Raw genomic sequence first — 127802 nt, 5'->3', positions numbered from 1 at the left:
GGAAGACTACATACTGGGCTAGTAACAGGAAGGTACAAAGCTGACTGAAAGTTTAGAAATTACTTGGTTGACTTGATTAATGAAGAGAGTGAATCAGAAAATTTTGAGTTTCCCAGAGGATGATTGCCAAGTATCCACTTCAATTCAAGGCAAAATAATCAAAGAATGGGGAGTATGGAATTTTGCATTTTTATCTTGGCCTGGAATCTGTCCCAGATCTGGTTTTGGCTAAAGATTGAGAGAAAGAACCAATGTAGAAAAATGATTTACAAAGTGATTGAGATGTATTATTTGTATTTGGGGTTTTATTAGAAAATATAAGTTTTTGGAATTGAAGCTAAAATCTTCTGTAATGTTAGCCCTGTCCTGATTCCCAGGACAACATCACTTAGATGGCTGCTTTCATTTCAATGAGAATAGATTTAGGAATTGGAAGCCATGAAGAATTATTGTAGGATTGGATTCATGGTTCGTGACTTTAATTGCTCACTACTTTCCAATTTGAATTGTCTCTTTATCCCTGTGTGCCAACCCCCCACTCCAACTATACTCCCACCACAAAGAAATTCTACCGCCCCAGCCTTGCAAACCAGTTCAAACATTTAAAAAAATAGGCTCACGGATTAATCTACCAGCTGTCCTGTTTGCCACCTTTCACTACTAAGAAAAATGTGGTGCGGGACTAGGGATTTGAGTCATATTCTAGTGTTTTTTTTTAATTTACTAAACTACAGCACAATTTTTTTCAAGCTTTGTGTATATGACAGTGCCATTTCCACACCTGACCCTTATTTCGCAAACATGAACACAGTCTATAATGGTGATTATCAAGTTTAAAACGATTTTCTATTACAGCAGTGTTTCTCAAAACACGATTGGGACATGCAGAAAAAGTTCTTAGTGTGCTTGTTTAAAATACCGATTTCTGGTTCAGAACAAGTATTGAAGGAGAAGGATACTATTCAGAGAGGAAATGACATTTATCACAATCTCAAGTCATTATTATGCATGTTAGCGGTCCTGAAGGACCGTTTGCAGTAAAGCATCACTCTTTATTCAACAGGATATTCTTATTAAGTGGTCCACTGAATACTTTTTGGCTCATGACCTAGTATTGGAAAATCAGTATTTGGCCAGAACCAAGGCAGAAGACAAATATTGCTGTTATTGGATGAACTATTTGGATATAAGTTTAAATCTGAAATTTCACTTTGAAAAATTATTGCAATATCATTATTAAAAATTTTAATAGTCATTGAAAATTTTTTTGCTCTTATAGTGCGGGAACAATAAGGTCTCAGCATGGCTAGCTGCTAGCTTTTTTTCTCAGGTCACTACACTGGACATTTTCCATGACAAATAGACATTCAGCAGAGGTAGGTAGGGCTTTAATTTATTTTTCTTTATTTTTCATACTCTTCATATTCTTTAATATGTCTGAATCAAAATAATTTATAATGTGATGTTGTTGTACATGATTTTGAAGTTTTTTCTTCATGAAATTTTGATGAAGCCAAGTTGACATGAGAATGATTTATTCTTGCAAGGTGTGACTAATTCCCAAACAAGACTTCCTCATGAAAAATTCATGGCCTAAATGGAATTAAATAAGTAAACATTAAATACAATTCATAAAGGTTATTTTGTTTAATTTCATAAATGCTAGTATACCAGATAATTCTTCAAAGATATCTAATGTGATACTCTTCTGTTTTACATCCATGTTTAAATATTTATAAACATTTGTTAACACTCATTAGCTTAAAAAGGATACAATGTTCTTCCTAATGTTATTTAGCTAACATACTTTCTATATAAATAATTTCCCTAAATAAATCATTTAAAACACCTTAGGTAAACCACGTCATAATGAGGGCCTATTAAGTTCTTCACTAAGATCCCCTGGGATTGACTCAAGTCTGGACTTGCTTACTGTGAATTTTCATATACGGCAGAAGGTGTTATGAAGGTTGGATCTGGAGGCTGCCACATTTTTAAAAAGCATTTTTATGTTTTTCAAATTACAAGAATAACACATGCCTGTTATATCAAGTGGAATAATGGAACAACACAAAGATATTCATCCCCACTCTCCTGGCCCCGATAACACATGTTAACCACCTACTGTGTATCCTCTTGCAATTTTTCCATAATCATATACTTATACATTATTTGCATACATATATGCATACATATGTAGAGATTTTTGTCATTCTATGTTATTCAAAAATGGAATCATATTTTATCACTTCTATACATTTTTTTTAATTACACTTTTTTTTTTTTGAGAGGAAGATCAGCCCTGAGCTAACATCCATGCTAATCCTCCTCTTTTTGCTGAGGAAGACCGGCTCTGAGCTAACATCTATTGCCAACCTTCCTCCTTTTTTTCCCCAAAGCCCCAGTAGATAGTTGTATGTCATAGTTGCACATCCTTCTAGTTGCTGTATGTGGGACGCGGCCTCAGCATGGCCGGAGAAGCGGTGCATCGGTGCACGCCTGGGATCTGAACCCGGGCCGCCAGTAGCGGAGCGCGCGCACTTAACCGCTAAGCCACAGGGCCAGCCCACTTCTATACATTTTGGTTTCTCACCCAAGAATCCTTAGGGAAATCCTCCCCCCCACACTCAAAAACACATACCGCAAGTCAACTAGCATAGCTCTCATTCATTATTATTACTTTATTTTATTTTATTTTTTCTGAGGAAGATTTGCCCAGAGCTAACATCTGTTGCCAATCTTCCTCCTTTTCTGCTTGAGGAAAATTAGCCCTGAGCTAACATCGGTGCCAACCTTCCTCCGTTTGGTATGTGGGTCACCACCACAGCATGGCTGATGAGTGGTGTAGGTCCACGCCTGGGATCCGAACCCATGAACCCAGGCCACCAAAGTGGAGCGTGCTGAACTTAACCACTATGCCACAGGGCCAGCCCCCTCATTTATTATTTTCAATGGTTGTATGAAATCTCCCACAAAATCACCACATATAATATCATAGATGTGGCAAAAACTGTGAATTGCCATCCAATATCTCTTCTCTTCTTTTTAGTAATACAATTTTGATTTTATTCTAGATAGCAATGTGCCCACAAAAGGTAATCCATTTCCCAGCCTTCTGTGCAGTTTAGTCATATGATTAAGTTCTAGCAAAGGATATGTAAGTATAAGTGTTACAAGGGACTACTGGGGAGGCTGTTTAAAGGATGCTGATTTAGCTTGGTGATGGGCACTTTTTTTTTTTTCACTCCTTCCTTTCAACTCCCTGGAATTTGCATGTGATGAATGGAACACTAGCAGCCCATTGTAGACCATGAGGTAACCTTGAGGACAGAGGCTATGTGCTAAGCTGGCAAAGCAGGTAAGAAGAGTCTGGATCATTTGTAACTGTGAAATTATCTTTCCAAATCTAGAATTTTTATCTCTGGACTTGTTTTACATGAGAAGAAAAATAAACTTCTATGTTGGTGTTAAAAAATATTATTTTAATATTTTTTATTTAAATATTATTAAATATTTTAATATGTCTTTTCATTTTTTTGAGACTTTATTTTTTTAGACAAGTATTAGGTTTACAACAAAATTGAGGGGAAGGAACAAAGATTCCCCATACATCCTCTGCCTCCAAACATGTATAGCCTCCCCCATTATCAACATCACTCACAGGAATGCTACATTTTTTTTTTCTTAGCAAGGATGAACGTACATTGACACATTAAGTTTCTTTCATATGCAGCCAAACCCAATCCTAATTGATGGAGTAAGTGAAAACTACCTGTGAGAATTAGAGACTTTTATATTGACAGTTGTCTTTGATGAAACTTTGATGTCAGTTATTGTTTGCCAATACAGCTGCCCTTTCTTTGAACAGGTTCAAAATCCTAGTTTATAACGTTTCTGTCAAAGGTAGAGTAGTTTTTCAAAGTAAAATAAACTAAATCCTTTTTACACACTATAGAAGCTATCTTGACATTTATTTCTTTTGAAAGTATAAACAATTTGATTTGAACTGGGTCTGAGAGCAGGATGTATCTCCTGTTGAGAAGAGTTAGGTAACTGCGAAGAACCCCAGCTGCTTGGGCAAGAAACATCAAGGAAACGCTAGTGTCACCCAGTTGTCAATTAAAGAAAGTAAGCAGGGTTTCTGTCTGTCAGCCCAGCTAGTACCAGCGAGCTCTTCCTCCAGGGTAAATGGCAAAGGAGAAACTGTCTCTTAGAAAAAATTTCAAAGGATTTCTGTTTGTCAAGGAGATTTCTAAACCAGATGGTAATCGGCAAGTGCCCACCAATAGTTATCAGATGACTGTTGTGAGTTGGCTGTAAAATTACACTGGCAAATTTGCTCACTATCATGGTTTATTTGAATGAAATCATACAGAGAACAAATACCGCCATGTGAGGTAAGCCAAAAGGAATTCAGTATTTCACTATAACAGACCTGAATAGTGTTCTCCACTGGGATTTCACCACAAAATGTTTAATGATATTAATTAAAGTGGTAAAAACAAAAACAGGTAGAGAGGAATGAAAAGTTAAGAAGTGGCAGCAACGTGTAAAATGTTTTAGTTTGATGCATAATGAACTGCCACTTGAAATTTAATGAAATCATGCTGGAAACTGCTAGAGAAGTTCATACTGTATTGAGTCTTTCATTTTAACCTCTCAAAGCATTTTAGAAGATTAATGAACCTTTATAAAATTACTCTAGGTAAGCAAATATTATTACTGTTACTTAAAGGGGTTTAAAGATTGAAAAATATGTCAGATTATGGCATTAAAAGGATTTTCTAAAAACACTATTTATTTATATTGAACAAAATGTTGAAGACAATCCTTACACTCATGGTTTTGTATATATATTTAAGCAGCAGGAGGACTTCAGGGCAGAAACTGAACTCCTGGTGGTGAGAAATTAAACAGGCTTTCAATAATTCGGTAGAATATTATTTCAAAGTCTCGTATTTATAATTGAATTACACCAATATGAGGTATTAATTATATGATATTATACAAAGTAAAAGTCACTCAGAATCTGTGCAAATGTTTTCAGTGCAAGATCACTTTGTTTTAATATTAGTTGGTAAGTTATAAATCAAAATACTGAGATGAGAAGGTCAGGTGTTGTTTTTAAAATTATTATTATTTTAGCAAACATATAGAAAATGCCACATGCTGAGTCATACATATAAATGAATATCATTTTCTTTTTATTGGCTCTCACTTTGCCCTCTCTATTGTTCCTTTCCTAATACTGAACAGACCACTTAGCTCTTCAACGTACAGCCTCACATAGCTTGTTCCACCTCTGAACACAGAAGGAGGCATATGACTTAAATTGATCCCAATCAGACTGAAGAGAAAGACTTTTTTTTCCATGGTGGGGGAGAGGTTTCTTTTTCTTGCGATAAACATAAAAAAAGAAGTGCACTGTGTCCATTGCTACTGGCAGCTATTTTGAGGTTATAGGGGAAGCCAGTCTGTGGACAGAACCAAAACATGGCAGAAGACGGTCAAGAGAATCATAAAGATATGGAACTGGAGTCTTTAGGCTGCTTCATTTGGAGTATGGCCCCTAGACATTTAGTTTTGTGATTGATAGAGTACATTTCCTTCTTGTTTAAAATAATTTAAATTGTTTTCTTTTGTTTACTTGTTTGTTTTTGGTTACTTGTAGTCCAAAGCATCCTAACTGATGGAATATTTGTTAAATCTAGGCAAACAAAATATATTTTAAAAGGGAAAATGATAGTATTACCTGCATAATACCTTGCTTTAAAGAAATTTAAGATGTTCTGCATATGTTCTTGTTTTATCCTAGAAAACACTGAAGAGGCTGAGATGCAGAAGTTAACTGCTGCGATTAGCTGCTTTCAACTATGTCCCAAAGGTGTCTTTTCCACTCCTGTTAAATATTAAGCCAAGTGTTTAGTGTTTTAAGCCAAATGATTTCCTTTGGCCAAATGAATATTTGCAGGCTTCTAAATAAGTGTACTAATTTAATCTGGCATTTTAGTTTTGCCCTGTTTATATATTGTTTCTTCTGGCTTTGTTTGCGTCTAATTTTTATGTCCTAGACATGGCTCATTAATTATGATGGCCCCATATATTGTCTTGAGGGTGGGGAGAAGGGACAGTCATTGCCCTTTCCTCCCATTTCCACAGAGTAGAGAGTTTCTGATCTCCTCCTCATGAGTGAGTAGTGTTAGAGGGTAGACCTACTGTTTCTCTCTATACCCTATTACTTGTGACTCCCTAAAGAAGGAGGGGCTAATCTGATGTTTTGGAAGATCCCATAACCATCGTACAATAATATCTCCTTCTCAAGGGAAAAAAAGATCTTTGTGCTCCTTTCCTAGAAAAGAATCGACACAGAAGAGGTAAGAACATACACCCCTTACAGAATCTTTTGCTGAAAACGTTGATTGCAAGTGGTGCTTCCTTCATTTCTAATGGGTACTGGAGAAGAACCTCTGCTCACTTGTATGTCATGCATGTACAGTTACTTCCCAGAGAGACAGTAAATAGAAAGGTCAGACTACTTTCTACTCTCTTTCTTCACACCAAGGCTGGAACAGATGCTAAACTGGCCCTATAGAGGTTGGCTGGGAGCCCTGAACAGAAGCACTCTGTCTATCTACTCAATCACCAAGAGCACTGCTCAGCTCAGGCCCAAGACTGTCAGAGGTTCAAAAGAACCTTGCCTTCCATAGAGGTCTCGAAGCAGGCAACAGCTGAATAATAATAAATTGACACAAAAAAAATCCTTTGGCTCATCTGAATACTGAATAGGAATAAAGTATTTTAAGAAATCCTTTGGCTCATCTTTGTTGTCTTGACTCGTTTTATTGCCTTGAAAGGGATTTAAGTAAGTCTTAGCCAAGAGAGGGAAAGCAGCTCCAACACTGGCTGGTTCTAAGGCGTAGACTGGTCACAGTCTGACATTCACTGGGCTGTGTTTTCCTACTGGGTAGAGTTACTATGCCACCAAAGCAGAACTAGTTTGACTGTTTATTTTCTCATTTTTTCACTCAGGTATGGCAGGCCATCCCTCGCTTCCTATCCCCGTGTGGTAATCACTCATGGGCAGGGCCACAGCTTACTTTGGAAGGTCCTCGCCGTCTTCTCTTTTTTTGCCTCTGACTAAATTTGAAATATTTCCAGCAAATATAGAAATATGTTAAAAACTTTAGCTCCTGTGACAGAGAGAAAGAAGAACATATTGTTAGGAAACAGGGTAAATTTATTTTATTCACTAAATGAATATCACAATGAAATTAATACCCACAATATCAAATTGCGTTTTTGAGGGGCAGAAATACAACTTAATGCTTATGACCAACCTTCTTTGGGTGATTGAGTATATTCAGTATTCGGCTTTAATCTATTATTTTAGATTATTAGATTATTTAATCCGTTCGGCATGTTTTAAGTTTATTTTGCTCTTATTTTTCTAGGATCTTGAAGAGGGAGCTTAGGTTATTGATTTGAGACATTTTCTCTTTTATAATATATGTATTTCGCTATAAACTTCCCTCTCAGCACTGATATAGCTGTGTCCCACAAATTTTGACATTTTATATTTCCGTATTCATTCAGTTCAATATGTGTGTGTTTTTTAAAATTTCCCTCAAGACTTCCTCTTTGATCCATGGATTATTAGCAGGGTGCTGTTATTTTCCAAGTATTTGGAAATTATCCTGTTACCTTTATGTTCTGACTTCTAGTTTGAATCCACTGTGGTTGGAGAACATATGCTGAATTTCAATTCTTTTAATTTGTTGAGGCTTGTTTATCGCTCAAGGTCTGATCTGTATGTTCCATGGGCATTTGAAAAGAATGTGTATTCTACTGTTGTTGGGTGGAATGTTTTATAAATGTTGATTAGATCCTATTGATTGATGTTGTTGCTTAGTTATCTTATATCCTTGCTGATTTTCTCTCTCATTGTTCTATCAATTGTTGAGAGAGGGGAGTTGACGTCTTCAACTGTGACTGTGGATTTGTCTATCTGTCCTTTGAGTTCTATGAATTTTTCTTCACGTAAATTCAGCTTTGTTGCTGGGGCATACACATTTAGAATTGCTGGATGTTTTCGGTGATTGATTATTTTATCATGATAAAATATCTCCCTTTGTCTCTGGTGATTTTCTTTGCTCTGAATTCTCCTTTATCTGATATTAATACAGCTACTCCCGCTTTCGTTTGATTAATATTTGCATGATATATTTTTTCATCATTTTACTTTCAGTATGCCTATATCTTTATATTTGAAGTGAGTTTCTTTTAGACAGCCTATGGTTAGGTCATGTCTTTATCCATTCTATCAATAGTTTTCTTTTAATTGGTATATTTAGAACATTTATATTAATCTAATTATTGATATATTTAGGCTTAAGACTGCCATTTTATTCTTTTTTCCTATTATCTCTTTTTATTTCTATTTTCCTTTTTTTTTGATTTTAGTTTTTATTTTTATTTATTTATTATCTGTGAAGAGGATCAGCCCTAAGCTAACATCTGAGGCCAATCCACCTCTTTTTTTTTTTTTTTTTGCTGAGGAAGACTGGCCCTGAGCTAACATCCATGCCCATCTTCCTCTACTTTATATGGGACATCGTCACAGCATGGCTTGACAAGCAATGCATCATTGCACGCCTGGGATCCGAACCTGCAAACCCTGGGCCGCTGAAGTGAAGTGTGCGCACTTAACCGCTTGCACCACCAGCTCGGCCTCCATATTTCTATTTTATTTTTATAGCAGTCTTGTGGATAGCAAATATTCTTTAGAATTTCATATTGATTTATCCAGGGTGTTTTTCAGTGTACCCCTTTATAAAGCTTTTTTAGTGGTTTCTCCAGGTATTATATTAGATATGAATAACTTATCACAGTTTACTGTTAAGTCATTTTACCAATTGAAGTGAACGTAGAAAACTTACCTTCCTATATGTCCCTTTACCAGCCCCTTTTAATAATATAATTGTTTTATTTTTTATTATTTATTTATTTATTCTTTGTTTATTGAGGTAACATTGGTTTATAACATTGTATAAATTTCAGGTGTACATCATTATACTTCTATTTCTGCATGGATTACATCATGTTCTCATGTTCACCCCCAAATACTAATTAGAATCCATCACCACACATATGTCCCTAATTATCACCCTCGCCCTGCCCTCTCTGCCCCTCCCCTCTGGTAACCACCAATCTATGTGTTTGTTTGTTGTTTTTATCTACTACTTAATGAGTGAGATCATATGGTATTTGACCTTCTCTCTCTGACTTATTTCACTTTGCATAATACCCTCAATGTCCATCCATGTTGTCACAAATGGCTGGATTTCATCATTTCTTATGGCTGAGTAGTATTCCATTGTGTATATATACCACATCTTTATGCATTCGTCCCTTGATGGGCACTTAGGTTGCTTCCAAGTCTTGGCTATTGTGAATAACACTGCAATGAACACAGGGATGCATGTATCTCTACGCATTGGTGTTTTCACGTTCTTTGGATAAATACTCAGCAGTGGAATAGCTGGATTGCATGGTAGTTCTATCCTTAATTTTCTGAGGAATCTCCATACTGTTTTCCATAGTGGCTGCACCAGTTTGCACTCCCACCAGCAGTGTACAAGGAGAGTTCCTTCTCTCCACATCCTCTCCAACACTTGTTTCCCATCTTGTTAATTATAGCTATTCTAACGGGCATGAGGTGATATCTCGTAGTTTTTTTGTGTGTGTGTGTGACGAGATCAGCCCTGTGCTAACATCTGCCAATCCTCCTCTTTTTTTGCTGAGGAAGACTGGCCCTGGGCTAACATCCGTACCCATCTTCCTCCACTTTATATGGGACGCCGCCACAGCATGGCTTGCCAAGCAGCGCGTCGGTGCGTGCCCGGGAACCGAACCAGCAAACCCTGGGCCGCCACAGCGGAGCGCGTGAACTTAACTGCTCGTGCCACCGGGCCAGCCCGTCATTGTAGTTTTGATTTGCATTTCCCTGATAGTTAATGATGTTGAACACCTCTTCATGTGCCTGTTGGCCATCCGTATATCTTCTTTGGAGAAATGTCTGTTCAGGTCTTTTGCCCATTTTTTAACTGGGTTGTTAGTCTTTTTGTTGTTGAGATGCATGAGTTCTTTATATATTTTGGAGATTAACCCCATATCAGATGTATGGTTTGCAAATATCTTCTCCCAATTGTTAGGTTGTCTTTTCGTTTTGTTGATGGTTTCCTTTGCTGTGCAGAAGCTTTTTAGTTTGATGCAGTCCCATTTGTTTATTTTTGCTATTGTTTCTCTTGCCCGGTCAGACATGGTGCTTGGAAATATGTTGCCAAGACAGATGTCGAAGAGTGTACTGCCTGTGTTTTCCTCTAGAAGTTTCATGGTTTCAGGTCTTACATTCAAGTCTTTAATCCATTTTGAGTTAATTTCTGTGTATGGTGTAAGGTAATGGTCTACTTTCATTTTTCTGCATGTAGCTGTCCAGTTTTCCGAACACCATTTGTTGACGTAATAGTTTTAAATATTTCTTCTACATACGTTTAGAACAATACTAGATAATGCTATGATTTTTGCTTTAACTCTCAAAAATAATTTTAAAAACTCAAGAGAAGAAGTAAAGTCTATTGTAATTACCCCTATTTTTGTTGACTATTCTCTTTCCTCCTAATGATGTTTCAAGGTTTTTTCTTTTACTGTTTCTTTTCTTTTTAGAGAACTTATTTTAGTCATTCTTTTAGGGTAGGTCTGCTGCTGACAAATTCGTTTAGTTTTTCTTCATCCAAAAATGTCTTGATTTCCTTTTCATCCCTGAAGGATGTTTTGCCTGGATATAGGTTTCTGGGTTGATAATTCTTTCTTTTAGCAGTTTAAAAATATTACGCAACTTCCTTCTGGTCTCTGTGGTTTCTGATGAGAAATCCACTTTAATTCTAACTGTTTTTCTCTTATAAGTAAGGTGTGGGCATTTTTTTGCTGCTTTCAATATTTTTTCTTTGGTTTTCAGAAGTTTGACTCTAATATGTCTTGGTGTGAATTTCTTTGGATGTATCCTGTTTGGAGTTTGCTCAAGCTTCTTGAATCTGTAGGTTATGACTTTTCTCCTATTTGGGAAGGTTTCAGTTATTATTTCTTCAGATACCTTTTAATCCCTGCTGTCTTTCTTTGCTCTTCGTGAGACTTCCACGACAGGATTATTACATTTTTTTCTTATAGTTCCAAAGTTCCCCAAGGCTCTGTTCATTTTTTTTTTAGTCTACTTTTTTTATATTGTGGTAACATATACATAAAATAAAATTTAACATTTAAACCCTTTTTGAATGTACAACTCAGCGCCATTAAGTGCATTCACATTGTTGTGCAAACACTAAGACTGTCCATCTTCAAAACTTTTCCATCATCCAAATCGAAACTCTATACCCATTAAACAATAACTCCCTGTTCCTGCCTCCCCCGAGGTCCTGGTAACCACTATTTTACTTTCTCTCTCTACAAATTTGATTATTCTAAGTACTTCATATAAGTGGAATCGTACAATATTTGTTCTTTTGTGTCTGGCTTATTTCATTTAACATCATGTTTTCAAAGTTCATCCATGTTGTAGCATATATCAGACTTTCATTTCTTTTTAAGGTTGAATAATATGTATATACTACATTTCATTTATTCATTCATCTGTTGAAGGACATTTGAGTTGTTTCCACCTTTTGGCTATTATGAGTAATGTTGCTGTGAAAATTGGTGTACAAATATCTGTTTGAGTCCCCACTTTCAAAACTTTTGGGTATATACCTAGATGTGGACTTGCTGGATCATTTGGTAATTATATGTTTAATTTTTTGAGGAACTGCCATACTCTTTCCGACAGCAGCTGTACCATTTTATATTCTGTTAATCTGTGTACAGAATGGGTACTTCTTATGTTCCATCTGCAGTCCACTGACTTTTTTCCTTTGTCCTTTCTATTCTGCTGTTTAGCCCATCTGTTGGGTCATTTATTTATTTAATTTATTTTTTTGCTGAGGAAGATTCACCCTGAGCTAACATCTGTTGCCAGTCTCCCCGCATTTTGTATGTGGGCCACTGCCACAGCATGGCCACTGATCAGTGGCGTAGGTCTGTGCCTGGGAACCGAACCTGAGCCACCGAAGCACAGCATGCTGAACTTAACCACTAGGCCCCTGGGGCTGGCCCAAGTTTTTAATTTTTTTATATTTATTTATTTATTTATTTACTTATTTTGTGAGGAAGATCAGCCCTGAGCTAACGTCCGTTGCCAATCCTCCTCTTTTTGCTAAGGAAGATTGGCCCTGGGCTAACATCCGTGCCCATCTTCCTCTACTTTATATGGGACGCCACCACAGCATGGCTTGACAAGCAGTGCGTCAGTGTGCGCCCGGGATCTGAACCTGCAAACCCCAGGCTGCTGAAGCGGAGCACGTGCACTTAACTGCTTACGCCACTGGGCTGGCCCCCCAAGTTTTTTATTTTTTATTGTGGTATTTTTTAAGTTCTGAGTTTCCATTTGGTTCTTATTTATATCTTCTCTCTCTTGGCTGAGACTTTGAATTTCTTTGCTGAAACTTTTTAAAAATTTGTTTCAAGTTTGTTTGTAATTGTTCATTGAAACATTGTATGATGGCTGCTTTAAAATCTTTGTCAGATAATTCTAACATCTCTATCATCTCAGTGTTGGCATCTATTGATTGTCTTTTTTCATTCAGTTTGAGATCTTTCTGTTTCTTGATGAGATGATGAGTGATTTTTTAATTGAAACATAGAGGTTTGGGTATTTTGCTATGGAACTCTGGATCTTGAGACCTTCTGTTTTAGCTGGCTTCCTCTGACACAGCTCTAGCAATGGAATGAGAGGTGATTCCTTCTTGCTACTGCCCCTTGAGGGTACAAATAGAAGTTCCACATTCAGCCTCCATTGATTCCCTCAGGGATGGAATACAATTCCTTGGGAATTAAATACATAATCAGAGTTCCAGCTTCCACTAGGCCTCCACTGATACCTCCTGGATGGGAGGGGGATGAGGGCCTCATTATTGCACTCCTTGTTACCTTCACTGACACCACCGAGTGTGTGGCCTCATAACCATTGTGGTGAAATCCTGACTCCCCACTAGGCCTTCTCTCACATCATTCCATTGGTGGAGTGGATGGGTGCCTCATTACTGTCCAGCAAAGGTGGAAGTTCAGTCTCCTCACTTGGTCTCCACTGACAGAGCGCAGTGAATAGACTTTTGTTAGAGCTTTTTTGGTCTGTGCCTAATGGTGTTCCAGGTTGCTGGACGTCAGCTTCCGCTGGACTTCAGCTCCAAGTCTGGGGTATATATGGATACATACAGAAACCTGGGAAACCACCAGTGTGTTTTTCCTTGGGTCCCAACATGCCTAGCCAGTATTCCTTCTTCTCTACACCTTTCAGAGTCTTCTTTTGTTTGCTTTATAAATCAGGGGTTTAGTGGTACTTTCTGGGAGGAATAGGGAAAAATATTTCTACTTCATCTTCCCAGAAGAAGTCTGGATTTTGAATATACTTTTAAGATGGAGCGTATAGGATGGATCAGCATAGGATATGAGGGAAACAGAGGAGTCAGAGATGACTCCAAGGGTTTTGGTCTTATCAACTAGAAGAATAGAGCTGTCATCAAACGAGATAGAGAAGACTGGGGGAAGAACATTTTTTGGGAAGGAGGGGTGGTATTTGAACTCAGTTTTGGAAAGCTTAAGTTGGAAGTGCCTGCTGGACATTTAAGTGGAGACGCTGAATAAGCATTGGACATGCTGGTGTGGAGTTCAGTGGAGAGGTCTGAACCTCTGAGATATACATTTGGGAATCATCAGCCTATGCACGGTCTTTAGGGCCTTGAGAGTGGATGAGATCACCATGATAGGGAGTAAAGATAAGGGAATGAAGATGTACAAGGACTGCACTCTAGCGCTGTTAATATTTAAATGTTGGAGAAGGGTTGAGAAATCAGCAATGGTGACTGAGAAGAAAGGAGCAGCCAGTGAGACAGAAAGGAAACAAGGAATCCAAGTGAGGGAAGTGTCATTGCTTCTAGGCCCTTTCTAGTTAGGGTGATCATATTGATTTCCTATTTCAAATGCTACTTCATGAGTCTTCTATCTCCCTCTCTCTCTCTCTTTCTCTCTCTGTATTTCTACCTCTTGGCTCTGGGATGCTTCATGCAGAGGGCCCACATGCACTATCTTGGTTCAGATTAAAAGAACTCCTGTAATGTGATTAGTTCACATGACTGAAAAATCATAGTAGAGTATTTCTAAGGACAAAAAATTGCCAAGATATTTTAAACTTTACTTAGTAGTTTTATTAGTGGTAATGTTGGCATTGTAATTTTGAAACAAAACTATATTATATATGTTGTAGGACAAAGCAATTAGTAAATTTATTATTGTTTGTAAGTAACCTAGGTGTTTTCTGATGCTCATCATTCCAGCTACCCAATGATAGGCCTCCAGCTCTGGTTCTCACAGGAGGGATTTTCATTCTTCTTCTTTTTGGTTATCTTCCTATTACTGATTTGTGGTAAAATTCTACTACAATCAACCTTCAATACTTCTAAATTTGTGGAGTCTTTACTGTGGCCCAGGATGTGGTCTATTTTGATATATATTCATGTGCACTGGAAAAGAACGGATATTAACCTTTTATTTTGTATCATTAGGAATTTGTCAGGTGTAACTCTTTCTGTTCCCAGATCATGATACAACACAGGACACCACCGACAAAAACAACAGAAAACTTCAGAGCCGGATATGCCCTTCCTTGGTGTAACCACTTCGTCAGTTCTGCATAGATATTTATTGAATGAGTAAACGTTTCAAAAGTGAAGAATAGAGAAAATGTCATTTGGAAGCAGAGAAAGAATGTTTTAAATCCCTTATTTAAAATGGTTTTCTAAAGCTAAGTATTCTTTTAAAGACTTGAAACATATATTTCAGAGAACCTACATCATAACTCAGTGTGATTTTTAGGGAATACGTTCTGCATCATCCTTCAACACTTTACATAAAATGACTTCTTTGGTACTTTACTCAGGTAAATCCTACATGAACCTAATAGCAAGAAAGGGCTATTAGTTCTGGGGATGCTTATTAAAGTTCCCATGTTTTAATTAATTTCTGTGTAATCTGTCTCTAAAGACCGCTAACTAAAATTACATAAGACAAACTGCAATATCAGATCGCCACTACTGAACAGAATGACGTTGGACAATTCACGTCACAGTTTCCTAACACGTGTAATGGAAATTAGTACAGCCCTTCGTAGTTTACAAGATTTTTTTAATAAAAAAAAAATTAGAAGTGAAAGCATTTTTACGCATGAGACGCTAGAGAAATACGAGCTATAATGCTATTATGATAACTGGCTAACGGACACTGACTAAACATAAAATAGAAAACATTTTAAAAAGTCTACTTTTTCTTAAGACATTCAACGGGGGACCAGTCGCAAGCGCACACTGCGCATGCGCAAAGGATTCCTTCGGCGACGTAGGCTAGGCTAGAAAAAAGAAGGGAGGCGGGGCTCCAAGTCATCCTTTCCTTTCAGCTCAGCCCCTCGATCGCCGGGCGGCGCTTGTCGTCAAGCGACGTTGTACTTCCGCTTCCGGTTACTCACGTTTCTCTCTCTTCCTGTCCGGCTGGAAAGATGGCGTCCCGCAAGGAAGGCACCGGCTCTGCTGCCACCTCTTCCAGCTCCGCCACCGGCGCGGCGGGGAAAGGCAAAGGCAAAGGCGGCTCCGGAGATTCGGCCGTGAAGCAAGTGCAGATAGATGGCTTGGTGAGTGGAGTTCTGTCTCCCCAGGCCCACGTGGGGAGCGCAGTTCCCAGCCCAGTCCCGCTATCCGCGCTTCCAGCCAGCTTTTTCTCTGGGCTTAGTGAGGCTGGGCCAAGGTTTTCCCCTAAAATTCTCCTCTTTCATCTTCACATTTTGTTCGGGTGACGTGACAGCCTTCGCTGCCTTCGGGGTGGGGGGTGAGGGCTGAGAAAGGGGATCGGGGCTGGGGTTGTGACAGATTCTTGGGATCTTGTTTTGAGATGCTTGGGAGAGGGGCTTTGGAGAAAGACTTCTGGAGACAAGTAGGTGACGGAGGTGAAGGGAAGAATCTAGGGTTCGAGTTTAGGGCTTTTGCGAGGGGAGAGTAAGGGAAACTTTATTGCTTCTCTGCTGGAATCTGACATTTCGAACTTCCCAAATGGAGATTTACTTTGTAGCCACTCTTGAGGCTGTGTGTCAGCGCTACACGTGAAACCGCATGATTGCAGTGAACGTCTTTTATGTTGGTTTCTCCTTTCCGTGTGTGTGAATGTTGGCGTGCCCAAGGATTTGGCTTTCTGCTTCCTTGTGTCTAGTCTCTGCTTGACATAGCGCAACAAAGTATAAAAGCACACCTCTGGAGCCAGAGTGCATGGTTTGAATCTCAGCTCTCAAATTAGCTGAATGACGTTGGGCGAGTTACTTATTCTCTTTGTACATTCTTTTCTTCATCTGAATTGTTTTGAGGATTAAAATTGGCTGAATATGTGTCAATAACTAGAACAACGTCTGAGACATAGTAAGCTACCGTTTTATCTTAGCTGTTGTTACTGTGTGTAGTAGTTATCGGAGTAGTCTTTAAGGTATTCTCGTCCCTTCTGGTGGCTTTAAATATTATTTATATTCTCATAACTCCTAGATTTATACTTTTGGCCAGACTTGGCTCTTGAATGCTGCTCTTGAGTACCCAGCTGCCTGCTTGACATCACTATTTGGCTATTTTACGGGCACCTTAATTACAAATTGAACATGTCTAAAATAAAATTACTGACTTCTCCCCCTCATTCCTCTCTGCCCCTCATTGGTCTTACCTCAGTCTTTCCTGTCTTAGTAAGTGGAACTACCATCTATCCATTTGAACAAGTTCGAAAACCTAGGTATTAACCTACAGTTGTTCTTGTTTTTTATCCTCAACATCCAGTCCCTCAGCAAATCCTGTCGGTTCCACCTCCAAAATATATCAAATTTAGCTGCTTCGCATTTATATGCCACCTGCTATGTCCACTTCAGTAAAATAGAGACTTCTTACCACAGTTTAAGGTCCTGCTACTCTTGTCTCTTTCTCCAAACTCACTTCATGCTTCTTTCTAGGCTCCAGTCACAATGACCTTTCAGTTCTTTGTTTTCTCTGCCTGAAATACTCTCTCAAATATTTTTTCCTTCTCAGTGGCTTCTTTTGATCTTTTAAGTCTCGGCTTGAATGCCACCATCTCAAGAAAGACCTTGCCTAACAACCTTCTTAAAAGTAGACCCCTTGCCACCACTCTCCATTACACCACCCTATATTTCCTTCATAGCATTTTTCACTGCCTTTAACTGTCTTGTTTGTTTTCTTGTTTTTCTCCCCCACCAGGATGTAAGCTACTGAGGGCAGGCAGGGACTATGCTTTTTCACCTGTTATATTCCATACTGAACCCGTTAACTGACATAGGATAAATGAACGAATAACATTTCATTTTATTTTTGTACTGTTCCTAGTTCATGTCTTGGTATCTTCTTTTATAGATTATTCTAATGGCATTTTGTGTTGTTCTCTTAGCTCTCTTCAGTCCATCTTTCATACTTTTATTAAAACATTCACTTAATATGAAAGTTCAGATCTTGTCAGCTTCCTTCCTGACGTGTTTTCAGTGAGTTTGCGATGAATTCAAGGCCCACCAAGATGTTGTCTTTGCTTTTGTGTTTAGGTTTATTTCCTACTATTTCCAACTTTCATAGGAACTGTACATTCCAGCCGCACAGGACTGTTTGGTTAGCCTGATGTTTAATCACATTTGTTCCTGGCACCTTGATAGTGGCCAGGACCAATTTTTCTTCTTGTATTCTTGAACTTTTCCTTTCCTACCTTTGGCCCTGTTTCATCAATTCTTCTGTATCTTTAATATTACCTTTTTCTTAATATATAAACATTGTCAGGACTTTCCCATGTTAAAATGTTCAGCTCTGTCTCTTTTTGCTTAGCATTCTGTGTTCCGTTCTTAGTCTCCATTTTTTCCCTTTTGAAGTCAATGTTTAGAGAATCATCTATGTTTGTGGTCTTCCATTTTTCCTTTAAGTCACTGCTGTTAGAATCTGCCACCACCAGCTCCCTGACTTAGTTTTTAAAAAGATCATTGATAGCATTAGCAAAGAACTGTAAAAAGTATCAAAATGTATATGCAAAATAGTGTCTATAATGCATAATTTAAATAACCACAAGATAAACATCCAATTACCTGCCGTTCAACTTGAGAAACAGAACATTACGAATATCTTTGAAGCCCTTTCCACCATTTCATTTTTTCCTCCCATCCTTTCTCCCTACCATATTCTCACTACTGTGAGCTTTGTTTCAGTCATTTTTCTGGTTTTCTTTATAGTTTCACCACAGAGTATTCCTAAACAGTTTGTTTATCTTTGCCTGTTTATATTAATAAATGTGAATGAAATTTGAATTAAATCATAGTATATGTTCTCCTGTGTCTTAAGTTATATATATATATGCATATCTCACACTGTGATTTTGCAGTTAGTTTGTTCTAGAGTGAGTAGCTGTAATTTGTTTTTCATTTATTTTCATTACTATATAGCGCTTCGTTGTATGAATATAACATAATTTTCCTCATCTGACTGTTAATGGACAATTAGATGGTTTGTTTTCCTTGTGTGAAATAGTCTCTCTCAATAATCTTTAAATTACCTGTTCCACTAGACTTGTCAATGTGTTTTTTAATGTACCCTGTACAGTCAGTGCTCACTATATCCTTTTGGAATGGAGGAGTGGATCTTCATTGTAGTCATGTGGTCTCATTGCTCCTAGATAAGATCAAGCTAATTCTTCCTGTTGAACTTTTTGTGTAAGACCCACCAGTGTGACTCTTACCTTTCTTAGGTACATCATACCTTTGAGATGGTCCATGGCCTCACTTGGTAGCTTGTTAGAATTGCAGAAAACGGTATTTCAGAATCTCAAGCCCCTCCCCTGACCTACTGTATCAGGTGATTTATAGTGTATTAAAGTTAGAGGAGTACTTCTCTGGTCCACATTGATCTCTTCCTTTCTCTGAACTTTTTATGATGACAACTTGTATCGCTTATCTTGGCATGTGATTATATACTGTTAATTAATGGTTTACTGTTTATGTATATTTCCTTTCTCACCAAGATGACAATCTGAAAGCTACAGTATAAAACATTTGTATTTTCCACAGTTCCAATGTTTAAAACCCATTACCATTGAAATTTATTCCCTTTTAAATTTTGTTTTCCCTTTTATGTAAAAAGTTATCTTATTGTTTAAAATTGTCAGCTACCTCATTCCTCCTTTACTGGAAATAAAGTGGAGTGTGTTGTTAAAAATGAAAAAGTCAGAGTTACATATACTTTTTTGTCATTCAGGTGTCAGCTCAGATGTCACCTTACAGGGACTTTCTGATTGATCTAAAGTGTCTCCATCAACTTACTGACCCTTTTATCACCCTGTTGGCCCTTGTTACTATCTGAAATTCTCTTATTGTTGCTTGTTTGTCTTCTCGCACTAAAATATCAACTTCCTGAGAGCAGGATCAATGTCAGGTTTGTTCACTGCAATATTTACAAGTGTCTAGAACAGTGACCAACGCATAGAAAGCACTCAGATATGTGAGTTAATTAATACACAGATTTTCTTGAAAATGAATCATGAGGAAACTGGGTTAGTAAGTGCTTTGTAGAAATTAATAGTGTGTTGGTGGGAAAAGAGCACAGGAGTAAGGCTAGGAGACCGGTTAGCTTTATAAACTTTCTCATATTTCTTAGTCTTTTTAGGCGTCCATGTCTTTTCTTTAAAAAAGTCACTAATGTTAGTTGAACACATGCTATTTACAAGACCCTGTGCAGGAAAGTTTGGTTAGATCATGTCTGATCCTCACAACGGCTTTGAGGGTAGATATTATCTCTGCCTTCCTTACCTAATGGTTATTCAGATCTAATGAGAAAATGCTGGTGGAAGTTCTTTGTGAACTGAAATGAATAATTCAAATTTGTGAAGGGCTTATACTAGGCTATGATGTATCACTGTATATATATAATTTTTTGTGTGTGTGACGAAGATTAGCCCTGAGCTAACATCCATTGCCAGTCCTCTTTTTTGCTGAGGAGGATTGGCCCTGGGCTAGCATCCGTGCCCATCTTCCTCTGCTTTATATGGGATGACGCCAGAGCATGGCTTGATAAGCAGTGCATTGGTGCGTGCTGGGGATCCAAACCTGTGAACCCCGGGCCACCGTAGCAGAGCACGTGAACTTAACCACTGCGCCACTAGTCCGGCCCCCACCGTATATATTTTTTGTGACACTATATGAAGTTGTAGAGTCTAGATAACAGCTTGTTAAACTCTGTAAAATGGAAGCTCTTGTCTGAAACCCTAGTCTCAAGTAGAATATAGTTTGGCCTTTTATTTTAACGTTTTAACAACAACAACAAAATTGTATGGGTCTTGGCTCCTTCTTTCAGTTTTCTGACTTCAGTGGAGAATAAATAAGTTGCTTCACATGTGTGAAGATTTCAGTCAGATAACTTGAAACTCTGTCCAGCACTAAAACTTTTACATTTTAGCCATTTTTAATTATAAATCTTTCTGAAGTATATTACATAAATTTCTCTCTTTAGTCAGAGAATATTGAACACATATTGAAGTTTTGATGATTAATACTTATTGTTAAGAACCTAATTTATTGCCACATACTGGACAGGCGTCCTCAAGAATCCTTGGGGTATTTACTTCTGTGTATTTCTGTAATCAGTGTCGTCTGTCTTTGAATTTTAGATGCCTTGGGTAATTATCTTTCTAGTTGGCTGCCTTTTTTTTGTTGCTGCTGTTGTTAAATTTATCTGTCTTTTACCACCTTGATTTCCAGCTTTTCATTTGCTATGGATAAAAAACCAGATAAGTAGTCTTGTTAGCATTATTTCTAACATGAGACTAAGTACACTCTGAATGAGGATTAAATTAAGTATGCAGTCTGAAATTTTCATTGCTTAGTTATATTTTTTGCTTTGGCAAGCGAGATGTTACTGCTTATAAATAATAGCTTTATATAGTAAATAAAAACATTTGACATACATTATTATATCTTAGACAGGAGCTCCAGGAGCAGATGGAACCAGTATTAGCTGGATTATACGTATGATTTGGTCACTCATAGAAACTGAATGGCTTTTCAAAGACGCAAAGCAAATCTGTTTTAGAGCTTGAACTCAGATCACATCTTGCTATCCTTGATTCATTCTGCTTTCCATTGTTATAGCTGCTTCACACATTTTAAGGGCTCAATAGATGTTAATTCTTATTATGTACCAGATACTGTTCAAAGTACTTGATATTTGTTAGAGCATTGAAGCCATATAACAATTCTTTGATGTAGGAATTATTATTATCCCCATTTTACAAATGAGAAAACGCAGGTACGTATAGATTATGTGACTTGATGAATGTCAGGATGGGGGAAATAGAAGTAAAGGTGTTCACAAAATAATTAATCCAGTGTTCCTTACTCAAGGATCAAGAATTGTTTGCCAAAACTTAGACCTCTTACAGACTGATAACTTTAAAATGTACAAGAAAGCTAATATATCAGAATCTTTGTATTTAATAATCTGTCATATTCTAGGAGATTAGTAGCTAAAAAAAGTCAATTTAGTAAATGTTCTCAAGTTTGGAAAAAGGCAACCTTTAGCCTATGGGTCATACAGATTAAGATTTTGGGGAATCAACACTGAAGAAAATAAGAGGTATATTAAGGAGAATTAGGAGGAGTACCGGTAGGTATTCCTAAGTGAGATAGTTTAACAGCCTTCAGTAGGCAAACCTAGGTCCATCTGACTTTTCCATCTCAGGATGCTTCCAAGATTTGTATAACCCTGCAGACCTCCTGGGTATTGTTCCTTTCCCTTCAGGTGGGAGGGCTTATTGAAATCCATTGCCTTTTTTTAAAAAAACTTTTTGACAGTGCTTCCTGTATATATGGCATGTAAACCAGTGGTGACAAGCTATATTAGTGTTGTTCTTTATACCTATCTTGGGGTAATTTAAAGAGCCCAGCAAACACAGCATTTTTGTGGAGGAGATGATTTAATAAATCAGTTAGCATGTCTGGGCCTTAGTTTCTTTTTTTGGTGAGGAAGATCAGCCCTGAGCTAATATCCATTGCCAATCTTCCTCTTTTTGCTGAGGAAGATTAGCCCTGAGCTAACATCTGTGCCCATCTTCCTCTATTTTGTATATGGCATGCTGCCACAGCATGGCTTGATGAGCAGTGCTTAGGTCCATGCCTGGGATCCGAACCTGTGAACCCCAGGCTGCTGAAGTGGAGCGTGCCAACCCAACCACTACGCCACCAGGCCGGACCCTGGGCCTTCGTTTCTTATGCTTTAATATGAGGATAATGCATGGTCTTTCTATTGAAATAAATACAAGTTTAATGTATATAATTTCCTATTGATGTTTAATCATTGTCAATAACAGTTTTAGTAGTTGATATTGATTTTAATAATTGGTGTTAGTTACAGTGAGATTCCTAACTGCATGCTTTACCAAGTAAATGGAATGCAATGAAAAATTTCAACTTTAGTTTTTGCAGCATATCTGGTCTAGATGAAATGGCATACATTACTCCTCAAGTGCCTATTTTAACTTAAAAGGTGTGGGTGCATAGTAGGTATTTTATATTTTATATCAGATTAGTGGTTTCTTACCTTTTGCTTTCTTGTCACCTTTGACTTCAACTAACTCCTATATAATTATAAATTCTGATCCTCTGCTTAATATCCAGGATTTCATGAGTTTGGTTGAGCAACTCCACGTATTTTAAGTCTTGGCAGCATTCTTCTGGACTTTTAACTCAGTCGTAGCCCCGATATTGGGGAGAAAAGCCTCTACAAAGCATTAGGCTTTGCAGAGGGTCTTTGCCAGTTCTTATTTTTGTGGTCAAATAGTCTCAATTATACTTTACCAAGTCTACCTTAGGTAGTTTCTTAGATGAAAGCCTCTGATTTCACCACTTAACGAAAACTTGGTTGCATTTGTTTTTCTCTTAGAAATTAGTTCTTAATTTTGTTTTTGTAAAATATCATTTAAACTATGGTACTTGGATATTATTTCACTTGGCAAAATAAAGAGAAAATAATACTTAAAGGGAAAATAGCTGCATTTTTTTCCTGTAAAATACTTTTTCTAGAAGATCATTCCATAAAATGGTTATATCCTGTAAAGATTAGACTTAATAGCAAAGTACAGAGTAATTTACATATCCATCGATTTGATGACAAACTGCACTTGTTTCATCAAAACTGAAAGGGCTGAAATGGATACTAGTGTATGCAAGAGTAGTAGTCTGTATTTTTGTTGATGCTGGTACCAAGCCCAAGCATACAAGAAGAAAAATCAATTCAGCAAAATAGTGGTAATTCAGTATTAACTTAGTCACAATATAAAACTTTTTTACCCTTTGAGTCTGAATGTCAGCTATATTTTGGCATAACATTTCAAGATTTTATTTTCCTCCTAAATAGTACCTAGCACCACAGGTATTCATTGTATCCTGATGATTAATATGAGATTTTGTTTAAAGTATAAAATAACTTTTATACTTTCTATCCCTATCCCCAACTAGTTTCGTTTGATGTAAATAGAAAATGTTTGCTCATCTATGGGACAATAGTAATGTGTAATAAATTATGATTTTTTAAACAAAAACAATATACATTCATTATAAGAAAAGTTTGGAGAAATCACTAAAAAATCACAAAGAAAATTAGTTTATAAGCTCATAACATGAGGGCGGGTAGCACCATTAAGATTTTTGGGGTTTACTTTTCTGGTGTTTTTCCTGTGTTTTAATGCATACACACAGTTGAAGTTAATGGGTTAAAGGTTATGCTTGTTTTTGAGCATTTTAAGCATGTTGCCAAATTGCTCTCCAGAATAGTTGTACGGTCCAGTTTACTTTCCCACCTACAGAGTATTGGAGTACTGTTGGCACCATTGCCAACTGAAAGTTATGATTTTAAAAAATCTGAGTCTTTATTTTTAAAATTAAGTATGCATGTTAGTATGCTTGTTACAATGATTCAATTGAGTAAATATTTCCTGTCCCTTAGTGATATCACCATCTGCCCAAGTCACCCAGGCTTCTGGTATCATCTTTGTTCCTTAGGGTTTCCCTTGGATTCTCTTAAGATCACTTACTTGGTTTTTGCGTTTATAACTATTGTCTGCACTATTCATTTCTTGCTCTCCTTTCTGAGCTTCCAAACACCTCATGTGACTGGTCTTAACAGATTCCATTTTGTGCTCTGCCATCACACACAGTGCTGCTGAGTAAATAATCAGCTTCAAGGACAGCTGTAGTCCTAGAACACAAAAACCCTTTCGAAAATCCCCGTTACACAAAGTAAAATCGAACTCTATAGCCTGATTTTTAACATCTTCTTTACCTTTTGTTTTTAGCCTCCAAATGAGGGCTTGCAGATTCTGTTTTCAAGTTTGCTTTAAGGGTAGCCTTTAAAACAATTAAAACCAAAATCTTTTCCTTTTGGATAGAAGAAAACTCCTGTTTCACATATTGTGCAGAAACGGATAGACTTCAGTTTTGTTCCGAAGGACCTCTTGAGAAAGAAGGTTAATAATTACCTTCTCCTGGGATTATTATGGTATACTTTTTATACGGGAAAACTGAAGCTCTTTAAATTTATTAAACCTATTTAATTAAACACAGCCATCACACTGGGTACATATGCTACGCAAATCAAAAGGCAAGAAAGAGTAGGTAGTGAAAAGAAACTCACTTTCATTCCTGTATTCAAGCACCCTCTTCCCAGAGGCAATCACAATTAGTCTTTTTTAGTGTTTCCTTCTGGACCTGTTTTAGCAAGCCCTGCCTCCTTTTAAGGAAGCAGAAACAAACTAATCGAAGCACCCCCAAATCACCTAAAGGCCTTCCAATTAAGCAGTGGTCCATGCTCCTGAATATAAGAAACTTAAAATTTGTTAGAAGTAGATAGCTTATAACAGTTTTGAAATTTTTTTGTTTCATATGAGATAGGAAATGAATTTTGTTCCAGCTAAGCCTTTTTATCACGCGTTTTACTTTAGAACAATTACCTTCCAGCTACACGTGGTAAAATTTGCAGATTGGTTATATATATTGAGTGGGTGAAGTAAAACGTTAATGTAATAAATGAAACACCCTTATCAGTTAACATTTAATCGTGGTTATACATTTGTATGTTTGATTACGTCATTGTACATTCTCGTGACTAATTTTTATGATGAAAGCAGTGCTGTTCTGTTGAATTTCTTGAGGCTATATTACCCTTCTCATTTTCCCAACAATTATTAATTAATGTAACTTTAAAACTGGGCCGTCAATGAGCATTAGATCCCAGAGAATAATAATGAAATATGCTCTTTCAACTGCAATATTATAGAAGTGATATTGATTAAGTATATTGGAGCATTGTAACTAATCCGGTATGTTTCAGGAGCAAAATATCTTTTTTTTTTCCTATTGAAGTTACTTAAATTTCTTTCACATCAAAACTTAACAGCAATGATTTAAATCCTATTTATTGTTTGACTCAGCCAGTTTTGAAATGGAACTCCTATCCCATTTGAGCCATAAAATGTGTTAAATTTAAGACTAATGCTGCTTTCAGCTTTTGGAATTTACATTTTGGCAATAACTACCTTCTTTGTTCAGTGTTAGAAAAAGTGATCTAGGCTTAACCAAATAAGAAAACTGCCAAGTTCACAGATCAGTTGGTGAAAGAAGCCAGAATTAAATGAAAGTCTAGGTATTGACTTTACAGAATATGCTAAGGGAAGATTCTGTGGCATTACAGTTTCTTTGAAACTAAAATTCTTCTACAGTAATAGCTGGTCCTTGACAGTGATTGATGTGAGAAATTCAGGCTGTGGACCTTACCTCCCAGAATCTACAAGACTGTAGTAAAGCCAGCCAGGAATCATGCATCCTGCCTGACCTCTTCTCCAACTGGCCTGCAACTGGTGCTGTTGGGGCTCTGCTTTTTTATTTCAGACTTTTAAGAAACTCTTAGAGTGGATCTAATCTTTATTTTTAGCAAGGATAATGGTGTTTTTGAAGAAACTTACACACACACACACACACACACACACACACACGTATACACACGTATTTTGAATAAACCAATTTAGTCTCTTTAATGAGATTTAATGAGACTTTTTAATGCGGATTTAAAAAGTCTTGTCCTGAAACCCTGTGGTATTGGTTGTTATAAGAGATCTGGACCAGCTCTAGGTCCAGATGACTGATAAATCTTAACAAAAATGGACGTTTGGTGTCAGGTGATTGATTTTTAATAAGTTATATTTATGTCATATTAGACTGAAAAATCTCTGAAGAATAGACTCTGAACACTCTGGGGAGACAAATATCAGTACCATGAGGGTACCTGGCATATTCCGGTCACTCACTAAATATTTGTTGGCTAGGTGGATGGACGAGTGAAGGAGATTAGGTGAAACATTTATTGTAATAATAGTAGTTGTAACAGTAGCTGAATTTAGTGAGGATTTACTAGGCACTGTGCTAGTAAAGCGCTAGGTGCTTTGGCTGGATTATTTTTTAATCCTTGCAACAATGCTATGAGATAGGTACTGATTTATCTCCACAGAAGATAGGTGAGGCTAGGATGAGTAAGGTAACTTGCCTAAGGCCAGAGAGCTGGCACTCAAGGCTTTATTTTGGATTCTAATGCCCAGCCTTTCAACAGGTACGCTATACGAGTTTTCTGTTTGTACAGATCAGAAATTCACATTTGTGTGTTTACTCATAAGAATTAATTTTTAAGCTTTTACTGAAGTTTTCTTTCTCACTTGAACATTATTTTTTCACAAAGACATAAAGATTAGTTGTAGAGTTACTGTGTACAGTAACAACAAATGGAAGACAACAGAGAGAGGTTTGAATGTTGGGGCTTCAGCTGGGCTCACTCACTGGGTAAATAATTCACTGTTTTACCTCTGTTTTATAGAGCTTGCAACTCAAAGTGGGCTTCTGCTGCTGAAATAAGTTTATTTTTACCCTTCTTAAAAATATGGTGTTCAGAAGAGAATCAAAACTAAGGGAATAGTGGTCTGACTCCCACTGAGGAGTAGGCCTGTCCTCTCCTATAGAAGCAGCAAGGGGGGAGGTGGAGGAAACTGTGGGCTTGATAGCCACACAGTTTGGAGTTCACATCTATTGAGATACTGTTATGTTTCAAAAGACATATCAGGGACATAAATTAAAAAATGTTTAATGGGGGCCGGCCCCGTGGCTTAGCGGTTAAGTACGCTCGCTCTGCTACTGGTGGCCTGGGTTCGGATCCTGGGCGTGCACCGACGCACCGCTTGTCCGGCCATGCTGAGGCCACGTCCCACATACAGCAACTAGAGGGATGTGCAACTATGACATACAACTATCTACTGGGGCTTTGGGGAGAAAACGGAAAAAAAAAAAAAAAAGAAGGAGGATTGGCAATAGATGTTAGCTCAGGGCCGGTCTTCCTGAGCAAAAAGAGGAGGATTGGCATGGATGTTAACTCAGGGCTGATCTTCCTCACACACACACACAAAAAAGTTTGATGATGAAGACTGAATGTCCAACTTCTGGAGTTGGGAGAGAACTATCTGCCGGCTTGATGTTACAGGTTCTGTAAAGCAGTGCAACCCGAAGTGTGGGATATGGTTTGTGAACTGCTTTCTGGTCCGCATGAGACAAGCACAGGATTGAGACTGTTGAGAAACTTGATAGCAGTTTGATACTGCTGTGATAGCCAAGCATGTGATCCCTGGGCTTCTATTTTCTCTTTTTAAAAAATTTCACTTTTCTAGTAAGTAATCTTTATTCTTTTAATAAAATATTGGTCTGTGATGGACTGGAGGAAAATGAGCTTTTCACTACTGATAGTTTGAGAAGCACTGTTATAAACTATTTTCATACCTATTTTAACTAATAGCATCTTCCTATAACCTATACTTCCTATAAGTATAATGATATTTAATAGAACCATATCTAAAATATTGTGATCACTAAATAGCACTAGATTTGCTTTTTCTGAGTATTAGTGGTAAAACATTTTAATAATTTCAGCATTTCTTTATTTGTGAGCTGTTTAAAAAAATAAATAGATTCAGTGTTTGCTTATTCTAGGTGCACAATACAGGTAGCAACCTCTGAGCATTCTCTATGAACTCAGCTTATAAAGAAAGGTTAAAAATGATAGATGATATAGTTTACAATTTAAAACTACTTATGTCCCTAATCATTTAACTGGGATTTCGACAGATCCTTTTTATGTCTGTCACAGGGACAGTCGGAAACCTGCTGCTTTTCTTGGTGAAGATTTATTGCAATAAGTTTGCACAAAGTTTGAGTTGATATTTTGCTGATTTGTAATTGGCTTAGGTTAGGCTTCTCTTAAGCAGATTTCTCTGCTTGTTGAAAACAAGTCTGTATGTTCAGAAGTTACCTCTTTCACGTTGATGGTGTGTACATGTGCATATTTTCTGGTAATTTGTATATGTGTGTGCAGTGACACCTGTGAATAGAGTTGAAGAGTAACCATATCAACAAGAGATTAGAATTTAAAGTCAGCACGTGCTCAGGCTTATAGCGTGTGTATTTTTTCTTTTTCTTCTCCTTTCAGAGCCATTTAACTGTGCTTCTTTCAGCCCATGTTTCCTGACTTACCCAAAAAAACATTGTAAAATCAAGATATAGTTTTTCCACATCATTCCGTCAACTTAGTAGCACTGTCAAAAAAGGAAATTAGGGGCTGGCCCGGTGGCACAAGCGGTTGGGTGTGCGCGCTCTGCTGCGGCGGCCTGGGGTTTGCTGGTTCGGATCCTGGGCGCGCACCGACGCACCACTTGTCAGGCCATGCTGTGGCAGCGTCCCATGTAAAGTGGAGGAAGATGGGCATGGGTGTTAGCCCAGGGCCAGTCTTCCTCAGCAAAAAAAGAGAAGGATTGGCAGTTGTTAGCACAGGGCTGATCTCCTCACAAAAAAAAAAAAGGAAATTAGTTTGTTGTTCTTTGTGAAACTCCATGCAGTAAATTGCAGTAATCGCTGTATTTTAAAATCTTTTCACTTAATTTTTTATTTGTTGTTTTTTGAGTTAAAAACAAATACATCCTTATTATAACTAAGTAAATAATACAAAGGTTCATAAAAGAAAATGTATGTCCTTCCACATCATTCTTGTTTATACACATAAAATCATAATTGCATGTATATAATAGGTTTTTATTACTATTACTTTTTAAAACTGTTTCTAACTCTTTGTGTGTCATGGGTCTCTTTGGGAATCTGACGAATGCATGGACCTTTTCTCCACGAAAATGCCCTTAAGTACATAGACACAAGATATTGCCTATGATTGTAAGAGGTTCTTAGATCTCTTCAAGTTCATCTGTGGCTTTCAGGTTTGAATGTTTGCTTTTATGGCTTATATACTTTGAGAAGTATACTTGTTAATGTAGAATTTTGGATAGTGTGGATTTTTTTAACCATGTCTTTTTTTAGGGAGGAGTGGTACACATTTAAACATTTATCAATTTGTGGTGAATTAGTTTTTTTTTTTTTTGAGGAAGATCAGCCCTGAGCTAACACAGATGCCAATCCTCCTCTTTTTTTGCTGAGGAAGACCAGCTCTGAGCTAACATCTATTGCCAATCCTCCTCTTTTTTCTCCCCAAAGCCCCAGTAGATAGTTGTACGTCATAGTTGCACATCCTTCTAGTTGCTGTATGTGGGATGCGGCCTCAGCATGGCTGGAGAAGCGGTGCGTCGGTGTGCGCCCGGGATCCGAACCCACAGCGCCAGTAGCGGAGCGCGTGCACTTAACCACTAAGCCACGGGGCTGGCCCCTGAATTAGTTTTATATAAGCACATTTTTTTACGTAACTGAAATTATCTATTAATTACATAATTAATCTCATTAAATTCCAAAATACTTTAAAATAATAGAAAAATTCTAAATGTTATACTTCTTTGACTTCTAAAACAATACAATTTAATTTATTCTTGATTACCTAGGCTTATTATAAACGGCAATTATTATAAACTTGAGTTCATATATTGATATATAATTATATATTATACATAATGTAGGGATATAGTAGCAGTTCTTAACCTACTTGGACCTTATGGCATTTCAGGGGATCTTTGAACTCTGAAATTGAAAGTAAAATTGGGAGTGGGTGCATATATGAATTGTTTGTTCATCAGACTTTTTAGAATGTATACTGTTTTTTAAAGATAAGGTATTTATACGTAATAAAATCCGCTCATTTTAAATGTACAGTTTGATGAATTTTAGTAGTTGTAAACAATTGTATAATGGACACCAGAGTCAGGATGCAAAATAGTTGTCTCATCCTGAAGAGTGTTCCCTTCTGTGGTCAGTATCCTCCCCCTCATGTTGGCCCTAGGCAACCACTTAACAGCTATAGTTTTGCCTTTTTTAGAATTCCATACAAAAGAAATCATATAGTACATAACATTTTGTTTGACTTCTTTTACTTACTATAATGTTTTTGAGATTCTTCCCTGTTGTGTGTATTGATATTTTGTTCCGCTTTATTGCTGAGTAGTATTCCATAGAATGGATATACCGCAATTTGTTTATCCGTCTCTGTTTGGTGGACCTTTGGGTTTCTTCCAGTTTTTGGCTTTTATGAATAGCGCTACTATGAACATTTGTGAACATGTTTGGATATGGGTTTTTTTTTTTTTTATGGATATGTTTTTATTTCTCTTGAGTAAATTCCTAGGCGTAGGAATTTGGGTCGTGTAGTAAGTTTATATTTAACTATAAGATACTGCAATTACTGTTATCTGCCTTTCACCAACAGTTTTCAAGGAGCTCTAGCTGTTTGGAAAGGTCTCAGTTTCTACTTCTCTGATTCAGACAAGTCCAAGACCCCGTCCCCTGACCCAGGACAGAGATTGGGTTGCAATCCAGCTCCTAGCTGTTGGGGATTATATCTTGATATACCTTTGGGCACTGCTACATTAACTCACAGGGTTAATGCTCTGGTTGTGAGTTTTTTCTTCTAGCTTGGTTGACTGTCTATTTAATCTTTTTAGAAATTCAGTTTATTCAACATTTCTACATGTACATAGGAATAGAGGGGGTTGAGGCACTTCAAAATGCAAGGCCTGGAAGTCCCAGATACATTTCTTAAATAGTTTACTATTTAATTCTGAATTTTATTAGAGTTGCTACCTTTATTAGAGGAATTTTGGGTCGTAGCTTCATAGACAGTGTTTATCAGGTAGAGATTGACCCTGACAGTGGTATTAGAAATATTGCTGATTAAAAGCCATGGTAAATCTTTTATGAAAGGATTTTATTAATATACAGTGTTTCATAATTCATCAACAAAAATTATGAAATTGATAGTGTTGAATTAAGTAATGGTATCTTAAGATGTAACTGTTTCTGCCAGTAGATGGGTTTATTATTTATATACCACTGCCTTGAGTAAAAGCCTGAAAGTGTACCACTCCCATCCTAGTGTTCATCCATCTCTAAACCTTTCTGGTCCCCTACAATACAACTTGTATACTTTATGAAAAGTAAATATTAACATTTTTATTTACAAGATTTAAAATCTATAGTTGGCCAGTGTTCTCTTCACCCAGGTCTTCACAGGGCTGACTGCTTGTTCTTCAGTTCTCTACTCAGGTGTCATCTCAGAGAGAGAGGCCTTTCCTGGGTCACCCCAGTTAAGGTGACCTCCTCATTCAGTTCCCCTATTTATTTTCTTCATAGTGCTTTTCACAATCTGCAATCACATTAATTTTCTTAATTGTCGTTCTAGGATAGTGGCTCTTTAAGTGTGAGAAGCACCAACACTTTTTTAGAGGGTCTCCAAGGTCAAAACTATTTTCATAATAATATTTAAACATTATTTGTCATTTTTACTCTCATTCTTTCATAAGTGTTCAGTGGAGGTTTCTAGATGCTACATGACGTGTGATATAAAAGATTGAATGCAAAAGCAGATATGAGAATCCAATTGTCTTTTGTTATACTAAACCTTAATAAGACTTACAAAAATTTAAAAGTGTCCATTCTTCTATTATGATTAAAATTTCTTTTGGAAAATGTAAATGTTTTACAAAAATGTGAAACAGTGTCATTTTTGTATCCTGATTAACTTTTTTTGTTTGGGAAAATATTTCTCATTAAAATGTGATTTATGTTAGCATGTAATGCATTTACTATTGTTTTTAAGTGAATAAATATTTTGAACATTTTTCAGTTTGAATGTCTAGTATGTAAATATCAGTGTAAAGGTTCTTTGGGGTCCTCAATAATATTTTAGAGTGTTTAAAAGGGTCCTATGACAAAAAAGCTTGAGACTTGCAGTTCTAAAATTTGAGCTCCTTGATGGTAAAGACCTTATGTGTCTAATTTAGTTTCATATTCCCAGGGCCTGGCAGAGGTAAATGGCCTGTAGAAGTTACTCAACAAGTATTTAGGTGAATGGATTAATGAGTGAACGAAAGAAGCTGAAAATAACAGAAGTCTGGTGATTCTGTGCAGGACTTCCAAATCTTTCTGTAGTAACTGGTCTTTGTAGACATCATATTTGATTGAATGATTGATGATAGAAAATTATCCTAATTCAATGGAAAGCACAATCTTTATTTTGGCCAGATTAAATTGTTCCCTGCTATGGAATTGAAAGTTTTTGATAATGATTTTGATGGAGAGGTTTTAGAGATTCTGCTAAGTCTTCCTTTTTAGGAAAGATGGAAGGTTTTCTCCATCATGCTTATTAACTTTTTCAAATTTTAGGTTTATTGACTTCTGGTGTAATTAATTTATTTGGATATTTTAGATTGTTAATTATATTTTATCCTATAATATTGAGAATAATGTCTTAGAAGTTAAATCCTTTGTTGCTTTTACCCTTTTGGGCAAAGTTAGGTTTTCATTTTTTTTAAAAGCCAAACATTTAAAAAACTAGTGTTGTGTTCATTAGAGATTACAAAATAGTCTGCTTTGCTCTTTCAAATTGTCTGCACTGAATAATAAACAGTAGTAGGAAAAAATGGTTCTTCTAGGGTCTTTTCAGCAGATAGGACATCTGTTTACTATCTCACCAGTTGGAATTCCTTGCTGAGATCTGCCCAACTTGAAAACATCCAAACCTCAGAAAGCTGGGAGATGGTTCTAGCGATAGCTGACCTTCAGAGAACAATTCTTACTGTGTAGGGCAAATCAAGTAGGTTAATAAGCATTTAGACCCACAATATGACAAAGTTTGGGAGGTGTAGAAGAATTTGGTAATTGAGGGTTCTGTTGACCAGTTTGTTTCCATTCCTCGAGGCATAATTTATAGAAGAATCTTCATTTACCCACTAATTCATAGGATAAAGGAACTTGGTCGACACTAAGCAGTCTTAAATATGGGGTCAAGCCTTAAAGCATAGTCTTATTCTGCTACAGAATACTTGAATGCTTCTCAGATGGATTGCGGGCGTTACCTTTTCTCTCTTTTCTATACTGTAGAGATTCTTCCAAGTAGGGCTTGAGTTTTTCTTATTAGGGCGTGATATTTATACTTTTATAAATTAAATGTTCATTTTAGGTCTGTATTTCTCAGTGTCCTGACTTTTCAGCAACACAGCGAGTCTTAAAACAGAGGGAAGGAAACTTGTGGTTTAACAAGATGTGTGTATTGCAGTCACCCGAGGAGTTACAACAAAACAAAACGGAAAGGAAGGCTGGTCCATACTACCTCATTAAAAGTTGGAATGAAGTAAGATGTTAGAATCACCTGGAGAACCTAAAAACAAAAATGGAAAAAACCAAAACCAAAAAAAAAAACCCAACCCAATAAAGGAAGCCCAGCCCAGATAATTAACTCTGAATTTCAGGGGTTAGGTCCAGGCATCAGTATTTTTAAAATACCGATGGCTCTAATATGTAGCCAGGGTGAAGACCTTTCTTCATTTATTTATAAAAGGTCCTCAGGTCGTTTTGATAAGCTGAGAACAAGTGCTAGGGAGTTGCCTGAGTATGTGGGATCATTTGTGACGCTTATAAATAAAATATAGGAGTATGTTTTTGTTTTGGAGAACTATTAAGCTTTCTATGTATCTGTTTTTAAAAGTAAGGACAGGGAGCATGACATCAATAAACAGGATTAATTAAAAATATATCAGCACTATTTTATGGACAGAGGCATGTGGGTGGCTGGAGGGAGAGAAAATGAAAGACGGACAAGCATGACTGAAACAGGACTTTTGTGGTGGAACATTCCCATCTTGTGGCTTGTGAGAATAGTGCTGTTAAAGATTAAAAGCTGTATTGCATTCTTGCAACTAATGGTGGTTTCCTGTTGATGCTACTTCTAGTGATCAGGGCACAAAAAATTTGACCACCAGCACCATTTCCTCACAGTCTTTTGCTGCCTGACCCTGTAATCCTACACTGAACTTTTCCTTCTACTCCATGAGCTCTGCTCCTGCAGCCTAGTTACAGGGGCTTCTTCCAGAGCTGTTGCCACTGCATTCTGTTTCAGCCTTGTTATTATAACCACGTTTGGAGTACCTGGTTACTCAGTTATTGTGAGGTAGTTAAAAGAATCTTGGAGTCAGAAGTCAGATCTCACCTCCCTAATTTAATAATTCTATGTCAGATTATCTCTGTTTGCTCATCTGTAAAATGGGAAAATAATGTTACTGATTTCATAGAGAGGTTATGAGGATTAAATGAGTAATTGCACATAAGGCACTTAGTGGAGTGCTTCACAAATAAGTAATAGGTAAATGTTTTTCATTCATTCCTTCAGCAATTATATTTTGAATATCTTTTATGGGCCAGTCCCTGTGTTGGGTGTTGAAAATGTGGTAAAACATTCCTTCATTTTTATAAGAACACTTAAGAGGGGAAAACCATGCACCTAACATGGATTATGTGTCACTGATAGATACCAATAATCTATGGAATGTTTTTATATATATAGCAAATTCTTGGTTATTTACATAGAATATCAAAAGGCTGTATGTCAGTTAGTTCTAATCAAGAATTTCCTTTTGACATCTAAATGGCTCCTACTCTCAAGTTTGTAATGCAGTTCCACTACATTATTGTGTGTGTGTGTGTGTCTGTTTGCGTGTGTCTGTGAGGAAGATTAGCCCTGAGCTAACGTCGGTGTCCATCTTCCTTTATTTTGTATATGGAATGCAGCCACAGCATGGCTTGATGAGCGGTGTGTAGGTCCACACCCGGGATCCAAACCTGTGAACCCTGGGCCACCGAAGCAGAGTGGACAAACCTAACCACTACGCCACTGGGCTGGCCCTACATTATTATTATTTTTTTTTTTAATTTTTTGTTTATTACAGTAACATTGGTTTATAACATTGCAAAAATTTCAGGTGTACATCATTGTACTTCTATTTCTGCATGGACTACATCATGTTCACCACCAAAATACTAATTACAACCCATCACCACACACATGTACCGAATTATCCCTTTCACCCTCCTCCCTCCCCCCTTCCCCTCTGGTAACCACCAATCCAATCTCGGTCCCTATGTGTTTGTTTATTGTTGTTATTATCTACTACTTAATGAAGGAAATCATACGGTATTTGGCCTTCTCCCTCTGACTTATTTCACTTTGCATTATACCCTCAATGTCCATCCATGTTGTCACAAATGGCTGGATTTCGTCGTTTCTTATGGCTGAGTAGTATTCCATTGTGTATGTATACCACAGCTTCTTTATCCATTCGTCCCTTGATGGACACTTAGGTTGCTTCCAAGTCTTGGCTATTGTGAATAAGGCTGCAATGAACACAAGGGTGCATGTACCTTTGCAAATTGGTGTTTTCAAGTTCTTTGGATAAATACCCAACAGTGGAATAGCTGGATCATATGGTAGTTCTATCGTTGATTTTTTGAGGAATCTCCATACTGTTTTCCATAGTGGCTGCACCAGTTTGCACTCCCACCAGCAGTGTATGAGAGTTCCCTTCTCTCCACATCCTCTCCAACACATGTTGTTTCCTGTCTTGTTAATTATAGCCATTCTGACGGGCGTGAGGTGATATCTCATTGTAGTTTTGATTTGCATTTCCCTGATAGTTAGTGATTTTGAACATCTTTTCATGTGTCTGTTGGCCATCTGTATATCTTCTTTGGAGAAATGTCTGTTCAGGTCTTTTGCCCATATTTTAATTGGGTTGGTAGTTTTTTTGTTGTTGAGATGCATGAGTTCTTTATATATTTTGGAGATTAAGCCCTTATCAGATGTATGGTTTGCAAATATCTTCTCCCAATTGTTAGGTTGTCTTTTCGTTTTGTTGATGGTTTCCTTTGCTGTGCAGAAGCTTTTTAGTTTGATGTAGTCCCATTTGTTTATTTTTTCTATTGTTTCTCTTGCCCGGTCAGATGTGGTGTTTGAAAAGATGTTGCTAAGACCGATGTCGAAGAGCGTACTGCCTATGTTTTCTTCTAGAACTTTCACAGTTTCAGGTCTTATATTCAAGTCTTTAATCCATTTGGAGTTAATTTTTGTGTATGGTGTAAGGTAAGGATCTACTTTCATTTTTTTGCATATGGCTATCCAGTTTTCCCAACACCATTTGTTGAAGAGACTTTCTTTTCCCCATTGTATGTTCTTGGCTCCTTTGTCAAAGATTAGCTGTCCATAGATGTGTGGGTTTATTTCTGGGCTTTTGATTCTATTCCATTGATCTGTGTGTCTGTTTTTGTGCCAGTACCATGCTGTTTTGGTTACTATAGCTTTGTAGTGTATTTTGAAATCAGGGAGTGTGATACCTCCAGCTTTGTTCTTTTTTCTCAGGATTCCTTTAGCTATTCGGGGTCTTTTGTTGTTCCATATGAATTTTAGGATTCTTTGTTCTATTTCTGTGAAAAACGTTGTTGGAACTTTGATAGGGATTGCATTGAATCTATAGATGGCTTTAGGAAGTATGGACATCTTAACTATGTTAATTCTTCCAATCCAAGAGCACGGAATATCTTTCCATTTCTTTGTGTCTTCTTCAATTTCTTTCAGAAATGTTTTATAGTTTTCGGTGTACAGATCTTTCACCTCTTTGGTTAAGTTTATTCCTAGGTATTTTATTCTTTTTGTTGCAATTGTAAATGGGATGGTATTCTTAATTTCTCTTTCTGCTACTTCGTTGTTAGTGTACAGAAATGCAACTGATTTTTGTATGTTGATTTTGTATCCTGCAACTTTACCATATTCGTTTATTACTTCTAAAAGTTTTCTGGTGGATTCTTTAGGGTTTTCTATATATAAAATCATGTCGTCTGCAAATAGTGACAGTTTCACTTCTTCCTTTCCAATTTGGATCCCTTTTATTTCTTTCTCTTGCCTGATTGCTCTGGCTAGGACTTCCAATACTATGTTAAATAGGAGTGGTGACAGTGGGCATCCTTGTCTGGTTCCTGTTCTTAGAGGGATAGCTTTCAGTTTTTCACCATTGAGGATGATATTAGCTGTGGGTTTGTCATATATGGTCTTTATTATGTTGAGGTACTTTCCTTGTATACCCATTTTATTCAGAGTTTTTATCATAAATGGATGCTGGATCTTGTCAAATGCTTTCTCTGCATCTATTGAGATGATCATGTGATTTTTGTTCTTCATTTTATTAATGTGGTGTATTACGTTGATTGATTTGCGAATGTTAAACCATCCCTGCATCCCTGGAATAAATCCCACTTGATCATGGTGTATAATCTTTTTAACGTATTGTTGTATGCGATTTGCTAGTATTTTGTTGAGGATTTTCGCATCGATGTTCATCAGTGATATTGGCCTGTAATTTTCATTTTTTGTGTTGTCCTTGTCTGGTTTTGGTATCAGGGTAATGTCAGCTTCGTAGAATGAGTTAGGGAGCTTCCCCCCCTCCTCAATTTTTTGGAAGAGTTTGAGAAGGATAGGTATTAAGTCTTCTTTGAATGTTTGGTAGAATTCACCAGGGAAGCCGTCTGGTCCTGGACTTTTATTTTTGGGGAGGTTTGTGATTACTGTTTCGATCTCCTTACTGGTGATTGGTCTATTCAAATTCTCTACTTCTTCTTGATCCAGTTTTGGAAGGTTGTATGATTCTAAGAATTTATCCATTTCTTCCAGATTGTCGAATTGGTTGGCATATAGCTTTTCATAGTATTCTCTTATAATCTTTTGTATTTCTGAGGTGTCTGTTGTAACCTCTCCTCTTTCATTTCTGATTTTACTTATTTGTGCCTTCTCTCTTTTTTTCTTGGTGAGTCTAGCTAAAGGTTTGTCTATTTTGTTGATCTTTTCAAAGAACCAGCTCTTGGTTTTATTAATTTTTTCTATTGTTTTTTTGGTCTCTATTTCATTTATTTCTGCTCTGATTTTTATTATTTCCTTTCTTCTACTGATTTTGGGCTTTGTTTGTTCTTCTTTTTCCAGTTCCTTTAGGTGCATTGTTAGATTGTTTATTTGAGATTTTTCTTGTTTGTTGAGATAGGCCTGTATCGCTATAAACTTCCCTCTTAGAACCGCTTTTGCTGTATCCCATAAATTCTGGCATGTCGTATTTTCATTTTCATTTGTCTCCAGGTATTTTTTGATTTCTTCTTTGATTTCTTCGTTAACCCTGTCGTTGTTCAGTAGCATTTTGTTTAATCTCCATGTATTTGTGGCTTTTCTGATTTTCTTCCTATAGTTGATTTCTAGGTTCATACCGTTGTGGTCAGAAAAGATGCTTGGTATTATTTCAATCTTCTTAAATTTATGGAGACTTGTTTTGTGGCCTAATATGTGATCAATCCTGGAGAATGTTCCATGTGCATTTGAAAAGAACGTGTATTCTTCGGTTTTTGGATGGAATGCTCTGTACATATCTACTAGGTCCATCTGTTCTAGTGTGTCGTTTAAGGCCAATGTTTCCTTATTGATCTTCTGTTTGGATGATCTATCCGTTGGTGTAAGTGGAGTGTTAAAGTCCCCTACTATTATTGTGTTACTGTCTATTTCTGTTTTTATGTCTGTTAATAATTGCTTTATATATTTAGGTGCACCTACATTGGGTGCATAGATATTTACAAGTGTTATATCCTCTTGTTGGATTGTTCCCTTGATCATTATGTAATGCCCTTCTTTGTCTCTTTTTACAGTTTTTGTTTTAAAGTCTATTTTGTCTGATATGAGTACTGCTACCCCAGCTTTCTTTTCATTGCCATTTGCATGGAGTATCTTTTTCCATCCCTTCACTTTCAGTTTGTGAGTGTCTTTAGGTCTGAAGTGTGTCTCTTGTAAGCAGCATATATATGGGTCTTGTTTTTTTATCCAGTCAGCCACCCTATGCCTTTTAATTGGGGCATTTAGTCCATTGACGTTTAAAGTAGCTATTAATAAGTATGTACTTACTGCCATTTTTTAACTTTTTTTATTTTTTTCCTCAGTGTTTTAGTAGTCCTTCTCTGTTCCTTACTTCTTCTATACAGAATTGATGGTCACTTTAGTTTGACCTCTGTCTGAAAGCTGTACTCTTTAACTACCCTTCTCCCTCCTTTTATGTTTTTGATATCATATCTAATCTCTTTTTTGTGCATTTGTATCCATTACGTTCTAATCGTGGAAATAGATAATTTTTCCTATTTGTGGTCTTCTCTTTTCCCCTTAAATCAGTCCCTTTAACATTTCTTGTAACACTGGTTTCTTGGTGACAAACTCCTTTAATTTTTGCTTATCTGGGAAAATTTTGATCTCTCCTTCCATTTTGAATGATAACCTTGCTGGGTAGAGTATTCTTGGCTGTAAGTTTTTTCCTTTTAGCACTTTAAATATATCGTGCCATTCTCTTCTAGCCTGTAAGGTTTCTGCTGAGAAGTCAGCTGATAGCCTTATGGGGTTTCCTTTGTATGTAACTTGACATTCTCTTGCGGCTTTTAGGATTCTCTCTTTATCTTTAATTCTGGACATTTTGATTATGATGTGTCTTGGTGTGGGCCTCTTTGGGTTTATCTTGTTTGGGGCTCTCTGTGCCTCCTGTACCTGGATGTCTGTTTCCTTCCTTAGGTTAGGGAAGTTTTCATCTATTATTTCTTGAAATAGATTCTCTGCCCCCTTGTCTCACTCTTCTCCTTCCGGGACACCTATAACACGGATGTTAGTGCTCTTGATGTTGTCCCAGAGGTCCCTTAGACTGTCCTCACTCTTTTTAATTCTTTTCTCTTTTACCTGTTCACCTTGGGTAATTTCTTCTCGTCTTTCTTCCAGCTCACTGATCCGTTCTTCTGTATCCTCTACTCTGCTTTTGAGTCCCTCTAATGAATTTTTCATTTCCAGTATTGTATTCTTCATTTCTGATTGGTTCTTTTTTATATCTTCCATTTCTTTGTTGACATTCTCACTGAGTTCATCTATTCTTCTCCCCAGATCAGTGAGCATCCTTAACACTCTTAGTTTGAACTCTCTGTCAGGTAGCTTGCTCATTTCTCTTTCACTTAGTTCCTTTTCTGGGGTTTTGTCCTGTTCCCTTACTTGGAATGTATTCTTTTGCCTCCTCATTTTGCCTCTTTCCCTGTGCTTGTGTCTACGTATTAGGTAGGTCAGCTACGTCTCCTGCTCTTGGATGGGTGACCTTATGTAAGTGATGCCTTAGGAGGCTTCCAGTGTGCTTCCCTCAGTTCTCAATGTTCCAGGGGTGACCCCTATGTGGGCTATGTGTGTCCTTCTGTTGTGGCCTGTTTGCTCTCCCTGTAGGCACCCAGAGAGGCTGAGTTATGCTCCTGGCCAGCTGTTGTAATGCTCAGCTGCTTGTAGTTGTTGTGGGCCCTTCAGTCTCTTTATCAGGTGTGGGGAGCCCCAGCACAGTTGGCTGTAAGTTCTAATACCACATTTGTGTTGCAGTATTTCTTTTAAGTGAGTAGGCCCCCAGTGTGGCACGTTGTTAGGCTCAGGGCCTTAGAATTGCTGTAAACCTCTAGCCTATTAGGTCTCTTGTCAGCTCTCTGAGGATTGCAGCTGGGTGGGGCTGGCCTCAGGCACAGGAGCACCCAGTTGTTTCAGGCTTTGGAAGGTGGGGCAAATCTCCTATGTGGGTCTTTGAGAAGCACAAGTCTTCTGCAGCTGACAAGCCCTGTTGCCCACAGGTCCACACACACAGTCAACACAGTCCTGCCCCGTGTGAGTGCCCCGACCTCCCCAAGCGGACCCAGTCTCTCCACGGCGGGAACCCCACACACTCCGCCACCACCCCACACTCTCCACCTGCTCCTTGTGCACACCCTGCCCCGCTCAAGTCGGCTCAGTTGCCAGGCTGCAGAGAATCCAGTCACCAATCTATGCAGGCCCACACGTTGCCTGAGGGCTTGTTGTTGGGTGGGGCCAGTCTCTAGGGTGGGCTGCCTGCCCTGGCTGAGCTGGATTAAATCGTTGCTCTAGCGGGTGGAGCAGACCCTGGGCTAGCAGGTCTCAGGGAAAACTCCAATGGCGTCTGTGTCAGCACGCTCACACCAGGCCACAACAATGGCCGCCGCCAATGTCCCAGTCCCTGGAGAGGTCTCACCCCTCACCGAGATGCACTCAGGGCCTATTAGGTGAGTCTCTTGTCACCGAAGCACTGTGCACCTTTCTTTCTGGTGATTTTAGGATGCTTTCTGGAACGGGTGAGTTTGCGCGCGGGCCCTTTAAGAGCCAGTTTTAGTTTCTTCGTGAACCGGGTTTTCTGGGGGTGCTCCCCAGTGTTTTAGTAGCAGGCACAGTCAGATATTATGCCACTGGTGTCGATTGTGCTGAGTCCACAAAATGCCCACAGCGGGGCCTCCCCGGCTCAGGGCCCCGCGCCTCCAGGGAGGCTGCGTAACTGTGAGCTGCTCCCGGCGGCCGTGAAGCTGGCGGCTTGTGAAGGCGGCGTTTTTCCTCTCCAGAAGGGAGTCTCTGCCTCTTCTACCCCAGTTAGGATTGTCCATTGTTGCAGGAGTTCCTCTTATCCAGTTTTCAGTTCTGTCTCAGGGGTAATTTTTCCACGAGTAGTTGTAAATTGGCTGTGCCCACGGGAGGAGGTGAGTTCAGAGTCTGCCTACGCCGCCATCTTGACTCCGCCCTAAAAACCTGGCCCTACATTATTTTTTGAACTAAAGAATTGAGATTTTAGTGTGAACATAGGAGCTAGGAAGGACATAAAATTTCAAAATAAAGAATGAGTCAGTTTGGTTTTGATAAAAATAGTTTTTTAATTTTTTTTTCTGAATGCTTAATTCATCAGATTATATTAAAATGACAAGATCATAAATATTAGAGTTGGAAATTATTTTTGTGATCAACAAACTTTTCCTGAAGGCTGTCTATTTTGGACAGCCTTAAGTACTAGAGAGAATTCATCATTAAAATTGAAATCTTTCCTGAAACTATCACCTGTGGTCCTTAGTTTGCCTTTCTTTCTTTTTTTTTTTTAATTTTATTTTTTATTTTTTTTATTTTTTTATTTTTTATTTATTGCAGTAACATTGGTTTATAACATTGTATAAATTTCAGGTGTACATCATTATACTTCTATTTCTGCATAGATTACATCATGTTCACCACCCAAATACTAATTACAACCCATCAAGACATATCCTGTAGTGCCTCACTGTTTGAAAAGTGCTCTTTGTGATTATGTCGAGCCTGGAGAGAAATTTGAATTCATTGAATTGGTCCTCATCACAGAGTTTTAAGCTTTCTCTCTTACAGTTACCCCTTTCTGTGTAGCCTTATCCACGTTGATTGTTTTTAGCAGATAGGTAAGCCACCGTGCTTTTCTGTCTCTCAGTTGGGTACTGTTAACTGGTAAATTTTCTCTTTGGTCATCCTAGAGAACTGGCTATAACAGGTCAGCGATGTTGAAAAGAGTGAGATAATTTCTGTTACTTGGAGCACTGTACTTCTGTTGATGCTGTATAAAATTGCATTGACTCTTTGGGCAGGCAAATCAAGCTACTGTGATGTATGGTTACAATCCACCCCCACCCCCGCCAATCCCTTTACAATTCACTTTTGTTAGAGTTAAGACAGTGTTTTAATATAAGATATTTTTAAACTGTGATAACTCATTTTTAAATAGAATTTTTTTTCTCATTCCTGTTTTCTTTGTAAAAGGCAATAAGGTTATTTTGGCCTGGCTTCTTTGTGAAACTATGCTGGCTCCTAGTCACCAGTACTCCTTTTTGCACACCTAGGAACCAGCTGTTTAGGAATCAGTTCTAGAATTTGTCCGAATATCTACATTAAGCTCATATGTCTTCTAGCATCTGTCATTTAACTTTGATTTCCATGGTGCTTCAGCGATCTCATTAATACAGTTAAGTATGCAGGAATCTAGGTAACCTAGACAAATGGTAGGTGTGTTTGTAATAACTCTTTATCAGTTTTGCTTATCCCCTCTTAGTCATCCACGTTTCTTCTATTTTTTAAGTACGAAAATAATTGTCCTTGGCAGAGGCAGGTTAAATAGGAGTTAAATAGTTCTGCTTTCTTTTTATTGACAAAATCAGTAATATTGAGTATTTATTATGTGGCAGACCTTGTGCAAAATATTTACTATACATCTCAGGTTTAACAGTCAGTAATGCTTTGAAGCAGCTCCATTTTGCAAATTAGAATTCTAAGACTTAGGAAGATTAAATAGCTTTCCCAAGGTCACAGCCAGTAAATGCTGGAGCTGGAGCTCATACCCATACCTGCAAGACTCTTAAAGCCCATTTTGTGCCTTTCAAGAAGTGGAAAGATCTTTTATATAGGGATGGGTAAGGTTTGCGCACTTAATTCATTTCACCTTATTGAAAGTCTGCCAATCTTATCAGTTGGTGTTCTTCCGCGTTAGGCTCTTTTCCCTGCTAACTGCTTGCTACTCTTAGGAGATCTGGATCTTATTGATATAAAGTCTTTTGGGTCTATTCATCACAAAGCCTTTGCTTCATGTCTATTACTGACTTGTTTTAATTATTAACTGAGTTACTGGTATGAAAATCATCTCCTTGTTATTAAAGTATACACACAAGCTTTGGAGTTTGACTTGGTTTAAATCTTGGCTTTACCACTTCCTGGATGTGTGACCTTAGCCATTTACTTAATTTCTCTCTGCTTTGGTTTTCTTATTTGTAAAATGAGTATAGTAATGCCTTTCTCCTAAGGTAATTGTGAGAATTATGTGATTTTGATAACACATGTAAAATATTTAGAATATTGCCTGGCTCATAATGTTTAGTAATTGTAACCTGTTACTAACTGATTATTGATGATTAATTTCTATCAATAATCTATTTGTTTTAAGTGAAACACCAGTCGATAAAATACTAATAATCATTTTATTGTTAGATTTATTTTTCCCTATGAGAACTTTCCATTATATTTTAGATTGTGTTGTCCTTTAGTCTTCAGGCCATGGGCTTATACTAAGCACTACTGCTACTATTAATAAATACTGTGTGTCAATCGCTGTTCAGAACACCTACTAATCTCACATTGTAGGAATTCATCTTATTGATTACTGTTACTGTGAACTTTTAAATTAATTGACTGTTCAACCATGCATGTTACCTCTTTATTTTTATGAAAATATTAAAGGAGAGAGTAGTACAAGAGCTGGTTATTCCATTAGAGGTTGTTTGATGTACTCTTCACATTGAGGAAAATTAGCTAGTGCTGGACACTAGGTTCTCTGTATTAGGTAGTGCTGGAGACTAGGTTCTCTTTGTGTCCTCTGTTACCAACCAGATTCTTATTGGATACATGTTCCCATTGTTGCTTTCTCTGACTAATGAGATACTCTGTTTGGGAACCATCTTAAGACATTGAGAATTTGTCAGGGGATTCTACTTTGAGGTGTCCAGATCATTGAGGTCTTTATCTCTGTCTTGTTGATGGTTTTGTCATCTATGTCAGGAAATTATTTTCCTGTTAACAAAGGTTAACAGGATCACTTCCTCTGTAATAACCTCAGGTTGAGGTGATATTGTTTGATGTGACTGAAGGAACTCCTGGAGGCTAGACCTTTGGGGTGCCTTGACCTGAAGGTCATCAGTTGTTGTATGTGGACGTTAGTGAATCTTCAGACTCCAGGAGTTTCAGATGTACAGTTAGACTGTGTGAGCTTTATTATTCGTGTAAGGGTAAAGGAAATGATTTGTAAGAAATTTGATAGCGCTATTATATAATTTTGTGGTTTTTGCAAACTCACTAGTGTGGTTTATGTATTTTTTCTTTGAAATAAAGAAAATATAAACAAAAAGAATGGTTTTTAAGCTCCCTTCTGTATTTTTTTAGGTGGTATTAAAGATAATAAAACATTATCAAGAAGAAGGACAAGGAACTGAGGTGGTTCAAGGAGTGCTTTTAGGCCTGGTTGTAGAAGATCGGCTTGAAATTACCAATTGCTTTCCTTTCCCCCAGCACACAGAAGATGATGCTGACTTTGACGAAGGTAAGGATACTCATCTCAAATGTGCCTTTGCAGTGCACACAAATGGTTAATACAATTCTCACAGTAACCTTTGATAATCTGTTACAGGGAGTCTATCAGGCTAAACTAGTTCATTTGATTTCTGAGTTTCTTGAAAAAATTATACAGATTCTCTGAAATGAGGATTTATGTGAAAAATTTTATTAGTTTGGCCTTTACTTATTTGGAATTCGTGATTGAGATTTTAGTATTTTTGATGAGCTGTGCTGATGTTACCTTTCTCGTTATGAAATCAGCTTGCCAGATAACTTACATTATAATGGACAGGAAACATGATGATGTTTCCAACACCCACTTCTTTCTATAGTATTTAACTTAAACAGTGTTTGAGAGATGATTTGAACTGTCTACTTCAGACAGAAGACTCTTTTGAAGTGTTTCAGGAGCATTTTATTTTTGTGCTACAGGTGTAATTGCTTTGTTAGCAAAGGCCAATAGTAGTTGACAGCTCACATCAAAGGCCGAGGTCAGCATCCTAAAAGATTTACAAAAATTTTAGTTGAAAATGATTTCTTGCTTGTCCAAATTCTCAGGGCTCATTTTCTATGTAACTTTTATTTTTTTTATTGTGTTAAAAACACATACCATCTTAACCATTTTTAAGTGTATAGTACAGTCAAGTCATGTTAACTATATGCACATTGTTGTGCAAACTTTTTTTTTTTTTTTAAAGATTTTATTTATTTATTTTTCCCCCAAAGCCCCAGTAGATAGTTGTCTGTCATAGCTGCACATCCTTCTAGTTGCTGTATGTGGGACGCGGCCTCAGCATGGCCGGAGGAGCAGTGCGTCGGTTCACACCCGGGATCCGAACCCGGGCCGCCGGCAGCCGAGCGCACGTACTTAACCGTTAAGCCACGGGGCCGGCCCTGTTGTGCAAACTTTTTTATCTTGCAAAAACTGAAACTCTGTATATCCATTGACCAACTCCTCACTTTTTTTGCCTCCCCAGCCCCTGGCAGCCACCATTTTACTATCTGTTTCTGAGTGTTTGACTGTTTTAGATACCTCATTTATAAGTAGAATCATGCAGTGTTTGTCTTTTTGTGACTGGCTTGTTTCTTGTTGTTAAGTCTTGTTTTGTGACTTAGCTTAATGTCCTTGAGATTCATCCATGTTGTAGCAAATGACAGGATTTCCTTTTTTAAGGCTGAATAATATTACGTTGTATTTATGTACCACATTTTCTTTATCCCTTTATCTGTTGATGGATATTTAGATTGTTTCCACCTCTTGGTTATTGTGAATAATGCTTCAAATATCTCTTTAAGATCTTGTTTTCAGTTCTCTTGGATATATACCCCAAAGTGGGATTTGCTGGATCATATGGTAATTCTGTATTTAATTTTTTGAAGAACTTGTATACTGTTGTTCATAGTGGCAGCAGCGTTTCACATTCCCATCAATAGTGCACAAGTGTTTCAATTTCTCCACGTCCTCACCAACTCTTGTATTTTCTCTTTTTGATAGTGGCCCTCCTAATGGGTGTGAGGTGACATCTCATTGTTGTGTTGACTTGCATTTCCCCGATAATTAGTGATGTTGAGCATCTTTTCATATGCTTGTTGGCCATTTTTATGTCTTTTTGGAGCAATGTTTATTCCAGTCCTTTGCACGTTTTTTAGGTTTTTTTTTTGTTGTTGAAGGAGTTCTTTATATATTCTGTATTTTAACCCCTTATCATGTATATGGTTTGTAAATATTTTCTCCCATTCTGTAGGTTACCTTTCACTCTGTTGATTATTTTCTTGGCTATGCAGAATCTTCTTAGTTTGATGTAATCCAGCTTGTCGGTTCTTGCTTTTGGTGTAATATCCAAGAAATCATTGCTAAGACCAATGTTATAAAGTATCTTCCCTATATTTTCTCCTAGGAATTTTATGCCAGTACTGTACTGTTTTGATTACTGTTGCTTTGTAATATGTTAGGAAATTAAGAAGTGTGAGGCCTCTAGCTTTGTTTCTTTCTCAAGACTATTTTGGCTATTTAGGGTCCTTTGAGGTTTCATATAAGCTTTAAGATGCTTTTTTCTATTTTTGCAAAAAATGGCATTAGGATTTTGATAGAGATTACATTGAATCTTTAGATTGCTTTGAGTAGTATAGACAGTTTAGCAATGTTAAGTCTTCCAATCCATGAACGCGGGATCTTTCCATTTATTTGTGTCGTCTTTACTTTCAGCAGTGTTTTGTAGTTTTCAGTGTACAGGTGTTTCACCTCCTTGGTTAAATTTATTTCTATGTATTTTATTCTTCTCCTTCCTGTTGTAAATGAGCTTGTTTTTTAAATTTTCTTTTCTCATTCCTTTTCTATGTAACTTTTAACTGATCACTTTAACTTTGATAAAATGTTACTTATTTCATTTGACTTCACATTCACATGGTACCTTGAACGTATAGATACAAAGTATATTCTTGCTAAGGTTAGTCCCTTGATATTTGCAATTTGGTCTACAAAAGTCGTTTTTTTTATTAAAGTAATACCTCTAGACACTAACCAAGGCCATTTTATTCTAGGCCGTTGAGTATTTGCATTTTTAAAAACTTGTGCAGTGTGCTGTTTTTTTTTTTTTTTTTAAATTGACCAAGCTCTTCTTATTTCATCTGAACGACTGTAATATTTGTACCTCACACAGGTTTAGGGTTGGCATTTCTGTGCAGTCCATTCTGGCAGCATTAGGATAATCTCTGTTCCTCTATTTACCAGCATATCTGGAGATGCTTAATTATATTTCAGTAATAACTATTTTTAGAGCTAGAAGACAAGGGGAGAAAACAAGGGATTGTTAACACAGTTTCTTTGGTTTATAAGTGAGGAGCCTGAGGTTCACTTGAAGTGACTTATTCAGTTACTGGGTTAGCAGCATAATTGGGAGTAGAATTCATTCTTGAACAGTTTATATTGTCATGCAGTTTTCTCAGGTAATTAATTTTGCTTTATAAAATTCTTAATTTAGAATATGAGCAAAAAATAATGCTCAGTGCAATTATGATAAGTAAAGCAAAATGTATTACTAATTTTATTTCTTGATCGTTGGATGCTAACTTCTCTTATGGCTTGAGGTAATTGACCATATGCTATTTCATTAACATATACTTTAAGAAGCTCATTAAGAAATGTTTTAACAACACTGAGATAAGGAGAAACTTCAGTTTAGCATTAAATAATAAAAAATTGCTGGGCATTGTGTGCTGTGTACCATATGTACATTGCCTGTAGTCATCATTACTCTGTACAGTTGAAGGTTTTCAGTCCCATTTTCCAGATTAGGAAACTGATGTTCAGTAAGACAAATAACTTGTCCAAAATCATTTAACTGGAAATTGGAAGAGTAGAAATTGAAATCTGTGGCTGCCTGGTTCCAGATCCCTTGATTTTCCTGTTATATGGTGTTGCTTTTAATATTTTTGTTGTTGTTGTTGTTGTTGTTGAGGAATATTTGCCCTGAGCTAACATCTGTGCCAGTCTTCCTCTATTTTGTATGTGGGTTGCCACCATAACATGGCTGCCAATGAGTGGTGTAGGTCTGTGCCTGGGAACTGAACCCAGGCCACCAAAGTAGAGGGCGCTGAGCTTAACCACTAGGCCATGGGCCAGCCCCTGGTGTTGCTTTTAGACACTTAGTGAAGTGGAAGCCAGTGATTAAAGAGTGCTGAGTGGAGAGCATCATAATTCTGTATCTGAAATTGCTTTTTGGGTAAAACAACTAAATTCATTTTTCTTGGTTTACCTTTAGAACATTTTCTCTTTTTCTTATACATGTGAAAAATCTAAGATAATCCCCTGTATTTTTTCATAGCCTCGTGTGGTAGTTTTGAATTTTAGGTTCTCACCTAGTCCATTTATTTATCTGAATGGGCATTAGTATGTAGTCACCATTAGATTTTTATCAAAGCTAGATGAAAGCTAAATTTCCCCATTATCTAGGTATATCTTAGAATAGAGTGATCCTGCATGTTGATTATTTTAAATCGTGCTAAAGCCTCGTTGTTTTGCTTACTGCTTTTCTGTTATTTTATGCCTGTTAAACTAATATTTATTCAGGGAAAGATATTTTATTCTGCTTTCTACCTTCCATTTTACTTATGGAAGTAAAATACCAAATATTTCATAATTTTAATTACATGTTTTGAGTTGCTTAGGGGTTTTTGGCGGGGCGGGGCGGGGGGTGGTTTCCTTTGTTGTTGTTTTGGTGCCTGATGTAAAGTGGAGATTCCTAATCTGTGGTCCAAAACTGAAATGTTTTAAATCAGAGGTTGGCAAACTATGATTCCTGGGCCTGCTTTTGCATGTAAAGTTTTATGGAAATATTGTCTTGCCCATTTGTTTATGTATTTTCTGTGGCTGTGTTCCTGCTACAGTGGCATAGTTGAGTAGTTGTGGCAGAGACCATATGGGCACCAAGCCTGAATTTTTTACTGTTTGGCTCTTTAAGAAAGTTTGACCATACCTTTTTTATATATAACTTTTTCTTGTTATTTTTCCTCATAAGAGTGAAGAATAAGGCAGTAGGGGTTTTTTCCATCATAAATTGGTAACTTTGTTTGTTGTTTTTTTTTTAGATGCTGCTCTTAACATTGACTCTGAGTCTAGAATGTATTGTGGGCACTGTAATAAAAGTGCTGTTATTATTGGGTGTTTGTTTCACTGGTGCATCTGGAAAGTATCAGAATAGGTAGTTTTTGCTTTAATTTTAATGCATTTTTCCTTGGAAAAAACCCCCCCATATTGAATTATTGATGTTTAGGGGAACTGTCTGTAGATAATGGGAAGAAAGGCATTCAATTCATGGTTGTAGATTTGTGACCAGGTGTTGTGGAAAGGTAATGGTATGAGGCCAAAAAACTTGGTTGGGAATTTCTGCTCTATTCTTAGGATCTGTGTGACTGAATAAAACTTCACATCTGAACCAGTTTTTCTGACTCTGTAATATCTTTAATTTAGCACATTTTAGTTGCTCACTTACTGAGTGCTAGAAACTAGCTAAAGGATAATTTTTTTATGTGATTAATTTTTGGGTTAGTGCTACCTTGGATTATGTTACAATAGGGTGATTCAAAACCAAGAAAACTGGTGTGGCATGAAATATCTCTTGTTTGTTTTTCTCCATAAATTCACATTTTGGTTTTGCACATGTGATAACTTTCCTTTGAGTGGTTTATATCTTGATAAACTTTTATATTACAAAAATTACTTTCTAGTTGTAAGTAAGACAACTTGCTCATATTAAAGAATATATGCTTTTTTAAAAAATGGGTAGAAAAACTCATATTAAAATTCCCATTAGGGGGCACTATTATCAAGCTTAGGAGAACTGGAGACTAATTTGTTTTCTCAGACATGCAACCCGAGGCTTGCTAAAAGGGAAAAATATTTTCATCTGATAAGATTCAGATACTGTTTTATACAACTGAATTCCTTAAATATGTTATAAAGTGTACTGAATTAAACACAGATCCAATAACTCACTGTTTTGTTTTTCAGCAGACTAAATCAATTTAATATTGCAGGTGATATAAGAAGCTTACTTTATTCTCCATCAGAGCCAAATCCATAATTTTCATATTTGGAGTGGACAGACTTTTTATTTTGCTCTAAGTCAGTCACAAAGGATGATCCTTGGCCTTCAAAAAAGTTTCTTTCAAAAATGAAGCGTGAAGACTGTATTTGAGTGTAACTACTAAAATGCAGTTAGGGGAATGAAATGATGCCTAACTTACTCAGACAGTGTTAACGGGTGCAGCATGTAATTACTGAAGTAATTCCACACATCGAAGTGATATATACACACACATAGCTTTTAGCTTTTTTGTTTATTTCAGGTACTTGAAAGTTATTTTCTTTTTTATTATTTGGTGTTAGAGCAAGAAACACTACTATAAAGTGTTATGCACAATTATTTTGTTATTTAAGCTCCCAAAAGAAAAGCAGTGGTGTAGAGTCTTAGACTTTTCAAAGGCTAAAATTTGAATTGGCAAAAATGTAATGAAAATAAAATGTATTCAGAGTAGTTTTTCACAGCATAGGTGTTATTTTTGTATCACCGGGTTCAGAGAGAGTAGGTGTGTATAGTTATATTATTTGCAATGTTTTCTCCATAAGTAAGTCATAGTTTATGTTGGAGAAAACTCTGCTTAATTACTTGCTTCTCGAAGTCTCACTTTCCTTCTCTTTCTTCTTAGTTTGCCTGCAGCTTCCACCCAGGGCAAAACTGCTTGAAACCTAGCCGATGATTACTGTTTTGGCTTTGTATTGCTTTTGAGTTCAGGGAAGAGTTGAGTCAGGATAGAGAAAGCTTTTTGGATTTTTTAGACAGATGGGAACATTTTGTAAAAAGACATGATGTTTACTTATTTTGTATTATTTTCTCTCTGTATGAATAGTCAGTGATCATTGTGATCTGTTCGACAGATTCATTTTTTTTAAAAATCCTATTTCTTTTATTGTATTTTTTTTAAAGAGCTCTCTTGGTAGACATATTGGAAATATATATAGATGGTTTTAGAGTGTGTTTTGAAACCTATTGGAGAAGTAGGAGCGTATTTACTTTGTGATCTCAGATCATTAAGAGGAGGTATGATAAATGTTTCAAATATGTATCTCCGGAAAAAAAAAAGTTCTCAGTAATTCATTTCAGCATTTATCCAGCAAATTACATTGAGTGGGTGGTGAAAAAGATACCAAGATGGAAATCCTGGTTACTGCTTTGAAAGATTTTAAGTGGGAGAGACAAGTGTGTAAATAAAGAATTGTCAAACAGAGGAATTGATATAAGTCTAGAGTGAGGAAGGAAAAAAATGATAAGAACACAGATATAAGCTACTAATTCCTTTTGGAGGGTGACTGCACAGGGGAGACGAAGTTTGATTTTGTAGGTGGATGTCAGTTGCAATTTTAAGTAACTTTTAAGGAAGTTGTATCTTGTGAGTTTGTTCTAATTATTCACATTTCTCAGCCCTCATAAATAACACAAGCATCTCTAGAAATAAAGAAAAAACTATTTAATATATATTCAACTTGGCATCTTTATTGTTCAGAGATAATTATGTTCCTTGACAACGTTTTTCAAATTTTGTTGCTGATTTTGTATCCAGGTAGAGAAGTTATTTTTGATACCTTCACTCTTGGTACATAAAAGGGCTCCTGACAATAATTTAGTACCATGTTTATAAAACTTGGGACCTGTGCTATACTTAGCTCTGTTTAAAATGTTTAATAAATATTTAAATAAGATATTTAATACATTTTAAATATTTAATACAATATTTCATATATATTTCATTTTAAATGAAACATTGTATAGGCAGGTAACTAGAGAGTATTTGTACATTGAATTATGATATAATTCTCCTGGGGTACTGATTTTTCTTGTTATTCATGGTAGTATTTTGAAAATGTCAAACCATTCACATTTAATGACTTATTGCTGAATATTCAGGGCAATAAACTTTAGATTATTGCTTACTTAAATTACTTCGATTGCTCAGAAAGCCTATGGTTTGTGATTTGAAACTAACTTAAAAACCTTAAACTTATTCTGTATGTTTAGTTTTTGGATTATTAAGGTGATTAGAATATGAATAAAATCCACATATGAAATATCAATCCCAATATTTTTATGCCTTTTTTGTTCTTTCAGTTTGAGTGTCTCAAGATTTTAAATACAGGAGTATGAGCAAAGGCTAGCTTCTTTTTAAAAGCTTGAAAAATATTTTTGCATTTACTTTATGTTTTAAAATTTAAGTTTTTTTTTTTCTTTTTTAAATGAGTTGAGAAACTTCTGTGCATGGAAGGCTATACTATTGAAAATGTGGTCAAGGTAAAAGATTTTTCTGTGTGAAGAAATTAAAGCGCTTTACACTATACCCTCCCCTGGTCCCTAAAGCGTAAGTGCTATGGTTTGGAAAGAAGCCAAGTAAAACCTGTTCAAATTTTGTGCAGACTTAAAGTAATACTTTAAGATTTGAAAATTACAGGTGGATACAGTACTTAAATAGTATTTAAAATTCCTAAGTTTCCCAAGTCTAAAAATGTAATCCTCAAATTACTATTCGCAGTGGTTTAAGTTTTAATTAAATAAAAATTGTCTTACTTTTGAATCACAACAGCTTTAGGTATAGATATTTGAATTTATTACTAAACTTTAAGGTAATAACCATTAAAAATGACCTGTTTTGGCACTAATTAAAATGTCAAAAAGCCACAGTTACTATGTGTAACCCAAGATCCTTGCTATTTCTGTTTTTCCAAAAATTGTCTTAACAACGCAGTTCACACTTGCTTCCTATCTTGCCCAGAAGCCGTACCTACCCAGCTTCACTGCCTACAGTTAAATATGTTACCTGACCTGCAAGGTTTATAGATTGATAGATTAATTAGAATTAGATCTGAAGTTTTGTTGCTAATACTGAGTTTTCCAAACTGCCTTTTACATTAAAAGAGTGATATCCTAGTAATGCCAGTGAAGTGTTCTGTTTGTTTCATATTCGTTTCTGTAGGTGAAATTTTCATAGCTCTTGAAACTGTTATCCGTTTGAGATTACTCTTCATGGCTTACCTGTTATCAGTTTCAGAGTGGTGTTTTCGTACCTTTATCTCCTTTTCACCCTGAGGATTATTTGCTGCCTTTTTTAATCAGTAATTTTTACTCAGTATATTTTAGATGTTTTCTGATGTATTTGAAAACAAAGGCAATATTTTTGATCTAAGTAACAATATAATGGCATAGCTTTATAATGAACCTGTATCTCCCCCACCTTCATCCCCATACATACTCACCCTTTGTTTTTTCTAACATTTAACCTACAGACATTTTAATACACAGACAGTCTTTCTTCCCTGCTTGATTGGGGAGAGGATCACAAAATTCTTCCAGTTGTCTTGGCAGAAATGTATCTGTCTTGTTTCTGTTCTGTCGAATTGGATAGGTGATGACCTTGTAGAGACATTGTTTGGTGCTGACTACTAACTGCCAGCTAGCGACAGTGGCTATAAGAGTCCAGCAGCGGAGTCCTAGTTGGGGCTCTTTGGACTTGGGGCATGCCGCTAATAACCCCATCGGGCAGCAATGGCAGCAGCAGCAGTCGCTCCGCAAATACCAGTTGTCCTCGAGCTACTGTAGCTTCCAGGCTCATCTGCTCTCACTTTACCTTGTCTTTTGTTTTTCTTTCTTTATTCCTTTGTTATTCATTCATCAAATCAATATTTCAGTGAGAACTATGTGCCAGGCATTTCCACTGGCCCTTGCATACCTACACCTCTGCTAAGGATATTTTCTGAAGTGTTCGTTATTTAAAGAACTTAGCTGTTCTAAGCAGTATATTTGACTGGAAGCGTGGGGAGAATTGTTAGCATATTATGTTAGTGAAATCAGATTATTACTATGAAGTAAAGATTGTGTTACTGTTTGGGTGAAAGCGTCTAGAAAATATTTTTGTGTAGTTGAAGAATGACTTGGGTTTACAAACATATCTGCACATCTATACATCTCCAAGATGGCAATTCAAAGTGATTCCATTGTTTTGTAAAATAATTTTGTTCTGAAAAATTTATAAATTCATCATCTGTTTTTCATTTTTATATTGGAAATATTTTGTTTTTATTTTTGATCTCACTTGGTAGTGACTCCCAAAACTTTAAAGTTTCTCTGTCAATAATTTAATCTGTAAATAAATATATTCAGTTTTAAAAGTCTATTACCAAGACTCTTTTGGTAATGTGAATTATTTCTCCTTAATTTTAAAATTTCTCTTCCTCCTCCTCCTACCACTCCCATCACCACTTCCACCCTGAAAACAATAGATAAAACAAAACATTGAAAAGATTCAGTACTAGAAGAGAGTGAAGGGTTGTATGAAGAGTGGCGATATAATAATACCTTAATGAGTATTAGCTATTTTCTCTGGTGATAAAATGGGATGGTATAGACATAAGGTGAAATATTAAGATCACTATAAGCCATATCTGGGTTACTTCACTGCTGCTTGAGGAGATATTTGACATGACTAAGAGTGAGACTGTGATGTTTTGTCAGAATCCAGATTTGTATTTTTTTCCAAATCATCTCCTCATCCTACGGCAGCCTGATAAAAAATTATAGCAGCCAGTTCCACATATATGGAAGTAATGTGTATACACATATACCATTATAGCTCTTAGTTGAGAAAATTTCTAAAATCATTCATATACAGATCTTGCAAACTTTCTGAAAGGCATAAAAGGAAGGAAATTTAGACTGAGTTCTGGCTAAAGTTCTAGTAGAGTTCTGGCTTGCTGCTAATTGTAATCATGGGTCTCTCTAGCCTCAGTTTTCACATTTGCAGAGTGGATCACAACAGGAACTTTCGTAATTTTTTTAGCAGACAAGAAAATGAGGCCCAGAGAGGCCCAAGTTTAAAATGAGTGGCTAATCCAGAACTAGAAACCCCAACATGCTCATCTAATATGGAATCCATCACAATGTAGGAGGGTTGTCAGTAATCCCAGTATTTTGTCAAAATTATTATGCTTGAGTGATATAGATGCCTGCAATTATGACTTGTAGGCATGATGTATTTACTTAAAAGGCTACTTAGTGTTATCATTTACTATCTGTACAGCTGGGATAAAATGATTGTTGAATTTAACACTAGACATCAGAAGTTTCGTAAGTTTCTGTTTGTATACTAAGTATTAAATAAAAATAAAGGGCAATTCTAACCTTCAGGTCACCAGAAAATTGGTGGTAGTTGAATATATACAGTCAGTTCAGACACTCTAAACCCATTTAAATGCTGAATGTTAGCACAGCTTCTAGTATTTTGCTACCTGTCATGGAGAAACTAATTAAAAGTGTAGATTGATCTGGGTGGGTTAAGGGAGGAAAAATACTTTCTTATTAAATGCCATTGAATGCAATTACAAACAATAGTTTGAATAGATGGTTTAATTTGACTTAGGAAATCAGTCCTGACTGATGACACAGGAAGACTTTCTAGAATATATTGCTTTGCAGATGACTTAAACAGACAATACTGATAAAGCCTGTCATGTGAATTTCCTTCTTTACTGAGTACACAGTATGGTTAAGTGGTATGTTGTGCAATGCCTCCAATCTGCTGTGACTGCCATCTGTGCAAGCAGAGTGAAAGAGAAGAGAGCATGGAAAGGAAACGGATCAGCTAGTTAGTTGTAAGGAATCTGTGTGAACACTGGGTGCCACTCGTGAAACACTGAGCAGTTAGTGATTTTCCTTTGTAACCAGAACAACTACCTGTCTATAAACTAGAGATGTACGAAACATACAACTCTCACAGTTCACGTTTTGGATGTCATGATACCTGTGTTTGAGTCCCAACTAGAAAATCCAGGGACAGTAACCGTGATCATGCTACCTTTTTCTTGTTTTTCTCTATGTTTTGATATAATCTTTTTCCTGCTTCAGTGTTTGGCACAAATGTTGAGGTAGATTTAATATCCTAACATTTTTACTTTGCCTAAATAGAAGCTTTTTGGAAACAAATTATGCTATAAAACAAGTTTTCCGAGAAACATTTAAGTGCTTGTTAAAAAGTCAGTAAGGCCTATAGTTGGGAAAATTGTTTCATAATCTTACAAGTTGTAACTAACAGGGAACCATATGAATGATGGAAAAGTTGTGTATGGAGAAGAGGAATTGACTGACAGAATCTAACCTGTATACCTTTGTCAGTGGATAAATCTCTTATTTGAATCTGAGGTTTATAACTTGTAAAACAGTTCTTTTCGTGTATATATGGTTACCTTTTTGATGTAAACATGTGAGCCTTATAAAACTGTGTTAACCATGAGTCATCTGGTACCTCCTTAGGAATTAACATAACCTTATATAGACGACTAATAATACAAAGCCACTGTGGTTTCTGTGGTTTCACCAACCATGGCTCCAGTTCTAAAACATTTAAAATGAGACCTGCTCCTTCTTTTTAAATTCTTTTGGACAAAGAGTTGTCTTATCAGAAAACTGCAGTAACTTAAGCAGATCCATAACTGGGGGGAATTAATAACAGAAAGTTTTTGTTGACACCAGGAAGTAGATTAAATAGTGCAATTGTGGTAATGAGTACCATATATGATAAGCCTGAACCACCTGCGTTTTATTAGGCTGCTTGATACTTTGATCACAATATTATTTCAAGGCTTGTCTATTTAAATTGCTAAGGTTTCTTGTCATCTTTGTGATTTAGACCATAATTTCTTTCACTGCAAAGAGATTTTTTTAAAAGAATTACTCTGGCCAAGCTAGAATTCTAGGAAGGTACAAGTTCAACAGCTAAGTGAACCTTAGAACGAGAAAACCTGTTAAACATAAAATGAAAATCTTGAAAGCACAGCAGTTGAGTATCAAGTTCATTTGACCTTGCTTCTCTTTAGCTTTTTGCATGGGTTGTGATTACACTTTGTTTATCATATGGTAGTGGAGCACTATAAGGATGTTTGGAATAATTCAATTAATTATCGTTTGATATAAATATATGCATTTAATTCATGTTTTGAGAATGTAGTGTTGCTGTGGTTTCCCTTCAGCTGGTATTAAGTGGGTTTGATGAACATCTTTCAGAATTTATGGAAAGATTTTTAACTACTTCACCCATAATGAATGAATTATGCTAATCACAGAATTTAATTTGTTTGATAAATTGTCTTGCTTTGTCTTTGAACTTGAAATTTTAAACTTTAGTTATCCTATTAATATAGATGAATGAAATTTTTAGTCATCAAAATCAGCAGACTTTCCTTCTATTAATTTTAGAAATAGTCTTTCATGGATAGTTAATGGTATCTTTGTTATGTAGTTAAGCAAATGTTTTGGCTTGGGAAAATAAATATTCATTTTGACTGGTAAGGGAGGACAGGGGAGATTTAATAATTTAAGGTATTGTTGTCCTTAGCATGATAGTAATAATAATCATTATTAAGTGCTGTTTTGAAAATTTACATGTAAAATGCTTTGTACGTTTATTCATGTGCTCATTAATTTTCACTGTTTTGATTTTTGAATACTCTTACAATTGTCATTTGGCTTGAAGTTTCAGTGTCCCACTGTAACTGTTAATCCTGATTAAGGGCACTTAAGAATGTAGTGACCTTTTTAAAATATATATGATTTGCCCTTGGCAGTGGAAGGAGTATGTGGAAGTGATAATCAACAGCCTTTTTTGTTTTCCCTGATAAGACAAAGGAGAAAAGTATTGAAAATAGGAAAAAATTTGAACATTGGAAGCACTGCTTACCAAGAGTTTGTAACATTCTTGTTTTTGAAAGTATTTTAAGTTTTAGAGATATGTGACTCATTGATTCAGGAAAGATGAACTCATAAAGAAGGCAGAGGCAAAGATTTAGGAACAAATTTGATACAAGCCTAGAAAAATGAGAAGATCTGTCACTTAGAGCAAAGACTTAGTTTAGGGGAATGGTCTGAAATAATGATAGATAGGGTCAGATTATGGAAGACTTTGAATGCTTGAAAAAGAAGCTTAGACTTGAAGCAGTTGTGTGTCATAATAGGTTCCCCAGCAGAGGTGTAATAGTATAAAATCAATATTTTGTGGCTACAGGTAGGCAGGAAAAACAGATGGATAATGAGGGTTTAAATGAAATGTGGGCAGTAGCAGTAAGAATACTAGAGAGAGATAGAAGAAATGGCAAAAGATTGAGTTCAAGGTTATACACGCATATTGAGGGTTTGACTTCGTGCATCAAATAACTTTAATATCTGACATATTCTAGAAAAATTAAATTCCTGCTTGTCAACCCTTTCCCTCTTGAATAGTTTGTAAAAAGCTCCTGTTCCCTGATAATAGTATACATGACAGTACATGTAGGCTGTTGATAACCAGTAGGGGAATTCCTGCACTTATAACAATACCAGCTTTACTAAAATATCAAATATTTAAGATTTTTCAATTCAGGGAGCTGTTGGGGCCATTTTGAAAGTACATACATTGTTTGCAATAGTCAGTGTGATATAGATGTGGACTGATATTTTTAGGGCTTTCTTAAGGAGAGAGGATTTATCTTTATTATAAAGTTCCAAAGGACAGAACTAAGATCTACTAAAAATAGAAATGAGTGAAGTAAATCTTCCAACAGAATAGTCCGTTCATTGGTTGGGATTCCTTAGACAATTGTGCCCTGTGTCTTAAGGATAGTTTTTGCAACTTGTTGGATTCATTCGTTCATTTAACAGATATTTACTGAGTGCCAGCTGTCTCTGGGACTTTGCCAGATATTGAGATCATGTAATGAACAAATGAAGGAGAGAGACATTAGACAGTTAACCGAACAAAATAATTAGAAGTTGTGCTAAGTACTATGGAAGAAATAAAAAAGATGCTTTAACAGGTGGTGCCCCACCTTGAACAGGTCCCTTCAGATAGTCTCTGGTGCAGAGGTATATTCAGCTGAAGGATAAATTGTATTCAGCTGAAGTGAAGGATAAGCAGGAGCTAGCTGTATGAAGAGCCAGGAGTAGAGGAGAATCTCAAGCAGAGGCCACCCCTGAGGTGGGAATGAGCTTGGCATTGTTGAGCAACTCTCAGAAAGCTAGTCTGAATAAATTTGTCTGAATGGGAAATAAGGGGCTATGTCGTTCAGCCACTTATAAGAGGTTTTTTTTTTTTTAATTATTAAGCAGCAAGAGACTATTGAACTGAAAAGTTTTAAGTTATATGTAGTAATCTAGTTGAATTGATGACTGTCATGTTCTTTATAATTCTGTGATTTAATCTAGGACTTTTCTTCTTGGTGTTAAACCTTTGAAATATTTATGGAAACTCAGCTTGGTGATTGGATTCATTGGTGATAGTGTTTATTTCAAGAAAATTTATTTATGGCTACTAATAACCTTCATAAACAAGTTTCGAGTCTTTATTCTTTATTAAATTTTTTGTTTTGGAATAATTTTAAGTGTATTAAAAAGTTGCAGAGGTAGTACAGAGTTCTCTTATAACTCTCCACCAGGTATTCTCTAATGTTATCTTCTTACATTACTGTGCTACATTAGTCTAAGAAGCCAACACTGGTATATTACTGTTAACTAAACTCCAGACTTTATCCAGATTTCACCAGTTTTTCTATTAATGTCTTTTGCTTTTCCAGGATCCAATCCAGGATACCACATTGCATTTAGTTGTCATATCTCCTTAGTCCCCTCTGGTCTGTGACCATTTCTCAATCTTCCCTTGTTTTTCATGATCTGGGTAGTTTTGAAGAGTACTGCTTAAGTATTTTGTAGAATGTCCCTCAGGTTGGGTTTGTTGGATATTTTTTCATGATTAGACTAGAATTATAGATTTTGAGGGAAAAACCCACAGCGGTGAAGTGCCCTTCTCATTATGTTCTGTTAGAGGATAGAATGACATCACTGGTGATGCTAACTTTGGTCACTTGGGTAAAGTGGTGCCTGATGTCCTTTTGAATTATCACACTATCTTAGAAGTCTTTGTAACTTAAGGAAACATTAGGACATGAATGTTTTGGTTGAAAAATTAGAGTTTTTCTCTTGGAAGAAACAACTGGAATCACTTTTCTCCTTGTACTGTTTATTCCTAATAGTTTAATATCTAAGCAACATGAGTAAACGTTGTATATTATATGCCTTAATATGTAACTTTTCATGCAGATTAAATGAAAATTTTGCTTTACTTACATACTATACCATCTCGGACATGGTATTGGGTACTAAATTCATACAGGTGGATTAGGATCCGTCTCTGACAGAATATGAATTAGATCTTGGAGAACATTCGTTGTAGCTCATCAGCACTTCAATATCAGGAATATTTTATACAGGAATTAACATTTCTCATGTGCAGTGCTACACAGTGTTTTTGGCATAGTTTGTTTCTACTGCGAAGTGCCTTTTGTACAAAGGAACTCTCTGAACTTTTGCATGTGGAGTAAATACAACTTTGATGTCTGTCATAGAGTATACTACCAATGTGAGTGCTACATATTTGTGCACAATCTGTGAAATTATTTAAGCGATGAAGGAAAAAGTGCTTGAAATAATTTACTTAAAAATAGCCTTAAGTAGCTTCTGTGTTCTCTTTGGGATGTTTGAAACATTTCAGCTTTTAAAATATTAAGAAAATAGGAAAGGATATATTGATGTTTTAGGGACATTCCTTTGATTTCCCTTTTATGCAATTGTTCTTAAATTTTTATTTGATTATTGACTCTAAGGATATCTTCCTGTTTGTTGACTAACCTTACTCTTCTGTGTATGGAATGAAACAGCCACTGTACATCAAGATTTTGCTATCTGTTAGTAATACAGATATTTTTCCTAGCTATTAGTAAGAATATAGCAGTAAGAAACTCTTTTTCCTCTTTTTAACTGAGAAAGATTATTAAAAAGTAAAAGGCTTGAGAGAGAGCAATGGTGAGGCAGTCTTCTTTGAGTGTTGTCATCGTCATCGTTATTGTACTGGCAATGATAACATTGCAACCTCGTTTGTAATTGCTCTTATTGAGCACTTGTCATTTGCCAAACATCGTGGTGTTGAGCACTTGGCATGCATTCGTTTAATCCCCCAGCTACTTTATGAAGTAAGTACTGTACTGTTCCCAGGCAGTACATGGTGATGGCCAGATGGCTGGTATAGGAAATGATTTTAGAAGAGGAAGTCACTTCAGCACTAGGTTGAACTAGTGGGATGTGAACTGGCTCTTGAAGATAGGTGGTGCTTGCTTCTCTCTCTGACTTTATCCTTCAACACTATTCTCAGTTTTCCTCCCATTATGCCAGCTGTGCTAAACCACTTGTTGTTTCTCACCCAAACCACAATCTGTCTTGTTCCTGGATAGCGGGTTATCCTGTTCTCTGTATCCCCTTCCCCACCCCAGCTGATTAACTCCTCATATTTCAGGGCTCAGTTTAGATGTTATCCCCAGACCCCACACATGTATCCCCGAGGCAGGCCCTGGCTGCATGATCTCATGGGGCATGGGTCATAGGTCATATGTTTATTCCCTGATGGTACTTATCAGACTATATATATTTAAACCTCTTAATTTAAAATGATTTTAGATTTACAGAAGTTGCAAAGAGTTCTTGCATGCCCTTCACTCAGCTTCCCTTAATACAGTCATGTTTTGCTTAACAACAGGGATATGTTCTGAGAAATGCATTGTTAGGCAATTTCATTGTTGTGCGAACATCACAGAGTACTTACACAAACCTAGATGGTATAGCCTACTACACATCTAGACTATATGCTACTAATGTTACGGGACCACGATCATATATGCAGGCCGTATTGATCAAAATGTCGTTAGGCAGTGCGTGACTGTATTTACATCTTCTATAACCATGGCGCATTCATCAAAACTAAGAATTGGTACAATGCCATTAATTAAACTACAGATTTTATTTAGATTTCTCCAGTTTTCCCACATGTTCTTTTTCTGTTTCAGGATCCAATCCAGGATACCATGTTGCATTTAGTTGTCATGTCTCTTTAGTCTCCTCCAATCTGTCTTTTCCTGGTTTGTCCTGACCTTGACACATGTGAAAAGTACCCTCAGCTCTTTTGTCCGTCGTCTGTCAATTTGGGTTTGTCTGATATTTTCTCATGATTAGATTGAGGTTATAGATTTTTGGGAAGAATATAGGTGAAGTGCCCATCTCATCATATCATATCAGGGGGTATATCATCTCAACATGTAACTTAGTACTGATGATATTAACCTTGGTCAGTGGTTTAGGGGGGGACTGCCAGGTTTCTCCACTGAATAGTTACTATTTTTCTCTAGAAGTGGGTCATTAAGTCCAGCCCATACTCAGGAGGGGAGTTAAGTTCCACCTCCTGGTAGGAGGAATATCAAAAAATTTCTGGAGATATGTGAAAAACACCCCAGTAATTAGTAAATATTTTGAGGACCATCAGACTATATCTTAATTATCTTTTCAGTTATTATTCACTTTTACTAGACTGGATGCTCCTTGAGCTCAGGGGCTGAGACTGATTTATTGTTTCCCTTGTATGTAGAACAGTGGCATATGGTAAATGCTCAATTAAATATTTGTTGAATGGCTAGAACTGGGGGAGATTGCATACAAAACTAAAGTAGTTAAACTTGATCCTATGGGTAGTGGAACAGTATTAACAGTGTTTGATGTGACAAAAAAATTAACTGTTTTAGTTTCCTTTGCTTTAATTTTGTTCGTGATCAAGGAACATATTCTCTAATTTTAACACGATATTTAGAAAAAGTATTTTTTCTTCTTAGCTTTGAAGGAGAACTGATTAGAGTAAAGCAATTTAACAAAATAAATTTAGCCCAGAAGTCTTATTTTATGATTAAAGATAGCTGGGTGAATGTTTTGAGCACACCCTATATTTAGAAAGATGGACTTAACTTGGGAAAGCATATAATTTCTAAGTAAATTAGCAGTGATAGAAAAATCCCTTCCCATTTCTCAAAAAAGGTGTTTAAAAGTACCAGTGTTATGTTTAACCTAGCCTTTGCATTATAAATGGACTCTCTGAACCCCAAGCATGCTAAATTTAACTTCCATATTGGATGCCAGTTTTACTTATGGATGCCCTTCTGGCTTCTCTTTAAAATATATAAATGTTTCTTTTTTATTTTTTTTAAAGAATGTCAGTTGATCCACTAGAAACAGGAACAATAAGCCATGCTTGCACTTGACTCTTGACTTTTTTGCTAAGTAGTAGCTAAAAAGTGAAGAGGATTTTTCTTTAAGAAGAACTTGAAGACTTTACGAGATAGATAATTGATTTTAATTTTTTCTTTCAGGTGTATTGCCACCACCCCAGTAAGGATGAGTTTTCTCTCCATTTTTCCCTAGGCAGTTAAGCAGTTCTTGCTTCAGTGCCAGATTATCAGTGTCTATTTGAGACTGTTAAAATACTGTCTTCTGTTTGATTATTTCCATTTAAAAAAATCTACATTGTCATTTAGTTGGAATGAATATGAATGAATAGTTGGAAATGTAAATGAATGTCATCAAATCGGCATTTTTTTGTGGTTCATAAAATGATACAGTTGGATGATTTACGAAGAATGGTGGACCTATAACTCAGTGGGTTTAGGCATAGACATTCAAGTAAACGTGTGTATGTATGTAAAATTTATATATATAAATTCTTAACAGCCCACCTCTGTCCCTTGCTAAGAAGAGCCACTGATATTAACAATGTTTTGGGTCTCTTAGTAGAAAAAATCTTAAACAATGAAATTTAGGGGTTGGCGGCGTTAAAGAAGAAGGAGTTTACGTAAGAGATTAGGATTTCACAAAATGGGGAAAGGGGTTGGTGGTGGGGAGAGGTTTTGAAATAGAGACCGTTGTGTGACCAAAGGACTGAGAGAGATGCAGAATATGTTAGAAGTTAGTTGTTTAGCTTCTGTTGCCTCATCTGTAAAATGGAGACAATTGATACCTACAACATAGTGTATTTTAGTTGTGACCATTTTGTTCAAGGGTTTGGTCTTTATACATTGACGGTGGGCAACTGTGAAGGCTTTTTTGTGAGTATTATAACAATGTTCAGATCTGTTCTAAGAAAAAATATTAAACTGCAGTAAGACCAGTTTGAGCATTGGTGGTGGGAATGAGGGGAAGGTGTATATGAGAAATTAGAGTAAAAGGGTAATTTGCATTAATGAGTGACAGCTAACTTGACTTATAGGCTAGGCTTATGAGGATCTGGAAAATTGCAGCTTAAACTCAATTTTGAATGAAATGTATATGGTTTAGTTCTTTGAATAATCGGCTACATTAAATTTATTTTATATCCGATTGATCAATTTGTTAAAGCTATGGTAAAAATAATGGCTATTATAATTATTTCGTATGTGAAATCATAGCTACCTAGTAGCCATGGTAGTGGCCCTCTGTTTTAGTGGGCGAGTCATAGGCTCTGGAGTTCTGGAGTTAAACAGACTTGCATTTGAATCTGATCTATCTAGAGTATGGTAATATCGTTTACCCTTTAGGGTTGTTCTGAGGATTAAGTAAGAACACATGTAAAACATTAAGGCAGGGCCTTAACTCGTAGGGAACACTTAATGAGGAGTGGTAGATACTGTTGTTATTTTTCACCAAAGCACAACTTTGGGTGCATTTTGGGTACAATTTTGGGTTCGTTGTATGCCTGGAGGCATATGAAATATCTAGAGTGTATCTCCCACTGTAGCATAATTTAACTTAATCAATTGAGATTATGCTTATCAAATTTCAAGATCAAGCCTTATTGAGTAGACTAATTTGCATTGTATAATTCAAAGTAATCAGGGCAAGTTGAAATTTAGATTTTTAAACAGTGTGATATTTAATAGGAACAAATAAAGGTTTAGGCCCTGAGGGAAGAAACATAAACCATTACTAATTCAGTGTGAGGAGGACAGGCTCAGCTAGAGGTTTCTGGTAAAGTGGGTAAAAAAATAAGTTTGTAACATGATGCAATGGGATCCTCACATCTTTGTAATGGCTTTAAGGAATAAGGAGAGTGGCTTGAGTACAAACAGAAAAGGTTGTGGTCACCCCTACAATTTCAGGTTAATTCACAATCTTACTTTCCTGGTGTGTAGGAAGGTATTTATTTATTAGTAGTAGAACGGAGGAGGAAAACCAGCAAATTTGCCAGCCTTTGGGTAGGTGAAGGCAACAATAGGTCTTCGGTATCCCATATGCATGCAAATAGGCATGCGCTTTAAAAAATATATACTTTTCTGGGGCCGGCCCGGTGGCGCAAGCGGTTGGGTGCGCGCGCTCCGCTGCGGCGGCCCGGGGTTCGCTGGTTCGGATCCCGGGCGCGCACCGAAGTACTGCTTGGTAAGCCATGCTGTGGCGGCGTCCCATATAAAGTGGAGGAAGATAGGCACCGATGTTAGCCCAGGGCCGTCTTCCTCAGCAAAAAAAGAGGAGGATTGGCGGATGTTAGCTCAGGGCTGATCTCCTCACCAAAAAAAAAAAAAAAAAAGAAAAAAAAAATATATACTTTTCTAAAAACCTAAAAATCTATCCTTTATTATTATTTTTTAAAAGTTTCATCCAGGTTCAGTATTTCCCTTGGGGTGATCTGCAACTCCTTGGTAAAGCCATGGTGAGACTGCTACATCTGAATGTACTATATAGCTGGGAGTTTTGTGTCCTAGCCTTTTTTATTTGGGTGTGTGTATTGCCTTAACTGTTTTTGTTTTATTTCATTTGTTTGTTAATTTTCTTTTAAAAAAAATTTGGTCACTGTGCTTTTCATTCTGTTTTTGGAGCAAGGCTGTTCTGCCTTATATTTTGTGTTCACATTTATACTTCATCAATTTTACCCTCGCAAATTATTTTGATTTTTTACCTCAGGAAGACTAAGCATGGTACAAGGATTAAATATATGAGTGTATAATAGAAATTCAATATTATGCTAACAAAAAAACCCTGTATTGTAAGTATTCTGAAGCCCTAGTCATTGAACCCTGTATTTTAGACAGAAATGAATTGTTTTAGAAACAATTTGTATAGTGCTTTGGAATCTGATCCTTGATGTTTTATGAAATATGCCTATCTTCTTTTAAGTCTTAATCATTATTCCTAATTATTAACTATATTATAGAGCTAGAAAACTTTGAATAGTGTCAGGAAAAACCATTTCCAAGTATTTTGGGGAATTTTCCAAGTGCTTAGGGATGCTTTGAAATTTTACAAGTATTCTATTTAAAAAATTTTCAAATTTTTTTTTTTTGTGTATATATATATATATATATATATATATATATATATATATATATATGCACTCATGGTTTCCTATTTTATCCAACCGGTTACTATATGTTACTATCACTATTTATTTTGACATTGATTTCATCCCCAGTTTGATCAGTAGTATCTCATTAAGGTAGCTGTCTCCTTTTGCAATGTCACCATCAATTATTTGAGCGTTTCCTTCCTCTATGGCATGACACGATGTTCCAGGCTTATTTTGTAATTTCCCTGTCACAGCTCTGGAATCAGTCTTTTCTCAAAGGAACACTATATCTTCCTAGAGAAGAATGGTATTTAGAAGACGAGAACTGAGCCTTGAGTGCTCATTGCTATTGGAGTATCGTTACTCATAAGCTTTTAGAGCTGACAGAGCTAGGGAGTATATGTATGCAGGTACACAAATAACACACAGATAAACATATTTACATCTGTACTTCTGTATTTATCTATATTGAAAACCGTGAGTTCACACTGAAACCTCCAACTCCAGTGCACTGCAACAGAGTTTATTCTAGTTTTCTCCCTTTCAATATTTGTAACTCCCTTCTCTCACAGGGAAAACAGTGGCCCATGTTATTCTTAATACATTTACTTATTTGGTTAATTTCTCCTTTATGTAACTAATCTGTCTCTACAGTCACACCTTTTCCTGTGCAGACGCCGTCCTCACCTTGCTCAGGCTCTGGCTCCACCTTCCATCCCCATCCCCCATGCCCATGATGCCTTCCTCACCCCACTTGGGCCCCGTTACACTATGCCAGACCACTCGTCCACGGGTTGCCCTGCATTCCTTACAAACCTGCTCAAATGCTGACTCTCCATGCTGTGCTTCTTCCCACCTCCTCACCTTCCTCACTTTACTGAGTCTCTGACTCCCCAGGCCAGCCACCTTGTTGTGAGGCCACCTTTCTTATGCTGTTTAGGCTCAGACACCTCCTCACCTGCTTGGGCTCTGTTGTAAGAGATTCGATGGATTCGATCGGAGACGTAAAGAAACTTTCCAACCCAAACGAATGGACTGAATGTACACTTTATTATATAGGGAAGGGTAAAGGCAAAAGTTAGCAAATAGATATGGAGAATACAGGAAGTAGCTATATTCAAAGAAACATCAGACCGGGTACTTATAACATCCAAATAAATCAATAAAAAGAGGAAACAACATCAGATCTATCGAAAAGGAAACATCAGACCGACCCAAGGAAAACAACATCAGATCCACCAAAAAGAGAAACATCAGATCAGGTACTTACAACGTCCACGCCCTTACGCCTGGGAGAGTCCCTTTCATTGACACTGCTAGGTGGGAGTGCCGATCGAAAGAGGTTCTGGGCAAGGCGTCCCCCCCAACAGGCGAGACTGTCACCAGGCCCCAAAGTTTCAGCAGCTTATATAGTATGAGTAATCTTGAGTTAGTTTTTGCAGAGTAAGCATTTGGTGTTCTCATGCACCAATGGTTATCAGTTGTGTACGTGCGTTGAGCCCCTTGTCTGTCGTCCCAGCCCGGCACTTGTATATGTGCACTGAGCCCCTTGGCTGTTGTCCCAGCCCGGCACAGCTGGCCAGTCCATCCCGGGCCATGACGCCCAAAGAGTCTTGTAATCTTACAAATTGGAACTATCTCTGTGGGAGAAGGGCCAGTCCCTGGGAGAAGGGCCAGTTCCCATCACACAGAAAGCAGCTTTATATTCCTTTGTCTGCTGGTGACTGTGGGTCCATGGAACGGCCAAACATGGCTGTACTCATGTCAAGACAGGCTCCTACACTCTGCTCTGGCCGTTGCACACCCGCCTACCCCTACCCCCAAGCTGTGGACGTTTTCTTTAGGAAAAATGTATCTGTGCCCAGTTAGGCATGAGAATTTAGGAGGTTGACACTAGTTTTTAAGACTTTTGCAGTAGATGAGATTTTATTGCTGTTTGGCAAAAGTGTGGGCACGATTCTAAATAGAGGAAGCATGAAGCATGGAGAGAAACTTTTATTTACTCATTCCCTGTTACTGTATTGGAATAAATTTCCATGAGTCAGTTTTAGCTCCTGCTTCCTTTTTTTGAAGATGGAGCTAACTATCTGTATCACATAGTATCTCTATCTCATCTGAACATCATTTAGTTTTAGGGAAACTCTTTTAAGGAGAGGTTTTAGAAGTACTTCTCAAGAATATTTATACATTTAGGTCAAAGATTTCAATGTAATAAAAACAAAAAAATGAAATCATGAAAAAACTAAAAACGAGTGGATTAATATGCAGTCTCAGATTAGAGTTCTTTGTCATACGAAGACATTTCTTTGTATGACACAGAACCCAGAAGGCATAAAATAAATGGTTGATGATTCAAAAAATAAAAACATCTTAGTGAAAGAAAATATTTGCGATTCAGCATTGACAAAAGGCTGATTTCTTAGTTATATGAAAAATAGTTTTTTGTTTTTTTTTTTGTGAGGAAGATCAGCCCTCAGTTAACATCTGCCAATCCTCCTCTTTTTGCTGAGGAAGACTGGCTCTGGGCTAACATCCGTGCCCATCTTCCTCTACTTTATATGGGACGCCGCCACAGCATGGCCTGACAAGCAGTGCGTGGGTTCGCACCCGGGATCCGAACCTGGGCCGCCAGCAGTGGAGTGCGCGCACCTAACTGCTATGCCACCGGGCCGGCCCCTAAAAAATAGTTTTTACACGTCAAATGAGGGGAAAAAAGAAAAGAAAGAAGCCACTGGAAACAATGGACCAAAGATGGTTCAGACGGTTCATGGGAAAAGATATACAAATAGCACTTAAATATCTAAAAATGTGCTCAACCGTGTTCTTAATGAAAGAAATGCAATTTAAAATTACAACAGAGGGCCACCAAGTGCGCGCGCTCCGCTGCTGGCAGCTCGGTTCGGATCCCGGGCGTGCACCGATGCACTGCTTGTCAGGCCATGCTGTGGCGGCGTCCCATGTAAAGTGGAGGAAGATGGGCACAGATGTTAGCTCAGGGCTGATCTTCCTCACACACACACAAAAAATTAAAATTACAACAGAATGCCAATCTTTGCTCTTCAGATTTGCGAAGTTTGAAAAATTTTATAGCACATTGAATTTGACAGACACTGTGTAGGTAAACAGGCACACTCATCCATTGCTGACGGGAGTTAAATTGGTACAAACTGTGTGAAGAGCAATTTGCAATATCAAAAGTGGAAATGTTTGCTCACAATTCTTTGCCTTGCAGTTTCACGTAAAGGAATTTGATTTACACATCTCCTTACCCCATATGTGAAGTGATGTACGAACAAGGATATTTATTACAGGAGTGTTTAAGATGAAAAGGTTGAAATAACTTAATACCCACCAGTAGGGGAATGGTTAAAATATAGTATATCCATTCAGTAGGATGCCACACATCTATACAGAAATATGGAGAACTCTTTATGAACAAGTGTGGAAAATCTCCCGGATGTATTTTTAAGGGAATAGTTTTGTTTTTTTGAGTATGCTACCATTTTTATTGAAAATATGTGAATCTATGTATCTTTGTGTCTAATAGGCTTGTTTATACTTAGACTACCTCTTAAAGGATACATACATGAACTAGAAAGAGTGGTGATGTCTGAGGGGCATAGAAATGAGAAGACGACTTACTTTTCACTTTATACTTAGTGATTTTGAAATGTAGATACATGTTACTTAGGGGAAAAATTATTAAATTAATATATGTACGCAAATAATTTAATCTTAATTTTATATTGACCTACTCAGGTGTTAATGCTCGCAGGCTGTTTCCGTGATAAATTACTGCTTAGTGTCTCTCTTCAGTGTAAATGACTTTCCAGTAGTTGGTTGCTCATTATTTTGAGCCTGTGCCTTGGGAGGAAGGGTTCAATAAATAAAACAAATTTTATATAAAAAATATAAATTTGCATTTAAACTGCACTACAATGGACTCTTGACATTCCCAGATTTATCGTTCTTTCTTCCAGCTTGGGATCAAAATGTATACTCATTTAGTGAATTAGCCTAGCAGGCTGCCCAGTTCAGCATATCAGTGCAGCAATGTGATTCTTTATTCATTAACATGTTGTGGGTGATGCCATTTGGAAAGTGATTAAAACTTTGTTTATTTATGGAAAAAGTGGCCCTGAAAATAGCCACCCCTCACTCTTAGGGAGGCTCTTCTTTTAAGCTATTACTTACAGTCATGAACAAGCAGTTACTAAAATTTGCTGATGTCTAAATGATGCTAATTTAGTTATAAGATTAAAAATGTAGTTTCTCCAAAATTGAACATTCACTATATTTTTGGTTATACTTTAGCTATATTTGGTTATGTGACATAACCAAATTTAGTACTTTGACTTCATAATATATTCTTGCATCATTGTTACTGAAGGCCAAAAACTTACCTAGTGTTCAGGAGACTACATTTTTGTTTAATTGTGTGCTTTTCTGGACATGAGCTTTGAGGATTTAAAGATTTGGGCCTTAAGGAACCTTCTCTACAGAGTTAGTTACTTTGGCATATAAATTAAATTCATTTTATTCCTGGGTAGAAAGAGATAAGCAGATAGTATGCTGTTGACATAAAGATAAAATTAATTTAAGCTTTATGCCAGATAGAAGAATTTGGGATTTATTGAGAAGGTAGAGACTATAAAAACCATCTAAAGACCTACTGTTCTCTTAGTCTCTCTTAAATTTGATATTAAACAACTAATATTTTAGCTTAGAGAATAAGTTTATTACACATAGTATTATGAACACAGCATTTCTAAATAAATGTCTCAGTGCTACAATATAAGATGAAAATGCAATGGAGGTGTCAGGAAAAGGATTTCTTTTTTGAAGGACAGATTATACTTTTCCCTGAGTCCTCCTTAATTGTGCTGTGGAACCTTGTCTTAATTCTTAGTCATTTATTGTGCCAAAACATTCTCTAAATGTTTTAGCTAAGTTCCAGTTAGGTTAGATTTTAAAGCAACATTTACTTTTAGTCAAAGCTGATAAGCTAGGTGGTCTTTTCTGTAAATTAGAAGACTTAATTGGTCCTTACTGTATTGATGCTTTTTTTTTTTTTTTCTTTGGTATAATCGAAGTCCTGGAAAAAGTATGTAGTTTGTACTTTTGTAAATCTAATAATCTTTTCCAATGTACTGAGAATTTGCCATTAAGAGGAATCTTGGGTAAGTCTTTATAAAGAGAATGGTTCTTTCTTCCAGTTTCTTTTAGTTTATTTCATATTTTTGAAATCATGGTAAACTTTTATTGGATATAGGGAGCCTTGCAGAGTGCTTGCAAAATTATGTGTGTATCTTTCTATGCTTATCCCTGTAATCTATTAGATTTTGTTCAGTCCAGTAGATAAAGAAGATGGTGCCAGAGTGGGATCCTAAGGAAGATGTCTTAAGAGGTTGTTAACCTAGAAAGCAAGACCTTATCTGCTGGTGTGAAAAAGTGAGCATTGGGAAGAGGGAATTTCATATTAGTGATTTTACTAGCTGTGAGAAAATCTCTGTTCCAAGAGGAATAACATAAAAAGTAATTGTGTCTAAAATACCAAGGCTTAAAATTGAAAATAGAAACTTTATGCATCCCTCTCCCCTTTTTCTAATTAAAAGGGCGTTTCTTGGGGCCAGCCCAGTGGCGTAATGGTTAGGTTTGCACCCTCTGCTTTGGTGGCCTGGGGTTCGCGGGTTCATATCCTAGGCACGGACCTACACACTGCTCATCAAGCCATGCCGTGGTGGCATCCCATATGCAAAGTAGAGGAAGATTGGCACAGATCTTAGCTCAGGAACAGTCTTCTTCAAGCAAAAAGAGGAGGATTGGCAACGGATCTTAGCTCAGGGCCAATCTTCCTCACCAAAAAAAAAAGGGGGGGGGCGTTTCTTTTAGGTTTTTAAAAAAATACTAATTTATTAATACTATATGTAGTTCGAGCTTCCTTGTGGTGGTGTTTTGAGGCAAAATTCAAATGACTGGAAAATATAGTATGGCAGGCAGGAAATGCAAGCTTATTTAGTACATTTTAAACAATCAAAAGAAAGAACACTTGAGAGTACGTATATTTGGAGTGTTGGTGGGGCTTTTTTTTTTTTTAATTATAATTTTTATTTATTTATTTATTTTCCCCCAAAGCCCCAGTAACTAGTTGTATATCATAGTTTAACATCCTTCTAGTTGCTGTACGTGGGACGCGACCTCAGCATGGCGGGAGAAGGGGTGCATCGGTGCGCGCCCAGGATCCGAACCCAGACCGCCAGCAGCAGAGCGCACGCACTTAACCGCTAAGCCACGGGGCCGGCCCCCGTGGGGCTTTTTAAGCACATCTTCCGCCCTACCAAAAGCCAGGTTTGTAGGGGTTGGGGGAGTGAGTCAAAACCAAAAGGTAGCCTTTTAGTCGTGAATTGGAGTCTGCTGTTAGCACTGTTAGCAGCATTTCATTCAAAATGTAGTATGTATATGTATCATGGGTGCAGTGTACAAATGTGTGGTTATTTATAAATGGAAAATGAAAATTATTCTTATCTTTCCCAACTTAATAGTTTAACCAACATTTGCTCTCATTAGGAGGTGCCATCAAACTTAGCAATGTAGTAAACTGCGTTTACATTAGGACTACTATATGCCCTCTTGATCAAAGAATACTGCTGGGAAACAACATTTACTGGAACAATAAACATTGGGGTTGAATGTATTCTCAGAGATACAGCCCTATCACTGATTTTGGTGAAAATTACTATGGACCTAGCCAGAATATGTGTTCATATTGCTCTCACATTTTACTTGATTATCAGAGCCTTTAATGTGTTGAGAATAAAGGATTTCTTATTCATTTGCTTGATTTAGCTAATATATTTAAAGCATTTTCTATCTGTTTTTACTTTTCTCTTTATTTTATTTAAAATGAATACAGAGAGCAGAACTAATCTTTGAATATTTGCTATATCTAATTATATTAGACATTTTTCTTCTACAAACAGAATTATAGGAAAAGTAGTTTATAATTAGATCCCAATGTAAATCAGCCTAGAAATGGTAGTTAGGGTCAGAGTGATGTTGTAGCAGTCTGGAAGGATTAATAAATCTAGTACTCCCTTTCCTAGGCTTACAAAGCTCCTGTAGCAACCTTTCAGTAAATTGTCTCAGCTCTATTAGAACTTCTTTTCAAACCTCTTGTTTTTTTTTTTCCTAGTATATTTCCAGCAAATGCTATTATTGGTGGAGGAGAGGGATAAAGGAAGAGTGGAGCTGTTTTTCTTTTTAATTGTATTAGCCCTCAATCTGATTGTTTTAGATTGCTGTATTTTCAGCAATAGAGTGACTTCAGTAGTTACTATTAGTGGTCCATGAGAGGTTTGTCAGCTCGAAGTTCTAGGCCAGCTCTTTGATTTCGCTTAAGGCCGAATAGTAGGAAACAAAAAAACAAGTAGGGGGGCCAGTGTCAAGAAGGACGTGGGGCTTAGTATCTTCTAAGAGCAGGTATGACTGATTTAATAATTGTGAAAATAGAAATGATTTTAAATAGTTATTAAGTGATAGTGATTATTATGGATAAGAATATATTATCATATGTGGAAGGAGGAGATATGGCATTATCGCAGCCACCAGATGTCAGACCCCTTGGATTTTCTATGATATATTTGTGTTATATATACTTTCCTATTGGTGCCATTCATTTTACCCATAATAGTTTAATTAAAATACAGGAGATCTGACTTTTCAGTGTGACATGGCCTCTGACTACATTTGAGTTTTTAATAAATACATGCATAGTTTCTAGAGTTCTTGATAATTCTGTAATAAGAATACATTGATTTTAGTACTGTGTCATTGATTAACACATGTACAACCCATATTACTGAGCTCTTTTATATTATGCTTATTTTCTTTGGCCTCAGTCGTTCTTTGTTCTAAAAAATACTCAGTGTAATTAATTGTTGGATGAAAGAATGAAACCTTTTCCTGCATTCAGCTGATGGGCATGTTTATTTAGTTCAGAAACTTATAAAGTCTTTGAAAAATATATTTTGGATTATTATTTTTAAACAGGAAAATTGTTTAAATGGAAAATTGTTTAAATAGAAAAATTGTTCTTACCTGTATTGATGTATTTTATACCTTATTAATTTTTAACTTGCTTGAGATATACTTCCTATACCCTACAATTCACCCATTTAAAGTGTACAATTCAGTGATTTTTAGTATATTCACAGATATGTGTGGCCATCACTACTGTCAATTTTAGAACATTTTTATTACCTCAAAAAGAAACCCCGGGGGCCGGCCCTGTGGCCTAGTGGTTAAAGTTCGGTGTGCTCTGCTTTAGCAGTCCCAGTTCGTGAGTTCGGATCCCAGGCGCACACCTGCACCACTTACAGCCATGCTATGGCAGCAACCCACACACAAAATAGAGGAATTCTGGCACAAAAGTTAGCTCAGGGCTAATCTTCCTCAAGCAAAAAAAGAGGAGGATTGGCAACAGGTGTTAGCTCAGGGCAAGCCTTCTCAGCAAAAAAAAAAAAAGAAAACTAACCCTGTACCCTTTAGCTGTCATCGCCCTATTCCCCACCCCCATCTCTAATCGTAAGCAACCACTAATTTACTTTCCATCTATAGATTTCTCTGTTTCTTATGAATGGGATTATGTCTTGTGTGCTCTTTTGTGATGGACTTTTTTCACTTAGTGTAATGTTTTCAAGGTTCATTCTTGTTGTGCCACATATCAATTCTACAACTTTCTTCTTATTTTCTGTATGCATATTTTTTTATTGCAGTGAAATATACACATATATAACAAAATTTGTCCTTTTAACAATTTTTAGGCATACAGTTAAGTCCCATTAGTTATATTCATAGTGTGTGCACCCATCACCACTATCTATTTCCAAAACTTTCTCATCACCCCACATGGAAACTCTGCCTTTTAATAAAAGCAGTAATTTCTCATTCCTCCTCCCTCCAGCCCCTGGTAACCTTCAGTGTACTTTGTGTCTCTATGAATTTGACTTTTCTAGGTACAGTCATGTGTTGCTTAAGGATGGAGAGACATTCTGAGAAATGCATAGTTAGGTGATTTCGTTGTTGTGCGAACATCATAGAGTACACTTACACAAACCTATATGATATAGCTTACTACACACCCAGCCTAATCTTATGAAACCACTGTCATATATGCCGTCCACTGTTGACTAAAACGTTCTTATGTGGCACATGGTGGTACCTCATATGAGTGGAACCATACAATATTTGTCTCTTTTTGTCTGGCTTATTTCATTTAACATGTTTTCAGGGTTCATCCGTATGGTAGCATGTATCAGAACTTCATCCCTTGTTATGGCTGAGTAATATTCCACATTTTATTTATCCCTTCATCAGTTGATGGACATTTGGCTATTATGAATAATGCTGCTATAAACATTTATATACAAATTTTTGTATGGACGTGTTTTCATTTCTCTTGGGTATATACTTAGGAGGCAATTGCTGAGTCTTATGGTAACACTATATGTAATTGTTTGAGGAATGGCCAGACTTTCCAAAGTGACTGAACCATTTATACATTTTTTTTCAAAATCAAGGTACTCATTAATTTTGAGCTTTTTGCATCATTTTAAAAGTATTTCTTCTTCTATCTCATTTAAAAACATTTTTATTGCAAAATATATTTACAGAGTAAAAAGTACATAAAACAAATTCAGTTTGATGAATAATTATAAAGCAAACATCCATATAACCACTACTTTGGTCAAGAAATAGAACATGGATAGCACCACAGACTCTCCCTGAGTGTTCCTGTCTGATCACAGCTCCCTTGCATTCTCCCAGAAGTAACTGGTATTCTGACTTTTATGAAGCATGTAGTTTTACCAGCTATGTTTTTATGCATTATGAATTTAATTTTGTCTATTTTTGAACTTTCTAAAAATTTTATTCAAGTCACATTGGTTTATAACCTTGTGTAAATTTCAGGTGTACATCATATTTCGGCTTCTGTATAGACTGCATCATGTTCAGTACCAAAAGTCTAGTTTCCATCCGTAACCATACACATGTGCCCCTTTACCCCATTTGCCCTCCCCCCACCTCTTTCCCTCTGGTAACCACCAATCTACTCTCTTTATCTGTGTTTTATTTATCTTTCACATATGAGTGAAATCATATGGTATTTTACTTTCTCTGTCTGACTTATTTTGCTTAACTTTATGAATGTATTGACAGTATATGTTTTCTTTATGTCTCGCTTCTTTTACTCAGCATTATACTTGTGAAGTTCATTCTCTGTAGCTCATTCATTTTTCATTGCTCTATTCTATTGTGTAAATATGTCATATTCTATTTATTTGTTCTATTCTCAGTGGGCATTTGGATTGTTTCCAGTTTTTATGTGAAATTTGTAGATTTTTAAAAGCACCACACATGTCAGAACATTTTGTATGCTAAAATTGGACATTTACAACCCTTATTTAAGGTGTGAGTACTGGAGAGATTAGGCACCATTCCTTGTTTAGAGCTGGTTCTTGAGCATATTCAGAAGAAGGCATTTCACTGCTGTCTAATATGTTTGTGGTGAGTTTGACAGTAGTTGCTTGTTGTAAAGTTTTTGGAACTTTCCCCTTGATATTCAAATGTTTCTTTAGTTTTTCCCAATAATGTGAATATCATATAGATAAAAGTGAGGGAAATTAGTTAAATTGGGCTGGCTGAATGTGGTATTTATATTTTATTGCTTTGCATTCACAGTAACATTTTGTTGTGTTGCATTTAAGCTATGGTTAGAATATGTCTCTTGACCTTCTGAAGTACTTTATTTTTAACTATTCTAAGCTTGTATTATAAGTATATTCGGGCAGTAGTCAGACCTGATTCATTCTAGATTAGTGTCTTGGGCATTTTAGGTTTCTTATTTGAATGAATGATTGCTTTTGTGACTGAGTTTCTATTATAAGTATGTATCTTTAAAAGGAATCATGAAGTTAAGTACATAAATAACTTAGCAACCCTCATTGTTAGAGGGTTTTATTTGTTTTTGTTTTATAGGTGGTTTTCAATAGATTTGAAAATTATTACAGAAATGAAAGCAGCTATGGGAAAAATAGTTTAGAAACGATGCAGTTTTAAAACCCTGTAAAAATGCCCCAGATTAAACAAATGTCTCCTGGCCTTTCTAACTTAAAGAAAATTCGAGCCAAGTAGAAAACACTTCATAAAGCCTATTAAATGGCTGAATCAATTTCTCTTGAATTCCTACATTTATTTGTCTTTAGATGATATAGTAACAAAATAATGTAATTATAAATTGTAACAGTTTATTTGAAAACTTGCAGGTTGAGCTGTTGATTTGTGAATTTTATGATACCAGTTTGTGGTTTGTGTCTCTTTCTGCTGGAGCTCCAAGGTTGAGACAAGCAGGATGTGGATTTCTAGTCCTTTCTAGTCCTTGTGTAAACTTTGTTGATTCTTACTAATTGAAATTGTTTTGTAGTATACCTTTAATACAGTATACAACCTAAAAATGCCTTTTGGAATTTTGATGTTTTCTTGATGGCGCACTTACTTTTTTGCACAAGGTAGCATGTAAAGTTGTTGAGCAGATTCCATTTTTCATGTTAACCGCTCAGCCTGTCCACATTACCTAACGTCAGGCTTTCGTTATCATCTCTTGCCTGAATTATTGCAGTAGCCTCTTAATAGGTTTCCTTGCCCAGGTCTTTGCCTTTTTAGTCCATGCTCCACTTTAAAGTAGTGCCTTAATAGAGAAGTCTGAGAGTATCACTCCTCTACTTAAAACCCTTCTCTGGCACCTCCTCGCCTGCACAGTAAAGTCCAAGTCTCCCTGGCTTGCAGCTTTTTGAGATTTTGGCTCAGGCCTATGTTTTCCCCTTATTTCTTTTTTTTCTCCTGTGCACAGTATATAGTATAAGATTGTTTATAGAGTTCCCTAAACATTCTGACTCTTTCACACTTCTATGCCTTTGCCTAGTGGTTTCTTCAGGCTGGAATACTGCTCTCACTTCTTCTGCTTGGCAAGCTCTTACCCATCCTTCAAAACCTAGTACAGATTTTAAATTTCTGTAAAGCTTTTTCTAATGCCTCTGTCCGCATAATCCCCTTTGCATTAATTCTGTACCCAATACATCTATTGAATTTATGGCATGGTATTGTTAAGGTGGTTTTCTTACCTACTATGAACTGCTTGAAGGCAAGAACTGTGTCTTAATTCAAGGCTGGCTGTCTGCTTTTACCATCGTGCCTAGAAATAGAGATAAGTGCTCAGGTAGTACTGATGGAAATCACCTGGAATTGGAGTTGAGACTGACTCTGTAATGACTTTCAATATCTTTTCACATCCTCCTACTTTTAATGTAATATGGATGATCTGAGCCCATTTGGTCACCCATCTTTTATTTTTCAGGATATGTAGACTATATTATCCTTTCTGATGAGTAGGTAATCAAGATATCCACAGAACCACCACAAATATACAAAATTCACTCCATGCGGCTTATCGTTGTCTTTGAACTTGATATAAAATCAATTCCTGATGTGATGCTAAATGTTTTATATTTTAAGTAATATGGTTTTAATTCAGAATATGGAACCAAAAATAAGCTTCAGAAATAACACTTGTAAACTATTCCCTAAGGCTTTTGTGATTAGCTGTTCAGTCCAGTAGTGAAGCGGCAGAAATGGGAAGGCAAGTATTCTTTCTCTTCATTGATGACTTCCTGTGTTTAATAGTAGAATTAGTCTGTAATTGTATTCTCTTTTCTGCTGTCAGTAAAGTTTATTGTATTAAAATGCTGGGTAAAATCCAGTGTCTCTTTCATGGGTACTAATGGAAGTAGCTGATAGTGTGAGGTGATGGAAACATTTTATTTCTAAACACTTTTCAGTTTGCAGTTGATTTCTATGACTCCAGGGGCCTGATCCTTCACAGCTGTTAGAAAATGTTAGTGGGTTCCTTTCCTGCTGTGCAGATCTTTCCTTGTTTGGGAACCTTTCATGGCACAGTAGGGGCTTTTAAAAGTGTCACAAATGTAAGGCAGTTTATACTGCAGTGAGCATAGAGTTTTGCTGTTGCTGTTTATGGTGGAAAATTGAAAGTTAAAAGTAAATGGGGGAGAAAGGCAGCTGAGCATGGTGTGCTGCTGAGAGTGGCCTTTTTTGAGTTAATAATGCCATCTCTTCTGGTTATCTGGACTTTCTCAGTTTTCCTTTCCTATTTCTTCTACTCGAAATTCTCTTATTGGTGAGTTGAAAAATAAAAGCAGAATAGGTTGATGAACCACAGACAAGAAATAGCATGCATCCTGTTTTGATTAATGCCTAGGTTAATATACTTGGGGAAGGGATGTAATCAGCAATCATGTGGTGGAAGCAGTCTCTTGAATAGGTACATGTTTCGAACTGAAGTGTGTATTTATTACAGAATTATTTCTCCAAGTACTCTATGAAGCCCAGTTAGCACATTACTGAGAAAAAGAAAGCACTCTATGGCTGAAGAAGATGCCTTTTTAGTACCTTTTTCTTCTCCGTTAGCTTTTACCACTTAGCATGGAGATTGCAGCTATCATATTGGAATACCAACTTGAGCAGCAGCTGGGTTCCTGATGCGTGTTACACATTTCACCAGATCTTCTATTTCTTTTTAGGGCAAACTTCTGGTTATTTTCTTATATCAAACACTATAAGAAATCAGAATTTGAAGTTTTAGATACATGGTTGTTTATAGATAAGAGAGGGAAAAAGCACAGTCTTTTATAACCTGAAAGACTGGATAATTTGTGTAATATCAAGTAGGTTGTGCTGCATCTACATTTTATAAATATTTTTCTAGTTGATATTGCACCTACATTCTCTATTTAAAAGTTTGGGAAATACATATATTTCAAGAAGTACCTTTTAAGAAATCAACAGTAAAGTAGTATTCTTTGTCAATTGTACAACAAATATTTATGATTTACATACTCCTTCCAAAAAAGCGTTTGAAGCAGATGTGAGTTTCTTGCTAATTTGACAATTTAAAACATTTTATAATTGAACAAATTGTGAGTATTCTTAATCATAACATCTGCAGGATGTTGATTTATAAACACTGTAAAATGCTGTGTTGTTTTCATGCTATGCATACTTCCTGTAGTGTATGCTTACAGTTCAAAAGAATTATTTTCTTATCTGTTTCCTTCAATCTTTGAATTTTAGCACTAGTCATAATTCAGAGTCTGGAAGAGATTTCATGATATTCCAAATTTCTGTGTTTTCCTTCCCATCAGTAATGGTGTAGCAGTTTTATCTAACATTAAGGAGTGTTACTTTGTAAAACAGCAGTAGTAGCTAAGGAGAAATGCATCATCTCATTTATTTTTGGACTAATAAGAATAGCATAGCCACTTGGTCATTTTAAATGTATATTAGTTGAAGAAAGGGAAGAATCACGGTGTCTTTTCTTTTAGAAACGTTGCTTTATTCATGTTCATTCTACATCTTCACTTTAGCGGGGATCCAGCAAGAACAGGTTTTTTTATAGTGGATGGATTTCAGAAGATACACTCTCTGTTCTTCCTACTTTTAATCAAATATTTTGGAAAAAGCCTTCATGTCTGCAAGACTTCCATCTGGTGAGAACTTGATCCTTTCCGCCCAGTTTCATTTTGGCTCTCTTTAGTGGTTGTAGCATAATAGCTTCTCTTTGAGATTAAAACACAGAACAAAGACAGGCTCTTTTTATTAATAGTCAGATGAAAGACTACAGATTTGTGATTAGTCCTTTCTCCAGATAGGGAATTATTAGAGACAGGTCTTCTTTTCTCCTTTTAAACTCTATTTTAAAATTGTACTACTGTAGTGGACAATTTTTACATTTTCCTCATCTGTAAAATGGGCGTACTAACAGTACCTACATCATACAACTGTTGGGAGGATTATCGTAAATACGTATGAAGTGTGTAAGCCAACAATAGTGTAGGTTATTATTAGTCATCTTGTAGCTTAAAAAAATAAAGATAGCTATAATTTTAAAAAGAATTCAACATATGTAACCTGCCTGGCTTATGTAAATCACTGGGTTAAGTGCTGATATGAACATAGCATTTACAAAACAGCATCTCCATAACCAGAGATAATGTTTTTTGCTTTTGCCCAATTTTGGTATTGTTTTCTTATAGTCCTTTCTGTGAATATTGATATCAACCATTTTTTCATTCAAAAAATTTTATGATTAAATAAAAATTTTTAGGTTATGTTGTCCATCTCTGTGCCACACATAATTGCCAAATTGAGAAAGTTAAATAGAAGTTGTTATGGACTGAATGTTTGTGTACCTCCAAAGTTCGTGTGTTGAAGCCCTAACCCCCAGTGCAATGGTACTTGGAGATGGGGCTTTTGGGAGGTACCTAGAGTTAGATGAAATTATGAGGGTGGGGCCCTGTCAGGTAGGATTAGTGTCCTTTTAAGAAGAGACATCAGAGCGTTCTCACTAGGAACCCAGTGAACCAGCAGAATGAACTTTGATCTTGGACTTCAGCTTCCAGAACCGTGAGAAAATAAATTTCTGTTGTTTAAGCTACCCAGTCTATGGTATTTTGTTACGGCAGCCCAAGCAGACTAATACACAAGTGAAGCTCAAAATTGGAGTAAATAGGTATGAAGTAGACTGATCTCTATGTTTCATACTAAGGAGATGAATTCATTACATAGGGCATTGCCACAATGAAAAGACATTCTACCTAATGTGTGGGGTATAGCTCTATCTGCTTTAATTCTTGATAGGAGAGCAGATGTCTATTGAAATTTTTGTTTCGTGATGCCGTCTGTAAAATGTTATTGTTTAGTAGATGGTAGGTGTTCTGAGATGTTTTGACCTTAAACGTTCATCCAAGTTTAGTTGATTTTCTGTGGACAGGAACTTAATGTACTAGTCATAATTCAGTGTCAGATGATTATCATCTAAGCAGAGGTCTCCATGGAAAAGTTCGTGCATCACAACTATAGCAAACAACATATCACAACATTTCATTTTTATATATTCTCTTGATTAGGTTGTTGATTAGAAGTAACAGGCAATTGGAAGGTAAGACTTTTACTCCAAGAAATTAAACATTTCCTGCTCAAGTAGCTTCATACCACTCTGCATATTCTTAATAAAATTCTATTTTAATTTTGTAGGGAAGGTAAATTTATTAGACCAATCACTTAGAATTATTTTTATTTTTTACCTATTGTGAGTAATTTAGCCAGAGTATGCATCTCCTACCTCTTGAAATGTGATGTGTAAAGTATTTTGTGAGGACATTTGAACTGTGCTGCCTCTGGAGACAGGAATATCTTTTAAAATAGTTTTTCCTCTGTTTTTGAGAAGTCCTTGGAGAAAGTGTATTTAACATTGCCTAATCTATATGAAAGTAAAGTGGGAGAGAGATGCTTGGAGAGAAAGACATGGATGGTGTCAGTCAAAGCAAATAAAATGGATATGTGCTAATTACTGTTAGTAGCTTAACTTTTTTTACAGCCTCAAATGAGACGCTGGTCACTTAAGTTATGCTTTTGACCTCTATGTTTTGATCTGATTGTCAAGCTTCCTTTTCTCAATGAAATGCTTGAGGAAGCAGTCTTCTCATCTTTCCAGTACTTTCTTTCTCAACAGCCTTCAACTAATTTTAATTTTGAGTTTTGCTGAGAGTTTAGTGTGACTTGATCCCTTCAGTGTAATGGACAATTCTGTAGCAAATGGACCCTACTTTTATGCTCTTTGATCTGAATATAGCCTTTGACATTATAAATTTCTGTCTCCCAGACCCTCTGCTGCAGTTCCATGGGAACATCTGGTTTACCTCTTGAAATGCTTCCGTTACTAACTCCTCAGATTCTTGCATCTCTCTTTTGCCTATCTTATCTATATCTTTAAACTTAACTATCACTTTAGTGAGCATGCGAATTTTGTTACAAATTAGAGAACAGAATGTACTCTATTTGAACTTTTAGCCCTTGCTAAGTTTTTTAAGTGTATTTTTTGAATTATAAAAAATTAATAGAAAAAAATATTTCAGGGAATTCGGAAAAGAGGAAAGAAAAATTATCCATGTTGTATCTTTAACACAATGATGGTTAATAATTTGGTATATTTCCTTCTAAGTTTTTAAAAAATGCTTTAAAATTGTAAATTTTAGAGTGTTTTTACTTTTTGTATCTGTTTCACATTATATTACATATTATTGTGTTATTGAATGACCTTCACCATCATTGTTAAAGCTGTACTGTAAACTTTTAAAGGCATGAACATATCACAGTTAACATCTTAATATCATCAAACATATTAATTAGGTAAGTTCTGATTTTTTTGCTATTACAACCAATTTTTGATGACCAATTAGAAACATAACTTTTTTCCCCCCAAATTTTGAATTATAACCTTTCTCTTGATTTCCAGGAGAAGAATCAGAATTACAGGACATAAATATTTTTATGGTATATTGAAAAGAATGTGGGCTTGGTAGCTGGGAAAGTATAGCTTTGAGTCTGGTGGTCACTTACCTATTATATTGGCAAGTTATGCATGAGACAAATGGAAAAACTAATACCTACCTCACATAGTAAATATGGGGTATTTCTGGTTTATTGATTGAAATATAATAGGTACCCAGTAAGTAGAAGCTATTCTTAGTGGGCCAGCATTCTCCCTTAAAGGTTGTTGCTGTCAGTAATAAAGGAGAATACTATTTACTGTGACCATATACTTTACCATACAAACTGGGACACTTTAGTCTCAAGCCATGCGAAATCATGTGGGGCACCAGGACAAGTATAAACTAGAACCCAGCCATACTGGAACATATGTCACCCTACAATTAAACCACATCTTAACCATCATTGGACAATTTTTTTTTGTTTTTTTTTTCTGAGGAAGATTTGCCCTGAGCTAACATTGGCTGCCAGTCTTTCTCTTTTTGTATGTGAGCCGCCACCACAGCATAGCCACTGACAGACATGCCCAGGGGTATGTCCATGCCCAGGAACTGAACCTGGGCCACTGAAGCAGAGTGTGCCAAACTTAACCACTAGGCCACCAGGGCTAGCCCTGGCATATTTTTTTAAGTTAGACATTTTTTAGGTAGGTGAAAATTACATATCTTAATTCAAATTTATTTGATTACAAATAATGTTGAATTATGGACTGCTTATTTTACCAATGGAGTAAAATTCTCCACTTAAACATAATCTTGAATATTATCTTTATTTTTCCACAGTATATCCTTCTGAAAAAGATATAAGTAAAATTAGCTATGTAATGTTGATTCATCCTTTCTAAATATAGAGACAGTCTTATACAGTGCTTATTGAAGCTTTTAATAACTTGGAATGTTTGCAGTATTCCCAGTTGCTTTCAGGATTTTTTTTCCTCTTGCCTTGATGTTAATTACTCTGGATAAATTTGCCTATGTTATTCCTTTCGTATATCATGAAGATTGCCATCATAGGATTCATCTGAATCTTTTTTAACAAGGACTTACTAAAGTGCCCGCTTGAGCCTGGCAATCTGCTTGATGCTGGGGACACAGCGATTTTATTGGGAAAATGTAGACATGAGACAATTATAGCAGAGTGGGATGATTTCATGAAAGCAGAAGTACGTGCACAAAGTAGAGGCACTTAACCTAGACTTGGGGAACCTAAAAAGTTTCCAGAAAGAGGGGACTTCGGAGCTAAGACCTGAAAGATGAGTAATACATGTCTCGCCTTACTCTTGCCTGCCATGTATATTAGTACTGCTGTATTGATTCAGGCTTGTGGTCTGCTTACCTCCTGATCTCTCTCTAATTAGTATTAGTAAATAGTGTTCTACCAAGAGACAAGTTATGAGAAGGCGTGATTGCTGTAATTGACATCCAACTTCAAGATCTCAACTTGCTGATATATCTGTTATTAGTTTTTCTAAACCTTTTAAAAGTCCTGCATGTTCCTGGCCTATATCACATTATGGTAGTAGTGAATTTTATAAGTTAAATACTTAAAATAGCAGATGAACAGGTTTTTTTAAACTTAACCTTCACTTTCTACCCTCAAATTTTGCTGTTTTCAGAGGAAAAGACATTGAAACAATTGTGTTCATATAAATTTTACATATTGAAGTGTAAGATTGATTATGACTTTCCTAGAAGACTCTTCTACATTCTTAATAATTTTTAGGTTCTTAAAGCTTGTACGTGTGCTATAAAGGATAGTGAGTTCATGAGTGTGTCTTGGGTAATAGTCAGTTAATAGGGTAGTTTTTCGGTTACCATTTTTACATTAGTTACATATTTTTGTTGAATTTGGATTTTTCATTCTTATTGTATTGTAATCCCATCTTAGAAATGGGGGTAAAAAGTGGGTATTCAGTCACAAAAATAGTAACATAATCACTGTGTCTCAGAATAATATAAATGTGACAGTTGAGCAGGACTCCCATGCCTAAATCCATGTTCTGAGGAGAGTTGGGGTTTGCTCCCACGAAGCATTGGGCAGTGTTTGTAGGCATTTTTGGTTGTCACCACTTGGGGGTGTATTACTGGCATCTAGTGGGTAGAGGCCAAGGGTGCTGCAAAACATCCTACAATGCACGGGACAGCCCCCCCAGTAAAGAATTATCTGGCCCAAAATGTCAGTAGTGCCCAGGTTGAGAAACCGTGGCCTAAGTGGAATGTGAATCTATATATGCTAAGAATGAGAATCTAGGAATGTGATGATTTACACAAGCAAATGAAAAAGAAAAGTGTGAATAGGACTTACTATGACACATGTCTGAAATAGGTTTTATTAACTTATTGAGTCATTTGCCCCCAGTCCCTGAAGTTTTTGGTTATTTATGAAGCTTTGTCAAGAGGTGGCATAGTGCCATCAAAACATTTGTGTGATTTAAAAATAAACTACAATGACATTTTTTGTAGATTAATAAAGTTTTTCCAGGACAAATGTAAATCAATACTTGCCAAATAATTATTTCTGAAAATAATAAATCTGGTTGCTAACCATGGACAAGAGTCCCAACTTCCAGAGCGTCATTCAAAGTAGCACTTTTTTTTTTTAGCATAAACAAGCAGAACTTACAGTATTACTGAGAACCTTGTAAAACCAGCTGCAAAGTTAATGACAAATACTATATTTGGAGAGAAAGCAGAGTAGCTATGTCGTTTCCTTTACAAAATGACTGTTGGATGATATTGCCTAGTATCAGTCACATACAGTATGCAAAAGCACTTACTATTAAATGTGCACGTTACTAGATACTTAGCTTTACAGTTGATGTGCACAGAAGCGTTCATTCTTAGCATATGTGTTGTTCTTGTGTGAAGGAGAAATGCTGGGTGATTTTTTGATCATCATGGAAAATCCATGATTCAAGAGAAGAGAGTTTTTATTTAACAATTATTTTGTGAGCTATAACATAGGCTGGAAAAAGTGTGTTGAGATCATCACTGATAGAGTACAATTGTGTTTTTAGCAAGGAAAGGGCATTGCTACCACAGTGCCTACCCACACACCACTTTATTTACAGGAAACAGCTTCATTGGCTCTAGAATTCTCCTCCCTTCCTCTCCTTTTTTTGCGCCTGAACATCCATGAAATTGGGGTGCATTTTTTAATCCATGGTGCTTTAAAATTAAAATTGCCATTCTTCTTTCCTTTCTGATACTCAGTGGAGTTTTAGACTTGATGAAACAATGTTATTATGCTTTCTAATGTTAATTTAGTTTGGAAGGAAATAGTGAAAATAATAAAATTAAAATTTGAATCTCTGAGTATTTATCTTTACAATATGCTGAAGGAAAAAATGTGTGGCAGGAGATTGTCTGATCCTGCTTTTTCACACTACCTGTGAGGAGAAAGATGCCTGCATGAATCTTGAGCATGAGAGAAGAGATTACATTTTTATACCATCTTTATGACACAGTCGGTGCCAATAAAAACTATTTCCATTCCTTCAAGTAATTTGCTAAAGTGTCATGTTTTAAACATGTAGTATCCTGAGTAGCCTTATAGTATTACTTTTAAATAAAGATATCACAGTTTTTAACATTGAGATTATGATATTGGGATGAGTAAAGTGTTCCTACCTTATTAAGCCTTGATAATTTTAATTTATTAGGGAAGAATTTGATGAGATTGCTCTGCATATTTTTAAAACTTCATGTAAGTGTTGCAATAGGATATGAATGGCTCCCAAGCTTAATGAAATCAAGGATTCTAATCTAGTCTCTCAAATTTCCCTAATTAAAATACTAATTTTTAGGTATAGTGTATTCCTTGGACAGAGATTTAATGAAAAATCTCTGTAATTTTGAGTCTCTATTTCATCCATATATGCAGGATCATCTGAAGTAACAAAATACTGGCGGCTTTTCCTGATGATTTATAAGTCTGAGTAAGGAGCTTCAAATTTAGCAGAAATAGAATGAGAAAAGAAGCTTCACAGATATACAACCTATAATCAAATCATCCATCTCCAGGCTGTATATATATATATTTTTTTTTGTGAGGAGATCAGCCCTGTTGCTAACATCCGCCAATCCTCTTTTTTTGCTGAGGAAGACGGCTCTGGGCTAACATCTGTGCCCATCTTCCTCCACTTTATATGGGACGCTGCCACAGCATGGCTTGCCAAAGCAGTGCGTCGGTGCGCGTCCGGGATCCGAACCAGCGAACCCCGGGCCGCCGCAGCGGAGCGCGCGCACTTAACCGCTTGCGCCACCAGGCCAGCCCCTCCAGGCTGTATATTTAAACTCTGGAGATAGATGCAAATCATCTCTCTTGCTGATATACAGCAGTTTTGTTTTAAATTTTATTAAAACTTTTATTTATATAATTAAAATTAGGATAACTGAACTTTTTTAAAATTTGAAATTGGTGGTTTTCATGAGTGCCAAATGTCCATTAAATGATCTGGAGATGATACCAGTTTGAGAGAGACTGTTCCAGTGCTTGTCTGAAATATAATTAAGTGTTGGGAGGAAAATCTAATGACATCTTTCTAACCTCTTCCTCCTGCAGGGTTAGCCTGGAGGCCTGTTTTGTATGTGAGGAACCCACATATGCTCTTTAGTCTAGAAGTCTTGTCACTTCTCAAACTGGGATCCTTGTTACTGCTTCCCCTCTTCTGACCACTCTTGTCGTAGGGTGTCTAGACCATAGTTTTTAGTCAAACTGACTTTTTCATTTATCTCTGTGGAATATTAGCACCCGAAGGCATGATAGAGATAATTGGTTCTAATTTCAAAACTTAGCAAAGAAACACATGAAATTTTATTCATGGAGGATTTTTATCTGGTGCGTGCTTTAAATCTTTTAAAATGTCAGATTTCTCACGAGGGTAATCATTGCCGTTTTACTGTTATTTACTGTTATCACCATTACCAAGTAATAAGCATTAAACCAAGTCATTTTTTCATTTGAGATAATTAAAAATTAGATGATTTTAAAACTATATTTTTAAGGGCCGTTTGATTATTTGGAGATTTTCCTCTGCTTTATTATATTTAATGGCAAAGCCAAAATTGCAGTTCACTTCTCCTGTTTTCTCAGTCTGTAACTATTCTTTTGCACTGTATTATTTTGCAAGGTAAGAAGCCAGGCCTTTGACTCCCAAACTTGATTTCCTGGTTGTTATTAACAGAAATAGCTTGTTTACTTTAAAGGCCCAGAGTGCTGTATAGGATTACCTAGATATTTTCTTTAGGGAACGTTAAGAATTTGAGTAGACCCAGGAACGCTGGCTGTCACCCTGTGTGTTGTTATCTTCTCCTCTCCACTAGAATGTCAGCTACAGGAACCTTTCTGTCTTCATCGCCCTAAGCTGGACAGCACCTAAAAGTCTGGCACATTGTAGCTCGGAATAAATACTTGTCGCATGAATATATGAAGAAATGAAGGTATGAATTTGCTGTTTAAGATTTTCTCCCTCGAAATAGAAGGAGGAAGCATCTGTAAGCCATTTGTAATGAATGCTTTTATCTGAGTATTGTAATCTTTTTTGCGAGGAAAAGATATATATATCCTTTGGGGATAAAGGAGGGTTTTGTTGTTGTTGTTAAGCTGATATTACCTGGTTTGAAAATGCTTTGAAACATTACAAATACTCTGATTAAAACTAGCTTTTTAAGCAGCTGTTGTTTGATGTGCCTGTGGCACATCTTCAGAAGCCTCTGCATGCACTGCTGGCTCAGTTGACGGCTCAGTATCTGTGGACACTGCAGTAATGGGCAGTTTTTTTGGGAGGGCAGGGAGAGGGAGAAACACTGAAACAAGTTCAGGGAAAGTAAAACAAAGATAGCTCTTCCCTAGATAGTTATTTATGCTTCCCTAGTTATTTATTTATTTATAGTTGTGCACTTTATTTCTATCAGTGTAGCCCATAGAGGTTAATTCTATTTCAAACATCTGGCAGGATCCTGCCTGCCAATTGTGGAAGAGAATTATTTGGTCTCTTTTGTAGCTTTCCAACATCTTTCTGTAGTAATGTTCTTGCCTTTCAATGATTTTTACTTCCCCCCTATACACTGTATTTCATTTTCCTCTCTAATCCAAGAGGCCCTCTGTAGAAAAGCAGATTACATGACAACTGATTTAGACAAGTCTCAGTAATGTCTTCTAGAGATCTCTGTGGAAAAACTCCAAAAGATAACAGGATTACTGAGTTGCCTGAGGCTGGTTTGTAGTGTGCAACTGTAGAGCTGTATATCTCCAAGGTACAATTGTAACATAGCAGGATATGATTTGTGCTAAGCATATTTTTGTAATGTAAGATTTTTGCCAGAGACCAGCTTTTTCCCAAAATGTGTATTCTCAAATACAGAGGGGTTCTCCCTCTGTTAGGATCACCACTCCCAGTCATATCACCTTGTGGGTAAGGGCGTGCAGTTTGTCTTGTGCACTTTGGGATTTAGTAATCTTGATCACAGAGTAGTTTAAGTGAAACCTCCATCCAGCTTTCCCCATGATGGACCTGCTGGTCTTGGTAGGACAAGGGTAAGAGTGACATTCTGTTGGGTCTCCTGCTGGAAGCTGGGGTTTTCTCTGGACCTTTGGCCTGTCATTCTTACTCTTCCTGATGGTGTATCTTTGGTGATATCAGTGCATTCTATGCTACTGTTTGGCTGCCACTGAGCTGAGTTGGTTGTACTGCCTCACACTTAGCCTCTTCTCCAACATACACACAGATAAATGGAAGTTCCCTGAGAGCCAGGACCGCATTTGGCTTGTTCTCCACTCATCTCAGTACTTGTTACTCTCTTTTGGATCTTGAGCCCCTTTGAGAGTTTGTTGAAAGCTTTGGACCCTCTCTCCACAAAAGTGCACATGCACATGATTCTGAGAAAAGGAGATTGCAACAGGAAGGGTAACATGGCCGTGTTAAAAACAAGCCATGGGTTTTCTAACCTTGGGTTTATTGTGGCTGCCATGAGGATTTCTGCTTGATCATTTTCTCAGCATAGAACTCTGTATTCCTTATCCTATAAAAATAGGTTTGGGTGAAGTAGAGCATGTAGGGAAAGAGGTGGGGACAAGAAAGGGTAGCTGGAGAGTGTGGTTATAAGTAGTTCTGTTTTTCTGACTTAATCCATAGGACATTATTTGCCCTTCCTAACCTTTTCTTTTTTTTCTGTAGCTTCTGTCACTTTCCATTATTTTTAGCTTTCCCTTCTTTAGGTTGCAGTTAAGGATATTCTTAAAAGATTGTGCCCCCCGGGCTTTCTTCTTATAGCATCTTTAGTACTGATTTTCTAATCCAAATTGTCCTGATGTTTGAAGGTAAAGGAAACTATCTTTGGGCAGTTGAGGCTGCCGGAGTGAATCATCCCAGTAAGTGATAGATGGCCCGTTATACAGCAGTTTGCTATATCTCCCTGAGTTTAGCTGCTTCACTTGGGTGGGCAATATTTCCAGCGGCCTTCATCCAGTCCCTTGCTTAAGCTGGCACTGCTGCTCACTCCTCCTTCCTGTTCCCACCCCCATTCTTAGCACTGTTTTAAAGTCAGCTTCTGGGGAGGGGGCAGGAGGCTTATTTCCTTCCTAGAGAGAGTTATAAATGGAATCAGGAGATAGAAACTTATATAATACAATGCAATTATGTTGTTATATACACAGTAATAATAGAACATCCAAGATTACCTTTTCTTGAAATCTAATTTCTGTAGCTTGTCTCTTTCTTTATTGAATCTGTTCTTTATTGTGCTGAATATAATTAGCTTATAGTTGTAGTATCTAAGAAGTATTTTTTTCCTTTTGTAATCCTTTTTCATGGTAGATTGTTTTTTGATCATGTTCCTATTTGTACATATGAATTCTGTTTCATGAAGTGGATGTTACAAATTCATAGTTCTTTTTTGTAGTCACACATATGACCTCTAATCCCCTTCCCATTTTCCTGATTTTCCCCTACTCAACGTAGAGATGGAAAAAAGGGAGTTTACACACATTTGGCAACCAAGTTAATCAAACCCAATTTTCCAAAAACTTTTCCTTTGATCCAGATAAGTACCATAACCTCTGGATTCTGAATAGTATTTCTGAATAGTAGGTGATAGTGAAAACCTGTTGAGCTCTTCTTGAGCTTGTTCAGTGCACCAAGCTCTTGTTGTGAATGATTTCGTTTAATCCTCTTAACTACCTCATAAAGTAGGCTCTGTTTTTCAACAGAGAAGACCTAGGCTAGGATAATTTGTCTTAGGTTACAAAACTAGTATGTGATAAAGATGGTGTCTTCATTCGAGCTGCCATAACAAAATACAAATAGAGTAGGTGGTTTAAACAACAGGACTTTATTTCTCACAGTTTTGGAAACTGGAAGTCCAAGATCAAGGGACCAGCAAGGTTGGCACTTCTCACTGTGTCTTCACATGGCCTAAGTACTCAGTACTGTCTGTGGATGGATAAGGAGAGAGGAAGCAAGCTTTGTGGTGTCTCTGCTTATAAGGGCACTAATCCCATTGTGAGGGCCCCACCTCATGATCTCGACTAAACCTAAATTACTTCCGAAAGACTCCGTCTCTAAATACCATCACATTGGGGCTTAGGGCCTTAACATAAGAATTTGGGGTGGTTCACAATTTAGTCCATATCAGATGGTATTCAGACCAGTTTGGCTACTTCAGGTTCTGAGTAGCTGGCACCCTATCTGTTCCCAGCTCCCACAGTTGAGGAGCACTGGTACTCAGGTTATTTGGTGACCATGGTAAATGTAGGCAAGTTAGCCAGCAATAGAAAATTCTGTTGATGTGTATGTACATACTCCTTTAATATCATATGTATTACACAATTCTTTTGCCAAAAAACATGGAAAGTAAAGGTAAGAATAAGTAAGAAAACAAAAATTATCTATGATCTCACTCCCTGGAGAGCTATTGCCATTACCATTTTAGCATATTTCTTTCCAGTCTTTCTCCTTACGAGGAGGAAGCAACCCAGGTTGTTTACATGTTGGCATTTATAGGGTTAATAGTTTTATATTCTGCCTTTTTTTCTTTTAGAATCTCATGAAAGTTTTCCCATGCCATTTAAATTTTTAAAGAACATTCTAACTACCTTGGAGAAAACAAATTTGAGAGCCAGTCAGAAGGTAGATGACTATATGAGCTGAGTGTGAGAGTAGTAGTCAAGATTGGTGACTCAGATTGCCCCTTGCTGAGGGAGAAAACATAGAAGTAGTAGGCTTGGAGAGGGGGATGCATAAAGTCAGTGTGTACCTCTATAGTGTGCACTATCTATGGGACTTCCCCCCTGAAAATGCTCATTAAGCAAAGAGACATCTGGACTGGAGGTATATATTTTAAAATGCCATCATCAATTGCCACCACCATTTCCTAGATGAAGAAATCAAGACTCAGAGAGGTAAATGCATTAACTACCACCAGCTCATTGGGCATTCATATTGAAGAGGGCACCTTTTAGAAGATGATGTCACTATAACTTTATCAGGCTCCCAGCACTGGTGGTGCTCTGTAAATGGGTTCAGAATGAACCGGTTTGTTTGTACGCTGCAAACAGTGCTTCCAAAACGTGATCATTTCTTCTCTATTTTGAATATTTAGTGCTCACCACTGATGCGTCCTATTCTGTTTTTTGAACAACTGGAGTTTGAATTGATAGGTAGTTTCTTACAGGATGAAACTATTAATTCATTTTGGTAGCCCTTTATTCTTTTCCTTTTTTTGATAACTTGTACAGACTGTTTTCAGTATTATGAAAAGGACTCATAAGTCTATTCTCTCCTTGTTTTACATTAAAAACCCAGATTTATAGGAAAGGTAAATCAAGTGTGATTATTCTGTTACAGAAATGTCTTCTGTTTCTCAAAAAGTTGCACAATAGTTTTCCTTTGAAACTTCACATGAAAACTTTATATTGGGGTTAAGTATTAGGGAAAGTCTTTCCTATTTTGAGATCTGATGTTTTTCTCCCTTTAGATAATATAAATGACTGTTTCCCTTTTCGCTTTGATTGCCAGAGTGCTCAGAGCCAAATTTGTATATTTTAATCAAAATATCTATGGCTTACTTCACTTTGTTCAGGTCTCTGCCTCACCTTAAGTTTCTACTTTCTGTGTTCTAATTTATACTTTCCCTAGTCCTGATTTTACTGATTATCTTATATGTTTTAATGCAAGCTACCACACGTCCTTTGTGAACATGATAAGATAGATATATATATAAAATAATAATTTTGACCTTTCTAATACATTAACAACAATCACGTTTTTGAAACATTCCGTTCTTTCAGAATACTTTCAGCGTGGACTTTAAACCGTCATTAATCTAGCGCCTGATATATAGCTGTAAATATGACAGAGGTGTTACCCGTGTCCTTATGAAAGAGCTTGTTACATAGTGTGAAATATATATTTTTTAAATGCAGAGATTCTCATTTGGTCTTCTAACATTCTATGCTCTTCGTTGCAGCAAGAGGTAGCAGTGGTCAGTAGGTTATTCTTTAAGTGATAATTCTTCATGGTGAGGGGTAGAGGGTCTGCAGCCCTTGGTCCTGTCCAGGTGAATTCACTTTGTATAAACAGATCTCAAATGACATAGAATAACTTAGTAGCTGCTCTCTATCATCCACTTACGTGCATCCGCTTATGTGTATATGACCAAGGGCATAAATGTATATAGATTTTTAAATTCACATAACCTCAGAGAAATAGGATCACTTGGCTGTGTTTCATTATTTGGTTAAGAAGATAAAATATGAATTTGTTATAGGGTGTACACTTTATTTTCTGTGAAGAATCCAATTTCTTGAGACACATTAATACCTCTCAAAGAACCCCTGATTTCCAGTAATTTTCAAAGATCTACTAGTTTTAAAAGAAAGAGTGATAACCCCCTCCCTCCCCTCCCCCGCCACCCATTCCCTTATCTCCAGCTTGGTATTGAGAAGAAATTATTTGTCAGAGCTCGTAAGCACTTAAAAGAAGAGGTTAAACCACCCAGGACAAATGAACTATTTTAAAAAATATTCCTGCAAGATTATTGAGAAAGGCGGTATATTTGTTAGTTCTTTTTAAATAGAACAGATTAGTTTCTAGGTAGAGTAGAATGTATATTGGACACTTTATTGTGAAAAATTGAATTGTTACCAAAATCCTTAAGCAGTCACAGGGGTGGCCTTAATAACAGATGTATTAATTGAAAAAAAAAAAAGATGAATATGTCATACAGACTGTATGAAGAGAATAGGGAAGTTTTAAGAAATGTGTGTTCCATAGTTCTCTCCACCCAAAGTAGATTCTTAATTCTTTTTTCAAATGCACATTCTGTTTGCTTAAATCTACATCTGCTACTAGCTTTGAACACTGCCTGAAACGTATGTGCAGCTTGGCAGAAAGTCTGATATGAAGAGGAAAGCACAGAATAGTTTGTCTTGTTAAATAATGGGGCAGAGCCTTCATGGCTCATAGCCTGTCAGTGCCCACTATTGTCTGATGGTGCTGCTGGGAAAGAAGCTTGTGATTATTTTCTTAAAAACCCTACTTTGGTTAGCCCTCGTGCTCGAACAGATAGGAGATTTTGAAATATTCCACTTCCCTGTAATGTTTCTTGAAATCATTGATTTGTTTCAGAGTTGTGGGGTTTTGTTTGTTTGTTTGCTTTTAAAACTATTTGCATCTCTTGATTGAGCCTAGTTTGTTTCTTTGCTGCAAAGAGCATGTGCTAGATCTGGTGTCTGTTTGTTCCCTTACGTGAGGTGTTTGTGCAGGTCATCTTTGATATGAGCCAGTTCTTAGTCACAGAGTAGTCTTGGCATGAGTTTCAAATAGTAACATAGAATGCAATGTTTTAGGAGTTTAATTACCTATTTATGGTAATTATTGACTTTGACATTTAAAAATCTTTGAAGGTAGTTTTATCACTTAAAATCTTACTGGGAGTGCTAAATTACTGGTTAATTTAGTGATCAAACATGCACAAGCTGTGGTTTCTGAAACCCTAAAAGTTGTATATTTCTGTTATATCTTTGTGTTATGCTTTATTGATTCAGAAATAATTTACTCTACACTTTACCAATAAGAAGAGATGAAATTCTGTAAATGGGTGGTTGCCTGGACTTTGGAGTCAGAGAGTCTGAAGTCAAATTGAATCCTGCCACTTTGCAAGCTGTGGTGAACAGTTTTTCTAAAAGAATCTCACTAATCGTGATTAGCTCATTAGAGTTATTGTGAGGAATAAAGTCAGATAACATATGTAGACCACTCAGCAGGAAGTCTGACATAATAAGTGCTCACGAAGTGCTAGTTTTCTTCCAGTTTCTTAGCTCTACCCTTTCCCTCCAGGCTGTATCTATGTATATTTTTAATATAATTACATTGTAATATATTTTAAAATAATTTGGATTTATTTGATACAGTATTAAGTCATTAAATAAGACAGTAGGTCCATTAATTGTTTTTAATTTTTAAAATTTAAATTAGGTTACTTTGTCCTTTAACAGTTCCTTAATATGACTATTTTTTTTCTTCATCTGCCAGACATATCTCTAGTTTTTAGAGTATGTTACAGCTTTAACTTTCTACTTTGCAGCCCATCCAGCCTAGCAAATTGTGGGAATTCTTTGTTCCTGTTTTTTCAGTGATAAATTGTATTTCATGAGGGCTCACTTAAAATAATAAAATCAAAAAGATGATTTTAAAAATAAGAGTGAGGAATTGAAGGTGAAAAGAATGCTGGTTAATTATTCTACTGAACCAAAAAGCTTACAATCCATTGTCCTTCCCAATGATCTTCAGGAGAACTCAAATTTCAAACTCTGGTTGTTTGCCAGTGTAACTACAGATATAGCATTTAAGTATAAGACAACATATTATTTTCAGTGTTTTCATATTTGGAGATGAAACAAGAGAAAGCCCAACAAATGTGGTGGATTTTTGAAAGGAATAGTTATTGGGCAGCCTGCCTCAGTTAAGACAGTTTTAGCTCTAGGCAATTTAAAATTGACTGTTTTACAAAGAGGATATCTGGAAAAAGTGAATGTGAATATACGGGTGCCAAACTTCGAACAGTTATTCAGTGTTGTAAACCAGGCTCTCCTCTGCTTGGGACAGGCTTAACCAATTAAGACAATTGTAGAGGTTGAAGAGATTTATAAAACTTCAGCTCAGTTTTATAATCCTTCCAAATTGTGTAGCACCACCTCAATTGCATCTAAGTGTAGCTTTTGTATTAGTAATTTGGGTTGGGTTAGTAGTAACTACCAATTTGTCTTTGAAATTCATTTGCTATGCACTGTTTCTCCTTAGTCGGTAGGGTGTTTGCTTTTTAAACTAAGAATGTTTAAAAGGTTTTTTCCTAAACTTTACACCTTTCTGAGCCCTTTTGTTGTATAGTATCATAAATTTTAAAATAGTACCCCCTCCAAAAATTTTTTTGTCTTGCTGTTCGTCTTTGGCAAGTTCCTCAGGAATATTTAGCCATTAATTCAGAAGTGAATATCATTGGTTGAAATTGCTGTTTGGGCTTCTGTTAAATATGAGAACATTAGAACAAAAATGAAAGCGTGTCTAACCCTGGACCAACTCTACCAAGTTGTCAATACATGCCTGTTTCTGATTTCATTGATCTGCATTAATGCAGCAATATGGAATTATGGCACTTTATATCAAGGAGCCTCATTTTTTCCTTTTCCTTCTTTTCCCTTTTGTTTCTTTTGCTGTGATTCTCTTTGTTCTGTGGTATGAGGCACTCTCTAGATACGACCTTATCTCTGTCTAGCCACATCTTTTACACCCTCCTATTAGAACTCCAGCCCAAGAAAGTGAGGCCCGGCTGGGCATGAGAAGGCAAATAGCACTACCTCCCACTCACCCAGAGCCTGTGAGCTGGGACAGGGCATCTTCACAGCCACTTCCAGATAGCATGAGCCTCCTCCCCCGTTACCTTAGTGTTGTAGCTAAATTAGGTCTCTTGTGCGTGCCTTACCTCCCCACCCCCAAATACCTCCCCTCAACCCCCAGTGTAACTCCTGAGAGGGACCAGCATAGCCATGAAAGCAATGGCATTCACCTGGGAGATTAGAATCAGGAATGACCGTTCCTTATTTCCTGTGTAAAATTTACTGGCATGTCACCATTTCATGATTTTTTTCCTTGTCTCTTCCACAGGCCAGAGGGATAAATAGGTGTCAGCTGGTGTGGCGGCTCAGATCAGTTGATTAATGGTGGCTGCCGGGAGCACAGTTTGAGACAGTTTAGTGGGCCAGTCTGCTGTGCATTTCTTATCCCTGGTTAGGTTTACCAGGATGTTTTTGCAGGGTTTGGTTTTGTACTTTTTGAAAACTTGGGTTAGAGGAGGAGGAAAAGCTATGTGGGTAAAGAGACACAAGGGTCATACGTCTGCATCACCATGAGAAGGAGGACAGGGACCTGAAAGTCTGCAGAGATAAAGCAATTCACTTGGCTGTTTTTGAGTTGTCTCTTGTTTCTTGGTTTGTATATAATAGAAAAAAAATCACTTCTTCTTCTTCTTCTTTTTTTTTTAAATTTTGTTGAATCAAAGTGACCTCTTTGCACTGTGCATTTATTGGAGCCCCATGTGACTATTCCTGGCTAGGACTGGGCCTCAGTGTACCCCAACTCCACTTTGGAGCTTTAGCACCCCCATCCTCACCTTTTCTTTCTTTCTTTTTTTTTTTTAATTTTTTGTTTATTGCAGTAACACTGGTTTATAACATTGTAAAAATTTCAGGTGTACATCATTGTACTTCTATTTCTGCATAGATTACATCATGTTCACCACCCAAATACTAATTACAACCCATCACCACACACATGTACCAAATTATCCCTTTCACCCTCCTCCCTCCCCCCTTCCCCTCTGGTAACCACCAATCCAATCTCTGTCCCTATGTGTTTGTTTATTGTTGTTATTATCTACTACTTAATGAAGGAAATCATACGGTATTTGACCTTCTCCCTCTGACTTATTTCACTTTGCATTATACCCTCAATGTCCATCCACGTTGTCACAAATGGCTGGATTTCATCGTTTCTTATGGCTGAGTAGTATTCCATTGTGTATATATACCACAGCTTCTTTATCCATTCGTCCCTTGATGGGCACTTAGGTTGCTTCCAAGTCTTGGCTATTGTGAATAAAGCTGGAATGAACACAGGGGTGCATGTACCTTTACAAATTGGTGTTTTCAATTTCTTTGGATAAATACCGACAGTGGAATAGCTGGATCATATGGTAGTTCTATCGTTGATTTTTTGAGGAATCTCCATACTGTTTTCCATAGTGGCTGCACCAGTTTGCACTCCCACCAGCAGTGTATGAGAGTTCCCTTCTCTCCACATCCTCTCCAACACATGTTGTTTCCTGTCTTGTTAATTATAGCCATTCTGACGGGCGTGAGGTGATATCTCATTGTAGTTTTGATTTGCATTTCCCTGATAGTTAGTGATTTTGAACATCTTTTCATGTGTCTGTTGGCCATCTGTATATCTTCTTTGGAGAAATGTCTGTTCAGGTCTTTTGCCCATATTTTAATTGGGTTGGTAGTTTTTTTGTTGTTGAGATGCATGAGTTCTTTATATATTTTGGAGATTAAGCCCTTATCAGAAGTATGGTTTGCAAATATCTTCTCCCAATTGTTAGGTTGTCTTTTCATTTTGTTGATGGTTTCCTTTGCTGTGCAGAAGCTTTTTAGTTTGATGTAGTCCCATTTGTTTATTTTTTCTGTTGTTTCTCTTGCCTGATCAGACGTGGTGTTTGAAAAGATGTTGCTAAGACCGATGTCGAAGAGCGTACTGCCTATGTTTTCTTCTAGAACTTTCACAGTTTCAGGTTTTACGTTCAAGTCTTTAATCCATTTGGAGTTAATTTTTGTGTATGGTGTAAGGTAAGGGTCTACTTTCATTTTTTTGCATATGGCTATCCAGTTTTCCCAACACCATTTGTTGAAGAGACTTTCTTTTCTCCATTGTATGTTCTTGGCTCCTTTGTCAAAGATTAGCTGTCTATAGATGTGTGGGTTTGTTTCTGGGCTTTCGATTCTATTCCATTGATCTGTGTGTCTGTTTTTGTGCCAGTACCATGCTGTTTTGGTTACTATAGCTTTGTAGTATATTTTGAAATCAGGGAGTGTGATACCTCCAGCTTTGTTCTTTTTTCTCAGGATTCCTTTAGCTGTTTAGCCCCATGTGACTATTCCTGCCTAGGACTGGGCCTCAGTGTACCCTAACTCCACTTTGGAGCTTTAGCACCCCCATCCTCACCTTTTCAAGGATCACTTGCAGTCCTTTTAGATCTCTTTCTCTGTGTGATGCCTCTAAGAAGACATTCATTTTTGGTTTTTAAAGTTGTGTTTTTTAATTTTTAAAGTTGGGGTGGTAAGTCCACGCCAAGAAAGGGAATGTCTGGAAATTTCACATAGTATAGGCCCAGCACATATTTTTTTTGTGTAATAGTGAAATTCCAGTGCATTGTAGATTTTCAAAAGCCATTTTTTCAACTTACCTGTCATTGTGATTAATCCAGAAATTTTTATATTCATCTATAAATTTAGATCATATGAAAACTCTTATGATCTTAAAAGTAAATTTTTATTAAAGCCTTGCAAAATCTTCTGTGTCATGATTTTCTAAGGTCTAGAAGAGGAAAATGGAAGTGCTCCCCCTCCTAACCCCTAATAATAAAGAAGCTCATCTCTCCACTTCTCAATCCCCAGCAAAAAATACTTGGAGCAGTGGTAACTCCACAGGGCAACAGGCCTCATATCCCTTAGCCTCTTCCCTAGCTGAGAGAAATGCTTCATTTTCATTCTTATCCCTATCCAAGGGGCTGTAAGGTAGGTAAGACTCTGGATGAAGAAAGAATTTGGAGGTTTGCTACTGATCATAGAGTTTTTTACCTTATGCATCATGAAAATGCCATTATAAAATCTGTTGTATTCAGGTTATTTGAGGGGAGACTTAGTAAGATTGCAGAATACTTTTCAGAGAAATATGTTTTTATTTTGAAGTATTAATGTAGGCTGGAGGCCCTACTTTAGTTTATAGAAAAATCATTACTTACATTTAGCATATCCAGTGAGCAATTTGGAGTCATAGTATTTTGATGGGAATGAGCTCTCAGATCGTTTTGGAGATGGGAACACTAAGCGTCAGACAAGGATGATTAACTGGACAGCAAAATCCCCCACAAGAGAAATCTCAGAGTGGGCATGAGAACCTAGATCTCTAGATCCCAAGTCTTTTCTTCTTTTCTACTATTGCAAGTTGGTAGAATCGCACCTCTGCTTATATTATAGCTAAATTGTACGTTAACAGATGTTTTGGAAGTACTGATTTTTAAAAAATCATCCTATGAAATCACGTTTGTACTGTCAATTGCTTGGTAGTCTCTCCCCATCTCCTCTTCCCTATCCCTTTAAAATAAATAGTAAATTTAATCTGGCTCCTGCTTTACTTGTGATATTGGAACTTTTCATTTGTAAGTAAAATTTGATTAATTTTCATTAGCCAAATCAGTGATTTTAGTTTAATTTAGAAGAGTTATGGAATTTTAAAGCAGAAAGAGACCATAGCAATGGTTCTATCCCAAATTTATGTGGTTGATATGAATGTTAAACTGTCTGGGAAGGGGGGTCTCTTATGTGCTAGAGAGACAAAAATTTGAGATAAAAGACAATTGATAAAAGTTTATCATTTTAAATTTATACTGTTTATTCTTGAGGGCCATCATATTGTTTATAAAAACTCAAAAAAACACATAATTCTTGAGTAGTTGATGAGTTCGCTGCCATCTTTTATCATGAGAAATATAACTTTGCTTGGAATAAGCAGATTTATAATTTCTTTGCCTAGTAACAAGTGTTGAAAATAAGACCATGTTCACCTGAGGCAGGTTCTTTTTATACTTTATGATCCTGAATCTTGTTTGCTTTGTGAAATCATAGCATTGTAAAAAGGAAATGACGGACGTATAACTTAACTTTTGCTAAAACCTGATTAAGAGTTTTAGAAATGAAATGATTAGATTCCGAGTTAAGCAAATATATTTACTCAACATAGTTTTCCATTCATTATAATGGAAATAGCTTGGATATTATGTTGACTATAAAATTTTCTCCTGTATTATGTATTTGCTACTCATTATTGGGCTATATTGCTTTTTTTAATGTTATATTTATTATGTTGTCAGTTTGTACCTATTTTGCTAGTAATACTGCTTTAAGTTAATATACTTCATAGTCATTAATTTGACAAAATTAAAAGTCATCCAGCCTTTTCATTCTATACATGGTGATTAAAATATAACTATTCTACTGAAAAAATAATATCTATTACTTAACACAAAGGAACACACAGACAAGAAAAAAGATTTCTTTTTTAAATTTAGCATATGCAGCAGGGGGCACCAGATGAAGGCAAAAATGAATTCTTATATTTTAAATCAGCTGCAGCTTGTACCCTGTTCATATTTAAATAATCTAGTAGTTAATTGTTTTCCCATTAGTTTTCTTGATGGTTTTAACTTCTCAGTTCTAAAAGCTGTGTTAAAGAAGACATTGATAACTATTCTCACTCATTAATTCAAATGAAACTTCTTAGAACCAATCAATTTAGTAATTGCACACTTTTTTTCTTAAACATTTACTATTTTTAGAGTTTTAAAAAGGGGAGTGGAAACTACATTTAATAAGTAATTCCTTGTTTAGAACAATGCATTATTATTGTGTTTTTAATACCTTTTGTACAAAATTTCTTTTCATTAATGAAAAAAGGAAAGCCCCAATGATTTGTAGTGATTTGAAAGCTTAATTTTATTTTCTTTATATGTGAACTGAATGAATTTTAAATCTGGAAACCTGTTCCCTTTAGCTAATAAATAGTTGTGTAGAAATTTGTTTCCAGAAAGGCTTGTTTTTAATATTGGTGACATCATTAAATAGTTTTTCTTTTATGCCCCTCCTTCCCATCATCTAGTCCAATATCAGATGGAAATGATGCGGAGCCTTCGCCATGTAAACATTGATCATCTCCACGTGGGCTGGTACCAGTCCACATACTATGGCTCATTCGTCACCCGGGCGCTCCTGGATTCTCAGTTTAGTTACCAGCATGCCATTGAAGAATCTGTCGTTCTCATTTACGGTTAGTAGGAGTTTCCTTTATTATTCTTTTCTTCCCTTAATATTATTACTACTATTTTTGCTTTCTGTCTTTTTGCCTCTAAGAGCAGCCTGGCAGGCCTTCTCAAGTAAATACCAACCCTGTTTCTGCAGCAGCCTCAGCAGCAGCTAAGTCTAGACAGGGTTTCCTTCTTTCTGTTTATTTTTCTTGCTATCAGAGCCCTGATGTGTACATTTTGGAATGCTGGAGTAGCTGCTTCATTTTTATTCCTCCATCTCCCCTCCCTCATTTGAAGGGGCTGGTGGAACTAGACCAGATGTCTAACAAACCCCGATTGCTAAAGTGTCTGGCTCTGTACGTGACTGACCAATCGTAACACAGCGTGCCAAGTTTTTTTTATACCTCTGACAGCAGCGTACAAAACCTGGACTGTTTCTTAGCACAAAGATTTTTTTCTTTTCGGCCTATTTAATGGTGTTTCCTCAAGCTCTCCAGACCAGATGTTCTGTGCTGTATCAGAACTGTAGGCAATTTAACAGCTTTATAGCCTTCCCCTCCCCAAACACTCACAGTTTGCCATATCTGGCAGACTTGCATATAGTTTCCAGCTGAGAAGTAAATGTAACGTCCTGAGTATCTGTCAGAAAAAATACTAATGAATACGATCAATCTTATGAGCTGCCCCAAAATTGTTTCAGTATGTTAACAATTGGATTACAGTAAAGAACAAGTTGTTAAAGTGTACTTATATTGGCTGGAAACATTGCATCATCAGACCTTGATGAATTTTCCACTTGTTTCAATCTATTTTGGTTTTCATTTTATCACCTATTGCTAAAAGTTTCACTGTGTTAAGTTTCAGACAACATGAATGTTAACACAGGTTTTAGGCGAATATTGGCATGCTGGAGCCGTTATCATGCGGCAAGTGCTAAGCTCCCTTACTCATGGAGTGTTTAGGCAGTTAGTTTTGACAAAATTAGTTTCTCTAAAACTGAAAAGACACTTTTGTGATAGCACTTTGACTTTAGTGGTTTTGTTTTTAGAATCTATTTTAACTAAGAAATTTGAACAGTGATTATTAGGACGGATAAATTTTGTTTGCAGGGCTATTCATTTAAATTAGTTGACTGAAGACCACAAGTGTGTGCAGTGGTCTTTCATATTTAATATACATCAGTATTTTCCTTTTAAGTATACAAGATGTATATAGGATGTATAGAACATATGATGTATTTAATTTTCATTAGGATTACTGGTTCTAGCTGAGGAATAGATTAGAAAATAACTGTATTTTGAATCTTCTGTTTTTACTTTAGGAAGGAAGTTATTCTGCCTATTTTAAGTAGGATGATAGCTTCCTACATTTTCACTTACTGTTTGCTGTTCTGGTTTGAATCTGCTTCAAATTGTGTTCTGATTATTTATTTTGATCTTCATTTTGTAAAGGTTGTATGATAAGTAACAGAATGTACAGAATGTACCTAGAACCAATGTCTTTTGAGCACTGGTAATGACAAAATTCTTAGTAATTTTTTTCTCTTTTCCTCATTTGAGATCCCATAAAAACTGCCCAAGGATCTCTATCACTGAAGGCATACAGACTGACTCCTAAACTGATGGAAGTTTGTAAAGAGAAGGATTTTTCTCCCGAAGCGTAAGTGTTTGGGGGCCTGTGAGGCATATAATAAAGGATTGGGTATCTTTCTTTTAAGATTTTAGTTTGCCACATTTATTGAATCCTCAGTGGTGGTGTGGTAATGCTTTTGCCATGTGGACGGTAGAAGTTTTCTGCATGGCCGAGTGCCACTTGATTTCTCCCTTTCCATGTTTAAACGGTTCTTTACGGAATGTCTCATCTGTTGTTCGCACCAAGGGTGAACTCAGTTAGAGTGGGACTTAATTAGCTACTGGATTTGAAGAAATAAATGATGAAATAAAGGGAGATGGGACAAGTGATCAGCGGCTGTCAGATTGTAAGTTCCGTGTCAGAACGGTTGAGAGCTGTATGTCTTATTTTCTGAGCTCCTGTTTCATGGGTGAGGGGTGGGAAAGATACAATAAACATTTTAAGTACTCAGTAAGGAATGTGGCTTATTGGAAATTTTATGAATGATAAGTATGCATAGAAGTAATTGATAAAGCTGTTTTGTGATCCTGTACAATGGCCTTGGAATGTTTAAATGCCGTTTCCAATGACATTGGAAAAATATTTAAAAGTTAAAAAAAATATATTCAGTATTCTTTCATTTTCTATTAATTGTAGGAATTTTTATTTCTTATTAAATTAAAGTTAGTGGTTTTGACTTCATGTAGGACAGTTTGTTGCTAGTTTCCCATCTGGCTCCGAAAGAAATTAAGGTGCAAAGAATTTTAAAAGAAAGGCTAACTGATAAACAATTCCTGGATATGGTAGTTATAACTAAACTGTGAGAAGTTGCATTCTTGCTGTGTTCTGAACCACTGTATGTAGAATATCCTGTGAGTGTTCTGTTAGGTGTTAATCTCTTTAGTTCAGTAGGCTTTTAAAGTGAACTTCCCAAGAACTAGAGTATTTCTCTTTTCTAGCTATATTTTATATGTTTTAGATATAGATTATATAGTATAACTTCCTATGACATTTACATTTTAGTATCAATGAAATTTTGAAGATACCTGATTCAAAGAAAGAATAGTTTCTTTTACCAAGAATCTTATTTTCTGGGCTTATAGCTCAAACTCGTGTCATTTTCAAAGTCATTCAAATCACTCCACATAGGCTTGACTCGGCAAAACTCTAGTTTCTCTCCCTTTTTTAAAGAGTGCCAGCAAAACAAAGCAAGATTCTGGGGAAGGCCTGGAATTAAGGAAAATGTATGAAATAGTCAATTTAACACTTACTTCTGACCACCAAACTAAATTATTTTTAACATGCTTCGCAGATTGAAAAAGGGAAATATCACTTTTGAGCACATGTTTGAAGAAGTGCCGATTGTAATTAAAAACTCACATCTGATCAATGTCCTAATGTGGGAGCTTGAGAAGAAGTCAGCTGTAGCAGATAAACATGAATTGCTCAGTCTTGCTAGCAGGTAAGTGGCCTTGCCTAATGAAAAGTCCCTTTTTATCACTTTCTGCAGGAGATTCTTTTACTTAGACTTTAACCTATGAAACAAGAAAAAAATTACTTAAGCACATTTGAGGTTACTAAGACATATGTAACAACATGTAGCATTTGTCCTGCCCCGCTAAGATCCCAGGAAAAACGCCAAACTGATAAAGTAAAACAGTGTTTGAATACTAATAGCTCCTGTTATAAGAACCCTCTACTGTCTTTGCTGTATCATTGTTGCTTTGGTACAGTAAATGCCCATCGGGGAGGGTTTTTTTATTTGGCTCAGGTTTATTTATTGTACACTGTCCTTAGAGGCTTTTGGTTTTATGTCTGGGTATTTAACAATGCTTGAGAGAAGAACAAATATGCTTCTGTGTTTTACCAGTGGCACTTGCCCTTGTTCAGATGCAGACTCTATTAGTAGTAAACTTCCAGTTTGAATTTTCAATTAAAATTAGAATTTTCTGAACCTGACACTGGCTTTTGCTATCTTAGATAGTAATAGTGATGTGATTTCCTCCATTGTGACTGCTTTAGTTATCTAGTTGCTAAGATATTATTTATTATATTGGTAAAATGCTGACTAAGGTGTTCCAAAACAGACAGATTGTTTCCTTTATGGAATTAATGTTTCTTTTCTCCTCATTTATTTTTCTTAACAGAAGTGTGAACAGAGTCATGTATATAGCTTCTCTTAAATGCCCATTAAGCTTGATGTTAGTGATTGTTTTGTGGTGGGAGAGGGCTAACAGCAGACCTGTAGAATGAAATTAAATGGACAGAGTCGGTAATCAATCAATATGCATTTGTTGAATGGCTGAAAGAAACAAGGTGCTTTTTCTTAAGCAACCAATTTGGAATAGAAGCTCAATTATTATTAAATTTGTAGTTATCCAGGATAGAAGCTTGTATAAAAGAACATACAGACTTTGTACTTCTTTGGTATAAGACAAGTGGGATAAAACCAGAAGGACCAGAGAGCCCAGTGTTCTTCTCCATGCCCTGAGATGGGTAGGATTGTGGTTCAAATGCCACCTTCCATTGCATGAAGCCATCACAGAGGCCACCAGAAAGTCTTCACAGGGGAAGGAGATGGAAATTGGATGGTAAATGGAGTGCTAAATAATACAGCCAGGTTGCAAGGCTAATTTGGCACTAAACAGTGTACTGTTTGACTAGAAACATATATTCATAATGGTCTTTTAATTTGTCTCTTTTACAAGGTCGTATTTTTCTTTATTGCTTTTACAAACACACTTGGCACACCTGTATTTAAAGCATTGAGCTAAGAACCTTTTTCAGCATGCAAGGTTAAAATTTGATATATGAAGTATGTAGTTATATAATAATTTTAAATTTACTACGTGAAAGTTTTTGCTTATATAATTTATGTCTTCACCTTTCCCCAGGCTTCCTTTATTGAGCATACAAAACAAATATAGCCCTTCTGTGCTTTCGCATTACCAATGAGCTGGTCTGGAATGTCTGTTTGTCCAAAGCAGGATTTCTAATAGCCAAGAAAATGTTCCCAGTTCTCCATAGCAACTAAGATCTAGACAAATATTTTATTATAGTTTTTATCTTCTGTATTTTATGTGAAGTAGGAAGAGAGGCCGTTTGCTTTCCATGTGAAGTTATTTAAAGGGTAAATTGGTGTTTTTGTTGAGAGGAAAAAATGAAGGAACCTTGAAGCAGTGCTTATACTAATGGACTATTACATTGACTCAAATTGATAATACTATTTTAAAAGACTGAAATATAACCTTTGTTACGTCTCAAATTTTAATTTCTAACATGAGTAGCGTGATGCTGGTAATCAGGCCAGTTGCCATAAAAATTTTTCTCAAAAACCACATCAGAAACCATTCTTAAGCAGCTCTTTAAAACATTTTGCTTGGTCTTGCTTTTCACAACCCAGTTGTGGTTTTTTACCACAACTGGTACTGCTGGTACCAGTTCTTTGATTTACCAGATAAATTTGTTCTATGCCATGAATAAGATATATTACATTCCCTTTCATTTAAAAAAAATTCTAATTTTTAATTTTAATTTTATTAGATGGTAGTTCTAGTAATGGTTATTTCATAACAGCCTTTGTTAATTTTTAAAAATGTGTTACACAAGCCTTCAGCTTTTCACATATGAAAAAACATTTCTGTTTTTATTTCCTCTTTAAAAAAAAGTAAACTAAGGGTGGGCATCATACATTAAGGATAATAAGGGACAAATTGATACTGTAGCCAGAGCAGACTTATCACTGCATGTCTTAGTTCACATCTGTTTAAGTTATCTATTTTCAGTTCTTTGTTTCCTTGGCAATAAAAGAAAGGGCTATATTATTGAAAATCCTAACAATAACTCCCTGTTTCAGTATTCCAGTTGAGCTGGTACTGGAAAGATCCCTATGAAATTGCCCTTGGTAATGGACCTGATTTCCTATGAATGTTATCTGTGAAATAGTTATGTATTATTGTCAATTCCTTTTGCCCTTCAAGGCCTGTACTGTGCAGATTTTTGAGTATTTCCTATTGGACGTATTTCTGAAGAGCATTATAATAGTATAAATGTTATGAAATGTTTAGAGTGCATATATCTATGCTTGTGTTCTGTCACTATAATTACATATACTTATAACACATACTATTAGTACTTTACATTTAAGACATTTTTGTGGGGGAGAGGGAGAGTCTATTCTAGTAGTATCTTTCTCATTGCTAAAGTCAGTGTAGCCAATCTCCAAGATTTAAGGTCTGGGAACAAATAATAGATCTTTCTCTGCATGTGGCAATACCTCACCTTTATGGTTTTCTCCACTGTCACTAACGACCCCACCCCCACCCCCAATTGCCGAGTCAGAGGATTGCTGGTGATCTTTCCTTCCTTTGCACTTAAGGACATAAATGACTTATTTAACAGCTAATCATGTAGTTAATTATGGCATTTCCTATTTTAATGTAGCTCTTTGGGCCTCAATTCTTCCGTTGGTGGAAGTGAAAGAATCGGTGTCTCCCCTTTAGGGCAGTCCCATCCCTGCTGCTCCTGCCTTCTCAGGATCCGACTCTGTTTTCCGATGCTCTCCTTGCTAAGATATCTTCAGTTCCTCTTTTTACTGGTCCTTTTCTGTTACGTTTATTCATATGTTTTTCCCATTTAAAAAAAATTTTGAAAATGTTCAACTTTTCAGAAAAATTGAAAGAATACTAACACAACGAACATCCATAAACCTTTTACTTGGATTCACCAGTTGTGTATCTTGCCACATTTGCACACACTCTCTTTCTATGTACATAAACGTGTCCTTTTTTTCCTGAACCATTTGAAAGTAAATTGCAGATGTGACTCGTTATCTCCTAAATACTTGAGCGTTCATCTCCTAAGAATAAGGACATTTAAACTTCTCTCCCTCATCTTAAAAAAAAAACAACAAAGTTACAAAAAGAGCACCTTTTGACCTCATGCCGTTATTATCCATCTCCTTTCACCTTTTGCTTCATTTTCTTCTTTTTTTAGTCAGACTTCTTCATATGTGTCACTGTCTGTATGTCTTCATTTCCCACTTGTCCTCAACACTTAGCAGTGTTCCATCTATTCTCTGTTGTTAGAGCTCTCACTAAAGTCACAGAAGACTTCTTTATCACTATATTACTGGATATTGTAGACTCTTAAACATTTAATATGTTGATAACCCCTTCTTCCTGAGATAGTTTCTTTCCTTGGAGTCTATGAAACTATATCTCTTCTGGGTTACTTCTCATTCTCCACAGTGAGCCCTCGTCTGCTCATCCCTAAGTGTCACTGTTCCTCAGGGTCTGTCTTCCCCCATGTACATTTCTGGGATGATTTCATCTTACTTCCCTGTCTTTTGCGACCTTAGGCCAGGGCCTCATTATTTCTACTCCTGATTACTTCTGTAGTCTCGTAACTTTCTGCTTTTAACTTTTTCCTCTTTGGTTGTAGTAATCTTGCTAAATGCAAATTGTATGATATTACTCCTTTGCTTAAAGTTTTTGACTGCTTCCCCGTTGTCCTTAGAATAGAATCCAAACTTATGATCATAGCTTCCAAGAGTCTTTATGCAGTGACTGTTGTCTGCCTCTGCTCTTTTTTCCCAGTCTTGTCCCTCTCCCATACTCCTGGTGTACTGAATTACTTGCATTTCTTCAAATGCATCAGGCTTTTCATGCGAGAGTCTCTGAACATGCTGCCTGTGCCTAGTATAATGCAGTGTCTCTTCTCACCTTCCTTGTCTTCAACTCCTCTTCAGAATCTCAAAATTCAGCTGTCAGATATTCTGGAAAGTCTCATCGGATCCTACCAAACTATCTTTTATGCTTCTGTTGTAGGACTGTTATAGCAGTTACCACCACTGTGTTATATTTATCTGTTTGCATTCCTCTCTTCTCACTAGAAAGTGTTAAGTGCAACAATATCTTACATATTTAATCCTGAGTATCTAACAGAGTGACTGGCAAAGTAACTATACTCAATAATGTGTTTGAAAGAATGCATGTGAGACTACACACTATTGTTAACTTTTAATCCTGAGGTTATTTGGAAAGTAATGTGACTATATCTGGATGTTTGATTAGCTACTGGAAAAAAATCATTTTAACTCTTTACCTTGCGCCACCGGCCCAAACACTTAATGATGGGTGAATTAACTATTAAGAAATTAGAAGACAACAGAAGTGAATGCTTAATCTAGTTTCCAAAGAAGAAGAAATATTTTATGGTTTGTGATTCACAAAATTACAATGGAATAAGATAAATATGAAATAAAATTTAATTTGAAAAAAACACTTGATTCCTAGGTAGGTTAAGTCATTAGGCCAAGTCACTGAGTCAAGGTTTTGTAGATAGTGCCAGACCTGGGATTAAAAAATAAATTTATTTACACACACACACACACACACACACACACACACACAGAAACACCAGTTCTATGCACTTTCCACTATTTGAGAAAAAGCCAAAACTTGCTAGCTTTCTTCAGGGTACAGATGGAATCCATATAGAATCCATATTTTAATGAGATTTACTTTCATTCATTCCCAATATTCCCAATCTGTTTTTTCCTCAGCCTTCCTTTTCTCTGTAAATGCTTTAACCAACCAGTCAGCTACTCAAGCCAGGAAACGGAGTCACCCTTGATTCCTCTCTCAGTTCTGCCCACTTTTCTCTATGCTCCCTGCCACCAACCTAGTCGAAGCCACCACTCTTTCTCTCTGGAATACCACAGTAGATCCTGTGTGTGTGTGTAGTTTTTAAAGTAGAGATAAAATTCATATGACATAAAATTCACTATTTTAAAGAGTACAATTCAGTGGTTTTTAATATGTTCACAATGTTGTGCAACCACTACCACTAATTCCAGAGCATTTCATTACCCCAAACAGAAATCCCATTCATATTAAGCAGTCACTCCTCCTTCCCCCATCCCTTGGCAGCCACTAATTACTTTCTGTCTCTATGGATTTGCCTTTTCTGGACATTTCATATAAATGGAACCATACAGCTAAGTGGTCTTTCATATCTGGCTTCTTTGACTTAGTATCATGTTTTTAAATTTCATTCATGTATCAGTACTTCATTCTTTTTATGACTCAGTGGTATTCTATTGTATGGACATACCACAATTTATTTATCCATTCACCCTTTGATAGACGTTTATGTTTTTTCCATTTTTTGGCTGTTATAAATAATGCAAATATTAACATATGTGTACAGGTTTTTATGTGAGCGTATATTTTCACTTCTCTTGAGTATATACCTAGGAGTGGACTTGCTGGGTCATGTTTAACTTTTTGAGGAATCACCAAACTGTTTTCCATAGCAGCTGCACCATTTTACATTGCCACCACAGGGTATGAGTGAGCCAGTTTCTTCACGTTCTCGCCAACGCTCCACAGTAGACTCTTAACCCTTCTCCTGCTTTCTGTTCTCCAGTCTGTTCTCTGCATAGCAGCAAACCATGTCACAAACATGTACAACTCCAGGGCACCATTCACCTTGGAGTTGAGGGGTCTTATTCACACTGTGTTGTTGGGGTGTTGTGTGGTGCAGCTAATGGCTTCCCATATGTGCTCGTCTGGCCTCACTAACCTATCACTGTGCTCCAGCCACGCCAGGCCTCTTCTTTTTATCTGCCTACTTCTTGCGCATCTCAGGCCTTCAGCCCTTGGGCCTTCTTCTGCCTAGAATACTTTTTGCATGACTGATTCCTTCTAATCTTTTGCTTTCAGCCTGTCATCTCCTCAAAGAGATAATTCCAACCATACTGTCTAAAGTGTCTCTCTGCCTCTCTCTCTGCACCTTCCCACCCCCAATCAATTGTAAGCTCAATGGAGATAGAGATGATGAATGTCTCATTCACTATTGTCTCCCTGTTTGCTAACACTTAGGCTGAAACATAACAGGTGTTTAGTAAATATCTGTTTGAAATGAATGATTGAGTACTCTGTCAGCTAGTTATTTTTAGAGTACATCTGTGTAGTAGCAGACTTTAACCATGTAGGAGATAGTTGCAGGCAGAAAGCAATGAATATGGTGGTCATTGTACTAACCATTAGCATCACTTTATAAGAAGATTTTGCTAAATGAGCTGCAATAGAAATTTCTGGAGAAGAAAAGAAATGTGAAAGACTAAAACACAGATTCTAGGAAGGGCAAGAGGAAAGGAGCCGTCTTTCTTTCTTTATCTGGCTTTGCAGAATAAATGCTATTGTTGCTCTTTTAGAACCTGCTAGATAGAGAAATCATAGGCTAGAGAAATGATGTGCCAGAAGTCTTAGTCTGTGTGCACGAGTCTTCCCTTCCTGTGACTACTGATTTTAATGCTCTGGAGCACAATTGAGGGAGTGGGATGCTAAGGAAAATGGTTCAGGAGTACTGAGCTTAGATTTAAACTTGGTTGTTCAAAAGACATACGTTATAGATATTCTGCTTGGTATGTGCACCAGATCCTACCCTGACATATGTATGCCCTGCCAATAAGAAACTGAGCTGTTTCAGATACTCTTGTGGTTATAGTTGTGGGTTCGATTTGGGAAGTTTAATAACAAGCTGAGTCAGGTTTTTCCTCTGCTCTTGCTCTTAATGTATATGTGTGCTCTCATCCTTTTAGCAAAGGGCAGATCAATTTAATATCTCAGAACTGTTTAGAGCAGTGGCAGAACTATAACATTCAAGTATGACATGTCAGCGTATTTACTTTATATTTCAGCAATCATTTGGGGAAGAATCTACAGTTGCTGATGGACAGAGTGGATGAAATGAGCCAAGATATAGTTAAATATAACACATACATGAGGAACACGAGTAAACAGCAGCAGCAGAAACATCAGGTTGGTATCATGGAGAAATTCAAGAAACATAGAATTCATTTCTAAGTACAATGCTTCGAGTCATCTTCAAAGTGATCTAAATTATCTTTGATAAAGCATTGACTGTTAGCTAGTAACTATATCATATTTTAAAAGATTATTCTTTATATAGTATATCTCTAATATATTATTTATAAGTTGTGCTTAAAAATACGTGTCCTTAAAGAGAGCTGGTATATTAAACTCAGATTGTAATGCCAAGGTTATGCAAATAAAAGATACATTTATTGAGAAAATCAGAGGCAAAGAGATTCTGGAGCGTCACAGCTCATTTCTTTACTAACTGTAATTGGTTTGGTAGTGGCTCATTGCAGCATAGTTAGCAATCTTCAGTTCATTTAAAAAACTGAGCAATTGTGATTAAGAGCAAGCAGTTTTGATAGGAAATAATAGACTGACTGCTGTGAAATAGATAGTATAATACAGATAAAAACCCTAGAATTACCTGAGTATTCTTATATGCACATATATACTGCTATGGCCATTTAACCTTTTCTTTATTAGTGTTGCCTGAAGGCCACATGATTTTCACAGTTTCTAGAATATTGTGTTTGGACTTTATTGCTCTGAAATGCTCTTAACATTTGATTCATAGATAAGTTGATTCCAGAATGTTTATCTGTGAAAAAGTGTTTGCATATGACTACTCTTTGTTCATTAAAATGTACTTTAAACTAGATGTTATTAACTATAGAATTCTAAGCACAACTAAGTGGTTCTGAAAATATTGTATTTAAAAAAGTTTTTAGAGGGGCCGGCCCCGTGGCTTAGCAGTTAAGTACGCGTGCTCCGCTGCTGGCGGCCTGGGTTCGGATCCCAGACGCACACCGACGCGCCGCTTCTCCGGCCATGCTGAGGCCGAGTCCTGCATACAGCAACTAGAAGGATGTGCAGCTATGACATACAACTATCTACTGGGGCTTTGGGGGGGAAAATAAATAAATAAAGTTTAAAAAAAAAATAAAAATAAAAAAGTTTTTAGATATCAGAGTTCATATATTTAGTGAAATTTAAAATACTTTTTTCCTACCATAATTAGAATTTTAAAAACACATATAAATCTGTAAAGTTATCTTTTTTAACTGAAAAGATACTGGTGAAGATGGTGAAAATCTCTGATAAACTTTTAGGAAAAAATCCCCAACAAACCCAGCTTGATTCTGTTCTCCTGCTGGTTCTTCCTTTAGGTAAAGGACTCAACCTGGGGTATCAAGTTGAAAATATGACACCTGTGAGACAGTTGATTCTGGAAACCAATCTTATAGACATTTTTTCAGAATTCTGATATGTCTTAATTTGCATTTGATGTTTATTCTTACCGGCACCATTCATAACCCTTTTTAGATTTGTCTCACTTCTACTCTCATACCCCATAATCAGTATAGGAATCTTTGCAAAGCAGGTTACTCCCCTACTTTAGGAAGAACTGTCATTTCTCTTGGTTTTCATAGGAATCCAAGGACTTAAAATTTTTACTTGCCCACCTTGGTTTCTCATTACCTGACCTTTTAAGGCTATGTGTGAGATATTATTTCCTCCGCTCTTGTAAGCAATCCACAACTATTAGCTCTTGGTTGTGGTTTTATCTGTATGTTTGTAGTTGGTCTATATCTTTATATATATATCCCCACCTTCTCTTCAGAGAATCATAGGAATCCAAAGTTTGAAGGTTTCTGAAATGTTATCTGAGTTAATATTCATTCTTAGCTATAGAGCTAAGGCATAGATCTGTTGTTAAGAATAGTAATAGTATTTACTCTTATAATAATAATAGTAATGGTAATGTTATATATATATATATATATATATATATATATATATATATATATATATATATATGTATGTGTGTTTGTATATCAATATTATTGTTATTTTGGTCAAGAGGGATAAAGTGGAAAGAATTCCCTAATGTATTAGTTTACTACTTAGTTATTAAAGTTAGGATGCATCGTACGTGTAATGCTGTCATTTACCCCGTTGTCATAAATGATGAAGTTACTCCCTTTCACTCACTCAACATGACCTTCTTTGCCTTTTAAGCCTCTTATTTCTCACATAACCAGTTTTGTTTTTCTGAATCATTAATTATAGACTCTTAGAGCTTATAGTGACACTAGAGTTTACAACAAAGGAATTTTCTTCTACTGTTGCCATGTTTAGCTCCTTAGAAGCAAGAGTTACCAAGGGTTACCATTCATAAAACTAAGATTAGAATTCAGAGCGGGGGGTTTTGCTGGTTGCATAAGTGAGGAAGGTCTTTTTTCTCCTCAGGTAGAGAAAAGTAACCAAATCATTTTCCCTCTGAATTTTAGTATCAGCAGCGTCGCCAGCAGGAGAATATGCAGCGCCAGAGTCGAGGAGAACCCCCACTCCCTGAGGAGGATCTGTCCAAACTCTTCAAACCACCTCAGCCCCCTGCCAGGATGGATTCTTTGCTCATTGCAGGTAGTGCAAAACGTGGCTGGTTTTCTCAATTCTTTAGGAAGCAGAAGACAATGAGAAATTTACAAACAGAAAAATAGGTCATAAAAGCTAGTGTATTTAAAATGGTTGAATAATGAATTTGAATCTGTTACCTGTAATTTCTAGAAGTTAAGAATTTGTTGGTCTTTGTTATTTCTAAAGTCTTTTCAGTGCTTCACTCGGTTTATCTAAACATTTTTGTGATGGCATTATAAACTTTCTAAAATGGAAAGGTTTATTGGAGTCATCTTTCATGGAAACCAAGAAAAAATGTTTACAATCTGATAATGCAGAAGATCACTTAGCTGAAGCTCCTTACTTTTCATGTTCTAGCCTAGCACTGGGCCCAAGTCTGTATGTGGATCTTTGAATTGAATTAAATTTTCTGACTTGAAGAATAGTGCTTTCCTTACCTTTGACTTAAATTATAGTAACATGAATGTAATTCTGGATGACTTTCTCCGGGAATATTTAACATTTAACACCACCTTCAAGTGCTAGAGATTGTGTATCCTATGCTAGGACTTGATTTTTGAATATATAACATTCATGCTCTATTTAGCTATAATTATCTTATTTCTGTTTAAATGTTATTGTTAAACACTGTTTGATTCAATCAGCCAGTTGTCTGTGATAGATTTATTAGAGTGAAAATCCTACTGAAAAGGTGATCTTTCACAATTTCTCAATTCTATTGGTATATTTTTAGTGTGAGGGAAAAGTCCAAATTCCTTAAAACTTTCTAGTACACATATAAATTAAATTTGGGAAACGGAGACACATTGCTTACTTAAGGTCCAATTCAGAAAATGTGTAACTGTTGTATCAGAGTAGATCATTAGTTTTCAGACTTAAAATCAGCGATGGAGCTCTTTCTTCAAGGGGACTCTGCTTCTGCTCTGTCTTGGCTTGGGGGAGGAGCCTTTAGTATTCCAGAGCTCAGACGGAAAACTGCTGTTACTTGTTCACGTCTGGGTCAGGTGGGTTAGGTTAGTTTGCAGTTCTCTGGTTTGGTATCTCCTTTTCTACCTGACTAAGGAGAGCCAGTGCTGTTTTCCCACTTGTCTCAGTATAGTGTAGGTCTGATCTACATAGGCGGTACATTTTGATTGACATCTAATGTGTGCCTGACTGCTGATAAGCTTATAAAACGTTGTAATTTTTCTTTCTTCTGCATGTAACCAAGAGTGGAAGATAATATTCTTTTTTTAATCCCCTATGGAAAAACAGAATTGATTCTTATAATTTCTTGGTTCAAAACAAAAGAAAATACTGGTGATTCTGTATCATGCTGATTTTCTTGTTTGACTAGTGTTTTAGGTCATTTTATAATTTGTGGAATATTATGCCTCTCTTTCTCACTTTCCCAAATGCACAGGCCAGATTAATACTTACTGCCAGAACATCAAGGAATTCACTGCCCAAAACTTAGGCAAACTCTTCATGGCCCAGGCTCTTCAAGAATACAACAACTAAGAAAAGGAAGTTTCCAGAAAAGGAGTTAACATGGACTCTTGAGATCACATTGAGGCAACTCTTGGAAGAAATATATTTGCATATTGAAAAGTCTTTCTAGCCAATAATAAAATAAAAATAAAACAATCTTGACTGCTTGCTCATTTGGTTTTGGACATATTATATCTAGCTTCTTATTTTTGTTTTCCTTATACCTATTTATTCCCAAAAGATAAAACAACCTTGACTAGAAGCTTCAGCAGGCTCAGACCTACAGGGTCCATCACCTTTGCTACCTCTGAGGTGCCACGTTTCAACCACACAGTCTAGTGCTGCTTGTCTCGACTCCTGACCCCAGAGGTCCTGGCAACTACTGTGAATTTTAGTACTTCATTGCTCTCAGATAGCACCCTGGAAGCCAGGCTTCATGTACTTGCCCAGGCACCGGTGGTCCCCAGGCCTGGAATCGCTTAGCGTGCTTCCTGTAGGTCCACCTTTTGTTCAGGTTATGGTTGACCCAGTCCCCATTCTCGTAGGCCACTGGGCACAGGAATTGAAAAAAAAGTTCATTTCACCAAAGGACTATATTTTGTGTGAAAATGAAATTCATTCTGTGTGTATATATATACATATTTTTTTTTTGGTGAGGGAGATTAACCCTGAGCTAACATCTGTTGCCAATCCTCCTATTTTTGCTGAGGAAGATTGACACTGAGCTAACATCTGTGCCATCTGTGCCCATCTTCCTCTATTTTATGTGGGATGCCTGCCACAATATGGCTTGATAAGCGGTGGGGAAGTCCGTGCCTAGGATCTGAACCTGTGAACCCCGGGCCACCAAAGCGGAGCTCGAACTTAACCACTACACCATCAGGCCAGCCCCTGTGTATATTTTTTTTGTGTGTGTGTGAGGAGATCAGCCCTGTGCTAACATCCGCCAATCCTCCTCTTTTTTTGCTGAGGAAGACGGCCCTGGGCTAACATCTGTGCCCATCTTCCTCCACTTTATATGGGACGCCGCCACAGCATGGCTTGCCAAGCAGTGCGTTGGAGCGCGCCCGGGATCCGAACCAGCGAACCCCGGGCCGCCGCAGCGGAGCGCGCGCACTTAACCGCTTGTGCCACCGGGCCGGCCCCTATATTTTTTAATTTAAGACTTCATGTTCGTCTTTTCCATACCATGAAATAAAATTTTGCTAAAAGCAAGTTTTGTGAGTTGGGGAAGAGTATTACACTGGAAGAAAACCTTTTAATAATTTTGTATTTGAAAGATTATCAAAGATCCTGCTATTTGTGTAATGCCAAAATCAGTGAAATCTACCAGCTGGTGGTTGTGTGCCTGTGAGACTCATATGGTGATTTTCACAGGAGGATAGTCAGAAGGATCAGATAAAGGGTAAGGATAGTTGAGAAATCCTTTTTTTCAGCATTGTTTTGGAGGCACCATTGAGGCTCTCGGATCAGGCAGCCAGATTGAAACCTGGATCTTCTCCCTTTAGTGTGTCCTTAGACAGACAAGTTGCTTAACCCTGTGCCTTACTTTCCTCATCCAGGTGAGACGACGAGCATATTGCTCTATAGGGTGGGTGTGAGTGTTAAAGAAATTCACTGGGGATTGGGGTAAAGCACATAGAAAAGTGGATGGTATGTGGCAGGCACACAATAAGTAGTATGATGAGGTGTACACTCTAGCCTATCTAGTTAGGATATTGGGTTGTTAGCAAATTTTTGCTTTTGTAAAGCTCAGGGCCTTGAACATTCTAGAATCCAAGTACTTGCTCATTTATGTAATTATTTTCCTAGGATAAATTCCTAGAAGTGGACTTAGGGTCAGAGGGTATATAAAGCTCGAAGGCTTTTTACCTGTATTGCCAAATTGCCTTCAAGCAAGGTTATACTGATTTGCACTCCCACCCATGGTGATTCCTTATTTAAGTCAACACATATTTGAGTGTGACTGTGTTAGGCAGAGGGGATATATTGATAAACCACTGGCCATGGGCCCTGCCCTTGTGAATGGTATACTCTCTTGGTTCTTTTCCCTGAATTCTGGTTGCCTAGATTTGGAATTTTTATTGTGGAGTTAAACAAAGCACTCTTGAAGTATCCAAAGGCAAAATAAAAGGAAGGAAAATCAATTCAAACATAACTTTAGTTTTCCTCATAGTGTAAGATTAACAGAATTCAATTATATTTTTTAAAGGTGTGATTCATAAATTCCATATTACTGTTTAGATACCCATAACTCAGTAATACGTGAGTACACACTTAATGGAAGATTTCAGTAGTTTTTGAGTTAGGAATTACTGTAGTGGGAAAAAGTGTTTAGGAAAACACGTCAATGGAAATTAAATCTCTACACAGTATGTAGTGTTAGGGAATAGCTTCTGTTCGGCATTTGATTTGAGTGCTATATTCTGACATTTTTCAGGAACAAATACATGTGGTTCATCTTCTATAAATATTTGCAGTTTCTTCAAGTTGAAATGAGAAAAGCTCATAAACTGAGTACCAGCTCTAATAAATATTCACTTACCCAAGAACAAAAGAAAAACCTAGCACATTAATCAAAGGGAAACTTAAATGTTATGAACCAAGAAAGTAAAAATTTGACATTAACCCCATAATCGTTGATAATGTTTATAAGGTTCTAGAAAACATAGCATTATTCTTAACTGAAAATACCTGAGTAGCCTGCCCAAAATACCTTTTTCTTTTAATATTGAGGTAAGATGAAAGAACTTTTTTTTTCCATTTTTGGATGCTTGGAAATTGAGATGTGGTTATCTAATGGTAACCTAATTACTGCAGCTTGGTGTGATTTCTCATTCACAGTATCTAAATACTTAAATTTTAGCATCTTCTAAAATGTTACTACATTGTTCGTGTTGTTTTTGTATCATTCTTTAGAAAACCTATGTCAGCTTCACTTTCAAACCTGCTGGCATTAAACTCTGGTATGGATATCAGAATGCTATGAAATAATTTTTTCATTTCTTTTTTTCTTTCTTTCTTTCTTTTTTTTTTTTTTTGGTGAGGAAAATTGGCCCTGAACTAACATCTGTTGCCAGTCTTCCTCTTTTTTGCTGAGAAAGATTGGCCCTGAGCTGATATCTCTGCCTGTCTTCCTCTATTTTGTATATGGGACGCTGCCACAGCATGGCTTGATGAGTGGTGTATAGGTCCGCACCCAGGATTCGAACCTGCAAACCCCAGGCCACCGAAGAGGAGCGCGAGAACTTAAACACTATGGCACTGGGCTGGACCCTAAAGTAATTTTTTGTTGTAAACTCCATTTTTATAGTAAACATTTCTCTTTCAAATTAAATGTATATCATTTATCAGTTTCTTTTCTTTCTCTTTGTCATTGGTCATCATTTTCTATGATAGTTTTATTTTAGAATGGAGCAAGGGTGCTTAAAGGGATAGTACTAAACTGGGGTCAACCCAAATGGCTATAGGGCTTATTTTAGCAAATGACTCAGGGGCCCATCTGTAGGAAGCACGTTAAAGCCGTCAGTGCCTTGGAGAGTGCTTTGGTCCATCCCAAGAGACATCCCTTCCTTATTTGGGATGTATGTGAAGGGTGACAGTGGTTAGTAGATAAGCAATGAAGGGAAGGATGAAGACCTGGGTCTATTAACATTGAGAAAGGTGAGGGAAAAGCAGTGGATGGTTTCTGCATCCCATGGTCTCAGAGTGTTGCAGTGGAGGAGTTAGAGCCTGCTCATTACGTAGTGACTCCCAAATTGGAGTCTGAACCTCTTTGGTTGGATTGGAATGGGAGTCGCTCTGACTCCAAGTTACTTGAGACAGGGAGTGAGGGGATGGGGAGCCAGAGCTACTGGGACATTACACTTAGCTGGAGCAAACAGCTGTGCCCTAGTACCCATTGCCTTGAGCTTTCTTTTTACATAGATGCACACTCCCTATAATGCACCTTAAGCCTCTTTGGCTCCACGGCTACTGGCAGAGCCTAGAATGGCTATACTGAAGCCTCATAGTGATTTTAGGGATACAATCCATGGATGCAGAAATGGTGTCCACGAGCTACCACCCCCACCTTGGGGAGTTTGGGCCATTCTGTAAGGGTTTGGCCGATCCCAGACGTTTCTTCCTCTGAGGACTTGTATCCTCCTTGTTCTCAGAGGCTGTTAAGCACTCACATCTGTTGTCATATGATCAGTTTATTAGAGGCACAATTTGATTCCATGGGATTGATGTTGAGGTCAATTGCATTTTCTTACGACTGTGCAACCCATTTTCAATCCTTTCATTGAATCAATGGCAAGCCGTCTACCAAAGATTGGATGCAACCTAAGAGTTTTACTAATTTAGGTGTTCCCTGGAACCTTCATGAACTGAGGGGATAGTAGATGGGGTATTGAATCCATGCTTCCTCTAAGACTTGCTGGATGCCCTTTTCAATAGGTTACAGATACATATTTAGTTTCTTTCCCTGTGTATCTTCCCTCCCCTCCACAAAGAAAAATGTATAAGAAAATTCTAATCCACTGATGTCGCACTATAAAGAAAGGTAAAGATGACTTTGCATCCCAAAATTACTGTTTTTGCATTTGAACAAAAGTGAAAGACTCTACCACTCCTCCGTCAGACCCTTAACAATGCAGAGTGGCCCATTTCCCAGTGTCTTTATTTAAAGGTGAGGTGATTGCAGTAGGAAAGTATTCTTATTGCTTCTGGCATTTGTGTCAACCTCAAGACAGAAACTCAGGTGTCACTTCTGTTTCTTTCAGTAATATTTTTTTTCATTGACCCTTCTGCAGGGCACAGCCATTTCTGGCGTCTTCCATCTTCCTTTGTGGACATGGAGGCAAAGGATTTGTTTAACTTTCGGCAGTGTTTACCGCTTCTGACAGTAAATGGTCCTTGCCTTTTCTTCTTGGACTGGAGTCTCTCTTGCCAGTGTTTTACTCTGTATGTGTTGGAAACAGTTCTTATTCTGTCAGATCCCCTGGGTAATCTTTCTCCACCTTTGTTTATCTTGTCATTTGGCTTTCACTTGCTTAACTCATTCCTAGGTTCAATCTGCCTGTGATTCTTTAGTTTTGATTCTTGCCCTTCTCCATTTTGAGGTTTTTAAATTGCATTTCATTTTTTAAAACAGTCACAAAAATTTTAATTTTTTTCCTGATTGAATCATGCATCTCTAAATATAATAATTCTCCAGTCAGGCAGGCAAGTGTCCCAGTAACCTCATCTTCTAGATCACAATGGCAAGGGTCTATTTTTCTCTTTGATGCGTGCAGCTCCCATTATTGCTAATGAAAGGTCTTCATGTGCATTAAGAGGAAACTAGACTTCTAATGAGATACAGAGAGGAATTGCAGCTGATCATTTCCACTTCTAGCCCACTGTACTATAACAGAAATGCACTCTCAGGAGGCAATGGGCCAAAGAAATACAAAATGCGTGTGCTGCCTGCATAGAATATCTAGTCTGGTCCTAATGGATGGACAGTATTGTTTTGGCTTGCAGTCTCTGATATTCCATACCTGCTGAAGGGGACTGCTATTATGGAGGCGAAAGACCCAGATACTTGGAGAAGAAAGTGAATAGACTAATTACATTGCTTTTGAAACAGCTTTTAAGAACAATCTCCTACGTTAATATATTATTTTACAGTTCACAAAGTACTTGCTCGTATATTTTCTCATTTGGAATGGGAAAGGAGTACAAATGTGTTATGAAGTCAATGTGCTTGGTACTGAGAATCCTAAGGGAATGAGAAACATACAATTCCTGCCCAGGGATGATGAAACCAAACATCAAAAAGGTGGTGATTAAAGGTAACACACTCCTGGGTGGCAGAACCAGGACTGGAGCTCAGGTCGTGAGTTCTCTTACCAATATGTGGCACAACCTCCTTTCTCAATACACTTCTAGGAAAATAGTTCTTGTTTCAAAATAGCTTCCTAGTTGTGTGATGTCTTCACCTCTGTGGTGAACCAGTCTCTTCCCTACCCCAGCCAATTTCGGGGAACTGTTTCATCCTCTAATTCACCCCCACCCCCTAAACCATAGGGTCTCAGTGGTGAGTCCCAATGTCCATGTTTATAATTGGGCCAGTGTGGACAACTTGCCCAATCAGTGACCCTTTTCTGATAAACAAGAATTGAGATTAAGGGATTCCAGTGTCCATTCAGCCTCATTCCTGGACTAGAGAAGATCTAACCTCTTGTTAACCAGTTTGTGGTGCGGGGCTGAGTAGCAGAGAAGAGCATAGGGGAAGAAGCAGAGAGGGACAAAGATGAAAGAATGCTTCTGAGTTCCTAACACTTGGCTTTTCTGTTTCCAGTCCCTTTCTGAGGCCTGTTTATATTCCTGCCCTTGGGTTTCACAAAAACACCGTTTGAATCTTCTTAATAACACTGCCTTTTTCTCAGCGTCTTTGAGTCGGTTTCTGTTGCTTTCAGCCTCAAAAATACCTAACCCAACTCATGTAGATGCCAAGGTTTATTTGCTACTAGGCCTCAATAGATTTGAGAAGGTACAGCCTTAAGAGGCAATAGGAGAATGAAAGTTATTTTGCAAATATATTAATAGAATTTTAGAGCAGGAGGGGACCTAGCCCGCTCTCTTGGCCACCACCAACACTCTCATTCACAGATGTGAAAACAGGCACCAGGAATTTTAAATATTGTTTCCAGAATAGCCTAGATCATTCATTTTTCTTTTGTATTATTCTGTGTCTGAGCGTTTCTTAAAGAGATGGAATATTGCCCCTTATATACTGAGCCTTTCTCTCTGATGCCCCGTGGAGCTGAGGTGTGTTCTCTGCAGCATTTGGAGCACAAAGGTTGCACACTCTTGGAAAGGAACAAGGAGTTAGGGGCAAATTAAAAACCTTGCATCTCCCTGTCACCCTGACTCTTCCAACTGGGAAGTGGACGGAAGAGGTGTGCTTTCGCTGCTGTGCTGGAGAGTGGCGGGGGAAACAGGTGGTGGGGTATTCTAAATTTGGTCTGAGATGAAAACATTTCAAGCAAACAAAATTAAGCTAGATTCTTTTGACAGTGAAGTAGTTCTTTAGAGATGCAGTTGTCAGTTTTATTAAAGTACAAATCAGCGTTGGAAAAAGAATACGTGTGTGTTTGTGTGTGTGCGTCTGTGTGTAAGAGCTACTCCTGATAAAACACTTTGGAACGCTGTAACTCACCTTTGCCTCTGCCTTCTAGACTTATGATGAAATGGCATGTGGAATCCATTCCCTCCCACTCTCAAATTTAGAGAAGAAGGGGAGCTGGAGCAATTTGTTAGAAACAAAGACATTTGCATTTGTGATGTTCATGTCATTCTGTTCATGCTTCTGTGAATTCACAAATGTACAGAAATTCAGAAATCATCTGGGGAGGAGAGGGAGAAAGAGAGGTGTTGATTTTGCATTTTGATGAAGCGCTGATGTGGCAAATCTCCGATGACAATCTCTCATCTTGTATCGATAGACTATAGCAATTGTGGGGCCTTCTGCTGAAAGTGATTAGAGGCTGGACATGCAAATCCTCCATGGATTCTGAATATATTCAGTGTTAGCAGTAAAACATTGCTCTTGATTTAAAGCACACTAGGACAGAAAGATGATTTTCTCTGGATGCCCTTATGTACTAGATGCTTATCTCTCATTACCTCTAGGAAGAAAAGTCAACCAGCCAACTAGCCAACCAAGAAGAGTGGCATTTTTCCTTAAAAGAATTGAATGTTGCTTACCCTGTCAGTTCAGCACTTCTGAGTCTCTCTTTATTCCTAACTTGGCAAGTGGGTTTTAGCTTTGCAAATGGAGCATCACTGGGATTCAAGTAGAATCACAAACTTACACTTTCAAAATGGTGATCACTGTGTTTTCCTTTGTACTATACTATGTTAATGTTGGAGCATCTTCCGGCGGCTGTTCAGCAGACAAATGTGCCCAACACTGTGCTCAACACTGGAAATGAAAGGGCAGGAAGTCCTCACCCTAAAAGGGCTTACTCAAGGGCAGTGGTTCGCTGTGGCCCCTGTGAGCTTGTCAGAAATGCAAATTCTTGGGCCTCACCTAGACTTACCGAATCAGGAGCTTTGAGAATACAGCCTAACGCCCCCTGCTTTGACAGGTACCCCAGGTAATTCTGGTACTTGCTGAAGTTTGCTCTGAATCAATGGTTCCTGAATCTGGCTGTGTGTCGTTACTGCCTGGGGAATTTTTTAAAAATCAAGTCTGAAATAAGCCCTGGGAGTCTTTTTCTTTCTTTCTTTTTAAGTTTCCAGAGATGATTTGGGGAAGACATAGGCAATAATAAATCGTGATCGAGTAGCCACCTCTATTAGAAGTTAAGAGTAATAGTTATGTCAGGTCATGGAGAGGAAAAGGGATTCCAGACAGAGCAAAAAGAACCCAGGCCTGGAGGCCTGCTTGGCCAGAACGAGCAGAAGAGGAGGAGGAGAAGGGGAAAGAGGATGTGGGGTGAAGACAGGGAGAAGACAAAAAGCTGGAAGGATCCACAGGTCCAGAGAGCCTGGTATGCAGGAGCCAGAGAGCCTTTTCTTGGAGAGTCACCAGCATCTCAAACCAGGTGCACCGGGAGCCCAAGACCGCAGCAGGGCTCTCTTTACCGGACTGCTGATGGCAGCAGCCACCGAGAGGCACTGGGGTCATGTACCCCAGTGAAAAGAACAGCAAGTGTGTGCCACTTCACAACCTTGCATTGGGCAAATCCTTAGTGACATGGGTTCTGTTTTGAAATCTATATTGAATCCCGGTAGCAGGAGGGAGAGGAATTGTAACAATCTGCCTCCTACCTTCACCCTCAGCTCCCCCTAATGAGGATCAAGGAGTCAGATTTTTTTTAAAAAGGAAAAGATAACAGAGAAGATTCAAATATGTATTATTTTTCTAGCAAAAATGTAATTGTTAAACACAAGCCCCGTGATTTATGGTGAAGAGCAGGTTGATGTTAGAAAAAAATAATCACACTGTTCTCTGCCTTCACATTCAATCAGAGTCATGTGCAATTCTGTTAGAACTGATGTCCCCAAAATATGACCCATTCTGTTAGAACTGATGTTCCCAAAATATGACCCATTAAGTCTCTTGAGAGATTTCTTGTGTATTTGGGCACCACTGATAGTGTTAAACCAGAGCATGAAAGATATGCAACATTCGGTGATGGGATTTCTTCTTGGGCACCTTTATAAAATTGGCGGGGATAAGTACATCTTGATTAAACTGCAAAGTCTTGGCGCTCAGAGCCTGTTCAGAACGGAGACTGCACGGACCGCTTGGGGAAAGCGTATCTGCATACCTCGAGGCAACTGAAACAAATCATTGGCGGCACTGAGAATAGAATTCTCATCTTTCTTGCTGCCAATATCCCGCTCTTCCTCTCTACTTCAACTTTTTTTTTTGCAGTTTCCTGAAATTGTCTTTTTGTTTAAAGAGCATATAGAAATTTAGATTTAATTTGTTACAGCTTGCGTTTAAAACTCTG

General features: G+C 36.9%; 1 protein-coding gene across 1 annotated transcript; it reads left to right on the top strand.

The window, feature by feature from the left end:
• Positions 1 to 15654: 15654 nt before the first annotated feature.
• EIF3H (eukaryotic translation initiation factor 3 subunit H) lies at positions 15655 to 118465 on the top strand. The gene is made up of 8 exons (XM_058564819.1): positions 15655 to 15823; positions 45408 to 45564; positions 103777 to 103944; positions 105481 to 105580; positions 106845 to 106994; positions 114240 to 114360; positions 116712 to 116844; positions 118241 to 118465. The coding sequence occupies exons 1-8, from the start codon at positions 15692 to 15694 to the stop codon at positions 118336 to 118338; spliced, it is 1059 nt and encodes a 352-aa protein (XP_058420802.1). The 5' UTR covers positions 15655 to 15691; the 3' UTR covers positions 118339 to 118465.
• The last annotated feature ends 9337 nt before the right edge of the window (positions 118466 to 127802 follow it).

Source organism: Diceros bicornis, chromosome 21 (genome assembly GCF_020826845.1).
Source record: "Diceros bicornis minor isolate mBicDic1 chromosome 21, mDicBic1.mat.cur, whole genome shotgun sequence".
Lineage (NCBI taxonomy): Eukaryota > Metazoa > Chordata > Mammalia > Perissodactyla > Rhinocerotidae > Diceros > Diceros bicornis.
Note: the sequence above shows the minus strand (reverse complement) of the source record. Positions and strands in the feature narration are given on the sequence as shown.

Coding starts and splice junctions, on each gene's coding strand:
- EIF3H (XM_058564819.1), top strand. CDS start 15,692: ATGGCGTCCCGCAAGGAAGGCACCGGCTCTGCTGCCACCTCTTCCAGC. Junction 105,581..106,844: donor AAGGATTTTTCTCCCGAAGC/GTAAGTGTTTGG, acceptor CATGCTTCGCAG/ATTGAAAAAGGGAAATATCA. Junction 114,361..116,711: donor AGCAGCAGCAGAAACATCAG/GTTGGTATCATG, acceptor TCTGAATTTTAG/TATCAGCAGCGTCGCCAGCA.